Below are 103180 nucleotides of genomic sequence, written 5' to 3' on the forward strand. Positions count from 1 at the left end.
TTTGTGCACTTTAAAAGTTGCTCCCACCGCATAATAAGTGCATTTATTTGTAAGCTTGCGCACAAATGCTTATAAGAATTAGAGAGGAATACTCAATTTAGGTTCAAGATTTACAAAATGAGCTACGAAATAACAATTGTCAAAACTTACATCCTCAACATGTTTTTTAAACACAAACTATAGAACAGTTGATCGTGGTATTATTATTTTTATAGTTGCAAGCATGTCATTTCAGGAGGCAAGTATGTTCCACGTGCAGTGCTTGTGGACCTTGAGCCAGGGACCATGGACTCTGTGCGCTCTGGGCCATTCGGTCAGATCTTCCGGCCGGACAACTTTGTGTTCGGACAGAGCGGTGCTGGCAACAATTGGGCTAAAGGTCACTACACGGAGGGCGCTGAGCTTGTGGACTCTGTGCTTGATGTGGTACGTAAGGAGGCAGAGAACTGTGACTGTCTGCAGGGCTTCCAGCTGACTCACTCCCTGGGCGGTGGCACTGGCTCCGGTTTGGGAACACTGATGATCAGCAAGATCCGTGAAGAGTACCCCGACAGAATCATGCTGACCTTCTCCGTTGTACCATCACCCAAAGTAAGCATGTGTATACTTTGCTTATTTCAAATCTTCATATAACTGCAAAATATATGACTGCACTTCCATAATTTGTATATATATATATATATATGTCAACAAGTGATTGGTTTAAGAATCAAATAAAATTAAGTGAAATATTTTGTAACTTTGTAACTTTTTTCAACAAACACATTTATGTCAAATTGTCAAGAAAACAATCAAAAGAAACATTATTCATTAAATGATTGTCATGGACCCACCACTCATGTCACACCTTATTTACAAGATCAAACTCTGACACGAAGCGCTCATAGTCAGTTTAGATTAAAAACCATGCCTGTGGTATTACATTTTAAAACTTGATCCTTTGCAGGTATCAGACACTGTAGTAGAACCCTACAATGCAACCCTGTCAGTCCACCAGTTGGTGGAGAACACTGACGAGACCTACTGTATCGACAACGAGGCTCTGTACGACATCTGCTTTAGGACCCTGAAACTGACCACTCCGACATATGGTGACCTGAACCATCTCGTCTCTGCTACCATGTCTGGTGTTACTACCTGTCTCCGTTTCCCCGGTCAGTTGAATGCTGATCTCCGTAAACTGGCCGTCAACATGGTACCATTCCCACGTCTCCACTTCTTCATGCCCGGATTCGCTCCACTCACTTCCCGTGGCAGCCAGCAGTACCGAGCACTCACTGTCCCTGAGCTGACCCAGCAGATGTTTGACGCCAAGAACATGATGGCCGCCTGTGACCCGCGTCATGGCAGGTACCTGACTGTCGCTTGCATCTTCCGTGGACGCATGTCCATGAAAGAGGTCGACGAACAAATGTTGAACATTCAGAACAAAAATAGCAGCTACTTTGTTGAATGGATCCCCAACAACGTGAAGACTGCTGTGTGTGACATTCCTCCCCGTGGCCTCAAGATGTCTGGCACGTTTATCGGCAACAGCACAGCCATCCAGGAACTGTTCAAGCGCATCTCCGAGCAGTTCACATGCATGTTCCGGCGTAAGGCTTTCCTCCATTGGTACACTGGCGAGGGCATGGACGAGATGGAGTTCACCGAGGCTGAGTCAAACATGAATGATCTGGTGTCTGAGTACCAGCAATATCAGGATGCCACAGCAGAAGAGGAAGGAGAATTTGATGAAGAGGAGGAGGGCGAGGTGGAGTAAACTCCGCTTACAGGGGAAAATGGTGTAGGACAATTTTTAAACTTAACTACCTGTTTTACTATATGTAGAGTCGTATGCACAAGAATATAGACAATAAAATACTGTTGTTTATTCATCCAGTTCATTTAAGTGTGTCATATGTCATCTTATCCTTTGTCAACATATTTTTATTGGTAACAAAACCATGTGATAATAAAGTTATGACTTGAGTGTTTTTCAGATGTGCCTTTCCCAATATTCTATTGAGATAATTGACTTGTCTGACGGGTTCTTTGTGCAATATAATGCATGTTTTAGTGTTCTTTAATGTCTCCGATTCTTCAGATTGTTAATGACCAATAAATCAAATGGTTGAAGAAACTAAGGCATGGTCAATCTGATGTTGGAGATTACTTCCACCTTAAAGCTGCACTCTCACAGATTGACTGATTTGACAACTTTTTCATTGTTAGCTCGACTATTCGAAGAATTAGGAGAGCCATACGACTGGCCTAAGCTTCAGCGGCGTCATCGACGTCACACCTTGGTTAAGGTTTTGCATGCAAGCACCTTTATGTCAATATCTCGGTTAACACATCATGTATTGCATTGAAACTTTAGATATGTTTTCCCAACTATCTAACCTACTTAATTAATGAAGCAAGATAACACTTATTATACTCCCACAAACGAAGTTTGAGGGGGTATATAGGAGTGAGCTTGTCTGTCGGTTGTCATGGTTTCCGGACGATAACTCATGAAAGGCTAGACAGATTTGAAAAAATTTTGGTACACAGGTGTAACATCAGAAGATACATGTCAAGTTCGATATTGGGGCTGGTTGGGCCAAGGTCACTGTTGCTAAAAATAGAAAAACGGTTTCTGGACGATAACTCATGAAAGGCTTGACAGATTTGAACACTTTTTGGTACACAGGTGTAATATCAGAAGATACAGATCAAGGTCATTGTTACTAAAAATAGAAAAACGGTTTCCGGACGCTAACTCATGAAAGGCTAGACAGATTTGAACAATTTTTGGTACACAGGTGTAACATCAGAAGATATAGGTCAAGTTCGATATAGGGGCTGGTGGGGTCAAGGTCACTGTTACTAAAAATAGAAAAACGGTTTCCGGATGATAACTCAAAGGCTTGACAGATTTGAACAATTTTTGGTACACAGGTGTAACATTAGAAGATACAGGTCAAGTTCGATATTGGGGCTGGTGGTGCCAAAGTCGAGGTCACTGTTACTAAAAATAGAAAAATGGTTTCCAGACGATAAATGATGAAAGGCTTGACAGATTTGAACAATTTTTGGTACACAGGTGTAACATCAGAAGATACAGGTCAAGTTCGATATTGGGGCTGGTGGGGCCAAGGTCACTGTTACTAAAAATAGAAAAACGGTTTCCAGACAATAACTAGTGAAAGGCTGGACAGATTTGAACAATTTTTGGTACACAGGTGTAACATTAGAAGATACAGGTCAAGTTCGATATTGGGGCTGGTTGGGTCAAGGTCACTGTTACTAAAAATAGAAAAACGGTTTCTGGATGATAACTCATGAAAGGCTAGTTTTTCTTGTCACCAGTGTAAGTTCTAAATTACTCAACAGATTTAAATAAAACAATACATGCATGATAAAAGAAGATACAGTGTGCAGTAACCTTGGAGTTATGGCCTTCTTTTCAAAGGAATGGTTTGCCATTCCTGTGTCCAGGCGGCATTTGGGGGTATTCGTCACTCCTGTGACAGCTCTAGTTTGAATTTAATGCAAATAATGGGCCTTTATTATTAGACTTAGAAATTCTGGTTAAGGTTTTGGGTGCAAGCACACATAGGTTAATATCTCAGCAACTACTTGAGGTATTGCATTGAGACTTTATACAATGGTACTCAACCATCCAACCTACTTAATTAACCAAGTTAGATAACTCTTGTTTGTATTAAATGCAAATAACTGCCCTTTATTATTCGACTTAGAAATTCTGCTTAAGGTTTTGCATGTTACCACATTTAAGTAAATATCTCCGCAAATATATCATGTATTGCATTGAAACTCTACTCACAGGCTCCCAACCATTTAACCTTCTTATTTAATCAAGTAAGATAACTCTATCTCTAATATTATATGATTTTTGCCCCTTTATTATGCGACTTGGAAATTTTTGTTAAGGTCTTGCATGTTAGCACACATAGGATAATATCTCAGTATTGCATTAAGACTTTATACAATGGTATTCAACCATCCAACTTGAATAACTTAATAAGTTAAATAACTGTATTTTGCAAATAATGGCCCTTTATTATTAGACTTAGAAATTCTGGTTAAAATTTTGCATATAACCACATTATGTTAATATCTCAGCACATCATGTATTGCATTCTAATCCTAACAGTGGTCCATGCACTGAAAAACGGCGGAATAGTCGAGCGCTCTGTCTCTGTGACAGCTCTTGTTTGTCACAGAATCAGCTGATTTTGGCATCAGTGTTTTCAAAGTCATATAGGATAACACACAATAGAATGGAACTCAATTGTCTGGACGCTTTTAGCAATAAAACATCAGTTTTCAAGCGTAAATATTTAAAAAAAAATGCGATCTGATATTTTATCAGCAGTCTTATATCACCGGTTGTAAGATATTTATTAATTTAGCTCGTCCCAAGACAAAAATAAAGTAGTCAAAACGGTCAATCTTTGAGAGTGCAGCCTCAATAGTATTGTATAAAAGCCTAAAGAAAGCGTACACTATGGCTCATTTTGTCCATCCACGACCTTACATCCTTTGAATAATGACAGCATTGTACTCGGGATACCGAGAAAATTGTGTACTGTTGATGTTACTTCCGAGTAACAAGTGGTGTTAAACCTTGAATACTTGCCAAGTGTATAAGTGAACAGTTTGTACTCCATATTGAATACAAATGCTTTATTTGGCTAGTTCTGTAGCTAGTGGCTAGGTTTAATAGATGCCTAAGAACAGGCAACCATGCAACACATATCCAAATGGAGGTGCATCATGACATCCGTAAACAGTATGTTTAAATATAACCTTTCAATCAATGAAATTGCACATAGGCAATTATATTAAGTAGCAGGCTTTATCATTAAGAATTCCAACTTTCCCGTAGTGTTGAAAGGCCTGTCTACTGCCACTCATTCGATACACTTCCTGCTTCAGAGTCTGCGTTTAATGTGTCAGCCAATGAGGTTGGATTATAAGACTGTTAGACAGATGACTCGTTCGCTTCGATCATTCCGCCCATTCGTAATCATTAAAATGTTACTTTAGGTCATCTTACTATAACATGGGAATATATGCAAGTGTTCTACAGTTAAAAAATATGAAACCATTCGACTATTTTCCAGAAGGCCAGATTTTTTGGTTGGACATTTACATGTAAATATAAGTACCAGTCCTTGAAATAACTGGAAATTTCAAAAGTAAGCCGCTTGCAGAAAAAATACAATGAAAGTATTTTTTAAAAATAAACATGTTTTAGCGGGTAGCAACCAACGCTGGTATTCAAGATTTTTTAGATTACTGACCACAAGACCGCGCCCACGATGATACTTCTAAACTGAGTGATTATTTAACATTAACCCAGTTGTTGAAAAGCGCTACTAACGCTATTAAAAATCGTGTACTTAATATTTGAGCATTCATTCATAGTTCCAGGCATTGGTATCTTTATCAGTTTTAGCAATCCTAATGATATGCCACACCAATTCGTCTTAAAAATTGCAATTTACTAATGATGGGCAAGTCCCTAAAACCTTTTTTTTTAAAGTTAACTGAAAAGGTATAAGAATCATGTAGTGCAGTTGTATTACAAGACAGTTTCAGCACATTGCCATTTTAACTGGTTGATGTGAATGCATCTTGAAACAGCGACATCAAAGCAGAGTCATGTGAAGGGAGTGGACTCATGCTCTTTCATTTAGTGTCATAACCTGTTAAATTATTGACATGCGACCTATTAAACTCGTCTAGTTAAATTGATCATTTCATTTTGGTAATGCATATCGATGGACATGCGGACTGACCACTACAATGATTCCTTTCCCGATCCGTTTTGCAGGGCTATATATATAACGATCTTCAATACTAGTATGTCGTATGTTGTACAACGTGTCGGTATATATGTTTACATGCTTATTAATTTTGATTAAAGGCGCATAACATAAGCTGATGCAAAAAAAAAACTGTTATCAATTTTAATGCATTGTAAAGTTTAGCTCATGTCATGAATGATCGAAAAAAAAAAATACTAACAAATAGTACAATATTAGCGATTTTTGGCACCTTTTCAAGACATGTATCATCAAATGTATGGCCACGTAGCTATTTATCAAAACAAAACATTTATAAAGGGTAATATCTTTTTTTCAGTACCAAACTCATGTTTCGTTGTCATTAAAGTCAGAGTTAAACATGATATATTGCATTAAAAATATATATGCTTCAACCTTTATTGTGCGCCTTTATCATCATGTCTCAGAATGTACATGAATTAACAAGTACACAGCACTCGTCTGCCTGTTTCAGTCTAAGAGCGGCATAACTAATAAGTATTAAAGCCAGAGTTATGGGACATAAAACACATTTACCGCACTGTCTATGGTCGCTTTTAATTAATTCTATCAAGTTGCATTTCAGTGTCTTAATTGTTTTTTTAATTAACGAGCTTTAAAAGATGTGCATGCCTTACGGACGAAGTGGCCGGTGGCGACTACGACACGAATGCTATCACAGTATACAAGCTTAATTAATATTTTTTCAGACACTACACATCCACATATGGATGTAGTACAAAATGTAGACAAAGTTGCTGTAATGACATAAAATACTAAATGTTATCGACAATTCATATCGCTAAGATATTATGACACGTTCGAATTACTTCCCTTTTGGCAACATATCTCTTGTTTATCACAGTTTACTTCCTCAATTTCAAAATGGCGACACATGACGAATATTTCGTTGAAAGGAATACTGAAATAAGCAAATTAGATAAGGAGTGGGCTGAGCACAGAATATTTGGAATCTACGGTCTTCGAGCTATTGGCAAATCATGCTTTGTTGCACAGTTTTTAAAGACTCGGGGATTTGCATCAATAATGTGTGAGTGTTCAACTATACCCACACAAGGTTCGCTATGCTCGTTGTTATGCTCCAAATTAGGAATAATACCGGGCAAAATTGTGCCTGAATCCGACGCATGGATTGAACACATTTGTGAAGCTCTTCAGGTAGGTACCGCAAGTAATAGTACTTTATCGATCATAGATCTGTCACCATTGTAAACAGACCCAGTTTAAGTGCTTATAATTCGTCTTTTTGAATGGTCAATATAGTTTTTATCCACAACATTACTAACATAAATGTTTATATTTCGTAATTACATCAAGTTCAAACAAAATACCAATCGTAATAAAGCCAATCTGACCGGTTAAGAATTGCAGACGCCCGAGTTAAACATCACTTTACGTCCGCCATTTTGACAAAAGTGGAAGATCACATGCGCTAAATATGGTTTATTTTTTGTCGCATTCTAAGAATATAACTTGATGACGAAGGGTGTTTTCCAAAGTTAAGAGGGGCCTCAATTGGGGAAACTATTGTTTTTGTTGTTTTTAAAACGATTCCTTCTTAAAAACAAGCAATTAAAAAAAGGGAAAATTTCAAATAGTTTTTACTTCTGATCGGCACATTCGGCATGGCATGGCATAGTACATAACTGATCTAACAGCATTATTCTTTACGACTAAATCACAAACTCTGCCCCCCGTTTTGCCGCAGGCTGCCGATTTACACTTAAAATCACCCACCGATAGCCTCAGCAGGTGCGCACAGCCTATGCCATAATGAATTACGTCATTCGTTATTCACTTCCGGTTTATCCGAAAACGCATGGAAAACTCATTTCTACTGAATTAATTGACTATTTGAGAATTTCTCAGTGAGTATATTATATCTACGTTTTTCTATACGTACAAATACATCCGTTCACGCAATGTTTTAAATAATTTGCGTCTTCTGGACGCTTAAAATCGCAATCGATCGGTGTTCTTGTTGTTACATGACAAGCAAAAATTACTTTCACTTTCGTTTTTTCTAAGTAAACATCTCAAGCGGATTAGCGGTAAATTAAAGCAATTAACAACTTGATACTAGACGAATACTTGATTAAGAAATGCCGATATACTTAGAAAATAACATATATTGAAGAAAAAAACAGGAAATAAACAAATTAAAAGAAAGTGGGTCACTAAATTTAATGGGGTTTCACATTGTATATTACCTACAAATTCAGCAATAATTTATTGAATAAAAGTCATAATGACTCATATTTGTCATTTAACTGAAGATTGTGTTAGTCTAAGTGCATTGAAAGTGTGTTTATAATAGAAAGGGTCAATTAATTACTCACCATTGACCCATATCAGCATTTGTAACTCTTTTCAGTCTACTGACCTTACTTTTTTGTACTTTCAGTTACTGAATTATCCGTTATGTCAGATGATGACATAAATTGTTCACCAATTCTAATATTATAAGGTTAGACATATCACTTGTCATTTATAATAAGGACATTCCAACAGAAAATACATATTTAAGAATGCCACATTTGGACTTTTGTATGGTATATACACATGGAATTAGAACTGGCCGCTCTCAACTAGTAATTTTTGTTCTACTTTTTATAATCAAATACATGACACAGTGGTTTTTATATTGAAATGCACTGTGAAAATGGTATATATACAACATGTGCACATTTGTTTTAATCTAAAGGAGAAATGTGAACCAGAAACTTGTTATATATATACAATTGTAATAGAATGTAATATCTGACAGACGAATAACTCGTGTTAGTGTTATTCAAATGCTTGTAAGTTTAGTTACAATTGTGATAGAATCAAATGGATTACACCATTGTTTTTCTCTCATGATTCCCTTTAAAATGGTGTATAACATTTGCATATTTGTTAAAGTTTCAAAAATCACTTATTTTACCTACTTCAGGACCAAGAATCAGATATCACTGTAGTATTCGATAATGCTGAAGACACGATCGAAGGTCCTGCAGGTGACACTTTCCTTCACCTATGCGATGCCATTGTTGAACACTGTACAAACGTTCAAGTTATCATCACTTCAACGACAAGAGTGCTGTTTCCGAGACATAGTCAAGTTTACTTTTCACTGGAACTTCCCCCTCTTGGACCAAAGGAATCATTCGAGCTATTCACAGTTGCTGCCCCTGGTGTAGCTCTTGGCTCCTATGCAGATGCTCTTATAGAACTATGTGAAGGTTTGCCTTTACTTATCCTGCTGACAGCTGCGGAACTCCAGGCCGATGGAGGATTCATCGCTCCTGCCGATATGGTGCAGTTACTGCTTGAGTGTCGCCTCGAAACTGTCAGCAACAGTTTGTTTTACCCTAAAGGAGGTATGTAGTGGCTGGATGTTACAATCGCATGGATCATAGTTTAAATTTACTAGGCTAAAATTTACCGGTCATTTTTTTGATCTCGCGATTGGGTATTTTATTTTCAGCATGATATCGGTATTATAATGATATTGATCAATGTAACACTCTATGCGGGGATAATGATTGTTTAATATATATAGTTTATATACAATGGCATGCCATTGAACTGCAGGAATCCATAGAGCTATTACAATTAATGCTTATGGCATAGATACAAATTCGGTTGTTTTTGTTTCCTCATGAGGTGCTGGTTTGTTTCAGATGAGGTTTACCGGAAGTTCATTTTGAGACTTAAAGATGTGTACAGAGCAAATTTGGTAACCCTTGACTACATACCCGGGTCTTTCACAGCATATCATGCCAAGGAAATGCTTGGTAACTAAAGATGGAACCAATATTTGCGCTCATTTCCACTATCTCCCTCATTTATAAAAGCATTAAATAATTAGAATAGTATATTTGTTAAAATGTTGTATTGTGTCTACACCACAATGCTTTTAAGATACAAACATTAATCAATTTCATTCAATAACTGGAAACCAACCAACGGTTCTACAAGTTGTTTAAGTATAATTATATAATAATTATCTTTACAGGAATGGACTCGGAGGCACGCACAAAAGCCTTTACTTTGAGGCCAATTCGAGTGAGGCATGTTTTGAATTATGACTCAAACGAGCAAAGATTCAATATCCAAGGAATTCTAAGAGAAGTTATCAGAGCAAACTTCGTTATCAAGAATTTGGAAGGTAAACTAGTTAACATAACAGTAGAATAACACTGCAGGTGGTCGTTATAATACCTCGATCCTTCATCATTTGATAGTAAATAATTATTTCTATGATGACAGGCAATACATATATTACAAATGCAAATTACATCTTCCTGACATTTCTTTTATTTAAAAACCGTGGAAATGTTGTTTGTATTCATAAAAAATGTAAGAAGATGCAAAAAATACTTAAAAATCTTGGACATGGCCTTTTACTGCAACGAAAATACCAACAGTTCAACATTTCTTCCCTTAAAGCTCATTTGCAATTTCCACTGACTTAAATGTGCATGAATGTATTGCAGAAATACGTTTTAGATACAGCAAGTTATTCAGCAGAGTTATGAAAGACATTGCGCATCGGATGGGTACGTGCGAATACACAAAGGCAATTGCAGACTTTGCATTGGAACAGCCAAACCTTAGAAAATTACTGCATGAGGTTCATCACACAAAACAAGAGAATTACAAATTCTTCATTGAAATGGCTTCAGAATGCACCGATCTTATTGAACAGTTTATGGCAGGTATGAGTAAAAATTGCACCGACTTAATTAAATAGCTTGTAGTAATGAGCAAAAACTGCACCGACCTTATTGAAATGCTTATGGCAGGAATGATTTAAAACTGCACCGACCTTATAAAACAGCCTATGGCAGTTATAACTAAAAGCTGCACCGACCTTATAAAACAACTAGATGGCAGTTATAACTAAAAGCTGCACCGACCTTATAAAACAGCCTATGGCAGTTATAACTAAAAGCTGCACCGACCTTATTGCACAGCTTATGGCAGGAATGAGTAAAAAATAGACCGATCTCATATAACAGATATATATATGTGACAGGTAGGAGTACAATAATCACTCAGTATAATGAATTAACAATTTTAAAATGCCAGATTGTTTTGTTTATAACCAAAGCTCCAGTAGATATTGTACTATGTTTGCAGAGGAGAGTGATAACTTTTACGACGGATGCCTCAGATTGGCAGACATGTATGGTGAGGTGAAGGACAAAGCGACAGTTCATGTAGCAGTTGGCAGCATGGAAACACTGACGAAGGTAAATTTGATTAGGATGTATTCACCTATTTCCTATCGATATTAAAAGGAAGTACAGGTACAAGCTCATTATTGGAATACAAGTTTATGACCTGGGCGTCTGTTATGCCTCTTAATAATATATTCGTTCTATTAATGGCTACTGGGCCTAACCGTGTAGTTTACATTGTACTACTGTAAACTGTATAAAAACAAGAAAGAGATGATGGCTACAAATATAACTTATACCTAGCACAGTCTTTAACTACCTTAAACATAGATCGAATACAAGAGAGGTTGCCAATTAAGCTTGGTCCAAAGTTGTTGTTTTTTAAATGTTGAAGGACATCGGAAAGGGAATGCTCTTGACGCTTCTAGCAAAAATATAACATTTATGCAACGTATGTTTGATCAATTCGAAGAATCAATCCTTAAATAAAAGTAAAACATTAATCACAATTAATTTTAGTCAACTCATTTTATTTTTGATTACTATTATGTTCGCTATTGGACCCATTTCCATTTTACCAGGGAAACCTGCAAAAGGGAGAACGTAACTATATGCAAGCGTTACAAGTACTTGAGAAATCAGGGAAATCTGAGAAGTCCTATGAGGTCGCATCTTTGTTTAAGAAACTTGGATGGAACATTTTCAAACAAGGGTTCTGCGAACAAGCGATTCGGTAGGAAACATGATATTTTATATTGTTTTGTTTCAAGGCAGTAATCCCAATTCTTATTGATTTATTGAAGCATTTTTGATATGTGGTCTGCGTTGTTTGTAACTTAAATGTCTCTTGCAAAGTGTATTTTGACCTTAGCCTTAGCCTCTAAACATGGAATTTACTTATATGTTTGTTTACTGGAGGTTTCTCTGTAGTTTTCATTGTATTATTGTCAACGGGCAGAAGTCTTACTAAGAGTAAAACATACATATTTTTTTAAGTAGGCTTTACCTTCAACCTAACACACTCTTGTAAATTAATGTGTTGTAGGTATTACCAGAAGTCTTTGAATATTTCCCAGCTAGGAGGACATGCCTACGAGTCTCTAACAGTGGAAAATCTGAGTGGAATGGGAACAGCGTTTGTTGTTCTTGGTAAATTTCGCTTTAATTTTTATTTTGTTTAAACTATGTCCATACGATCGCAAATAACCTATACCTTTCACCAATATTATCTAATAAACTTATTCCGTAGGAACAATCCCAAAATCAACCAATTGTATTGCGGCGGTGTTCTTATCAGAACTTTTGTTAAATGTCATTTTATGTAATTATTCCAGGAGAGTTTGATACGGCGGAGAAGTACCATTATTGTTCGCTTAAAAGAAGTGAAAAACTTCAAGGTAGAGTTAGCCCAAATGTTGGAAATTCAATTAACAGAATGGGGCTTTTGTATGATCAAAAAGGAGATCGTGTTAAAGCACTTGAATTGTTTCTAGAAGGTTTGGATATAAAGCGAAAATGCAAGGCTGCTCAAATATCGGTTGTGTACTCTCTGAGCAATGTTGCAAATAGTTTAAATGGAATGGGAAAATTTGCTGAAGCCCATGCACATGTTGATGAAGCCTTTGATATTCTTCATAACCAGAAAGTGCCGATGCTAGACGGTATTTCTCTTATGTACAACACAAGGGGAAAAATATTCGCAAAAGAAGAAAAGTGGGGAGACGCGTGTTTTTCGTTTTCTAAGACGGTTGAAATATCTCGAAATATTGAGCAAAAGAGTTATATCTTCATGAAAAGACTGGTGAATCTTGCCGAAGTACAAGAAAAGAAAGGGCTTTACAAAGAAAGTCTAAAAACGGCAAAAGAAGCGCTACAACTTGAAGATGAGACAAACAAATTACTAGAGCATAATAATATTGTCACGGAATGTTTACAATGCATGAATAGAGTTTATGCGGCGATTGGGGATGATGCAAATTACATCAAAACGTTGTACTCCTTAGAAAAGGAATGTCTGAGGCGTGACCAAATATGTCGCAAGTATAATTACAGTCTGTGGATGGACACAAACCATGCTGTACTTTCAGACGTGCATAACCGGATAAAAAGTAGAAACATTAACGTTGTAGCTGTTGTTTAGACGAATAATGGCGAAGAAATAGGCATACACGACAGTGTTTTCATGTGTATTACTTTTTTCCGATTTGCAGCGTATCGATGAGAACAACCATATCTTTACCATATCGCTTTAATCAGATAATAACTGAACTGTGTTTTATTGCGGCTTTATAAATTGACTGTACCCCTGAGCCGAAATAATGGCATACCGCATACAAAACATGTGTTTCATTGCGTCCTGTTGACATTGGAGTCCATCTTAACTAACCAGACTACAACTTCGATGTTGGAAACACGTTCAGGCGCAATTAAATGTCTGGATGTCGAGATCGATGCCTCTCATTAGAATTAGATAGTGTTCTGTTGCTTTGAAATGTTCTGTTTGGTTCTTTACGAAATATACAGGCTAATTTAAACTACGAAGTATCATAGTCAATGCTCCATTAATCAGTAGAAGATATATGTTGCAGTGCCATCGAGGACAGCAGAAAAAGAGTGGCATTGTGTCTTTGATAAAGAAACAGTTGGGCACTTAAGTTGTTAGCAGTACCGGTCAGCGATAGTATTTTTTTAAATTTATTAACCAAATTGAAAGATCCTCAATACTGTTTTCGCCCTTGCCTAATAAACCTGTTTTACAAGACGTTCGATGGATCAAGCAGGTTGTTCACAATCTCTAACCGATAGTGCCAACTACGTTAAACTTGGTCGAATTTAGAATGAATTAAAGAATTCACAGAGAATAACGGACGGACGGACACCATAACGTATAGACAGACAGACAGTTCCATAACTACATGTATATGCCTGCCTTCAGGAGCTTTTTTTCAAACGCTTACGAATTTTCTGCTGCTGGAGAGTTTATTAATAGGTGTTACATTTTGCCAGACACCAGAATGCCCGCCCGGATCATCCGTTGATCTTTCTTTTCCGTTTAAGGACAAAAGAATGCTAAGATATTTAGGTGTTCTTAAATAAACGAATCTTATAGTAACACGTATCCAATAAATTATTTTCCTTCATTTTTATGTGCACTTAAAAAAGTATCAGTCTAAATTTTCTGCATTTAAAAAGACACAAATAATGTGTAATGAATACGTTAAAATAAATTATGTGCATTTTATTCCCCCATTTTTTTCCTCTGTACTACTTGGGGAGTTTAGAAAATACCTGATTTGTTTGTTGGGAAGAACCAAATGTTGAATATTCCTGGTCACGATTTCTTGGGGCAAGCTGATGTAAATGAGTTTGTGTGCCTTTATTGAAAAGTACTGAAGCTTATACACGAAACGGATTGGGTTCAACTTACAAGGTGAAATATGATGAGCTTAATCAATCGAATTCAAGCATCATTATTTATTCTATTTCTTTTTCGACAAGCTCTTAAACAGGCGCAATATCAAGACTAATTTACTGAAACATCTTAAATTAATTTCTTATACTTGCTGGGGTTATGGGTGTAGTGGCCTGACGTTTTTGTGTGGGTTTGTTGTTAGGGATTGATCCTTTCACTGGAACAATCACATCTTTGTACATTACTTTGCACATTAATGCTTCCGACAACGCTACAAGTAATTTAAATGTGACAAGAAGATCAGCCGTAAACCAAATTGTTAACTTAGTCCCACACTTTTAATTATAATTCATTTTATTTCACCACATATGTGTTTAACAATTACTGACAAAAAATCACCTTGTCTTATCCCCGCATAGCCATGCAAATAAGTTTGACATACATCATCTACTTTAACAGAATATTTAGCTTCAAAATGCATACAATGCATAATTCTGGAAAGAAATTTTCCATTTATATATATTTTTGCTCATCAACTTACGCCAAAGAGCCAATTTATTAACACAGTCAAACGCTTTCTTGTAATCAATAAAATCACAGATCGTTTTTTCTTCTTAAGCATATATAAATAAAACTCTATAATCAACTTCAATAAAAAATATATAGTCAACTGTACTACAGCCTTTTCAATACCCAGCTTGTTCTTTACAAAGCATATTATTGTCTTCTAGAAAACAGTTCAGTCCATAGTTTAAGATAGAAGAAAAACACCAGAGCAGCTCAAAATGATAATGTCACGATAGTTATCCGGATCATTTATATTGCCTTTTAATTTTAAAAATAGGTAAAATAATACCTTTACTCCACACTTCAGGAAATATTCCAGAATCAAGAATAATTTTAAACAGCTAACAAATTAATTCTATATATATTCATCTCTATTTCACTATTTTAGATATTCATTTATAATATTATCGAATACAGATTATATATTATTATTATTATTATTATTATTATTATTATTATTATTATTATTATTAAGACTAGCTATAGACTTTTTATCTTCCATAAAACCAAATGGATCATTTAACGTAGCATTATTACAAGATAGGATATCGAAGTCTACGTACGGTATGGTTTAACTTAACACAGTGATCATAAAATGCTATATAAGCTATACATATTTGATATTATTCCTTTCTTATCACTATAAAACTTATTTAACAAACTGTAGTATTCTTTAGAATGAGTTGTACACATATATTTTTTAATCTTTTAATTAACATCGTTACAAAAAGAGCACATTTTCTTATTCAACTTTTCTGGTATAATCTTCTGTTATAACAAATAGTTTCAGTCGTTTATTAGTTTAGTGTAGCCACGCATACTTCGGCGTCTGTTTTTACGAGGAGCGCGAAGGCTCACGGGAGTGTGGTAATTCAAAATGTCGGCATCTGAAAGCGAATTGGAGGTAAATATTAACGATGTTTTTCACAATACTTACCGATTTTAACTAATTGCATTTCGTCAGTAATATTGAGCGTTATTATATTAATAGTATGGCCATTAATAAATTGCTCTGGATGAATGATCAAAGTTACATTTAATAAAATGGTGTGCTGGGTGGGGTAACGCGTTGTTTGTAAACAATGTTGAATGGAAAACCCAAAGCGAAAGTCTGTATCTGTTCTGTTATGTAGAAGGGCCACTTCTGGCATATATCTACGGGGGGAGGGGTTCTAGTAGCGCTGTGGGAGAGCTTTTTTAAAGTTTTATTTAAATGGTATTTAGTATGGTGAACATTGATTTCAACATTCTTAATTTGACAAACTGTTACCATCAGCTTTAAAAAGGTCATAGTAAAGTGTAGTCCAAATATTTGTACGTTGACAGATTTTTTTTACGATTTTTGAATGGCAAATCCTTCACGTACAAATTGTTTTGTACCAAAAGTGGGTAGTTATTCCGATTAGGATTCCAGATTAAAGCAAATTGCGTCTATAACATATCATAAAAACAAGAAATATTACCAGATAATGTTAGTGTAATGTGTGTGGGCTAGTACTAGTCTAAAATAATAGACATGTTATATGGGATTCTTCCAATCCCTAACGTCTAAACGGGTTTGTGCAAAAAGCGGGTGGGTTTGAAAAATATTGATATGGTAAGTGAAGAATTTTATATTTGAAATGGACATTTATATTCATATTTTACCATCTAAGTGCAAAGCTATTTGGCACAAAACAAGCATGAAATGCATTAAAAAACGAAAATTGACTGACACAGACAACAATTATGCCAAGCAGAACAACTCGACCCAATCGTAATAACTCTGCCACCTCCGACAAGCTTCGAGATAGACCTCATAAATTAAATATAATCGTAACAATTCCCCCCCCCCCCCCCCCCCCCCCCGGGTCTAAAACCCGTTTAGATGTTAGTGATTGGAAGAATCCCATATAACACGTCTATTATTTTAGACTTAAGTAAAGTGAATTGCTTGATAGAATGTACAGGATATCATCACTGAGTTTGACACTGAAATATGGCCCTTCATTTGCTATTATTACTAACATTATTCTTTAAGTAGTTACTTATAAGCTTAATCTGTGGAAACCCCAAAACCACATTGCCCTCATGAATGCCATGTTTTTCGAATTGTAAATGAAAAAAAAACAATTGTTTATACTGTCAGAAAGGTGAGGCTACAAGAAAAATGTAACGTTTAGGATAGTTGCTGCTCCAATTCTTACATAATAGGTCAATTTGCACAGACTCAACACTGAAAATGCAAATTACGAAACAATGGAGAAGTTTGGGAACTACAAAAAAATCCCCCCTCAAACATGTTTAATGCTGACTGACATGCAACTTTTGCGCATGTCTTACAAAAAGTAGATTGAAATTGCTTTAAGTGAAATCTGGTTATTAGAATGGCTTAGGTGGGCCTAAAACTGTCTATGTTACCAAATAATTTAAGTTAGGTTTGACATATAGTGACCAAAATTGTTATGTAGGAAGAGTTTATGGAGGACATCCATGGGATTGCATTTTGGGTCTCTAGGGTCAAGGTCATTGTAACTAAAAATTGAAAAGAAAAACAGTTGAAACTGAATCTCACAACAAAGGCTGAAGTTCATCTGTCAATCATTGAAAACCTGGTTTATTTACATAGGGGCATTTCTTATTTAATTTGACTTTTTTTTTATTGCTTTTGACAGGCATATATTACATCATTATTGTATTCATTTTTAAGACAAATGCATATAGTCTAGTGCCCTGTCTTATGACAGCTTTTGTTTTTGGAATTGTAAATGGGATGTAATTTCAACCCTATTTCAGGTATAAAAAACACAGTTTTTCTTAAAATATTTTTAACATCATAGACGTGATAAATGTATAGCTCATTTTCAAAGTTCAAACTAACTTATTTCAGAATTGTTCATAGTTACTTGAGACACATGTTAAACTCATAATAGTTATTCACCAGATTGGTTCTTGAGTTTACTAAATATGCTAGTATAGCCAGAATTTTAGGTATCAATCATAGTAAAAAATTATTACCGGTAACAAAATGTACAGTTATGGAAGCCAAAACTTGTTTCATTATCTCATCTCTTTCAGGTTGCAGAGATACTAGGTGAGCGAAAGAGCCGTAAAGGCCTGGAGTACCTCATCAGGTGGAAGAACTATGGTAAAGATGAAGATTCCTGGGAGCCACTGAAAAACTTGCAAAATGCAGTCCAGGCTCTGGCTGCCTTCAAAGCAAAGCTATCTGTATGTAATCTTGTAGATTACCATTTTTGTTGGCCATTTTTGTAAATTGACTTCTGTTTGCATGTTTTTACAGCCTTTGCATAAAAGCCACCATTTAATGTCACGGTCACCTAATGTCTGGCTCATACATACCACAGTGTACGCGAAAACACGTCGGACATTGCCAGTAGAACTGTCTGCCGTATCTTCAAAGAACGTAGGACAGAATTGTCCGACGTTTATGTCAGGGTTAAACTGATATCCAAAGTTGAAATATTATTCTCGAATGAAACCTTTGACAACTGTCATTTTAACCGGATGCGCAACAGATGGAACTAAAATGCGGCTTCCCGGAATTTCCTGAAAAGACGTATTTTGATGTAATTTGCCACGTAAACCAGTATTGCCAAATTAATTTTAAACAGGGATGATAAAATTCCGGATTAATCCGGAATTCTGGATTTAAGTCCTCACGGATCGATTTTGAGATTAATGTAAATCCGTTGAGTTTTTTCTAGGGGGGAGGGGTACAGGGAGCGATTCGAGCTCAGTTCGAACAATATGGGTACGAAAGGTGAGTTTTCCGGAAGTGTAAAGCCGGAAATTAACGAACCTAATTACGTCTTGGCAATCGAGCTATATGATTGGTTAAGATAGCATCCGGTGATTACGGAAATTACCGATGGGACTAGAAGACAGTATCCGGATGGTCGTATCCGGATATGACAGACGACGAAGACAAATAAACGGGTATTGGAAAATTGGAAAAAAAAACGACCACCACCAACTTCTAAAAACATCGATTCGTCGATTTTAAGGGTATATTTGCCATTTATTTTTAAGAGAAATTCCCGAAACGTTTCTTTTTGAGTTAATAGAAATTGATCAAACTGAGAATGAATTTGCGCATGTAGCATTATTTCGGACATCCCGATTCGGATTGTGTCATAATAATCGATTTTTATTTTACAAATTTTATTTGGCCGATTGAAGTTTACGCTGTAAACCGTTTTTTAATATTCTCATAATGTTTGGAGCATTGTTGACCGTAATGGGAGGTTCAAATGAAAATTGATTTGGTTCAAATTTAATAAAAAATTTGTAGTAGTAATATATATTACGTAGAGGCAGTCATTTTATTTAAATTTTCTATTTGAGACAGTTCAACAAAACTTCTTGAGGACCCAGTTTGAGTGAGATTTAAATTCTTTTGTTGTAATTTGTATTTCCAGGTATGTTTACCTGTATGGTTACAAAAGTCATGGATGAACAGACACCTCAGCCAGTGCATCCAGTTATTCCTGTCAATGACTGACAATTGAATCCAGAGGCCATGATACTTGGATTTATGGCTGAACATGCTCCCTGGCACCACAGTAGTGTGTCTTACTTAAGACACTTGCCAAAGATACAAAAGCTCTCAGCGAATTAAAATTCAAAGGTGTACAGCATCATACAAGATGACTTATGGAGTGGCTAGCCATTTCAATGATGAACATGTGGAGGATTTAATGGATCTCGGTTTTGTTTCAACTAAGACAAGTCAACAAACACAAACACTGAGAAAACTGTTGCAGCTATTTTTCTGGCATAGAATAAGAAATAGTGTTGAGACATTTGGCCTCCTTAAAAATCACAAGGGCTGATTCTGAATCAATTTTCATAGAATTTGAAAGCCTGTTTGAGAGACTTGAACTGCTGTGGGACAATCTAGTTTGTGTGCTACTGGACTCATGTAACACCATGAGGGGAAAAAATCTGGCTTGGGGACCAGAATACGTCAAAGTCCACCATGTCCACAACAGCTACGCTGCCAAAGCATTTAAGTCCCGTTTGGATATTACTTGTAATAATATATATAATAATTAATAACATTATATTCTCATCAAATGTGCAGAAAATGGAATAAATACTCTTATGATACATAAAAATTGAATAAATAACACTTTTACAATAAACATTTGCAAGCATGATAATTGATACGTTGTTCATTATTATAAATCAAACATCCCACAGTGTAGACTGTTCATACACAGGCATTTGATCATAGCCAGTTGAGTTTTATGGGAAGTGGACAACTGAACCAAAATGTCAGGTACATGTCTAATGCCTGTGACTTCAGGTAAAAAGAGTAAATTTAACTTTGTTTAAAGACAACTGTGTTAAACTTCACTGCTAAGATTCCTGATAATTGTTCTGATTGTGGATGTCTCCTGTTGAACATAATTTTATCTACCAAACCGAAAGATGTACTCCTTGAACACTATTCTAAGGCAAAAAAGGGTATTAGAATCCCTGAAATACGGAAAGCTTCGGGGGGCTTCGCCCCCCATGTCCCCCCACCAGGGCTTTGCCCTGGACCCATCGGGGGCCTTGAGCGGCCCCCTGAACCCCACGCAGACATTTTCAGAATTGGCAACTTGGCTCTGTTATCATCCCTGTTTAAACTATGCCAGTTTTTTGATATCAGGTCAGGATAATGAACATGTATTAACATGGGTTAGTTTAATAAACTGTGTTTGTTTAAAAGCAATTAATGGTACATTTTCGATGGGACGAAATTTTACTCCAAAATTGCAGTGTAATAACTCAGTTCCGCACTTTAAACTGGCTGTCACGAGAGATTCTAGCGTCATGGTGAATGAGGTCATAGTATCGTTATTAGTCTCTTGGGTGATGTCAACAAATATGTTGGGGTTAAAATATATAAATGGGGCTAAACCCGGTAGTAGGAAAAGAAAACAGTCTGATAGTGAAAAAGTAAATCCTTCGAAAGTAACAAGGCACTTCTTTGAGTAGTGGAAAATCGGTAGGCCTTGGCTACATTATGACCACATATCGGAAAAAATATCCTGCAGATATTGTATAAATCAAAACATGCTTTCTGAAAAATGTCCTACGTAACATGAAAATGTTCTGCGTAAACTATAAAGACGTCAGACAAAATGTCCAGCGTACACTGCATACCATACCAGCAAATGATATTATAATCCAGACATTGAATAGTCTACAACTTATTTTTTTATTTGGTATAAAATGTCTGATGTATTCTTTGTTACTTTGGTGAACTTTTATCTGTAATGACCTTTTTTTCAAAAAATTTGGACAACTGGCTTATTTTTCAAATCAAAGGGTTAGAGAGTTGATTTTTTTGCCAAAAAAACAACAACTGGTAACTAACACTCATTGTTTATTTTAAATCTATTAGCTAAGTTCAAGACTGTTGTACTGCTCAAAGAAATTCGTATAATTGGTGATCAAATTTATTGATACAAGTTTGCATTTCAGTCTCCAAAGAAGAAGAGTGGAAGAAAGTCAAAATCTCGATCAAGATCTAGAAGTCGTTCACGCAGCAGGACCTCGAGCAAATCACCGGCCCGCGGGAAGAAGGCGGCGTCACCATCCAGGTCCAGTCGAAGGTCTACAACTACAGTAACAAAAACACCCACTGTACAGGAGACAAAGACCGAAACAGTCACAACCTCACCAGGCAGGAGAGCAACAACAACAGAGACTGTCACTGTGAGTAGGAATGCAACCACACAAGTTTTTTTACTCCATAAAATGAATACTTTTTAATGTAAATTATTAAATAAAGTTTCCTGAAACTCATGTTATTTTGTCATTTAACTGCCATGCAAAAATTGGTGCATTTGTTTATATATAATATATATCACATATCAAGTTGTTTTTTCATTTATAGGAAAATATAATCAACATTAAGTATTTATTCTAAAATCAATGGTTGCATATATCAATGGTTGCATATTTAATTTCATGCATTTCTTTGCTGCAGAAATCTCTACTCACTCCATCTACAAGCCAAAAAATCTCTCAGGTGACGAGGAGCACTGAGGTGCACACATCATCCACACGCACGGATTCTGTAGCCCCCCAGAAAGAGCCATTGGGAATCATGGGTAGATTGTGCGGCTGCTGGAAAAACATGTGTAACTGCACATGTGGCATTGTCAGGTCCGACTATCCGGCCATCGTGGTGTTCACAACCATTGCCATCATCATTCTTAGCTTCATTGTCCAGGATAAAGTTGAGTAAGTGATGTGGCACCAGTTTTGATAAAGTTTTTTCCAAAATTCTTGGCTTTTAAATTAGCCAAAACATTTGAGAGGTCTGAAGGGTTTCCTTCCTTTCTTTAAAAGTTAATCTTTACCATATTTTTGATAGGCGTAACAGTTAGGATTTGTATTGTGGTTTTAAGAACATGCAAGCTGACTTAAAAGTTCCCTGACTGAAGTTTTGAAACTTGTTTTTACAACATAAAAAGTTATAAAATGATCTTCACATAACTTCAGCACAATGGAGTTGAATATATAATTGTAAATATTATATTATTCCTACAAGTTTCAGAGAAATGTGATTTATGATGGATAAATGGGAACAGAGCATATTATTTGTTAATATTTAGTTCAAGATAGAATAAATTCAATCCCCCCCCCCAATCTCAAAGTTCAAGGTCACAATTGCAGTTTAATCATAATGGAATACTGCATATATGCACATAAGAATACACTTGTTGTCCAGGCTGTAACATTGTCATGTAGTGAGGGAATTTAAACTTATTAAGCACTTGTGTTTGGTACATTATACATAAAGATGACATTTCATGTGCAAGACCCACAGCTTGAGCTGTAACTTTGTCATGCAGAGAGGGATTTTAGAATAACTTATTACTTACAAGTTGTGTGCAAGACCCACCCCCTGACTTCATATCCATACTTGAAGGTTTATCATGATCACAAGGAAGAAACACTAACTCTCAAAGCTTGTAGATGATTTCTTTTAAAGGAATCTGATGAGATTGTCCTAAAAATGACAGTCTGTTTGCATCCTTCTGCACTGGATGCTTATAGTGTTGAAGATTGGCATTTGTCAAAATGTGTTGCATTAAAGTATTAAAAATTGCATTGAACAAAATGTTGTGTTTGTTTCAGCTTTGAGAAGGGCTGGGCTGCATTTGTTGGCTTCTTTGTGGGCATCTGGACATGGCTGACGTCGCTGATGCCAAAGAGCAGCTAGAGGGCGGCCTGGCACCTACAGCCATTCAGGTGGTGTGTGTGCCCGGTCCGGTGGCACCCACTGTTGTATAAAAGGCAGCAAACCATGTCTTTATTCAATCATCATGTTGACAGGATGTTATCCTACTCACTGTCACTTGTTTTATTAGTTAGTTTTAATAATTGTCTTGCATTGTCCTGCTTTGGATCTAAACCTCTTTGACCATAAAGTATTCAATTCTATTTTTTGTATCTTAATTATGAACTTTTAGAGTATTTTGAGAATGGTTTTACTTAGGTTTTGTACAGCTTTTAAGAATAGTAGTTTTTATGGAAAAGTCATATGCAGGCTTTGTGAGGTGATCATAATTTTCTGAATGAAGTGCATATTATACTCCTAAAAGACTAAATAAATGAGAGAAATAAATATTGTATTGATATATATATATGTATAATTGTACCTTTTTCCTTCTTAGATTCTTGCAATTTAAGCATTTTAAAAGAATGTGGCCAAACTCAATTCTTTAATTTCTTGTTTTGAAAGAATTGTTGTTAGCAAGCAATACCTGTATCACTGTTGTATTTACTTGAAGTATTATCACACTAAGAGGTCATATGGTGTACTTAATTACTTGATTCCAGTAGATAGCTTGTGCATAAAAGTTTTGATACTCAGATTGTACCCTTCTTAATCAGGTTGTATACATGCATTGGCATACTTGGTGTACATGATTTTTTATGTTTTATTTTTAAACATTACAAAATACATTGTTTTATTCAGTCATACACCAAAATGTTAAATGTTAGTCTTATAGTTTGCCGTATAATCAAATGTTAATCCAATTCCAAAATAATTACTGCCCATTTGAAACCTGCCGGCCAGGGACTAATCAAAACCTACAGCACCATTAATTGTGTTTAATTCAGTTGCTTTAGCTTCTAGAGTTTTTGCCCTGGTATTAACAGTTAATTAATGAAACTTTTTTACCATACAATAGGTGTGGCTTTTACAAAATTATTTGCATTTCTTAATTTGCTAGCTTTTACTTGCCATTAGGGATTCCCCTGTAGGATTTTAATGTTGCATTAAGGCATTCAAAGTAATTATTTTTCAGTTTTACCCCTTTCCAGCTTGAAATTTTAAGTGAGATTTATTATGCAAAGTTTCTGCTGAACTAAAATGTATTTTGAAGGTCTGATTGATACTTTTTGCAGGATACCAATTTTGTGAATCAATTGAATTTATATGTGTTGTAAATAGGTGCCTTAATGTAATGTTGGTTTTATGTCAACCATTTAATAAATTATGAGTAAAGTAAGATGTTTCCATTATTCGTACACTGGTGGCATATAGTTTGTATGTTATAAAAAGGATTTCAGCATCCATCGTATATGTCACATTGCAAATACATGAAACATTTAGAGTTTCTCATATTATGTATCTGGTATGTACTGCATATGTTTTTAATGATCATTCGTATGTGTTTTGCCATCATCATACATTTAGTTATGGCTAATTCATCCTTTTAAACTCTCATTTTAATGTCATGATTCTGTTTGATGTCAACATTTATTACCATATTTCCATGTTTCAGTATTTGTACCGAACAAGTAATAATTGTTTCATAAACAACAAGTGTACATTCGTTTTGTATGCATTTGGTGTCGTTCTTTGTGTACTGTAAAAGTGTCATGTATTTCAATGTAAGCAATAAATTTCTTACCAATCTGTGTGAATTGTTGTAATGACGAGCACTCTACGGTTGAGTTAGTTCATACAGACAGCTTCCAATGAAGCTTTATTTTCCCTTAGCTGTGGCTGGCTGATGAGGATACTCTTTAGCTCGTTCTTTTTTGCAACAAAATATGTTCGTTACTTTGATAGCCTTTGTGTCGCTGTCGGCATTGGGTTAGAGTTTAACATTGTCAACAACTCGAATACATTTCTCAAGATATTTACATGATTTTTTTTTTAATTTAGTAAATAACTCAAATATATTCTCAAGATATTCACATGGAAACTTTGTCAATAACTCTAATACATTTCACAAGGTATTGACATGAAACTTGGGTTTACATTGACAATTACTTGGAATACATTTCCTAAGATATTCACTCGAAACATGGTTTCAATTGTCACTTAATCATTTCTCAAGATATTCACATGAACTTGGTTAACATTGTCAATTACTCAGAATACATTTCTCAAGATATTTACATGAAAACTGTTAACATTGTTAATTACTCCATACATTTCCCAAGATATTGACTTGAAACTTGGTTAACATTGTCACTAAATCGAATACATTATTAAGATATTCACATGAAACTTGGTTAACATTGTCAATTACTTGAATACATTTCACAAGATATTGACTTGAAACTTGGTTAACATTGTCACTAAATCGAATACATTATTAAAATATTCACATGAAACCTGGTTAACATTGTTAATTACTCTAATACATTTCCCAAGATATTGACTTGAAACTTGGTTAATATTGTCACTAAATCGAATACATGTCTCAAGATATTCACATGAAACTTGGTTGATATTGTCACTGAATCGAATACACTTCTCAAGATATTCACACTTTGAATTGGTCAACATCGGGTTGAGGTCTTATTTTCCCATAAAAAAGGGTTGTTTTGAAATCTGAGTTTGTTCCCGTCCCTGGTTTGAGTTCTACTAAACTAGAAAAAGCTTCCTTAAAAACGCAGACTTCTTTTATTTATGCATTGTGTAACGAGTATTGTCTGCGATCGCCGGGTTCTCAAACTAATACCAGCATTCTTTAGTTAGTGTATTTAAGAGTTAATCATTAGAGATAGCAGCACGCCATCACAAACTGAATTCTAAAATGACCCTGTTGCTACGCTACAGTGACCAAGCCTGCAAGAGTGGACAAGTACGGATGATTCGGTTGATATCGCTGTCCGGGTGCGAACAATATGTGTTGTGATGTCATCAGACATTGTACTCTGTAAGATTAAATAAAATTAATGCTTTTCTGTGTATTTATAGTAATCGTTTAAGCATGCACAATTTTATTGTACTAAACGTTCATGTAGAAATTATAGTGATATATAGAAAAAAATACGAAAATACAAAAACGATAAACAATATATTAGAAAAACAAACAGTGTCTATATTAAATTCATGACTCAATAATGAAAGATGGATATATGTAGTTTATTTAAAACTTCAACGGTATTACTGCTTTTTAAAGGTATGTTACATTTCATAGTTGTTTATAATTGGATAATATTGACATCCTCGGCACCCCAGCATGTTCACAACAATTCAGTTATGAATATGCTTGAGGTGCCGAGGATGGGTTTTGTCTGCATAAGCGGGAAAACAAATGACATTTTTTACCCTTTGACTAGTTTTACATCGAGGTCAATTTTACATTTATATATTTTAGCAAATTCTTACATTTGAATGGAAAACAACTCTTTATCACCGTAATAGTGAATTCCTTCGCTCAACAGCACGGCATGTCAAAATTGTTTCAATAACTGGTATTTCTTTATTATACTTTTTTTTTTTAAACAGCGTCGTCCTATCCCTTGCTCATTGCGATCTAATCGAGTTCAAGAATGATGCTCTTTCAAAATCGGCGCCATTCTGGAAAGCTGTCAGTTGTAGTAAAAATAATATTTTTCCATTTTTACACCAATGACACCTTTTTTGAACGGGTAGATGTTAAAACATTGAATGTATTGCAAGAAACACTTAAAATCAAATTTTGTATATGAGATGTGTCCATAACTATATTAATAGCGACCAACTATATAGCATATAAAAAACCCAACTATTATTCTGATATTCACTAGTCAAAACAATGACAAGATGATAATTCGATAGTATATGTCGTTTCTTTTGGGAAATTGTTTTAAAAACTACAGTTCCTTCATATGAATATTATATCAATTCTACAAACAACGTTTTGATTCAGGCGCGGGCGTTCACTCTACTGACATCTGTACCATCCATGAAGGGACGGGCCCCTACACGTACTGCGAGGCAGGCTCCTACTGTTGTGAACACAACACACAGTGCTGGTAGGTTCCGCTGTTACCAGAGCGCCTACTGTTTAGATAACTAAGCGAAGGTCTCGTTGCTCACAGAACTATTTAAATACTGTTGTTAAAACCATACAAAGTGTGGATAGAACCAGTAGCTCACAGAAGGCCTTAGTACTGGTGTTTAAACCATACAAAGTGCCGATAGGTCCCGTTGCTCACAGAACAATAAAACACTGCTGTAAAGACCAAACAAAGTGCCGATAGGTTCCGTTGATCACAAAAGGCCTAATTACTGTTTCTAAAACCATACAAAGTGCCGATAGGTCCCGTTGCTCACAGAACAATTAAACAATGTTGTAAAAACCAAACAAAGTGCCGATAGGTGCCGTTGCTCACAGAACACACACGAACTAGTGTGAACTACATGTATATACCAAGTGCTGTTAGGTCCAGTTACTCACAAATCACCTAAGTACTGCTGTGAACTATATACCAAATGCTGTTAGCTCCCGCTGCTCACAGAACACCTCAGTACTTCTGTGATTTATATACCAAGTGATGGTAGGTCCTGTTGCTCACAGAACACATCAGTACTGCTGTGAACTATATACCAAGTGCTGTTAGGTCCCGTTGCTCACAGAACACATCAGTACTGCTGTGAACTATATACCAAGTGCTGGTTGGTCCCTCAGCTCACAGAACACCTCAGTACTGCTGTGAACTATATACCAAGTGCTGGTTGGTCCCATAGCTCACAGAACACCTCAGTACTGCTGTGGACTATATACCAAGTGCTGGTTGGTCCCATAGCTCACAGAACACCTCAGTACTGCTGTGGACTATATACCAAGTGCTGGTTGGTCCCACAGCTCACAGAACACCTCAGTACTGCTGTGAACTATATACCAAGTGCTGGTTGGTCCCATAGCTCACATAACACCTCAGTACTGCTGTGGACTATATACCAAGTGCTGGTTGGTCCCACAGCTCACAGAACACTTCAGTACTGCTGTGAACTATATACCAAGTGCTGGTTGGTCCCATAGCTCACAGAACACCTCAGTACTGCTGTGAACTATATACCAAGTGCTGGTTGGTCCCATAGCTCACATAACACCTCAGTACTGCTGTGGACTATATACCAAGTGATGGTAGGTCCTGTTGCTCACAGAACACCCAAGTAATGCTGTGAACTATATACCAAGTGCTGTTAGGTCCCGTTGCTCACAGAACACCTCAGTACTGCTGTGAACTATATACCAAGTGCTGGTTGGTCCCTCAGCTCACAGAACACCTCAGTACTGCTGTGAACTATATACCAAGTGCTGTTTGGTCCCACAGCTCACAAAACACATCAGTACTGCTGTGAACTATATACCAAGTGCTGGTTGGTCCCTCAGCTCACAGAACACCTCAGTACTGCTGTGAACTATATACCAAGTGCTGGTTGGTCCCTCAGCTCACAGAACACCTCAGTACTGCTGTGAACTATATACCAAGTGCTGGTTGGTCCCACAGCTCACAGAACACATCAGTACTGCTGTGAACTATATACCAAGTGCTGGTTGGTCCCACAGCTCACAGAACACCTCAGTACTGCTGTGAACTATATACCAAGTGCTGGTTGGTCCCACAGCTCACAGAACACCTCAGTACTGCTGTGAACTATATACCAAGTGCTGGTTGGTCCCACAGCTCACAGAACACATCAGTACTGCTGTGGACTATATACCAAGTGCTGGTTGGTCCCACAGCTCACAGAACACCTCAGTACTGCTGTGGACTATATACCAAGTGCTGGTTGGTCCCATAGCTCACAGAACACTTCAGTACTGCTGTGGACTATATACCAAGTGCTGGCTGGTCCCATAGCTCACAGAACACCTCAGTACTGCTGTGGACTATATACCAAGTGCTGGTTGGTCCCATAGCTCACAGAACACCTCAGTACTGCTGTGGACTATATACCAAGTGCTGGTTGGTCCCATAGCTCACAGAACACCTCAGTACTGCTGTGGACTATATACCAAGTGCTGGTTGGTCCCATAGCTCACAGAACACCTCAGTACTGCTGTGGACTATATACCAAGTGCTGGTTGGTCCCATAGCTCACAGAACACCTCAGTACTGCTGTGGACTATATACCAAGTGCTGGTTGGTCCCATAGCTCACAGAACACCTCAGTACTGCTGTGGACTATATACCAAGTGCTGGTTGGTCCCACAGCTCACAGAACACCTCAGTACTGCTGTGGACTATATACCAAGTGCTGGTTGGTCCCACAGCTCACAGAACACCTCAGTACTGCTGTGGACTATATACCAAGTGCTGGTTGGTCCCACAGCTCACAGAACACCTCAGTACTGCTGTGAACTATATACCAAGTGCTGGTTGGTCCCACAGCTCACAGAACACCTCAGTACTGCTGTGAACTATATACCAAGTGCTGGTTGGTCCCAAGTGCTGGTTGGTCCCACAGCTCACAGAACACCTCAGTACTGCTGTGGACTATATACCAAGTGCTGGTTGGTCCCACAGCTCACAGAACACATCAGTACTGCTGTGGACTATATACCAAGTGCTGGTTGGTCCCACAGCTCACAGAACACCTCAGTACTGCTGTGAACTATATACCAAGTGCTGGTTGGTCCCACAGCTCACAGAACACCTCAGTACTGCTGTGAACTATATACCAAGTGCTGGTTGGTCCCATAGCTCACAGAACACCTCAGTACTGCTGTGAACTATATACCAAGTGCTGGTTGGTCCCATAGCTCACAGAACACCTCAGTACTGCTGTGAACTATATACCAAGTGCTGGTTGGTCCCATAGCTCACAGAACACCTCAGTACTGCTGTGAACTATATACCAAGTGCTGGTTGGTCCCACAGCTCACAGAACACATCAGTACTGCTGTGAACTATATACCAAGTGCTGGTTGGTCCCAGAGCTCACAGAACACCTCAGTACTGCTGTGGACTATATACCAAGTGCTGGTTGGTCCCACAGCTCACAGAACACCTCAGTACTGCTGTGAACTATATACCAAGTGCTGGTTGGTCCCGTTGCCCACAGAACATCTCAGTACTGTTGTAAAAAACATACAAAGTGCCGATAGGTCCCGTTGCCCACAGAACACCTAGTACTGTTGTTAAAGGCATACTAAATGCCGTTTCCGAATGTATCAATTATTATATATTGTTGTCACTTATTTCAAATGCCAGGTAATATAATTGCTATATAATTTTAAAATCGTGTGATATGGGTAGACGGACATGGGCAAATAGCCTCAATGGCCTTCCACACTGCGAACGTCGTTTGAAGGACCAAATCATTTATTAACAGTTTATTTACTTTTGAGGTTCAATTAAAAATCCCAAATTTTACGAAGGAAGTTTTTATCAGATTTCTAATAAAAAGCATTTGCATTTTCCAGAAGAGTCTTAATACAAAATGAATATGTGTTTGTGTCAAAATATCAGTACTACCCAATCAACAAAGTATTGAGGCTGTGTGGTTACTGCAACTGTTATCTGTCGAGACTGCAAGTCGAGACGTATACATGTTTACTCATCGAACGAAACGTGATGCAGGTCACCAGAAAAGCGTTTTATCGTAATATTCCATATATTATATACCTGGCTATTTAATGATTCCTTTTTTTATTTTTTCGGTTTCAATTTGATATAAATTTACCGCCATCTGTTAAATGCGCGTATGAATTCGAATGTGTTACGTAGTTTTGTGTATTAAAGTTAAGGGAGGCTAAGTATTACAGCGAAACGAAGTCAGAAGTCGCAGAATTCACTTTATTAAGCAAAATAAGAACAAAATATTGTATGTCTTAGCAAAATTAACAAATTGCTAATATGAAAACAATTATTAAATGTCACAGCAAAAAAATAAATACACACAACACGGTACTTATTTTACGAGTATACACTAATCGTCATTTCCTGTAGACATAACGCGGCCATTTTTTGAACGAAGTAAATATTCGTTGAATTTTTTGTCAATGCAGAATTGAGGAAAGTTCGTGAGTCTATTGCTATTTCTATCGATGGCGCGAATTCGCTTTCTTCTTTGTATTGGCGAGCTGCTCATATTTATGATAATAAACATGGATAATGCTACAATTTACGAACTACGAAATGGCAAACGATGTAGCTGTATAGATAGATTTGAAGAGTTCTCTGCTTCGTGCTTATCCTCATGGTTCTTCAACACATGTTCTTGAATATTTACATGCTTCTGGAGCATGAGTAAAGTTAGATAATTTATTTAGAGTTTTTTTGTCACGCTATTTTTAGCAACGCGAAAGTAGTTCCGAGACTAAACACGGTACTCGCATGATACGGAATCAGAAAACGACAGTCTCATGATATGTATTTTTCAATATGGCGTGCTGTAATTTCACTGTTGGATATGGAAAGGGAATTTGATAGGCATATAATAAAATAAAGAACGGGGCAGACATTATAATAAACAGCCATAATATAAAAAAAGTCTTGTGATTGCATTTTGTGCGCCTTCGCTGCACCATAAAACTAATGAGAATTTTAGTACTACATTTCGCCAACAAAAGTGACGCAATTCTTTACGTATATTTCAGTGAGAACAGTCTGTCACCACTGGAAGCTGCAGCGATCGTGTTCGGAGTGCTGTTGGGGTTGTGTCTGTGTATTTTTTGTGCACTGTTTCTTACAAAGAAGAAAATGCTTCGTCCTGGACAGGTTGTACAACCATCTAATGGCGACTTTGCAAGTACGTTCACTTAACAAGATTTAAAACTAAGCCTAAATGATATAAACTATATTTTTTTCTAATATTTAAAGATACAAATGATTGAATCAGTAAAAATTATGAAATGGTGTAGCAATTTTAAAGGTGAACTGAACAAAGAGGATGTCAGTAAAATTTAATTCATCATGTTTCTATGACATTAAACGCTTTTGTATAAGTTTAAGAAGTTGACGAATATCAAACTCTGTTATATTCAGTTTCAATGATCGGAGGGCCAAGACCGTCGTACCAGAATTTCAACATAGCAAACTATACATATACAGACGGCCGGCCGCACGCTCAAGGACCGCGAACGTCCACGCCGCTCCCGACGGCCCCCGTGCTCCCTCCTCCATACAGCCAGATGGACCCCTTCCGTCCGCCACATTTTTTACAGCCTCCGCCTCAGTATCAAGAGTCCCCGCTTTGATATGCTATATACATGTACCAGCAGATTAAACGAATTTGTTGAATAACCGCTGTGAAAGAAGTTCGGTATAACAGCATTCACTTGAAATAACTACTCCGGTGACATGATGTTATTGTGTTCGTTTTAGTTGTCCAGATCTCACATGTGTGCATATTTGAACATTCATGATATAAGATATACTGAATTCTTAGTTCAATCATGTTTTGTTTATCTTTAGGATACGAAGTGGACGCTCCATTGTTATTTTAAATTGTTGAATAAATTGTCAATTACATTAATTATTGATTAAGAATTGCACTATGTGAACTATAAATGACGTTTAAAATTGCAAAATGTGAAACATTGGCCCGATTGTTCAGAAAGTCGCTAAAAGTTAGCGAATCGTCAAATTAACAATCGCTACATTTTTTATGTATCGCTTGCTAACAAATTGTTAAAATTCCGATTGTTCAGACTATTGTTATCGCTATCGCTAACTAATAATCGTTAAACTATTTAACGATATCGCTAGAAAGTTTAGCGATATCGCTAAATTTTAAGCGACAAATGTATAATGGGGTTGACCCATAATGCATTTGCTTTTTCCCACAATGCATTTAAATGCATAAAGTATTACCCACAATGCATTGAAAAAAACATAATGGCTGCCCAAGCAGACAACACTTTGTCATTGTCAGAAAAAAATAAGAAAAGAGGTTGCAACTTTAGTGCATATGAGAGGGAAATTCTCATAACTGAATATGAAAAAGTAAAGGACAAATTAAATAACGCAAAGGTATCACAAGATGCGAAACAAAAGATGTGGGATTGTATTGGAAGTGCTGTTTCACTTGCTGGAGTTGGGATAAGAACAGGAAAAGATGTGAGAAACAAATTTCACAACTTGAACCGGGTTGCAAAGTCAACAGAAATGCAACAAAGAAAGCATTTGAAGGAAACAGGGGGTGGACCACCATCTGAAAAACCGCCCGAGGAGGTGCTCCGCCTTATTAACATCAATAAGGCAGACCCAGGCTTCAGTGGGATTCGTGGTGGGCTAGAAACCACAATTGCAGCAGAGAAGGGTATAAGACTTCTTAATTCATTGTTTATTTATAGATTTAATCATCAAGTACTACTTAATTCATTAAGTATCATGTTTATTTACAGATATATTTCTACACTATCAAATGCTTATTAAAATATTTCCGTCTGCTAAAAAGATACACAAATGAACTCGACATGTTCTAAAAATAGAAAATGGAATTCCTACCTCCATTTTGTTTCCATGTGGAGTGTGAATATGACAAATCCTTGAATAATGAAAAGATGTCATGATAATTTACCATAGTCAATTGTCCATGACATAAGTTCATACCTTTGCAAATACATGCTACGTGTCGCAGCTTCAAATATTATCCAGTAAAGCGATTTTTTCTTCCAGCGCTTGCCAACTTGTTGGCCCAGTTGTCTATCCTAAATTATGATCGGACCTGCTTGAGGCCATCAGAATTATTAATGTCGTTCATCTTTGTCGTGATATTTTTTTTTACTTTTATGTTATAAAAGCAATGGCAATATTACTATATTATAGTATATTCCATACTTTTTTAGGAGTCTATCATGAACTATTTTAATGCAACGTTTATAAATACGTTGAAACTGTTGTCTATCACAGATTATTTAGCTTGACGAAATAGGCTATTGAGCAAACAGATTTTAGGCTTAAAAGTATCACGTTTATGAAACTGTTGTCCGCATCTCAATAATATGTACCTTTTAATACGAAGTTGTTAGTGTCTATCAAAGAAATATTTTAATTGATATTTATGTATGTCATACAAAAATAACCCTATCATATACCATTTCTTTTATGGACATTTGAAGGTACATATTAACAAAATCAATTGATATATTTTAATTTTTGCATCAAATATGTTCTTTGAAAATATAAAGAAAAGTACATTGATCAAACAAGTGTAAGTGAGAAAGAAATAGAATTGGCTTCAATTGCCAATCAATAATTTCTGCTCACAATCTGCAGTCTATCACAGATCAATGAGCAATTGCAATGACCAACAGTTAACACAAACGCTTCCGTGGGAGGGGGGATGGCACACCCGGCACATGCCCCATCACTAAAGTCTTCAAAGTTTGCATTCTATCTCAAAGGAGTGGAAATTAATAAACTACACCTTTCAAATGCCATCATGTGCAGGCGATGTGAACTCATAAAAACAACAAATTCAAACAGTGCAACCTCCTTTAATTATGTCCTCTTGATGTTTCTTCATCCGTATATAAACAACAGTTTCCACGTCTTCCAACAATTTCCAATACTGGTGAAAATGTATCCATCATCCGTGTGATATTTGTTGAAAACAAGAAAAGCATACATGCCATAAAACTGAGAAAAAAGTTATTTTCTCAAGTCTTGTAGCAGAACGCAATCCTTGAACATGTGCAAGATATGCCATGAAGTCAATATCACCACTACTTGAAGGCCACTGATGTGTTATGTTCACTTGTATGTCTTTCTGATGTCTTCACAAATTGCTTACGTCTAGCGGACCCTTGGGGGGAGGGGTACGCCCCTTAGGTATGTCCTCTCTTGGGGAGCGGAGTATGCCCTTTCTTGGGGAGCGGAGTACGCCCCTTAGGTATGCCCTTTCTTGGGGAGCGGAGTACACCCCTTAGGTATGCCCTCTCTAACGTCTATTCCTGAACTCTCCCCTGCTTTTAAGATAAACTTTCATAACCAGTATCACTTATTACCTTATTATTATAATAAAATTCATTAAACTTATCTTGAAGCCATATGATGGCAGATAAACAATGGTTAAAGTTAAATGAACAGTAATGTTCATTTCTATTTTTTTTATTGATAAGATTAATCCCAATATGAAAGATTCATTTTATATTAGAAAATAAATAAAATATATATGTTTAGGAAAGACAATTAAGAAAACCATGTTTTATGATAGACAATATTTTTTATGTAAATGATAAATAAGAAAAAATATTCTTATTGTCTATCATGAAATATATATTTTTTATTGTCTATCATGAAAAATATTTCTTACTGTCTATCAAGAATTGTTTTTACTATTGCCTATCATGAAATATTTTTCTAACTGTATATTTTATGATAGACAATAAGATTTTTTTTTTTTATATTTCTTATTGTCTATCATGAAAAATATTTCTTACTGTCTATCAGGAATTATTTTCATTATTATCTTATAAATATATTTTATGATAGACAATACGAAAACAAATTATACATAATTACAGTAAAGCAAAAACCATGATTGACTGTAAGAAACTTACTACTTGTGTTTTCATGTAATTATAGGACAAATAAGAAAAATATAAATAATTCTTATTGTCTATCATAAATTTAAAAAAACAACATATTTTACGATAGATAATAAGAAAAAATCTGGATAAACAGCTAAAGTTCAACATTTCAAGAATAATATTTTACGATAGACAAGAGAAACTGCGTTGATCATGAATGATAGATAATATGACAAATAAGACCACTTTTTTATGCTTCAACTATAAAATTTTCATAATTTGTTTTCAAGATAGACACCAAAAATGTGTTTCTCCTTTGTTGACTTTCGTCTATAAACTCGAAGTTAGAGCAATATTAAAACCATTACCAAGATTTCCAAATCCTTTAAGCGAAGACCATGACAAAAAACGAGTTGTCGTTTCAATTTCATGTGTTCGAATCGCATCCAGAGGCTCCAATAAACTTTTTTGCATGGTCGCCGCCATGTTGTATCACCTAAAACGACCAATTTACGGTAGTCGAGCTACTTTACATTACTTTACATTATATTAATAATTGTGATGCCCAATAAGAGGTCTTATAATAATCTGAGATAGACAATAGCATCGACGAAAACGGACTTTTGTCATGATTCATGTGCCACTTGATTGTAGAATGGTTTAACCGGTTTATGTTATTAAAATTCGAATGTCACAAACTTTTAACACGATGAAATAATCATTAAATCACAAACAGTTGTAAACAAATAAATGTGATACATGTTAAATGTATCTTTTGCAAGCATTTATATCATTTTGTTTAGATCTATTAATTTATTTATTTAAAATTATAATCAAGCAATTCTATATTTCATGACAGTGCCTTCCCTTGATATTTGAGGCCCTGACATGGGGTCACCATAACCCATTGTATAAATAAAATCCAAATTTTGAGACGGTTATTAGTATTGAACTGCTTCGATACAGCACATTAGATGCAATGGATTTTATTTTATCCTTTCAATTTAACTTTGTTTCATCTATCATCGATGTAACTTTAAAAAATAAACATAACATATATTTTCAGAATTAAAGGTCGATGAGCTGCCAAATGGTGATGTGGTTATTCAAGTCATACCAGAATCAGATGTATGTTTATTTTATTCAATTGTAAATTATCATGTTGATATAATGTATACATTTATGAATTAAATACCTTAATTTTTAGCAATTAAAATTGAATTATATATCAACAATTGATCATTAAAGAGTGAACATGTAATCACACCCTATTCTTAAATAGTACACTTCGATGTATGCTTTATACATTTACAGTCAGAAGCAGAGAGACGTGCAGTGTTCGATTTGGACGTAAGAAATTTAAAATTATTTTCTAGGCTGTATTAAAAATGTTAATGGATTTAGAGGCTGAAGGAGGAAACAAATTCTGAAATAAAATATATAATTAAATGGGTGTTATTTAGGGTTATAACTTACTGTCAAACTCAGCTGCAAGATATATATTTTATTACATTGAAAGTAAGGTACACACATACGAAGCCAAAATCATGACTTGTAAAACAAAACAATAATTCTATCCAATGTGTATTAATTCTATATCTTAATTTGCTTTCTCATATCAGACGATAGAATTAGACAGAGGAAGCCAGTCCACCGGCAAGGAATTCCAAAGTAGAATGCAATCCTCGAGTAATCAGCAAGTGAAAAAAATGAAGTAAGCAATTTTATACATATAAGGAATTGTTAACTTTAAAATGGAATACTAACTTATTTGAACTCTGGAATGAAATATGTAGCTGTATATTTATGCAACAAGACGTGAATAGACATAATAACATTGTATTTATCGCATTGAATGTTTTCGTCTAGATATGAAGATGATACTACCTTCAATAACCTTGGTTTCAAATACAAGCTGAATAAGCAATAGATGGGCAACGCTGCAAATGTTGTTTTATTTAGTTATTAGATACAATAATTTTAAATTTTAAAGTGACACTCTTATTCAAAATCAATACATACACACGTATAACAAACAAAGATTTTGACTGATCAACCTTAAACTACTAACTAAATAATGCATTTATGGAAAATATTAACTACTGATTTAGAGTTTATAACCATGAATTTAAAAGCAGAAAGCGCAAAAATATTAAATGATTGGTGAATGCTAAAAGATTTACGGTTGTCCACTATAGTCTCATAAGGTAGAAATACTGTGTTTTATGCTCATTTCTTTCAAATTAAACTCGATATCCTTCATAAGAACCATTGTTTTTGACATTTATTCATCCTTTTTGGAATAATAAAACAATTTTATTAATTGATGTAAATCTTATTTTGGGAGTAAGAGTGCATCTTTAATTAATGTTTTTTTTCATTAACATGTTATCCTTGCAGAACATCTCTGCAGGAAAAGGTGCAGACAGCTCAACTGGAATGGTTCGAAGGACAAAATAAAAAAGTTGAGCTGGAGATGGAGCTTTTGAGGGAAAAGATCGCAACGTCTAGGGAGAAAAGGAAGCTGTTTAAAGCTTTGCAGATAGAGTTGAAGGGGAAGGATGACATGGACATAATTCCATTAGTTTGTGACGAATAGGGTAAGTGGATCAGTTAACAGAAATGCATAGAACACGTAACATAAACTTTACTTTGTTACATCAAAACAACAACATAGCACCAGCTGCATGCTTCCTTCCAATAGGAAATGTTCCTATCCAAAATAGGCCTGCGCAATATGGTCACGGATGGCAAATCCATTTTCACCACCAACATAGGGTATAACAGCCAAAACGAGTTAAGTCATACAATTTTTGCCAAAAATTGTCCCATGATATTTACATATTGCAATTACATCTTTACTTGTTATGTTATTTCTGTAACATGTCTAGGCACCGTTAACAACAACATTGGTAAAAGAAAACCAAGTTTTCATAATTTTATAATTTCTCGAAAGTACCTACTGATTTTGTCTCGTGATTTACGTTACGTTTAGGGTCTAATCAATTGTAATTTAGGTTTTACAAATAGTTGTATCATCAAAAACACATATTTATAACATTGAGTTTTATTAAACAACAAACACTGAGAAAACAGTGAACATTATATAACATTTTTGAACAGACATAATGAAACGCATATGGAAAATAGGTCGTTTTTCAATTTTCAAGCCAAAATGTAAGGAAATAAAACCTGCATTGTTTCATATTTAAGTAATGACACAATCTTTAATATCAAGTTAAAAGAAACTATCTAATAGATCAATGAGTCATAACTTTACATAAAATACATGAATGTGGACAAACAAGTCATTAAAGCTTTGCTAATTTACAAACACAAAACGCTTTTTGCCGGTAACGTAATTCACAAATGAAATGAATTTCAGAATATCAATACATCTAAGGCATATACTTCAAATAGCGTCATAATTAATATGTTTTATATTTTTAACCATCATGTAGCATAAACGTGTTTTAGAAAAACGTGTTATGATTGCACTTTTCTGTACATGTGGGTATAGTCGTGATCACATTTGTTATATTATAAAAGTAACACTAAGTTATGTATTAAACAACTTTTTAAAATCCCAATTTATAATATTTTAATTTGTTATTTTAAGATAATCATAGTAGTATAGTAATTCAAACACACGTTCAATATTCAAACAGTCAATTGCAACTAATGTCAGCAAGATATACAAATTTGTTTCTTGGTAACGTAATTCACACTATGAGTAAACTGAACTAAATTCTCATAAAATGCTCTTCAAACAGTATTCTATATTCGAAATGGTTGCCTGTGTTTATAGATATCTATTTTCGTTTATGAAACTGGTCAAATAACTGCATCGCTGTATTAATGTCAGACTCCGCTACTTTGTACATTTTCCTAGAACCAAAAGGCATTGGTTCACCAACAGAACAAAGAATGTCATCAGAACTCATCCAAATTGAGTCATCTTTGTTAGGCCATTTGAACGTTGGACATAATTTGCCCTTCCCGTGTTCCATATAGGAAACTTGTAAGGGAAGTTCATCATCTGAAGGATCGTATTTTACTACTTTGCCGATGTACCAGTAATCGTTGTAAATGGCTGCAACAAATTCATTTTCTATGAATGACGACCTTGATTCGAGCCTTTCTTCCTGGTCAAGAATGACTTCTGGTTCATTTTGAATGTCTGTGTGCATGTCAGTTTCATTGGTTTTGCCACTTTGTTGTACTATGGTATGCTTGATCCACCCGTCACAGCTGGCATTGAACTTCCCGTCTGTGAAACATTTTTCACAAAAGCATGAGGTATTCTTTACAAATATTTCACTGTTCCCTACCGGAAATACACTATGCAATTGCAATGTACCTTTGATTGGTTTAACATTAACTGCCAATAACTCATTGTAGGCTTCGTCACATTCTTCCTTTGTCACAAATGCGTACTTTGTCTGACTGTTAGCTAACGATTTACCCCAGTTATAATAGTCTTCTGCTGACTGTATCACTGCTGTTTGCCGCTTGACCGCTAAATCGGCCAATATATATATATATATATATCCTTTTTTATATCATTTTTTTAAGATATATAGCATTATTACATAACCTAAATTAATCTATCAAACAGACCTTCTTGCACATGACGGAGAATCTTCTCTTCCATCTACCAAATGTTCTTTCTATAACAACACTCGAACGGCAGTGGGCTCTGTTGAATCTGGTTTTCACCAGTGTATCAGAGACTCTGTACGGCGTCAACATGTAACGCGAACAAGCATATCTTAAAAAGACAAGAGAGAGAAATACTTTAATGTTGTGGCTGTTAATAATGTTATAATTTGTTGTTTCAGATTGGACCATAGCAGATAAGAAACAGGGGGAGATCATCAGTTCTGAAAATAATACTGTGTTAAAAAGATGACACTATTCATATTATAATTATATTAATAATGTTTTAATTGATCTCATATGATAAACATATTGAATTCAAAGGTTTGAAATATACATTATAACAGTGTGATATACTGTTGTAATAATAATTAGATTAAATTTTTTTTTATCTTTCAAATGTTTGTGTATATTGTGTGTTGCCCAAAAGTTTTAATGTGGACCTACCCGCTGTCAGCAAGTAGAACACCATCTTCAAGTGTATGAATATTTTCCTCCAGAAAGTCCTGTAGCGAAGACGCTCGAAAAACAAAACTGTCATGCGCAGAGCCCGGCCATTCTGCATTTATGAAAGTAAATCTTCTTGAAAATAAGGTTAATTCACTGACCTTTATCAACAGACGATTGATTATGGGATCATAAGGTCAAATGACCAAGTTAATTGTTATCTTTTAAAAAAGGATTTCACCTTGATAAACATAAGACCCAGCTCATCCTACATCTTCAAATACAAATTCAAATACTGATGTTAATACACAAAACATGATTGACGTTGAGTGTAACGCGTTTACATTGAAGTTCTCTTTATTAAATATAGTATTTCGAACACTTCAATATAACTTTATAAGTTAGGGATGGCAACGAGTACTCGATCAATCAACCGAGTACCCGCGGACCAAATCACTACTCGAGTACTCGAAAAACATAACAATTTGTTTATATAATTTAGCAAATACACGATTTACAGACGTAAGAAACAGATCTAGTTCGTTTCCAAGACGACAATTTATAGTCCCTCTAATCCCCACTGTGTACACAATTGACCCCCAATTACTTAATTGACAGTTGTTGTGAGAGTTGCAAACTGTCAACAAAGGGCCCTAATTCGTTAATAGTACTGATGTCAATTAGCGAAGTTTTGAAAGCGGTACATCTCCTACACAATTGTATTGTTTAACTATTAGAGAGTTCTCACCAACAAATGGACGTTGACAAGTGAACTAGTAACGACCGTAATGAGCAATGATTCCGGAATGGGCGTATTTTTGCAATGTTTATAACAATTGATTGGTAGATATCTTAATTTAGGAATTATGCATATTAATGAGGCGAACAACAATATTTCAGTATGAATAACTGTCAGATTAAATATCATTTCCTAGAGTAAACAACTAAACAAATTCACAAATAATGTTCGTTCATTCATATACATTAACTATACATGTAAACACGAACTTGTCTTTCCCGAAAACAAATTCAAGTTATCCGAGTAATCGAGTACCCGAGTACTCGATCGGAAGATTGTTCGAGTACTTGAGTACCAATTTTACTACTTGTTGCCATCCCTATTATAAATAAGCATCTGGCCCCAATTTCGTTAAACGTATTAAGTCCCTTATAACAGACTTAAGCTAATCTAACTTTTTTGTTTTACTATAATTTGCGTAATATTAACTTCTTTCAGAGCTTTCAGACTGTAAATAGAAATTGTCTATATAACACTCACACTAAACCATTTTTCAATTATCGAAATCAAATTTAAGTATGTATTTTGGATAATTGATATAATCAACTAAAGCACGTTAAGCTTAAGCAGTTTTGATAATGAGGCCTGTTTCACATTCTTCAAACTTTATGAGTGGATTGTATAATATGAGAGTTACTTTGACCTTAACTAGGGATGCCTGGTCGTGCGGATGATCAACCTCCGCGTAGGGATATTTACAAACAATAATTACTGCGTTATTCAACATATGTTTATATGTTTATAACGCTATTTTACATTGATCTGTGTATTTCTTCTTTTGAAGTAGAGTGTCCCTCTTGTTTATTTTAGGCTTTAGATCTATGCCTTTACACAAGACAACATATAACTGGTCTTGGCACTGTAGTATCCGCTGTATTACTACACAGAAACTACCCAAGAATAAAACATCAGTACATGCATACAGTCACTAAAGCACCAACTAGCTAGACAAGAATCACACAAGTTGACACGTACAGATACAACGCCAGAGGAGTAAAAAAATGGCCGAGGAGTTCCGAATACTCACTACAGTGCAATAGCTTGGTCGCCGAAACACCGTATAACACAAGAAACGTTCCGTACTTGTGGTTTATTGTATTACATTTTGACTGTGACTGGCAACGGATTTCTAGATCAATAATCAAGGTATTGAACCGCATATTGATACGTAAAGGGCAGTAGCTCACTATCAAGCAATTACTTGGTAGGTCATCGAACACCGAATAACACAAGAAACGTTCATTTCTTCTGGTGTATTGAATTACATTTCGAATCGGATTGTGGCAACGAATGTCTCAATCATTACACAGGATACTAAATGTTTAATATTCATCAACATTTATATCTATATACAATAAGCAATACATTTTGCCGCCAAAAACTAGGGTAAAGGAATTGATAAAATGGTTAGTCGAGGGAAGCGCAGTAACGCAACATGTTCAACAAAAACGGCATACAGAGAACAAACAGTCATAAACAAACACGTGTCATATATACCGTTAACAAGCCAATGCACATCATTGGGTGCTAAACAGCAATGGCTCAACACTCGTCAAGAGTTTAATTTGAAGGGCACATGAAGTTCTCTGGCCACTTCCGCATGTTTAAATGTATACATGTACACTTCCACTGGCGTCTTGCTGCCCGCCGTCTTGTGAAACATCACAAGAACCACCTTAGATCGGTGTTCTGAAAATGAAACAAATCAAGGCATTGCTTATTGTAATTTTAATACGAAATTCACGTTTCGTGAATACTCGTTTTGATTTAACTGTGCATAATGAATACTCATTTTCAGGAAATGCAATACAAGGCACTGCAGGATTTTGATGTATGTAAGTTATTTAAATATAGTATGAATGCACTGTGCTGATTGTGGTGTTTTGTGCTGTTCTTCCATGTTTCTTGTTTGATTTTTTGTTTTTATGTTCTATGTCTTTGGCGTTAGCCCAGTGCCATTAAACCGGGTTTATGTTTTTGCTGCTGAGCTTGTTTTTGAAGCTTTTCGCATAAATATTAATGTATAACAAACACTAAAACAGGGACACATTGTATGCATAAACACATTTACAGACCACACGCGCATCAACATATCGTCTCCAAGGGAGGCTTACACTATATCCAGTTTTCTTTCAGAAAATAGTTCAGTCTGCAAAATATTCTATTTCTGATTCATCCCACAAACATTTACCTGTTCCGTAGTCTGTCTATTGTTTGGAGGCGATGCTTTACAGTTTTGAGAGCGTTTCAGTGATATTTCTTTTGATCTTTTGTATTCTGTGTCCACTCTTGTTATTCTTTTCTTATACTTCTTTAAATCCTTTGTAACTCTTTCATGTATATCTTCTGTGTCTTTATATTTCCTTTTCGTTGACGGCGTTGTTCTTTTAGAAGTTTAATGGAATCCTCGTGCTCTTTTATTTTATCGCCATGTTTGTTCACCACGCTTTCCTTATGCGCCAATAGATGCTCCTGATCTTGAATAAGAACTTCAAACGCTCGGTGACCTCGCTTAAACTCGTCAATCTCCAGAGATAGTTCAGCCAGCAAGTCGAACGGATCAATGAATACGATAAACATTACAGGACATAACAGAACAGAATAGAAAGTATATTTATTTCAACGCATAATTATATATCTACATCAACGAAATAGGTTGTTAAAACCAAAGATCATTTCAGTTATTTAACTTTGTTTGGCGGTTGTCATTGAAATTTATTTTACAACCGTGTAGCCAGTAAAATTAATCAGTAATACTATTGAGAGTTCCTTGTATACTCTTATGATTCAGCCATATTCCGTTCGAATCTTAAATATTATATACATCGTGTTTGCTTAGAGCAAAAACACTACAACGTTATAAACTTTCTCTTAAGAAGGGGAATTATTATTGAGTATTGTTGAGATAAAGATGCATACGTCCCTTCGTAGTGTAATCGGGTTCGTGTTCACTTTGAGCTTCATCATCTGTCATGCTTGTCTGCACATAAAATTAAAATATATATTCTTTTCAATTGCTATTATTTCACGGAATTAGCATTAGGAAATTACATCGGAAGTCATAATTATAAATGTATCTGCATACTCCTATAAGCATTGTGTTTACACGTATGTTTTTTGTTCGGAACACTAGTTATGTAGTTAGCTTACCATTGATGTATCCTGTGACCCAGTATTATGTTGGTGTTTCTGTTGCTCTCTAAAGATACATGTTACATGTAAATGTAATTTCGTCATGGTGTTTATACGTTTCCTTCTGCTCTGATAATTCTTTTCCTAGTCTTGAAATTTGGTCCGCGAATTTCTTACCGTCGTCGACGAGGGAGCTGATACTTCATATCAGGTCAGTTTCTATCTCAATAGAGATTTCCTTGATAACATCGACTTGAGCAGAAGCAAAGGGTTGTGACGATGCCTTGAAATTCGGAAATATGTAATTTGTTATTAGGTTAATGACACGTTCAAGTGGACTTTATTTCTGTTACATCACATGAATACATTATACCACTCAAACCACTTAATTGATTAAGCACATCTTAAACAATTAATACTTGCTAAAGCATATGAAATACGTTGCAACAAAACTCACCACAGGAGTCTGTTCTTCAGTAGACGAGTAACCACCCATATTTCTTCATGTATGCGGGTTTCGTTTATTTATGTCACTATGTGGGCGTCTAGACATTGTTGCTAAATTAGATATCCCTTTCGCAGATCTATCAGGCCACTCAAACGTGTTTAGATTAATCAAACCGAAAGTCCATGTATCTGTGTACAATAAATCACAATCATATACGCAGTTCAAGTGGAAAAAAATATCTCTTTCTGTTTCGTAAAACCAGGAAGAAAAGTACAAATTCATGATAATGATACGCATGCGTGTAACATTTGTTATGAACTTAAGGGCCTACCACGACTATGTTTATGATAAATGTACAACAGATGTAAACAACATGATTTTTTTCAGAATACAGGACTTGGTAGAGAAATGTATCGGTATATTGATTAACCCAAAAATATATCAATTGTTATGAAACATTTTTTAAATGGATTCTACTCTTGAAAAAAATTTTTTTTACAAAGGCAGCATCAACATCAGTTACAAGGCATATTTCTCATTTCGACTTTAGATTTCGGATAGTTTTCAAATAACACATTTCGTAGCAATAACTCATAACAGTTTCCTGTTCTCAATTGAGTTCAACTGGAAGAGCATGAAAATGGGGATCTTAACGTTCCCCCTGATGTTGTTCCGCAACATTTATTTTCGTCTAGTCTTCCGTTTATAATGCAAGAGATAAAGACGCCATTGTTTATTTATATTTTGCTATGTAAGATAATCGCGAAGTCGTTTAACTTATGCTTAACTACGTTACAATTATAGGCTCTTTAACATTTGGTGAGGCTACCCCCAACCCCAATATATACGTTATAGACGTTTTATTCAAATTAGCTTAAACGAGTCAGTGTAACGTGGAGTCAAGCCAATATGCTGGCGTTGGCATAACTTTTTTACCCCCCACCCCATTAAATTCCTTAGTTAACTTAGGTATGATAGAACATAATACCTTAATAAAGTGCATTCTATTGTGTTGATTTTGTAACTGCGCACCCCCTTAATCCCAGACGCCAAAGCGATTCGAAAGTGACATTTGGTGTGCTGTAACACAATCTGGATAAAATTTATAAGGTATGTGTATAAGGTACAAATGACACTATGAATAAGTTTCATATATATATATATACGTCAAATAAGGTATGGTTAATTTACAATTGGATATATGTTGTCGAATGTTAAGTATGTCAATGCTAACATGAACATATTGCAAACAGTTGAACGATTTTGCTTACGAATCTCATAGAAATGGTATTAAGGTATCTGTCGTTGAAATCATAAGCACGAAACACAATAGTATTCATGCTTTGTAGTGATGTGTGCGTTTGCAACATGAATTAACTAACATGATTCATCGCCCCGTCTTGTCTTGTAGGCGGGTGTGTGTGTGTCAGAGGTGGTCAATGTAATCCATTTAAATATGTGACATTATTTATTGACAATAAATATATTTTATGTGTCAACTGATGATCAAATGGTAATCTATATAAACGGATTATCGTATTTGACCAGCATATTTTTTTCTAAAAATATATGAAACACTGATTTTCGGTGAAATTAATCATAATAAGAGTCTTATTTTAAAGGGTCAATTGTTTCAGATAAACAACGGAAGAATTGCATCAAGATGAGCACGCCATGGAGGGATATCAAATACGAGTCGTTTGAAAAGGTAAGTGATAAACATCATGAAAGGGACATTCTCATGTTAATACGGTCACATATCGATTTCTCTAAAATTCTGTTTTCAAGGGACGAATTTACTTATACGATGCCTATATATATCAAGTAAATTGACACAGGAAGTTAAAAGTGTGCATCCGATTTGGAATCTGGCTTGGTATCTTATGTTGAGAACTCACTTGATATTAACTAAACCCTTATTTGTTAAAAATAAAAAGCTTTATGTACACAAAACATTACTACAACGAGTGTTATCGGTAAACCGCGTCTTCAAAAGATAAGAGATAGCATAACAATGTAAAACAGAAAATAAAGAAAACATGACATGCTCAACAAATTATCATCAGAACAAACGAAATACAAAATATATAAAGCGTAATAAATAAATAAATAAATAAATAATAAGAAATAAAAATTAAAAAATCATTTTTAGAATGCTTAAGAATAACAGTAAGAGTAATATTATATGGTATTTATAATAAACCATTACTATCATCTGTATTATGCAACATAAATGGAATAAATATATTTTATTCTTATTTGTTTATTATTTATATCTCACTGGTCATATAAATCATATTATTGAGACAAAGAGATTATCTTCTCCAAAAATGTTAACTCTGAATGGTCCTGAGCCAATACACAAATACACAGGAAATTCAACCCCTACTGTGACATCAGATTGATAAAAAGGACATGCACAGCATGGAATTGACATGGCACATAAGTGCAGTTTGACTTTTTATAAAGAGAACGGTACAATCTGCATGCAAAAGAAAATTAAATTTCATAAATACACCATAATCAGCATCACTCAACTGTTTAAAGCAAATGAAGTCCTTGACGTGTAGAATAGTAAATCGTTCAAAACTAATAAAAAGTAATATAAACAATTTGACAAAGAGTTCCACTTCGCGAAAACCTGCACTACGTTTAAATGCTTTAGAAAATACATGAAACTATTTGGCATTACCTTAGGTATTATGTAGAACTCTCGTAATGCTACTGTCAATTTTCAAACAGAGGTTTCAATAAATGTAAACTTTTAAAACGACTGACTTACAATGTTCATTGTTCTTTAAATCGATATCATTCAGAAATGTCTACATAAGGCAAATACATTTACATGTGTAATGTTCGACACCAAAGAAGGCCAACAGCTAGACCCCTTCAGAGAAAAGCATGTTCGACATTGAAAGGGTTCAATGGTCTTAATTTACAGTAAATTCTCAATCCACCCGGAGCCCGGGCTTTGCTTATTTGCATATTACCACCCAAGTAAACATATGTATTATGAACGTACTTCCGGTGTGTGTATATCACGTGATAAATTGCATCATAAATGCTACGTCGGAAGGCAATATTTTACTTCGAATAAAGACTTAAAACAAAGATAACTTCACTCTTCCTTTACCATTTTAAACGAAGCATTGCGCAGTCTACGCCGCTTACGGAGCCCCGCCTTCGGCGTTTTACCAGAGTTTGATTGAGAGTTTAGTCTTTTAAACACTTCGACAAACCCTTTCACAATACGGCCGTCTGACGGAGCACTGTCAAAACATTATTTTGGAATCGGGTTTGTCGAAGTGTTTGATGAAACAAATTACCTTATCAAACTCCGGTAATAAAACGAAGGCGGGACTCTGAAAGCGGCATAGACTGCCATTTGTTTGATTTAATTTGGTGTTGTAAACAAAAGTTATCTTTGTTTTAAATGTTCATTTTAAGCAAAATGTTGCCTTCGGACGTAGCATATATGACGTAATTTATCACGTGGTATACACACTGGTCTATAACGGAATATTTTACTATGAACGCACATCCGCCCACCGCGGACCGTTATATTACTTTCCCCGTCGAGAAGAATCGTCCCGAGTCTTTGCCTGGGAATCTCGTGGGTAAGGCAACTCCGATTCGACAGTTGTCAACATCCCACCGCTGCCACCATTTGTAACGTGCGAGCCTAACAAGACCAACAGATCCCTTCAAAGAAAACCATGTGAAGGGGTCCACTGGTCTTTATATACAGTATATTTTCAATCAACAAGGAGCCCGGGCTTTGCTAATTTGCATATTACCATTCAAGTAAACATACGTACTTCGAACGTACTTCCGTCCATAACGGAATATTATAATATGAAAGCACATCTGCCTACAGCGGACCGTTAAACATGGAAACACAGGTTTATTTTGTTAAACATATTATGGTTATTTTTAATTCTGAATAAGATTTATCTTTAAGAAGGAGATACTTAAGTATAAGGTGTTTTTTGTAATTGTTTTGATAAGTGACGGAATATCAGAAGATATCGCTGATCAAATCGCGCAAGTATATAATTCAATTGAAAGTTGATGAATTAAGTTTCCACAAACATATGATCACATTGTAAAATGACCCAATATCAAGTTTTGTATATTTAAGGCAATAGATCCCCTGAAAGAAAGTATCAGCGCTATCCAAGCAAAACGTCTCAACGTTGTCCTTGTCGGGCACACCGGTGCAGGGAAATCCTGCTTCATCAATTCCATCTGTTCAATTTCTCGAGGAAGAATTGTCAATGTGGCTTCCACGAGAAGCTCAACTTCCGGAGATGTTGGAACCTACAAGGTAGTTGAAATCTGTACTTTTGAACGAAAATATTCAAACTACGGGGGAAAGCTCAGTTGCCTAATATTTAAAGAGCATGTTTAGATACACTCAGTTCAAGACCAAACAGACACAATGAATTTCAAGTTTTCGTTACAAAAGGCCATGCAATTTCTTTTGCAATACACGGATATTTGTACAGGTCATTTCATGTTCTCAATTTAAAGTATGTTCTTCGTAAAGAGAATACCAAAGATTCTGGTTCATGGTTCTTATTATGAAACATGTATTAAAACTGATTAGAAAATTTGCATTAGGATAACAATTTAGTTAATAAATAGTATGCACAGTATATTTTGCATATTTCTAATTTCAGTTAACTCTGATAAAGTCAAAAACGGATGAGCTTCTCCAGAATGTTTTCTTGTATGACACGATGGGATTCACGGAGACGTTTGATGACGACGAAAAGGGGATAGGCAACGAAGACTTACGGGATGTTTGCCTTGGTCGACTGAAAAAGGGATACACTGTTAGTAAACTGCTATTTTTAAACTTAAAAAATACACAAAGGCTGGCGTTAAGTGTTATGTAACGGCTGTAAAAAGTTGTCCCGTGCTTTGGTCACAGTGTAGTCATATATTTTCTGACTTGATGGATCATTGAATATGTCTTAATGACTCTTGTAAATAGAATATCTCTTAAGCTAGGGTGCTAGTTGGCACTGGCAGTTTTGCCGCATTTTATTGCTGTCGGTGAACAGTTTTGACGAAATCGATACTTCTATTTCCAACTTTGGTTGTAACCTGTGCTTCAGAAGAATTTTATTTCCAGATTATATTTTATATGAACAATGTTTTATCGTTCTTTACTAATAAATATTTATATCTATGTTTTACTTAACTTATTATATCCCGGATATTTCGATATTTCGATATTTCTAACGTCAATTTTTTGTTCTAGTTCGTAAGCAAAGCAGATGGCGGGAAAAATGACACCGTCAAAAATACGTCGAATGCAGAGGAGCCAGAAGTTCTGGTTGCGGCAGCGGAAGACAACGATGCGAGGAAACCACACTGCGTCGTTTTCGTCGCCAGCGCAGAGACACTTACACAGGATACTGACACAGTCATTCAGAAGAAACTCCGGAAACTCTACACATATGTGCCTCAGGGTATGTTTAGAAGTCGCGCAGTTGGAACGCAAAATTTACGTATCGTTTTATAGTTTAAAAGTGATTATAAAACTATATTTTGCCACGTGCGTTTTATTGTTTATATATCTAAATGAACATGACTTAGCGGTTTGTTTCAGACGTAGCCAAAATCGCCGTTATCACGAAGCTCGACCGGATTTGCGATGACGTACATAAAGATATTAAAAATATCTTTACAAGTAATGAAGTACAGAAAGCAGTAAAACGAGCTGAAGAAGTGTTTGGTCTGCAAGAAAACCAGGTTTTCCCCATCGTCAACTTCGTGTCCGAAATGGACGTTGAGAATGATAAATGTGTGCCAATTCTGTACGCATTGAAGTTTAATTTCAGTTCCGCACTCGACAGGTATGAAGAGAGGGTCGATATCTCGGACGAAGATGACTAAAATGTGTGAAATATTCATTTATGGAACGGAAAATGTACCCGCGTTTATTAATTAATAATTACCTCCCTAAATATACGTATACTCGAAAACACAATTATTCTTTATCAAGTCACTACACATAGTCAAAAAACTTTAAAACGCATTTTCATCTCATCACAATGTATACTACCCTTAAGGACCAATATCTAAATGTCACGATTTCAACCTTTTTTAATTTGAATCAATTTGGACACAATAAAGACCTATCACAACATGTATGTTTTGGTCATTTAGTGAAAAAGGGAAATAAAAAATAATTAATTAAGGAAATAAATCATATTGAACATCTCAAAACGGTCTTGTTAGGCGAGTATTAAAGTTGAGTCTAAATAAAGCTGATACATATTGGATATAAAATATATCAGAAATGTTTGCAACTGAGCTTGTTTATGTAGCTTTTCGCATAAATATTTCTATCTGGTTGATAAGTGAACTAAGTAGCTGTGATGTCGTATTTTTGCCACGCAAATTTCTCAATAATAAAAACCACTGTGGTGTTTGAAACAAATGTTCTAATGTATATTTTCACTATTATTTTTATTTTTAACAAATAATCAAGTAATACTTTATGTCAATTATGTACAGATGGCAATTTCGCCTTTTTATATGAATAAAAGTTCGGAATTGTCCTATCCTTTACCAGTGTTCCTATTTTACCTATGTTTGAATTTCACAAACACTTCCGTGGTTTGCCTCTAAGCAGGGTTTATCTACTGAGCTGGTCAATGTAGTTTTTATGGTATTCTTAAGAATCATAAATTTTTTGTTTTTTGTGCGAAATAAAACAAATTTTGCATGTACTTTCATATTTATCATATCTTATCATAACATACATCTCAGGCACAAACAATTATTTTCAATCTATTGCAAATTTAAGTAGCTGAAAACGAGCCTTTTGAACATACCCTGTGTTCCGAAACTTTGTTATCTTCGTCGAAGAGAAAATTGATCGTTCACATCCACTCAGATCCTGTTTTTGCTTGGCGAAATTCCTAGAAAAATTGAAATTGGAAAATCGTTTATAGGCCAATGAAAGTTTCACCAGGACTATGAATCTATTTTAAACTACGAATAAACACTAGAGCTAGAGAAATTTTATCTTAAATAATTCAATCTTGCTATCTCAAGTTGTAAAACTTACCAGAGTAGCCTGTTCTTCGGCAGACGAGAAATTTCTTATGATTCTTGATTAATGCTGGTTATGTTTATTTGTTGTCACTTTGTGAATGTGTAGACATGGTTTCTCAATCGCAGCTCTATATTGACATTTAAAGGTGTTTTAATTAAATAGCACATGCATGCTTTTTTGGTAAATTAACGCACATTAAACAAACAAGAGCATGAAGCTTCGAAGAGAGCTTAAAACGTGTACTTAACTAACACACCAAACTACAGAAGCGCTCTATTCTACAGTAGTGCGCCAAACTACAGAAGTGATTCAAAACACATTCTCATTTCTTTGTGCGAATAAGACATAAGACATTGGGTCTTATTAGGCTGATCCATTCGCAGGAACGAAATTAGGCCCACATTATTATTTTAACGTAGCATTTACAAAACAATCATAAAATTGAATGACTCAATTATCAACTGATAAGGTTCCACTTAAAAACAACAAAAATACATGTTTTAATCGATTTGAATTAACAAAAACAATTATAAGAGAAATGTCGTAACTGCGTAAGGTCATCAATACCACGCGAGTGTTTACATATCATTCGACGGTTGAAGTTTAAAAAGACCGTTAGTCAGTGTCACTGTCCATTTCAATGGTGAGATTCGCTTTCGAGCTGTTAGCACACGGAAATTTTGTCATGGATGTGATGGGTATGCACATGGATATTACCTCATAAGAACACTAAAATGTTGTATAATGTTGTAAAATCCACCAGAAACAGCAAACACTTAATATCGTGGACAGACGAGGTAGTCTAGAGGCGCTGTTGGGTTCCTTCGACTCCCCCCAAAAAACGATTTGTACTTCCTTGTCGATCTTGTCCAACTAAGGTACTTAAGCTTAGATAGTTTTTAGATATTGACAAGTCTCCATACAAACATATATTATAATATGTATTTACATGTATAATTATATTTCGTGCCCGTTAACATTGGCCATTATACTAAGGTATATACTTGACATATAGAGATAGGTACTAAGAGTGAATTCAGGTGAACCTAATAAGATGCTTCTACATCAGCATATATATCACTGGTAATCTGTTAATTATCACTATAACAATTAAGTATTTTCAAAATAACGTTGTTGATTTGTACAACATCTATACTTGAAGGCGTGAAGCTTGAAGGCGTGAACATAACTTAAGATCTCTAAGGCTTATATTTGACTTTTGATTACTGGTATTGTCCCTGTAGTTTTCATTGCATTATTGATACCTTATTTATTTGAGTGGGAATAATATGACATTGTTTCTGTGCGTATCCGTAATGCCAGACGTTCAAAAGATTCGAAAATAGGCACTGAGTGTGCAGTAAATGAGTTTGATAAATGGTTATGAGCTACGTACATAACGTTAGAATGGTCAAATTCAATTTAGATAAAGATTATTATTTATGGCTAGGTCAAATAACATTTACTTACCAGAATAAAAATTGGATACAAATTGTAAAATGTTAATTCGGTCAACATTAACAGGAACACATGTCACCATGTGAACGGTCATTCTTACGATTTTGACAAAAAGTGATTAGGAATATGTCGTTCAAATTCATAAGCACGGTCCACAAAACTATATGCTTCGCTGTGCTAGTAAATTGCAATAAATATGAATCGCTCCGCCCGTCGGTTGTTGTGTTTTTTGAAACGGTCAAAGTGAGCTTTAGAAAACGATAATTAAAGAATGGAGGTTCTTAATGTTGTTCTCATCGGGCACTTTCTGTTTCATCAATTCAATCTGTTTGATTCCTCGAGGAATATTTGCCAATGTGACATCAACGAGAAACGATCCATGTAGCCAAATAATTAAAAGACCCTGTTCAGAGACATTATCAAAATAAGCTACTCAAGGTTGTGCAGTTTCGAGAAATTTGGGACTGTACAACATTTTGTATCTTTCATGATTTGAGTATTGGAGTTACTTTGACCTTAATTCGGGTAGTATTTGTGTTATTACAACATTCGCTATAACCAGATTTAAACATTGATGTATTTTATGTGTCTACTTCCTTTTGAAACAGTGTGTCGTCTCTCTTGTAAATATTTGGGTGTGTGCCTTTATACAATACCTTGTATTACTTCACAGAAAACTACCCAAAACCAAATATCAGTACATGTATACATTAACTAAAGCACCAACCAGATAATCAGGAATCAGACAAGATGACACACCAAAATACAACGCCACGGCAGTCTCTCACTATCATGCAATAGCTTGGTCGGTCATCAAAAAAAACGTATAACACAAGAAACGGCCAGTGCTTGTGGTTTATTAGAAAATTTATTTCGAATGGGATGGGTAGCGAATTTCTTAAATTTTTTTCGACATATTGAACCTCAGATCGAATGTTTGATAAATATTGATTACCATTACAATGAACTCACGCCAAACACTCGTGTAATGCACTCTATAGAATTGTACCTAGAGTGAAGCGCATGGAGGATGCATGCTTTCAACAAAAACGGTAAACAGAGAACAAAGGGATCAACAATTAAATGTCATATACACCGTTTGCAAGACTGTGCATGTAACTTTGCTACAACACAATTTCTCGTCACTCAATGTCAAGAGTTTAATTTAAAGGGCACATGAAGTTCTCTGGCCACTTCCGCATGTTTAAATGTATACATGTAAACTTCCTGTGGCGTCTTGCTGCCCGCCGTCTTGTGAAACATCACGAGAAACACCTTTGATCGGTGTTCTGAAATACAAAACAAATCAAAACATTGATCTTTGTAATGTTACTACGAAACTCACGTTCCGTGATACTCGTTTTGATTAAACTGTGCATTAAGAATACACGTTTTCAGATATTCAATACAAGCTACTACATGAGTTTGATATATGTAAGTTACCACAAGTGTCAACAATACTCAGGAAACCACATGTCCCTCCATAAACCAAACATATTAAAGTATAGCGTATATTGAATGTAAATTAAGAACATACATCATTTAAATAACAAGGTTAAGTCAGCTGAAACATCTGCACTTCAGACGAACTAACATATCGGCATTGCGTCGGGATTTGTAAAATAGTTTTGTATTCTTTCGTTTAAGGTTTATAAGGTCATTGTGTTTGACCTTTACTCATTCCCACTACAAAACGTGATCGGCACTTCTGTTCAGATTGTTTTAGCATGCTTGTATCTATTGCAATATTGAAATTTTAGCGTCATTTATTTTGTTCTGTTTCTAACCTTTAGGAATCTTGTCCAAAGCCATATTTGAGTCACTCTCTACTCTAAGTGTACACGTTCCAAACACCAGAATTCTGTCAAAGGCTGAAATTCCTCTGGTAGGGGAGTATTCATGCATACTGACTCCAATTACATCTTCTTTAAGAATGTCTATGAATTCGTCGAAATAATTATGATCTGCTGTTGAATTGAAAAAGCCGAGTTTCTGAAAATGATTTTAAAAAATTACAAATTTAATATTTTATAAAAATGAAAGTGACTAGTGTTTAGTAAAATACAGATTTTGAAAAAATATTCAACAAGCAAATCCAAGAAAAATCTTACACCGCTCTTTTTACCTCGCTCTTTATTGATTGAAATGCTTGTGTTAATTCCTTATTGAGTACAAATGCATACTTCCATGTCTTCTTTTGAACTGGTTTTGGTTGGACCTACAAATGTGGTATCAGAACAATTAACATTATCCCAATCGCCACCGTGGTCATCATTATTCCTATTTTTATAATAATTGTTATTATGATGAATATTTACGACGTGAAAACCCACCTTTATGCTAGGAATAATATCTTTTGTCTTCACTGATTCTTGGGTGTTTCTTGCCATTTCGGTATTCTTCTGAAATTAACAGAGCCATGTTATACCATAGCTATATTTCTAATAAACGTATCGTCTATAAGTAAATGTAAGAATACAACCAAGTAGCCATGTTATATCATAGCTATGTTTCTTATAAACGTATCGTCTATAAGTAAATGTAAGAATACAACCAAGTAGCCATGTTATATCATAGCTATATTTCTTATAAACGTATCGTCTATAAGTAAATGTAAGAATACAACCAAGTAGCCTTACAATGTTACCGAGTATTGCTAGCGATATAATATTTCTCCACCTGCTTCGTAACAATAGATCGACTATTTTTAAATGATGTATAACTAGGGTGCAAACTGTTTGAATCAGGCTAGAAAGGATCCATTTTTTTCTGTTGAACGAAGAAATTCGTACTATATTTTGGTCATATAAACCGCAATTTTGTGTGACAAAAATAAATTTACATGCATAATCGCCTAATGCCTTTCTAACCACATACCAAGTGTTATGAATGTAGCTTTTATAATCTTTGAGTTATACAGTGTTTACGTGTAAAGGCACAAGGCAAATGTCTCACAAATACTAAAGCAGGGACACACATACTGTAGATAAGTAACACATACAGAACACACGGATCAACATATCGACACAAAAGTATGCTTACAAAATAATAAGTTCATTTTTGTCTTTTACATATTCTATTTTCTGATTCATATGACTAATATGTACCTGTTCCGTCTGTATGTCGATTGGAGGAGATGGTTTACAGTTTTTGGTGTGTTTCAGGGATTTTTTATTTGATTTTTTGTTTTCTGTATCTATTTTTGTTATTCTTTTCCCATATGTATTTAAGTCTTTTTGTAGCGATTTTATGTATATTCTCTGTGTCCTTATGTTTCCTTTTCGTTGCTTGTGTTGTTCTTTTAGAAGATTAATGGATTCCTCATGCTCTTTGATTTTATCGCCATGTTTGTCCACTTCGGTCTCTATACGCGACAATATATGTTCCTGATCTTTAATAAGAACTTCAAATTGCTGGTGATTACGCTTGAGTTCGTCTATCTTTGTGGACATTTCGACCTACAAGTCAAACAAATCAATCAATACGATCAAGAGGTCAGAACAGAACAAAATAGAACACATTTTTTGCAACACATAACGTAAATTCTATATTAATTAATAGGTTGTCATAAAACATGCTTGTTAAAATTATTTAACATTTGCTTTGCGGTTGTCATTGAAATTCATTTTAGATCTATATAAATAAATATACATATATAACCAGAAAAACAATCAGTAATGTTATTGAGTTAGTAGTAATATAGTCTAATATTAACATTCCCCTAGTCATTTGTGTAGATAAAACTTGCCGTTCATATGGTATAACACGCAGGGAGTAATGACGCCAATGTTAACTTCAATATTGAGCTCCGATTAGATGAGTGCGACCTCATTTGACCAATGATATACGACGTTACCAAAATCAGCTATTCTTTTATACAAACGTATGTTGTCGGTTGCTCTTCTTTAAGAACAAATACTTAATAGTAGAAGATACGGCTGATTTTTAATAGAAATAAATATTTTTCTTGCGATTATGCTGTATGAAAGCTCAAGTGTAAAGGCACAAGGCAAATGCCTGACAAATACTAAAGCAGGGACATGTACTGTAGATAAGTAACACATACAGACCACACGCATCAACATATCGACCAAAAGGTACAATATAATACAATATAATAAGTTGGAGGAGACGGTTTACAATTTTGAGTGCGTTTCAGGGATTTTTCATTTGTTTTTTTTTTGTATTCTGTATTTTTTTTTTGTTATTCTTTCCGCATACGTCTTAAAATATTTTTGTTGCTCTTTTTGTATACTTTCTGAGTCTTTATTTTTCGTTATCATTAAATATGTAAATAAGTGGGCTTCTGTTGCTTTGTTCTGTTTAACCACACAGTTTTCAATCAGATACATACGTACCGTCGTAGAAGGATCTTCTTCGTGTTCACTTTGCGCTCCATTGTCTGGCTTGTTCGTCTGTAAAACCGTAAGCCAGATAAATGTAAAAAAGATGGCCAAGATATCACGTAATAAGCATAAAGAAATTAATTTATAATTTTCATTTTAGTTTTTTTTTATCTTCTTTGTGGGCTTTAAAGGAAGAGTACAGTACTGTTAAGACCAAACTTGACAGTAAGTGCACTTCTTGTGCACTCTCAGTTCGACAGAGGTGAACTTCGTAGTGCACTAGGGTAAGACTTAAAGACTAGATTAAATATATTTTTTACTAATTTTGTTTAAGAGAAGAGGTGTAAAAAGATAGAAAATAGTTTATATTTTTTACATTTCGTGTTGCAACGGCATTATAAACTAAAATACTATTTCTTAAGGACACTTTTTATCATTTGTTAATCAAATTGTTAAGAGTAGGGATGTAAACATATATGTTTGTTTCTTACCATTTTAATAATGTACATCTTATAAAGTGAAAAGACTATGTGCAGATTTTTTAACAAACATAAAATTGAAATTGGTAGATAATGAAATTATGCTTCTTTTATTAGTGTTATTTTTTAATTATTGACCATGCACATCATGTATTTTAACATCAATAGAAAGTTACAATAGGAACTCGTATGCATTGTAAGCCTGGTTTATGGGTGGATGCATAGGATAATTCCCTTTTGTGACCTTTTAAATGTCATCATAGCAGGGTTCCTGATGCTTCCTGTGTATTGTTTATTGGCTCTGACCTATTGGGGCTAACACTGTAACAAGGGGTAATCTCATAACAAAAGTTTGAAGCTTTTTTATCATTTTGCTGAAATTCAATTAATTTTAATGCCTGGTTTGTGGGTCATTTGGTAGGATAATCCCCTTCTGTGCTCTTTTTAATGAAACTCTGTTATTTGGTTTATGGGTCAATAAAAATAAGGGTTCACACTTTTAGATAATCTCTTTCAAAACATTTAATTCAGCTTATTTATCATTTCACAGAATTTAAAAATATATATTCATAATTATTATGGACTATAAACTACACCATACAATATTAAATACACCAATCGTAAACAATGAAAAATGCTTGTTTTTTCTGTCTGTCAGAGTTTGAAGAAGATCAATAGGAATCGATGGGGGCCATTCAATATACAATTAGGCTTTCAAGATGTTTATTTAAAAGTAATGAATAAATCATGAATATACATAACATCTATACAGTTTAGTGACAGACAATTGCAATATCATTTAGACTGGTATTTATAAACATTTTGATGAAATTATAATGTAATGCATATGAAAAATAGCCTTCGCTACTAGTTTTATAACATTCTAATTAAGGCAAGGTCTATTTTTCAACACTGCATGCATTTTTATTTTTAAATTACAATTACTTTTTTCTATCCTGAACAATGTTTTTGGATTTACAGTTTGAATATAAAAGTGCTGTTCACTTATATACGTAGGATTCAGAATTAATTTTGTAATCACTTAATGACTAATAAAATGTCTGAATTATTATGTAACACTCCTATTTTAAAACAATGGCTTAAAAATAAATTCATTGTATGTATTCAAGAAATGTTTTATTCTTTTTTCATCTACATTAAAAGTAAAAATTGACAAAAATGGCCAGTAAATGACTGGTAGAAACCCCTTGTCTTTATTTAATGGCCCAGTAAAATGGCTTATCATAAAGTCATCAATAAATACTAAAATATTTTATCACAATTTAAACTATGAACTGGTAGAGGAAATGATCTTATCAGTAATAATAAATCAATATAGTTAGGCCAATTTGCGTGGACCAGAAAAATCAATACCGGTTTATCTAATAAACTATAGACTACATTATTTTATCCCTAGTGCACATCTTGTTCACTAAGAGTGCACTCAAAGTACACAAGGGTGTTCAGTTTGGTTTTAACAGTACTGTATATATCAAGCAAACTAACCGCTGATTTCTCCCCTGAACCAGTGAAATTTTGCTCTTGAATAACACGTTTAATGCGTTCCGCCGTCGTAATTATTTCGTCATGTTTCGTCATATACGTCTTCTTCAGCTCTAATAATTCTTCTTCTAGTCTTGAAATGTGTTCCGCGACCTTCATATGGTCGTCAACGAGCGAGTTTATAGTTTCAATCCAGATAGGTCCTATTTCTATAGAAGAATCCCTGGAAACATTGGATTGAGCAGAAGCTAACCGTTGGGACGATTTCTGAAAATTCGAAAATGTGTAATTAGTATGTAAGGCACATGACTGTAATTTTTCGTACCATCAATACATTATATAACATTCGCGCTAGATTAGGTACATATTTAACAAATAATACTTGCAATGTAAAGTAGATTAAGTCAAAATATAGTTATAAAACTTACCACAGTAGCCTGTTCTTCGGCAGAGAAGAAATTCCCCATATTTCTTGATGTATGCTGGTTTCGTTTCTTCGTGTCACTATGTGGGCGTCTAGACATTGTTGCTAAATTAGATAACCATTTCACAGATTTCTCAGGACTCTCACACGTGGTTAGATTAATCAAACCGAAAGTAATATTCCATGTACTTGCTTAATTGTGTAAAATAAATCACATACATATGCGCACTTCAAGTGCAAAAACAAACCTCTTTCGGTTTCGTAAAACCAGGAAGAAAAGTAAGATTTCATGATAACGATACGCATGCGTGTAACATTTGTTATGAGCTTAAGGGCCTACCATAACTATGTTTATAATAAATGTACAGTAGATTTAATCACCATGAATTATTTTAAGAATACAGGACTGTGTAAGGTAAAGTATCATTTTATTGATAAACAATATCACATAGGATTTAAATGATAATGAAACACTTTTAAATGGACTGTATGCGCGTTTTCTCTTTTGTTCTCTAGAAGCAAGCACATGCATTCTTTTTTATTCTACTCCAATGTATTGCCATTTGATTGAAAATATTTCCCAAGAGGCAGCCCTCACATCTGTTAGAAGGCACACTTCTTATTAAGTCAGCAGTTATGTTACACAACTCTAAATTTCTGATAGATAACAAATAATAGATTTCGTATCAATAGCTTTCATAAAATTGTCCTTGCCGCAATGCCTTCGGAGAGTAGGGTGGGTGGATCTAAACGTTTGTCTGATACACGTCATGACGTCATTGTTTATTTGAATATTACACTCCGGTTAAATTAGCGCAACGTCATTTAAATAAGGGTACATGGCGTTACAACTATCGACTATCCATTTATACGAACGGATATTATTGTTAACAATAAATGCTAGGTGCAGAACAATTCAATAATTTTGAATCATAATGAACAATTATCTTAAATGTAAAAGTATTCGCAGGTTGTTGTTTGTTCATTCTGTATAAACGCAATAAGGGCACACTTGATTTGGATTCAGCTCGAACACACGAAAAAATACCCAATTGTTACACACCGAGCAGTGTTTGCGCGGGACACTAAACTGTTCATTTCGATTGAATACCACACCATGAAAATGAATCCCCCATATTGTTTTTATTCAAATGGTATCTTAACAAGCCAGAGAACAGTGGGGTCGAGCCAACATGCAGGCGTGAGCATAACTTAAAGAATACATATACATACGTATGTGTAAAACTACAGAAACAAGCTCAGTAGCCAAAAGTTGAACAACAACCCCGTTTAATGGCACAGGGTAAACGCCAAAGACATGAAACACCAAAACCAAACATCACAAACAAGAAACATGGAACAACAGCTCAAAACTCCACAAACAGCACAGTGCATATATACTATATGAAATAAACTAGGTATGTTTATCAACGAGTGTTAGATACCGCCTTGGAACGGTCAATAAAATGTTAATCGGGGGTTTAAACCAGTTTACGTACACAAAACTCACTCTTATCCCAACAATCCTGAATAAAGAAAAAAGGTAAATCTTATCAAAGTATGCATTAACACTATATTATATATATATATGTGTGTCCACATGGGCTATGGCCTTCTGGATATTCTGTCAATAAATTTTAAATCTTGAATTAACTTGAGGTAACTTAGTAATAAAACAAATAATAGTAAACTAATGTAACCCCAAATATTAAATGATTCAATGATAAAATTTGATAAGAGAAGTATGTTTATGCGACCGAGTCTAAGGTTGATATTGTAATGGCGCGCCCCCTTAATGTCAGATTCGAAAGTAGGCATTGTGTGAACAGTTATTGCATTTGGATACCATTATTTAGGTATGTATACAACGATATATTGACACTGTGAATCAGTTCACTCAAAATTAGATGAATATAATTAGGTAAGGTATGGTCAATCAACATTTACTCATCATAAAAATATATATGTCAGCAAATGTGTAGCACTCTCGCGCAACCTCGTGCCAACGAGAGTGACTAAGTATAAATTATCATCACGTTCTTCACAATTGCAGTAAAATATATAATGTTTAAACTATGTAGTATTCCAACTCTAACAGAAAGTTATTATCAACACTTAATTAGTTATACTTACGATTGTATACACTATCATTAAGATATATGTCGTATAATTAATCAGCACCAACCAAAAATTATATATGCAGTGCCTATATTTTTATACAAATGACGCATCGCTCAACTACGCTTTTTCTGAAAATATAAGATTTGATTTTCGGAAAAATGAGTCATCGAAAGGGTTGATTTTAAAGGGTTTACTGTTTCAGATAAACAACGAAAGAATTGCATTAAGATGAGCACGCCATGGAGGGATATCAAATACAAGACGTTTGAAGAGGTAAATGATAAACATGCTTAAAGGGACATTCCCATGTTTATATGGTCAGATATCATTTTCTTTCATTTTTGTTTTCATGTACGATGCAAATGGTGAAATGTCGAAAGAAGTTAAAAGTAAGAATCATATTGGCAATTCAGTTTTGTTTCTAAATATGTATCAATGTTAAGAAGTCACTTGATCATGCTTGTGTTTTATTCATACTCGTGGCCCACGTGGTCATGAGAGATAACTCAAGATAATAAGTATACGGTAAATGAAAAACATTAAGTTCAACAAATAAGCTTCAAAACAAAACAAAATATGCCAAGCCAAATCAATATAGATAAAAAGTACAAGGAATGAAAAATGGTATGATTCAATAAAGATTCAGCATAATGGCTCTTTAAGCCTTTTTATCAGCTATTGTTATAACAGTCATACACATTTATGTTCCTTAGTTGAAAATGTTAAGATTATGATAAAGATTGTGATTGACATTTTCTAGAGAAATAAAGAAAGAAAGAAAGAAAGAAAGAAAGAAAGAAAGAAAGAAAGAAAGAAAAACGTTTAATCAAAGAAATATCCTACACAATTCATATTTGAAATAGGCCAACATGACCCGTGACCAAATTAATGTAAAACCATAACTTATATACATGAATGGCGAAACAAAATCATGAACAGGTTAATTTATATCGCTAAAGTTTGAAAAACTATATCTATAGAATTTCTATTATGAAATATATATCTACTGTGTATCTATGAACGGTATAAACGCAATACGTTAATTGTTTATGATTTGTTGATAAGTACTAAAGTAACCTTTATTCTCTTTATGTACAAATAACCTTAAAATTGAATTGCTAGTTTAGACTGAGGTTTAAAGGGACTATCTCCTTGCTTGTAAAAAGCACTTTTTACAAAAACAAATATTATGAAATTCAGTGGGTTAAATAATTTAGAGTGTTAAAACTAAGATTCTGACAACTCGAACTCAACAAATGTTGATATTTGCTAAAATATTGTCTTTGGAGACCCCAAGTTTGAAAACCACAAGGTTGTGCATGATGTTACCAACGTATTTAATTAAGGTTTCTTGTATTGAATAAGTACTTGTGACCGAGTTGTTATGTGGTGTTTCCCGACTTCAGCCAGATTGTATTTACTTTGTTTTATTTTCTGCAATTTCCGTATCAAGTAAAATAATTATAAAATAAGTGTTTTCAGATGGATTACCGGATTAACTCATGTTTGGTCAAAAGACATGAGCGAGTCCCTTAGAATAGATCTATGAAATTCAAAAATCAAGCTTTTATTTAAAATGCAGCATAATTGTCATAGATATAAACATCATAAATAATAATTGATGTATATACACTCTTAAGAAATTACCCATGCAATTGCATACTTATCATACATATAAAGGCATACTACGGATCACGTTATTTCAAAATATGGTAATAGATACGAGAGGTAAATGACAAACATGAATCGCTTGAACGGTATTTTGTACATTTAAGGCAATGGTTGGCCTGAAAGAAAGTATCAGCGCCATCCAAGCAAAGCGTCTAAACGTTGTCCTTGTTGGGCACACCGGTGCAGGCAAATCCTGCTTCATCAATTCCATCTGTTCCATTTCTCGAGGAAGAATTGTCAATGTGGCTTCCACGAGAAACGCAACTTCCGGGGATGTTGGAACATACCAGGTACTAGTAATTAAGATCTGTACTTTGAATGAAGTTTCTTAGTTATAAGGTTATAATATTTGTTCAGGTAATTTGATATTTTCGAAAATCAGTTCTTTGCAAATTGAAAACCATATCTTTTTTGTGCTTATTATTGAATATATATTTTAATAAATTAGAATTTGGAATCATTATAACAGTAATGTTAATACGTGCAAAGGGTTTTATACGTTTGTGCATGAATCCAATGTTTCAGTTAACTCTGATTAAATCAAAAACGGGTGAGCTTCTCCAGAATGTGTTCTTGTATGACACGATGGGATTCACGGGGACGTTTGATGATGACGAAAAGGGTATAGGCAACGAAGACTTACGGGATGTTTGTCTCGGTCGACTGAAAAAGGGACACACCGTAAGTCATAATTATATATTGTTTTTGTAAGTCATAGTTATTATTGAAATACTTCTATGTTTTATAAATGAACGGTCGTTCTTTTCTCATGAATGCATCTTATCAAAAATGTATAAGCGGAAAATTAGGCAATATTTTTTTCTCTTTATGATATGTTTTACCCCATTATTTGGCTTTAGTTCGTGAGCAAAGCAGACGGTGGAAAACAGGTCACCACGAAAGAGACGTCCGCTTACCATTCGTCAAATGCAGAGGAGCCAGAAAATCAGTGTGCGGCAGACAACGATGCGAGGAAACCACACTGCGTCGTTTTCGTCGTTAGCGCAGAGACACTTACACAGGATACTGACACAGTCATTCAGAAGAAACTCCGGAAACTATACACATATGTGCCTCAGGGTAGGTATAGATGCCGCGCAGTTGGAACTTATACCTTACATAATTTTTTTTATGTTTTGATCAAAGTTGTTATATTAACACTGTATTTATGCAACATTCGTGTTTTATTAACATGACTTAAATGTTTGTTTCAGATGTAGCCAAAATCGCCGTAATTACGAAGCTAGACAGGATCTGCGATACTGTGCATAAAGATATTAAAAATATCTTCACAAGTAATGAAGTACAGAAAGCAGTAAAACGAGCTGAAGAAGTGTTTGGTCTGCAAGAAAACCAGATTTTCCCTATCGTCAACTTCGTGTCCGAAATGGACGTTGAGAATGATAAAAGTGTGCCAATTCTGTACGCACTGAAGTTTATTCTCAGTTCCGCACTCGACAGGTATGAAGAAAGGGTCGACATCTCGGACGAAGATGATTAAAAGCGTGTGGAAGATTCATTCATTGAACGAACAATATGCCTGCGTTCATTAACTTTAGAATTACCTTCATAAATATGTGTTTACTCGAAAGCATATTATCTTTTATAAAGTCACTATGTATAGTCATTTTTAAAATAAAACGCATTGCCTTATCACATCACAAGAATGCTGCCATAAAGCATCTATATCTTAGTTTCACGATCATCTACTTTTATATAAGTTTGAACCGTTTCGGACACAATAAAGATTCATCACAACAAGTAAATTTTGGTCGTTAATTGATAAAGGCAATTGAGAACTTAAAATAAGGGAATTAATAGTAGTATAATAATTGGTATTTCGCGGCCATTTTGTTTGGTGGTTTGGTGGTTTTGTCGGTGGTTCCATTGTTTACGCATGCGCAAGTTTGAAATTGACTTTCGCGGCCATTTTGTTTGGTGGTGCGGTGGTTCTGTCGGTGGTTCCATTGTTTACGCATGCGTACGTATATGTTTTGGCGGACAATTTTCAAAGTTTAACTCAACCAACATTGAGCGGGAAGACAATGGTATCGATTTCGCGCGTTAGCGGTCATATTTGGCGATTTTCCGCTTTTAGCGGTTATGTTTAACCATTGTTTAAAATCCAAGACAAAGGGTCATTGTTTAACTGGGTCTCCATTGATTATCAGTATTAATCTTTTTGCGATTGAAGTTGGCAGCCATTGTTTTACCGGCTAATATGAGTTATAATTTGACACCATATGACTCAAACAGGAGAATGTTTGATTCCTTTTGGGATGAGAATGGTAATATGTTACCCTGGAACGATAGTGAAGCTCGTTGTATATATTTGTGAGTTAAGGAGAGTCATCAGAAAATGGTAACTCTTTTAAGACAAACTAACCATTTTCAAACCATAGTTGATCAGTACAATAGCCATCAAGAGATTGAAGAATATCCGGATAGATGTAAATTCATTCCCTTTTTAACCGCATATACAGGACTTAAAGACGAGTCCATAGTACGAGAATAATCAACGTCCAAGACATTTTTTTTTTTTTGATTGTCAATAGTGGTATATAACAAACCGAACAAATTGGATATTGTAAGTCTGTGCTTTAACAGTTGTCTAAAGTGTTTAAAAAATACAAAAAATGGCTCAAGCTCAGATACGTTTTTCTAACGAGTTGCAGACATATTTGAGAGGTTTTGGTTTTGAAAATGTCTCTTGGTCACCAATAAGAAGGGAAATTACATGCACACTTGGTGACAAATTTGTCATAGTTGTAAAAGAGAGACAGCGACGCATTAAAATAATATTTAAAAAGGGTCACCAAAGTTTTCAATTACCATTTGATATTTTTGAAACTCTCTGTGATATGAAGGAAAGTGTTCAGTTATTGGCTTCATTCTTACACGGACAGTCGAAATGACAACTTCAAAACTATTAGAGTTTGAATATAGTTCTCCAAGCATGCTATTCTTTCAAGACAGACTTAAAACGTTCGACATGTGGCCACCTCAAATAGAACCAAACAAGTTCCAATTATCTTCAGCAGGATTTTATTATACTGGCAGAAATGACACAGTAGAGTGCTTTTCTTGCGGTTTGCGATTACATCAGTGGCAGAAAGGAGACGAGTCGTTGTTAGAACATAAAACACATTCTCCAAGTTGTTTATTTTTGAACATAATTGGACATCATAAAAACGACATTTCATGGCAGCATAAGGACACCCGATCTTCGTCCTCCAATGACTCATCCCGAGCACCATGGACGTGGACCGAACCTCTGGCGGGTTTTCAATATGGCGATATCCCCGGATGATCTGAAAATTCAAATTTGAATTTTTCCGTTACCATATGTAACTATAAAAGACATACAACACAGCACAAACATTCAGTGTTTCATCGACATTTGGTGTGATCATATCGCAGCAGAAAAACTTAACATGGATTGCAGTGAACTATCTCAAGATATTTATGAAAATGAACATTGTGACTCCAAAACGAATGTTATGGACACTACAGACATTTATACTCCAGTTTCTACAAGTGTCGCGCTAATGAATTCATACTTTGACTTTGTATATGCGAAGGCACTGTGTGAGGTTATGGGTATGGTGACTAGACAACTTTGCTATGGTTGCCAGATGGATCTCCCATCTCAAAAAGATCACGATTGTATCATGGATACAGACCCTGATGATGATGAGTATAAAATAGAACGTTACTTTAGTGACATGCTAAACGCAGTTAATGAAAAAAATATACTACAAAGTTGGGAAGAAATTGTGCGCATTTCAAACATTTCCTCTGAAATGATTGATTTACACAAACATTTGCTAGAGAGCAATGACTATCTGCAGATAATGAAAACCGAGCGGTGGTGTGAAAAAATGAAAAGAATGGTGTTGACAATCAATCGCATTGAAGATCGACTGTTTCGTCCATCACGTTGAGCAAAAGAATATTTACAACACAACAAAATGGACATATTATGCAATGTTGTATGTGTTTTACTGCATTTTTCTTCAAAAAAGAATTCATGAGAAATTAAGAACTCTGGCATTGTGTGGCGTAAAATGATTTGTTATATTTATTACTTCACGAATTTCCTTTTTTGCATGTTTCAAATAAATATTTAATTCACTTTATGTACATGTATGTCATTGTATGTATATGCTTGTATGATCATATGCTGACTTATTTTATACATGTTTAGTTTCAAATAAATGTATTTATATCTATACATGTTTTCATTTCCTTGCTTTAGTTTAATTAACAACCCATGTGTCCCATAATATAAACTACTAACAACGATGATCATGTTTAATCATGGAAAAAACGCAGAAGGAACATATCCTATCACAATATTATTTCGATTCTAAAAACGCAGGCAGCTTTTTGGGTGCAAAAAAGTTACACAGGATATTAAACCAAAACTATCCAAGAGTATTTACTACTTATTTCATACAGAAATGGCTCAACAATCAAGATTCGTATGCCATTCAACGTCAGGCGAGACATACATATAAAAGACCACGTGTTGAAGTGGCGGGTATGAACGATCAGGGTGATATGGATTTAATGGCAGTTGATAACATTGCTAAATACAATGATGGAGTTAAATACCTACTCATTGTTATAGATATATTTTCACGTTTTCTATCCGTTCGACCCTTAGTTAATAAAAAATCTAACACGGTATTGTTAGCAATCAAGGATATTCTTAGTGTTCATAAGTTTAAAAAGTTAAGAACGGACCGAGGTTCTGAATTTATCAATCGTGAATTAAAAGCGTTTATGCAAAAGAAGAGAGTTTACTTGTTTAATACACAAAGCACCGCTAAAGCAAACTATGCAGAGCGAGTCATTCGTACCCTTCGTGGTATGATATTTAGAATGTTAAGATATCAGCGAAATTATAGATATATAGATCACCTTCAAGATATTGTAAATAGTTACAATAATTCCCCTCATCGGAGTTTGGATGGATTAGCACCAAGTGATGTTACAAAGAAAAACGAGACACAACTTTGGAGTAAAATGTATCTAAAACCTAAAAAATTCCCCAAAACGCCTCCTCGCTTTAAATATAAAATTGGTGATTTGGTTAGATTAAGTTACACGAAACATCCCTTTAGAAGAGCTTATCAACAACAATATACTACAGAAGTTTTTAAAATAAAGAGCAAGATTTTCAAACAAGGTTTTCCATTGTATAAGATCATAGACTTGAATAAAGAACCAATATCAGGTTATGTGAATCAAAATGAAATAATTCCTGTTGATAAAGATGCAGACAGTCTTTGGTATGTTGATAAAGTTTTAAAAAAGAGAAAAGTCAAAGGGAAATTAGAGTATTTTGTTCGATGGGAAGGATTTCCAAAATCATTTGATAGCTGGATTGATGCAGATCAAGTTCAAGAACAATAATAATGGAACGATATGTGTTTGTGAGAGACAGTGAAAGTAATCACATCTTCACCGAGAACAAACCCTATAACTTCAAAGTGCAGTTAAAATTACCTCTATCTTTTAATGGTTACTGGAAGGTTGCTTTGTGTGAAATAAGTATAAAAACTGATCCTAAAGCAAGAAGAAAAACTGTAGATAATACCTTATTTATTTACTCAAACGTTTGCAAAGAAAGCGTTGTTGACGGAGGTGAACGTCTCTTATTGAGAAGAATAGAGAAAAACGAAGAAAATGGTTGGAATTATGTGTTAGAATCTCCTTTTTATTTACCCTTAAACCGATCAGAATTCCAAGAGATTGATTTCAGTATAAAAACTGTGGAAAACGAGTATGCTTCATTCGTAAGTTCACCAGTGCATCTCACACTTCATTTTAAGCGATATCCATTTTACCCCAAATATGAATCAATCTAAGTTGTATGTACCGAACCCACAAATGTGGATAGACTATTTCAAAAATAACAAACCTCAAGTTGGGAGGGGATTTGCCATTCCACACAAGTCGAAGATGGGAAGTAATGGTATGACAATCAGCACAGTTTCCCCATCGGAACAGACAGTAAACCAGGCGAAAAGTGAGCTGAAACGAGATGGTTTAAATACTTCAGAAATGTCAACCCTTGTTCATAAATTATCCAAACCTTCAGAAGTAACACATCGTGTAAACAGCGCGAGAAAAAAACAGTTCAGAAACAGGAGTAAACAAACTAAACCGAAAAAAGGACAGAAGTCTACAAGAAAAAATAAACAAACTGAAAATAAACCTGTAAAAAACAATCAAAAATCAAGAAAAGGTGTAAAAGCAAGCAAAAAAGTGGACAATAAATGGAAAATTGATAAGAAAGCGAGAAATAATTCGAAGAAATCTATAACAACGTGGGATATATTTGGTTCATAAAATGTCTTATTTCACAAAAGACGGATTTTCTGAAGGTGTTCCGAATGAATTACTACTATTTGACTTACCTCCTACACAAGTTGCGGTGAATGATGTCCATTATCAAGAGATTCGTCCAATATCCCAAGTGTCGGATGATACTCCCATTGAGTTTCAAATCAGTGGTCAGAATTCGATGGACTATCTCGATCTGAAAGATACACAGTTATGTGTGAAACTAAAGTAACTAATCCAGATGGATCTAACTTAAAATCGGGTGAGAAGGTGGGACCTGTGAATTTGTTCTTGCAGGCATTATTTTCAATTATAGAAGTGACTCTACAAAACAAGGCGGTTATATCATCTAATTACAATCCATATATAGCCATGTTTAATACTTTACTATGTAATGGAAAAGATGCTTCATTTTCTCAATTGTCTTCTCAACTATTCATAAAAGATGACAATGATCACCCAGAAGACTGTGATCCTAGTGGAGCAAACAATGGATTGTTTTTACGGGCAAAATATATAACAAAATCAAAAACTTTAGAGTTGCAAGGGCCTATATATCACAGTTTATTTACTATTAAACGGTACCTGTTAAACCAAGTGGATGTTAATGTGAAGTTGTATCGTAGTTCTCCAGCATTCTGGCTAAGTTCTGGCGAGACATCCCCAAGCTATAAAGTAAACATTACAGATAGTTATCTTTTAGTAAAAAAAGTTAGAGTCAATCCAGCTCTCATTGTTGCTCACTCTGAGATGTTAAAGATCAACACAGCAAAGTATCCATTTGATAGACTTGAATGTCGGTTACAAACCATTGCTGCAGGTAGTACGGTGTTTACGTGGGATAACTTATTTCAAGGACAAAAACCAAATACAATTGTCGTAGCCTTTGTCAGATCAGCAGCAATTTCGGGAGATTATAAATCAAATCCATTTCATTTCCTAAACTGTGACATTAGGAGTATTTGCCTTTATGCTGATGGGGTTCCAGTGTGGGGTAATCCACTAAAAACAAATTTTAATAATTTAAATGGAGAAAGTTTTATGAGAGTATACGCAAATATGTTTCTAACAAATGGAATGTGGAATAAAGATGCTGGACTTGATATAAACAGAGAAGACTTTGCACGCACATCCTGTATTTTTACATTTCAATTAGAGCCAAAGTTTTCTGATGAAGCATTTCTATCTCTAATAAAAACAGGAAATGTGCGATTAGAGGTTCAATTTGGAACGGCTTTATCTACCGCAACAAGCTGTATTGTGTATAATAGTTCTCCTGGATTTTTTCAAATTAACGCTCAGAGAGACATAATAACAGAATGAATACATCACAGCTTCAGTGTTGTATAGACTGTGATCCAATGTTGCAAAAAACAATTTTGGGGGTGTTTGCGGCTGATCAACTACCAAACGACTTGGTATTTCCATGTGGTTTTATTGCCAATACAGACAATCATTTCATGGAAGGAAGACATTGGTGTACATTTTACTTCCCAAATTCAACCACTATCGAATATTTTGACAGTTATGGGAAACCAATTGACTATTTTAACACTTATTTTCTGAAATATGCTTCTTATTTTTCAACTGTTATCACAAATTCGAGACAGCTACAAAGTAATTACAGTGATGTTTGTGGGATGTATTGTTTGTTTTTCTTACTACAACGAACAAATGGTGTATCTTTTTATGACATTGTACATAGTTTTTTCAATGATTATGACTGTAATGATTTACTTGTATATAACTTCGTTAGAAATATGTTTCCATATTGTTTGCAAAATGGTTGTTTCAAAAACCAAACATGTAGATCACTAATAAAGTAGTGTATTTAAATGGTTTTTGTTTGTATTCTATTTATTGTGTTCTCTGTTATCAACAAGTGTAGATCATGTTGGATGCATTAATTAAATTTGAATGCCCTGCCACTTGTATTGTGGCAGGAACAAGTGGAAGTGGAAAGTCAACCTTTCTATTTGAGTTGTTTAAAAATGCAAACTCTATGTTTACCATGATTCCGAAAAAGATTATATATTGTTATTCTACCTATCAATCCTTATTTGATGATATGAAAGAACATGTGGAAAATATTGAATTTTTTGAAGGTTTACCAACTAAAGACGATATGGACATGTGGACTATGGAAACTGACTTCAAAATATTAGTGATTGATGATTTAGCACAAAAAGCTTCACAAAGTGTAGATATTGTCAACTTATTCACCATTTATAGTCATCACCATAATTTTTCAGTCTTTTTCGTAGTGCAAAATTTATTTACAGGAGGAAAATATTTTCGAACTATTAGTCTAAACAGTCATTATTTTGTGTTGTTTAACAATCAGAGAGATAAATTACAAATTCAAGCATTAGCCAAACAAATGTTTCCCGGTGAAACGCATTATTTTATGGATGCCTATAGAAAAGCCACAAACAAGAAATATAGTTACCTTCTGGTGGATGTAAGTCCACATTCTAACCCGTTATATAAACTTCGTACAGACATCTTTCCACATCAAACCCCCATTGTATTTCTACCTGAAAAGGAGAAAAATGGAAGATAAACTACAGAAGGAGAGACATTTTTTAAAATTTATGATCAACACCAATGAAAAACAACAAAAAATGTTGATAAAAAACTTAACAAAATCTCAATTGGCTGCACTTATAGAGGTGATTTACAATGCTATCAGGGGAAATCTTGTCATTCCAGAAAAGGATAAAAAGAACTTGAAACGATATAGACATGTCATACGTAAAGTAATATCCAAAAGACTATCTCAAAAAACGAGGAAAGCCATTCTGTTAAAATATTTCAAACAGTTTTTAGCGTTAATTAAACCCAGTGAATCATGGCTCAAGAATTAGTGTTAATTCCTAAATCAAAGTATGAATACTTACTCTCTAAATGTGATGGAAGTTTACAAAACAGTCAACCTTCTAAAAACAATAACATGGTATTACAACAAAATGGTAAGAATTCACAGAAAAGGTTGACTCAAAATGGCGGGAAGTTACAGAAAAAATCAATTCAAAATGACAGAAATTTACAGAAAAGACTAGTCGTGAAACGTTTAAACAAGTTTTTTGAAAAACCTAAAAAAAAAAAAATAAGAAAAAAAATGAGAATCTCAAAGAAGTAAAGTCAAAACAAAACAAAAGGGGAAAAACAAAGATAATTAACAAATTGAAATGGATTCCCTATAGTATTTGAAATTCAAATGTTTAAAATTCAAATGTTTGGCGAACTTTTTTCCCTCCAAATTCACATTTTGGTGGAATATTTTCCCACCAAAACATTTGACAAACTAGTTCATTTACTATTGAGTTTCCGAGTTAGTAACATTCTTTAAGTTTTTACAGAAGGAAGAAATTGATACTTTTGAACCTGAAAAAATACCAGAGGATGGATCTAAGGGGTATATTCTAGAAGTAGATCTAGAATATCCAAAACATTTACATGACAGTCATAACGACTACCCATTAGCTCCGGAACGTAAATTCACACCCAATGAAAAATTATCTCCTTATGCTCAACATGTGTTGAAACATTTACACAACAGTGAGGAACTTCCACCCAGAGCAAAGGTGGAAAAATTACTCACCACTTTAGAAAACAAACAGAATTATGTACTTCACTATCGCAACCTGCAACTGTATCTCCAACTCGGTCTAAAATTGAAAAAAATACATAAAGTATTAGAGTTCCAACAAGAGGCTTTCATGAAACCCTACGTTGAGTTCAACACCAAAATGCGACAACAAGCCAAGACTGCTTACGAGAAGAACTTCTTCAAACTCATGAACAACTCGGTCTTCGGTAAGGTTGTTGTTGTTTTTTTTTGTTTTTTTGGGGGGTTCGTGTTAATTTATAACATTGTTATCATTTTTGTATGATCTGCCCGTATGTAATTTATACAATTTATTGTCACTTCCATACCACTAATACTTATCTACAAAAACAACTGTTCAATAATTGTCAGGCGTAGTTTCACTTTTTGGTATTTCATTCATCTTCAATCAAACGCTTACAAGTGCTCATGTACAATTAGGAACCTAAAGTAAAACTGACCAAAACTAACTACCGGCAAGTAAAAAGTGTATTTTTCGGTCCCATTTTCATATCCCTCATCCAAAACACAGGTATCTAAGATAACGACGGATACCATCATAAAAACATATATTGAGCAGTTCAGAGTAAAGATTAACATGATGAAAAGTTACTTACCAAAAATTTTGTTTACTTTCAGGAAAAACCATGGAAAATCTTCGGAAGCATCGGTCCGTAGAACTTGTTCATACAGAAAAACGACTACAGAAGGTGTCATCCAAACCCACTTATAAGATGCACCGGATTTTTTCTGAAGACCTTGTTGGTGTTGAATTAAGTCGCAAAAAAAATTAAATTAAATAAACCAATTTTTGTTGGAATGAGTATCCTTGATTTGTCAAAATATACCATGTACGATTTTTATTATAATCATTTGAAAAATGTGTATGGTAGCAACGTTGAGCTAGAATTAACGGACACAGATTCATTTTTAGTATCATGTACAACACCGGACATTTTCCAAGATATGTTGGCCTATTCACATTTGTTTGACACTTCAGATTTCCCTAAAGATCATTTTTTATATAGTGACTTCAACAAAAAAGTAATGGGAAAAATGAAAAGTGAAACAAATGAGAAATGTATTAGTGAATATTGCGGTTTGCGATCGAAAATGTATGCATTTAAGTGTGATGATATAGACGAGAAAAGAGCAAAAGGGATATCAAAAGCGGTTGTTAAAAAATCATTGACTCTTAATGATTATAAACATGTATTATTTAATAATTCTCAAATGCACTCAACAATGCATTCATTAAGTCATAACCATAAAATTTATCTGGAAACAATCAGCAAAGTAGGATTATCTAGTTTTGATGACAAAAGATTTTTATTAGAAGATGGAATTAAATCATATGCTTATGGACATTATAAGATACAAGAGATATAATTTCTATGTTTTATACCAAATTACATCTAATTTCATGTAATTTCATGTGATGTTATCTACTGCTCTACTGTTAAAATGTAACCTAAAATAAATAAAAAAAAATAAATAAAAATGTATGATCTTTGTTAAACAAATTGTTTGAATTAAATTATAATCAACTTTATTTGTATTTGCATTGTATTGTATTTATAAGAAAATAAATATTAAAATCTTGTCTGATATTTTATTTATTGATACAACATACCGGAATGGTATAAAATAGCTCGTCAGACATGTCCTCAACTTATAAATCTCAATTTGGTCTTGTTAAATTTTAAAATATTGTATTAATGGAATGAAATAGTTATACACAAAAATAAATAATAAAAATCATTCACGTTTTCATTACAATAAGATCGAACACATTTTAACATTTCTGTAGGGTTGATTTAATGAAATGTAAACGATACATCATACCTTTAAGGTATGAGGTTATTTGATAAAGAAATTGTGTGAATCCTTTACCGATTTAATAAAAATAGTGAAACTCAAAAGAAGCTAAGAGAGGACAAAACTGTTATATCTTCAAAACCTACTTTTGGTGGTCAAAATAAAAGATTATTTAGTAAGTTGTTTGAAAAACTTTCATGTCATTGTAAGGTTCAACGGAGGTGTTCATAATGATAAACAGAGTCCAGTGAATCGAGCGCTGGCATTTGACAATGGTTTAATAAGTGATTTATTGTGATAGCTCACCACAGTGGAAGAGCTTTAGTCACCCTGAATGATAAACTAGATATATGATAACGACAATCTCGTCTTTTGAGCCATCAGCAGCTCATTTAACTGTCTTCACTTTTAAGTTATTACAATGGGTACGTCGGAGAGTAATTGAGTGGCTATTAGATATGGTGTTGTTGTACGAATTGACACTAAACGGTCAGGTTTTAGTCATTCAATTTCTTGAAATCACTTTCGATCACGCGATGGCTGGGTTCTGATGAACTTTTGTTTGTCAATGACCTGTGATCTTACATATAAAAGAATCCGTTTGATCACATATAAAGATGGTGGAGGTTATGATAAGTCCATCGTCTGATGAGGGAAAACAATACCATTAAATAGATCCTAGGTCGATGACCCTATGTTAGAAACGTTGGATGAGTTGTCCTTTGACATACAATACACTGATGTGGTTAGTGTGACAATGCTATTGTTTATATCCCTTCTATTGAAATGAATACTGTTAATCAATTGAGACCCAGTTAAACAATGACCCTTTGTCTTGGATTTCAAACAATGGTTAAATATGGCCGCTAACGCGGGAAACCGCCACAGATGGCCGCGAGAGTCAATTTCAAACGCACATCCAATTAAAAGACACATGCTAAATTTATAAGTTTAATGATGTATATTAATGTGTGATCAGTTCGTCCTCCACCTCCTTGTCTGTCTGGAGCGTACATCTGACAGGATCCAATTGTCCTATCCACCTAATGTACAGTAGCAATACTGAATTTTATCACCACACTTGCTAAAATGTATAACAATGTTGTTAAATTAGATGAGTTTGACTTGTAATTGCTGAAAGTATAGCTTTCATATCAAATATCTGCTGTATGTTTTAAATTAGAGTATGTCTTGCTATACCTATTTCAGGGACTAGAATTTGTCATTAATGCCATCGCGGATAAAATCATTTGCAAGTGAATAATTGCTTTTTTTTTCTAGAACGGGCATAAGTACAATTTTCAATGTTCGTTGAATGCACAAGACTATAGGTACTCACATTACAATAACATAGTTGTTAAATGTTTTTCTCAAGAAGCAAATATTACATGGAACAATTTGAACACCTGCTGAAGGAAAGTCATTTCCCCCTTTCTCCTCTTTAGCCAATATATCATTCGTCATAAATCTGTCAAAACCAGGGTACAAAATCAAGTACTAGTAATACGAAGGTTATTAAGGTACCTCTTTGTAAATTATTGGATCAACCAATCATGATTACAAGTAAACATTTAATATAAAGTATATAATACTGCAAAAGTTTCATGAAATCAAACCTGTGAAAAAGATGATGTTATAAATCTGTTTAATATCAATATGTACAGGATTGCTTGGTGACAGTTAATTAAACTATATACAATAACAATGATTAATTACAAACTAGTTTAATAACATACAAAACAAAATATCGCATGGGGCTTTCTGATTCTAACCAAAGATTAAAACAACACAGTAATGACTAATATTGATCTCAAAAAGAGATTTTTAAAGAGGAAAATTATCATTATCTTCTCACACAAAGGAGTGTGTAATAAATCGAGCGTTGGACAACGGTTTAATTAGTGACCTTCTGTGATAGATCACCTCATTGTACTAGATTTAGTTAGCCTGGATGATAAACTAAATGTATGATAACGATAATAGTGACAGTCCCGTCTTTTGGACTTTCAACACATCATTTAACCGACTTTTCACTTTAATGGTATTACAATGCGTCAATGACATGTGCTTTTTCACCTTAAATAATCAGAAGTTTGATCACTTAAAAAGATAGAGGGGGTTATAATTAGTACATCGTGTGATAAGGGGACAACAATTAAAGGCAATACTATTAAACAAATGATGCGTTAATCATTGTTAGAAACTTTGGAGCGTTGTCCTTTGGCATACATAACCCTGATCTGATAAAGACGATAGTGCTATCTTCGTGTCGTACCATAATCTACATTGAAATGAATACTCTCAATCAAACAATGCACCCGTCAACATTCCGCGGACCTGCCTGTGATGGGACCCGCCAGATTCGTCAAAGATGACCGCGAGTTACCTTCTTTTACCCTATAACCTAGTGATAACTATGGGTTTTTTCCTTTGTAAAAATGGAAAACATTATTATTTTTTTGAACAGAGACATTATAAATCTTTGTGGTAATGAAAAAACTGTATCTGCTGATGAACAAGGACAACAAACGTCTTTTCAAAGTTTTAAAATGAACATTTTGAAACCTTTGTCTTAAACTTTCTTCCAAAACATTCGTGTATGAATCGTTATTCTTTGAAACAAAGAAATCATATAAAATCATTAAAGGGAAAAAAAAAACGTTGTAATTTTCCTAACTAGTGAGATCAAATTTTGTTTATTACTTGTAAAAGGGATTGAAAAAAAAACTTTTGAAAAATTTGATGATTGTAGAAAACAATAGTTATTATCATAACCTCTCAACTGTTAGGTCAGCTCAATATAACCTTTATCAATATTTTATGTAAAATGATCATGAGCCCCTTTTAAAAGGTATCAAGTACAATCATTATAACAATCGTGACCATTTCTATGATAAATGTTATTGTTAACATGTTAAGATTGTTCTCCCTATCGCTCCTTTTGGGAGTTGAATTGATATATAAAAATATTGTATTGATGGTGATAACGGAACTCATCTTGGCTAATGTTATGTTAACGGAAAAATGAGTATGGTTTTGCAAGGTGAAAAGTTCATATCACCGTTCATTAAATTTGAATGTCTTTCACTGTTAACAATGACCCTTTGTCTTGGATTTTAAACAATGGTTAAACATAACCGCTAAAAGCGGGAAATCGCCAAATATGACCGCTAACGCGCGAAATCGCTAAATATGGCCGCGAAAGTCAATTTCAAACTTGCGCATGCGTAAACAATGGAACCACCGACAGAACCACCGCACCACCAAACAAAATGGCCGCGAAAGTCAATTTCAAACTTGCGCATGCGCAAACAATGAAACCACCGACAAAACCACCAAACCACCAAACAAAATGGCCGCGAAATACCAATTATTATACTACTATTAATCATAAAGAAATCCCGAAACTATCGTGTATGTCGAGTATTCAAGTTGAGTCTTAATAATGCTGAGAAATAATCGATAATAAGTATTTCAGAATTAGATCGACTTACTATTCGGTTAATCAGTTAACTGAGTAACATTGATAAATTCTAAGCAAGTAGGCATAGACTTGCTATATTGGTGAACTGCATCTGCTTCCGTCTGCTGCTTTAGTCATGTTCCAAAAACATTCGCGGGGTCTTTGATGCTTTGTGTCATAACCAGTCTCGTATGTTTTTTGGACATACACACTTAGTAATCAAATTATCAGCTAGAACGATATTGAGTCAGTTATTGGCTTACAGGAGCGAATCCAGTAGAGGGGCGTAACTTAGGGGTGCAACCTTTTGACATGCGCTCCTCCCTCAGAAAGAATTTGATATATTTTAGAATTTTAGTAGAGGAAGTGAGTCGTCCCCCTTGATAATGTTAATGATTCTAGTCTGAAATGCTGCATTTTGAGCGTATAATATTGTTTTATTTATTGTTTGTTTTATCCGATATTGAAATAAAAAGTAAACTTGGACGATTTTAGAGGGGTGCAATAGTCCTTTGACTAATAGCAGAGTTATCTTTTTTTTTAAATGGGACATCTCCCAAGTTTAACTTTTAGCTAAATAATGCTTTTACGCCCTTGGTCTCCGAACAACTACGCCCGTACCGTCTGCTACTGTTCGCTCCCCTTTACTGCCGGATGAACCCGTTTTCGCGCAACAATTATAACAGCCTCCGCACACAGTGATATGTATTACTAGTAGTTTAAACTCATTACACGTGCATTCATTAAAAAAAGATTATACTCATATATAAAAGCGGGGCATAATTTACTCTGGTGGCATCACTTTAGTGTATTAGATTTGTTGTAGTCCATTTTCACATTTTCGCTTGTGCCTATTCAAACATTTAGAATATATAATACTTTAAAGCATACTGATGTTTCACTTCAGTTATGTTTTATTTATATTTGCCGTATGAAGAGGACGCGAAGTTGTTATTTAACATTTTAAAATATATGTTAGAACCTGATATGTATGTTTAATATACGGTTAAGCTTTATTACCAAGTTATCAAGAATTGGCATTAGGGTTAGACTAGTACAATCCTTGTTTATGTAAAATTCTACTGCAATCACTTCTTGAGGCGCATTCCTATATGCCTGTGTCTGTATGCCCTTTATTCGGACTATAAAAAAGCTATACACCGTGGATTTCTCCTGTGACCCAGTAATACGTTGGCTATCCTGTTGATCTTGAATGATACTTGTAATGCGTTCCGATTCATCGGGGTGTTTGCAAGTTTCCTTCACTTCTGATACGTAGTCGTGAAATGGGTAGGTTCATAAGACTCATTATGAACCCACAAATTCATCTATGATAAAAGCCACTATTGTGTTTAAAAACAAATATAACAAATAAAAAAATATACCTTAAATAATGCAAATATGATAACTATTATTTTCTCTTTCACCAAACAATTAAGAAACACTTTATGTCAATTAGGTCAGATGGAGTTTTGTCCTTTTTATATGGATGTGAGAACTGATATGTAATTTTTCGGAGTGGCCCCGGCCATCCGTCACGAGTGTTCATATCTTGCTTATGTGTTTTTACAATGTTTGTGGTTTAAATATCTTTCTTGGTAAAGTATTCGGCCACATTCTTGTATCAAAATTATAAAAAAAAATGTAAAAAAATGACAAAAGTCACAATTCTTCACGCTCTAAACTATTTTGTTTTGTGAAATAGAACAAAGTGTGCATATACTTACCTTCTATGAGGCTCAAATTTCATTAAAACAAAGCACAAACAATTATTTCGAATATATTGCGAATTCTCGGGGCAGTGAAGGAGCAATCGTGAACCTACCCCTTTCTTCCGCAACTTTCTCATGGTCATCGTCGGTGAGAGAAAGGTTAGTTCCTATTCAGTCAGATCCTAATTCTATAGAATCATTTCTGGAAACACTGGATTGAGATATGGTCGACGATTCATGAAAAATCGGGAATATTGTTATGATAGCTCCAACACCTTACCAACTGGTGACTCGACCCGGGTACTGTTTGCGCGGGATACGAATCTAAACCTTACCAACGATCGACACAGTCCGTCTACGAATCTACACCTTACCAACTGGTGACACAGTCCGTCTACTGTTTGCGCGGGATACGAATCTACACCTTACCAACGATCGACACAGTCCGTCTACTGTTTGCGCGGGATACGGATCTAGACCTTACCAACTGGTGACACATTCCGTCTACTGTTTGCGCGGGATACGGATCTAGACCTTACCAACTGGTGACACAGTCCGTCTACTGTTTGCGCGGGATACGGATCTAGACCTTACCAACTGGTGACACAGTCCGTCTACTGTTTGCGCGGGATACGGATCTTGACCTTACCAACTGGTGACACATTCCGTCTACTGTTTGCGCGGGATACGGATCTAGACCTTACCAACTGGTGACACAGTCCGTCTACTGTTTGCGCGGGATACGGATCTAGACCTTACCAACTGGTGACACATTCCGTCTACTGTTTGCGCGGGATACGGATCTAGACCTTACCAACGAGTGACACAGTCCGTCTACTGTTTGCGCGGGATACGAATCTACACCTTACCAACGATCGACACAGTCCGTCTACTGTTTGCGCGGGATACGGATCTAGACCTTACCAACTGGTGACAAAACTCGGGTACTGTTTGCGTGGAACCGAATCTACACCTTACCGCGGGATACGAATCTACACCTTACAAACTTGTGACACAGTCCGGGTACTGTTTGCGCGGGATACGAATCTAGACCTTACCAATTAGAGACACAGCACGGGAACTGTTTGAGAGAGTTACAAAACTACACCTTACCAACTCGTGACACAGTCCGTCTAATGTTTGCGCGGGATACGGATCTAGACCTTACCAACTGGAGACACAGCCCGGGAACTGTTTGAGAGAGATACGAATCTACACCTTACCATCTCGTGACACAGCGTGGGTCCTGTTTGCGCGGGATACGGATCTAGACCTTACCAACTCGTGACAGACCGGGTTCTGTTTGCGCGGGGTACGGATCTACACCTTGCAAACTCGTGACAGACCGGGTTCTGTTTGCGCGGGGTACGGATCTACACCTTGCAAACTCGTGACAGACCGGGTCCTGTTTGCGCGGGATACGGATCTACACCTTACCAACTCGTGACAGACCGGGTTCTGTTTGCGCGGGGTACGGATCTACACCTTACCAACTCGTGACAGACCGGGTCCTGTTTGCGCGGGATACGGATCTACACCTTACCAACTCGTGACAGACCGGGTTCTGTTTGCGCGGGGTACGGATCTACACCTTACCAACTCGTGACAGACCGGGTCCTGTTTGCGCGGGATACGGATCTACACCTTACCAACTCGTGACAGACCGGGTTCTGTTAGCGCGGGATACGGATCTACACCTTACCAACTCGTGACAGACCGGGTCCTGTTTGCGCGGGGTACGGATCTACACCTTACCAACTCGTGACAGACCGGGTTCTGTTTGCGCGGGGTACGGATCTAGACCTTATCAACTCGTGACAGACCGGGTTCTGTTAGCGCGGGATACGGATCTAGACCTTACCAACTCGTGACAGACCGGGTTCTGTTTGCGCGGGATACGGATCTAGACCTTACCAACTCGTGACAGACCGGGTTCTGTTTGCGCGGGATACGGATCTAGACCTTACCAACTCGTGACAGACCGGGTTCTGTTTGCGCGGGATACGGATCTAGACCTTACCAACTCGTGACAGACCGGGTCCTGTTTGCGCGGGATACGGATCTAGACCTTACCAACTCGTGACAGACCGGGTTCTGTTAGCGCGGGATACGGATCTAGACCTTACCAACTCGTGACAGACCGGGTTCTGTTTGCGCGGGATACGGATCTAGACCTTACCAACTCGTGACAGACCGGGTTCTGTTTGCGCGGGGTACGGATCTACACCTTGCAAACTCGTGACAGACCGGGTTCTGTTGCGCGGGATACGGATCTACACATTACCAACTCGTGACACAGCCCGGGTTCTGTTTGCGCGGAAGCCGGATCTACATCTTTCCAACTCGTGACACAGCCCGGGTTCTGTTTGCGCGGAAGCCGGATCTACATCTTTCCAACTCGTGACACAGCGCGGGTACTATTTGCGTGAGATACGAATCTACACCTTTCTAACTGGAGACGCAGCCCGGGTACTGTTTGCGTGGGATACGAATCTACACCTTTCTTACTGGAGACACAGCCCGGGTACTGTTTGCGTGGGATACGAATCTACACCTTATCAACTCGTGAATGTTAATCCCCTTTTACAAGTTAATATTTTCGGTTTAAGTCCCCAGTCCATTTTGGAGGCAAAGGTGGACAAAGCTTTAACACAAAGTAAAGTCAGTTCATTGTGTTTGATGAGACATCTCCTTTATCACAATGTGACTGAGAGCATGAGTGATGGTATTGGTCGCGTATCTTTGAGTAAATCGCCCACATGATAAAACGTTTTCAAAACTATATTGAGGGTGCAGTAACTATATGGATAGTAGTTATACGAGGTATATACATGTATACAAGGAACTATTGACACCGTAAATCAGTTTCATTTTAAATGGGGATAAGTATTAACAATTAACACATAATTACTAAAATAACAATTGTTGTCTTATTTTAGAATGATGTCAACACCAACAGGAACAAAATACCTGCATCCTGACGTAAAAAGGGATAGCAATTTCAAAATACCAGACATTTATAGTAAGATATGTCGTTGAAATTGATACGCACAAATAGAAATTGTATACATTCGCGTATGTCGCCTACATGATTGTTTTGATACCAGCAGTTTCTTTTCTGAAAATATATTAACCATTGGTTTTCGGAAAATTTAATCATAGGATAGGTTGATTTTCCTTGTAATCTACGAACTACAAATGGTATCAGAAAAAGAGAGGAACAAATCATATCAAGATGAGCACCGCGTGGAGGAATATTCAATACGAGTCGTTTGAAAAGGTAGAAATTAAAAAAATAAATAAAGGGACTTTCTCATGTTTATACGGTCAGATATCGACGTTTTAAATATTTATTTTATGTAACGAAAATAATAAAATAATTGTAACAAAAGTAAGTCGAACTCGGAAGAAAATTTAAGACTGAGAAACGTTCTTCATATTTTAATGGAAAAGTGACAAAAATGCAACCTATCGCAAATAGAAAACACCGGAAATTAACGAATGAAGCAAGTTTTAAAAAAATGTCGACAGCCGGAAATCAGTGAGGAACTCCCCTTCTGTCAGATGTGTACAATTATTTATTAGGTTAATTAATTATGTAACGTTACTGCATTAATGCTTATTTAACATATATAGGAAAAGTACGTATATTGTTGCAATGAATTTTACAAATGTTTTACACAGCAACGTTCCATTCACATATTGTTTATTTAGGCAATGGTTGGCCTGAAAGAAAGTATCAGCGCCATCCAAGCAAAGCGTCTAAACGTTGTCCTTGTTGGGCACACCGGTGCAGGGAAATCCTGCTTCATCAATTCCATCTGTTCCATTTCTCGAGGAAGAATTGTCAATGTGGCTTCCACGAGAAACGCAACTTCCGGGGATGTTGGAACATACCAGGTAATTAAGATCTGTACCTTTTTAAGACTTTCAAGTTTCCAGTTTCACGGAACCAAAGGCACAATATGAAGTTTGCAGTGATGAGATAATTTTGTTAAGGTTTTTTACTTTACTTTTTGTAAAGGGTACACCAATACTGATAATGGAACACTTTTCAAACTGATTCGAACAAATATTTATGAAGTGCTTACCCTTGTATTCTGTGTAATATGACCATTACGAATATTTTTTATCTTACACATGTGTAACATAACCTATCAGACAATTCTATTGGCAAGAATAATCACATGCGACCTATATATATCCCTCCGCTTTGCTTGTTAACGAAATGGCGTCTACAATTCTACCGGTAGGCGAATCTTTCAACATCGATAGTCGCTGTCAAGGCATAATAACCATGAAGAAACCACTGGAAATGACGAAATTAAAACTTGATAACTGCTTGCTATTTTTGTCATTTTCATTTGGAACTATTTCTATGGTGCATCGATGACATTCCTATCGGAGTACTTTGGCTATCAAACAACGAGTTCAGAAAGTGGAACTAAATTGGGTATATATTCGCAAAAAAACCCGCTGTTTTAAGCATGTGATAACAAAGATCTGACTCTCGTTGTCATTTCATACAAGGTTTTATGAAAGGCTCGCCTACTTACAAATTTCATAAAATCGTTGGATAAAATATTGTATTAAATGACAACTCGTATCAGATCCTATATATATATCAGGAAGTTAATTGCACAAAATGCAAGGTCTTAGATCTGAAATTTGATGAACTGTTATTTTTTTGTTTTAGTTAACTCTGATCAAATCAAGAAAGGGTGAGCTTCTCCAGAATGTGTTCTTGTATGACACCATGGGATTCACGGGGACGTTTGATGATGACGAAAAGGGGATAGGCAACGAAGACTTACGGGATGTTTGTCTTGGTCGACTGAAAAAGGGACACACAGTTAGTCTTTACAAGTTATAATTGAAATACTTTTATGTTTTATATATGAACTGTCGTTCTTTGCCCATAAATGCATCTTGTCTAAACAGTTTTAGTGGAAAAAATATGCAAGGAATATTCCTTGTTTAAGATATGTTTTACCTCATAATTTTGCTCTAGTTTGTAAGCAAAGCAGACGGTGGGAAAAGGGACACCATGAAAGATACGTCCGCTTACCGTTCGTCTAATGCAGAGGAGCCAGAAAATCAATGTGCGGCAGACAACGATGCGAGAAAACCACACTGCGTAGTTTTCGTCGTCAGCGCAGAGACACTAACACAGGATACTGACACAGTCATTCAGAAGAAACTCCGGAAACTATACACATATGTGCCTCAGGGTAGGTATAGATGCCGCGTTATGCACCTATCAATGATTAGCCCCACATTTTTGCGCAAGGAACACACAGGCGTTTTAAGACACACTTTTTGGTCCATTTCTTGAGCGGGGAAAATTGTCAAATTTTCTTGGGCCGAGGATGTTCCTTAAAAGAAATATCCGGCCAAGTCTGTTTCCTGGGTGGTGGTCTTACCAAGCTGTCAAAATCCTGCCTCATGGGAATAATCCGCAATCTAATACTCCGTAGGGGCAAACATTGATACAGGTATGCAGCTGAAACGTGTATTTAACGTATCGTATAATGTTGTAATTAAAATATATAACATTCTGTTTTTATCCCACATGCGTTTAATTTTAAACACCTGTGCGTGTTTTCCAGATGTAGCCAAAATCGCCGTTATAACGAAGCTCGACAGAGTTTGCGATGACGTGCATAAAGATATTAAAAATATCTTCACAAGTAATGAAGTACAGAAAGCAGTAAAACGAGCTGAAGAAGTGTTTGGTCTGCAAGAAAACCAGGTTTTTCCCATCGTCAACTTCGTGTCAGACATGGATGTTGAGAATGATAAAGGTGTGCCAATGTTGTACGCACTGAAGTTTATTCTCAGTTCCGCACTCGACAGGGCTGAGGAGAGGGAAGAGAGCTCGGACGAAGATGATTAAAAGCGTGTGGAAGTTCATTTTTGTAACGAACAATATACCCATGTATTAACTGTAGAATTTGCTATATATATAAACAAATCCAAAAGTTTTTTTCGTTCTAAAGTAACTACATATATTTAGCAGGTCAAAGGTGAAATAGCTTATGTAACTCTTTTGTACTAATGTGCTATTATCTGTTTCTGCACGTGTGAAATATTTCAGATTTGCTTGTATTTTTATGATGCAATCCTTGGCTAAATTTTCAGCGGTGCATCGTTCCACGAAATTCCATAGTTGAAATTTTGGCCAGGAATTGCAACATTAAGATACAAGCAAATCGTAAATATTTCACACGTGAAGGAGCAGAAAATAGCATAGTCTGTTATATGCAAAGTTATATTTTATTAAGAAATTAACACCACTTGTTTGTTTACATCGGTTGTGACCCGTTGTGACCCATGTGAGAACCTCTTTAAATCACGTGATTACTCACCCTGTATATAACGTACGACAAAAGATGCATGTATATTGAATTGACTTGAGCCGTTTTACCATGCTTTATCATTCATTATACAGTGGGTCAATACTAAATTGATACAATTGTTAATATCAGATGATAAGTCTATTTTTATAACTGAAATAAATCAATATATTCAGTACGTCGTCTACATGACAACCTTATGTTTATTTACTACTGCATTGGAATGGCCTAGAGCCGTATTTATAAAGCATCTTAATAAGATAATATTTTCACCTTCATGAAAATTCCGTAATTTTTGACAACAGTATTTTTAAATATCCTCTATTTATACCCAATTTCTTTATAGCCATATATTGTTAACACCATTTTCTTGCTTATTTTCATATGATTTATTGTGTTCAAACATTGTAAGTTTTCTTTAAATTCAAACAACATAAGATGCTTTATGAATACGGCTCATTGATCCTCAGTGTCTACTTATTACAACGTTCTATAATCCCCATACAATTCGTATGCGGTGTACATTATTAATAGAGGGAAAGACATATTTCCATTTAATGTGCGTCACTATTTACGAGATTAAAATGTCAAATCAGATAATTGATTCAGATAAAAATAAATCATTCAACCAGATATAAAGATGGATTTCTGGTAGATGTAAGTATACGCCGCTGCATTTAAGGGCCTTCCATAGTGCAAAAATGGGTTAAACATACAACCTTTGCAACATCAGGGTTTTGTAGTTATAATGAGAAAATATGGAAAAGTCTGTCGACAAAATTTGTATTGCAATTTACACAACGACATTTTGTTTCGCAAGTAAACATTATTAAATTTGTTCAATAAAACACATCAGAGGTGCTTTAAAATTATTAAATGGTAAAAAAGTGTTCGGTATAATATAAGAAATATAACACCCCACTTCGGGCCATATGACATTATAAGGACCGAACAGTACCCATCGAAGGTGAATGGACCTTCGGGGGCTGACTAGCCGGTCCTTATAATGTCATATGACCCGAAGTGATGTGTAATATTTCTTAATTATGCGTCAAAATGCCCCAGATCACCTAATCAAGCATTATGTATGTGTGTTTTTATTATATGTATTCAAATAAGAAAGATATCATATAAAATAGTGAAAATGCATCCTAGTTCTTTCTCTAAAGAGAAGCAATCGCTTCAAATAAACAAGTTATTTTGGGGTAGTCTTGAATAGTTTGACATAGAAACATGTCTAATTTGTAGAAAGACTATTCCAAAAAATGACAAATGCCCTCTGAGGCAAAACCTGATAAACATGCATTCTCCGACTCCTTGTTATGCATACAATTGTTGTAAATGGTGTATGTATTGTGCTTGCTAAATATTGGAATTCCATTTTTTTTATGATTCAGTCCTTCAAACCAGCTTTTGCACTGTGTAAGTGAAAACATGTCATTACTATAGTGAGAGTAACGAAATTTGACAAGTTGAAATTGATAATTTCCACACACCAACTTGACAACATTGCTTTATAGTGCAATGTGTTTCGTATACACGCGTTTTGATAATTGGCCTGTCAGTGGCGTACCTGAAACAAAGCCATGCGTCTAACCCCATTTAGTGAGATTGAGGGAAAAATACATTAAATGGCCGGGTCTTTCCATCATGCCGGCAGGCTCTGCGCATTCCCCCATGAAACGAAAAAATATTCATATTATTTTAGCATTGCCCTTCATGGTATCCCGTTTTTCTCGTTTTAGGGTCGATTCTAGGGCTCTTCTTTCAGAAATGTTTTAAATAAGACACTTTAAACTCCAAGCTCTGCTAAATGCTAGAGTAAAAACAAAAAATATAGTATTTTTAAATCCGCGCCCGCATCTTGTATTCAATTCAACAGCACTTACTTATTACGACACACACAAACACTAAAGGGTCACTATAAGTTCTGACGGAACCTCGCATCAACATATTGAAAACATAATTGCGTCTGCATAAGGTTCTTTCATAATTAAGATAGAACATTGTAACAAGTTGTTAAATTCAGCACCTTGACGGTCAACAGAGTCAACTTATATAAGACTTAATTAAAAGCCGTCCAACAGCTGCAAACAAACAATTGTAGAAAACTAATACAGAGGATATACATTGTTTATTTTTATAATGTTAATTATCATTTACTTTCAATAACAGTTTTATCTGAGGATCATTATTTGTATTACAAACTGTAAGATAAATTCTTATTCAAACAATAAGTTACCCGTTTGCTACGATCAGAATTAATTGGAAATCAAGGACCATTATAACACTTAGAGCAGAGATGAACTACTTTGAAGTTATTTGGATATTTTATAAGTAGATTTCATCAAATACTGTTTATTGTTTTAATCGTATATTAAAACTAATATATTCACAATTAACAGTGATCATTGGTGCGGAAAAGGTTGTCATGCCGCAAGAAACATGCGTCTCTCTCAATAGATAGAAACGCAGCGCTGAATGGTACACTTTGCGTGATGTGGGAGAAAGCCCGTCGAAATGATTCAGAGATGCTGACTACAAAAAGGATGTGCTTGGAATATATGTAGTATGACCCCAGGATGTTTATTCGTACTGAAAAGAACTGAGCACCACAGTACATTCTATTTATATAACGGAACAACATTTTCGCACATGTCAATCCTTAAAAGTAAAGAGTAGCATACAAGTTGCTAACTTTTCTTTTATTTCATACATTGTTTTCGTCTGTTGGATGTTCCAGATTGGTCTGCTAACTATCTAAATTCTCAAACCATCACTTGTTAGCGCCTGAATCAGGAATGCATTTATAGGTAACTGGTAACACGAATCGTATCTTGTTAACCAGTTAGTATGTTACTTACTGAGTGGAATTCGCAAACCATAACTAGATAACTTGTTAGAGGCTGAATCTTACAATCTTACGGCATTTATATGCCAAACGTAAATTCATTAAGTTCCACTCCTTAATTGAAATAACTGCGCGATCTACTTGCTGCGTAGTTAAAATGTAAAGATTTCTGACATTGTAAACCGTCCGTATACATCCGAGGTTTGATATATATATAAAGTGAACGAGTAGTTTAATACATGTACTATGAATTGTGAAAGTGAATAAACATACCCAACTTTTGAGAACATCCAGTACCATTGATTTCTTGCACTGACTAACAATTTAATATGCCTTTTGTTGCTTACTTAGCAATCTTGTCAATCATCTTGTTTTCTATAGAACATCAACATTCAACACTTGATCATTTAATTTTTATTTACACACTTAGAAAATTTACAATTAATGATATCAATAGGATAATATTTATACAACGTATTAACACAATAATTAAATTCCTAATAAACCTCATTTTGAATAATCGATGAAGTGAGATTTACATTTAAAAGAGCAATATTTTATTAACGTTTTTTAAAATAAAATAATTTTAACTTTTCAAAAACAACATTACTAATCTAAAACGGAAATGGAGGCATTCTCGATAGGAACTGACCAGGTGACTAATAAACACATTAACATCCAATAAATCTAGACGGCCAATCAATAGACTATTTTACAAGTATATCAAAATATGTGTGGTTTTGATAGTTAAATTGATGATATTAAAAAGAGTGTATATATTATTCGTTCTGCGTGATAGTCAATAACATTCGTTTCGAGTTCGTTTAAATTCAACTTAATGCATTTATGAAATGTATCTGCTCAGATGCGGCGCAACGGAATGGACATGTATTAATTAATCAAAAGGAAGTCAAAAGATTGAATTAATTTTCATGCATAATAGTTGACTTAATCCAATTTAAAAAATCGGTATTACCTAGACTTAAAACCTTAATCACTTTTAAACACATAATTGAGTTCTGATTTGGTCATTTAATGCCTCTGCTTAACCATTTTCTATGCATTTCAATAATGCGTACGGGTTCTTATGCATGAATATCTAAGTTAGACCCTGTACTTTTCTCCAATACATTTACATTACAATATGTAGCGCGAATGTGAATTCTGCATGGCCCCAAAATTTGGACATGTCAATCACCGAGATTTGTAATCAACATATAAATTACAAAGCGCAAAATTAAAAATATTATTAATCATCGCATAATTCATAATCACAGACATTCTTTACATGAATAGTAAGGCCATTTATTGTACATTTCGTGCTTAAAGATTATAATTGAACAAATATAAATGAAGAGCAATTAAATTTGTGAATTTCGTTAATTTACCGTCCCCCATAATGACCTAATACTTTGAAATAAACCGTTTGTTAATGATATTGTACGGCTGTATTCTATGTAATGTACAAAAAATCATTGCTTTCAATTGTGTGTGTGTGTGTGTGTGTGTGCGTGCGTGCGTGCGTGCGTGTGTGTGTCGTCGAATGAATTTAACGCCAATGAGAGTCTAACTCAGTTGAGTTAGATTCTCATTGGCATTAATATCATTCGGCTTAAGTCAACGCTTCGTGTATTTTGATATCCAATAGTTCCCGAACTTCGTCTGACTCCATGTCGTTATCAGCATAATTCCTCCAGTCCGGCCATACTATGTCATTCATGCGAAAACAGACTCGTTTCAGTTGCTGCTCCCGTCTTGTAGTTTTGACCTTTGTTTGTTTCTCTGAACTTGCAAATGTCAATGACGAAGGTCTGCTCATCGCAATGTTCTGCTCACGATATAGTTCCAACATTTCTAACTGGTCTCTTGCATTACCGTATTCAATAAGTTGCATCGATGTCATTTTTGTTATTGCTTGAGCAAACCTTGGACATTTCATGATGAGTCTTGGGCCACGTTGCAGCAGCTCGTCCAGTATTTTGATAAGTTCGTGTCTTTGACTCCATGCTATATTATCACCAAACAGGTTGACGTCTGGCACCATGTAGTAACGAAGACGATTCGAACTTATCGAATCGAGAAGCATTTTTAGTCCCTTTATAACAAGTTGAAGCATGTTTTCCTTTGTGAAAGCATCTTGCGGATTGGTTTCAACTAACCAGAATACAATATTCTTTATCAAGTATGTTGTGAGATGGTTGGTTACCGGATACAAAAACGTTTTGTTGACATACTTTAAGATGATAAACACCTTATACTGCACCTCTGACCATGTTTCTGAAAGCCTGATTTCTCCAGTAATAAAACAAGCCCTCCATTCTAGCCAGTGTTTGCCTCTGTCGCTACAATCAACTGGAATGACTTGCGCCTCCATAGCTAAAACTTCCTCTATCAGCTCTACAGATGGCCACCCGTGTTTGCGTTTTCTCGAACTCCACTCGGCCAACAATTTTCGAGCACATGTACAACGGAAGGACCAGAACGTACGAGGTTTTAACTCGGCCGACAGCTGACTGTTGTCTGTTCGGTATACAACGTATCTGTCTTTGGTAGATCGCCGAAACTCTTGCGTCCCAACTGCTTTGACGTACAATTCGCTCGAAAGCATTGATAGACCCTTTTTAGACTTTACCAGAGATCTTTTGATTTGTTTGTACTTCAGTGTTCCTATGTTTTCCATTTGAAGCATAAAATGTCCCGGATGGCATGACTTGTTGAGAATTTTAAACACTGTTTCGGTTTTTGAAAACTGTGTATTATCGGCATCATCTTTACATACAACATGTTTGTCGACGAGTAAAACATCATGTGAACTCTCATACACAGCCGAGAAACCTTCCGACATGCTTCCAACACTGACATGGTCCTGATACATGTCGGTCACGCTCTCCAGTTCGTCCGTCTGTCTGTAAACCCTCCTCCTGTGTTCAATTATTTCCGGACTGTAGCCAAGATGGTCCATCGCATGAAATATGTCCTTGGATAATGCCTTTGCGTAGCTGTACTCTACAAGTAATAGTTTGCTTTTATGATTAAGACGTTGATTAATTAATGTATAATTAATTCTATACATCTATCATCTATCATCATCATCATCATCATCATCATCATCATCATCACCACCACCACCACCACCACCACCACCACCACCACCACCAACACCACCATCATCATCATCATCGTCGTCGTCGTCGTCGTCGTCGCCACCACCACCACCACCACCACCACCATCATCATCATCATCATCATCATCATCATCATCATCATCATCATCACCACCACCATCATCATCATCATCATCATCATCATCATCTAGTAATATCATCATTTTTTATATTCCCATTACTAAAGACGTAAAACCGAACAGATTAATAAAAACCTCTGGATGCGCCGGCTCCCATTTTAGATTTCCAGATTCCTTTCAAAAGGACACCTATTTCCTTTTATATATCATGAACAGTAGTTGATAAATAATCCTTTTCTCTTTTATTAAAAAGATCTTGAGGTCAGACGAATTAATCTTTTTATCTCAAATTAATGAAGATTAATATATGCAACTACCCCACCGTATTATATGCTTAAAACATGTACGAGCATAATGTATTATCAACGTACTCGTAGAGACCACAGCTTAGTATATTTGGGTGAGAATTAGGGCTGATGTGCACGAACAATCAGCCGTAAACGTTTACTTTTTCTTTGATTCAGAAATTTGATTTAGAACATTTTCATTGGTAAACCCGTCACAAGAACGTTGATACTGCAACAAGACACACACTTAACTTTTCTTACTAGACCAAATTTACTCCAATTGAATGTTATTGACTATCACGCAGAACGAAATATATATATACACTCGTTTTTAATATTATCATTCAAATATATATATATATATGATCAACTACAGACTCAAAACCGCACATATTTTGGTATATAGTTTCTGTATCTACAGTCTAAATTTATTGGACGTTAATGTGTTTGTTGGTCATCAGTCAGTTCTGTCAATACGCATCCATTTCCGTCCATTTCCGTTCTAGATTAACAATGTTGTTTTTGAAAAGTCAATATTACTTTATTTTAATTAACGTTTATCAAATATTACTCTCTTAAATGTGAAACTCACTCCATTGAAGGATTTCAAATTGACGTTTATTAGGATTTGCACTATTTTGTTAAGTAGTCGTGTAAATACCAGTCCTTTTTTATCCTATTGATATTATTATTATTTATTTTGAAAAAAAAGAGAAATTGTTACTTTTGTAAGTGTGTAAATAAAAATTAAATGCTCTATATCGTGTTGAATGTTGATGTCCTGTAGAAAACAAGACAATAGACAAGATTGCTAAGTAAGTACAAAAAAGCATATTGTTAGTCAGTGCAAGAATTCAATATTGTACTGGATGGTCTCAAAAGAATTCCATTATACAAAGTAATAAACTACTCGTTGATTTTTTAATATTTTATAGTACATGGTTATAGCATGTTTATGGTATGAAGGTGATACATTCGGAACTCCACGACCATTTTCCATTGATAACAACTTCAGATGTTTATGGACGGTTTACAATGTCAGAAATCTTTACATTTTAACTACGCTGCAAATAGATCTCGTAGTTATTTCAGTTTAGCAGTAAAACTGAATGACTTTACTCGTGGGAATCATAATTGTTTATGCAAATAGTTCGTTTGCAATCAGTTTAAACTTAGATATACAACATATATGTGAAAACACTTCAATTAATTAAAACTATTTTAATTACGAACTATTTTTACTGATACATCGGCATGAATCCGAGGTTGTTTTCTATGGGAAATGACCGAGGAGTTCCGAATGGAAGTTGATATTAGCGCACACTATGACAATGAATACTTAACAGAATGCTTTATGGAAGCAGTTACCAAGCACACATGTTATGTTTAACAGTATATGATTCAAAGTTTATTTATACACAGTCTATAAGTACACTAATTATATTACAATCGTTAGTTTATGTTTTTTTCCACACTTCAACATTGCTTTTCTTATAAAATTGAATACATAATCTGTCCGATTCGATTAATTTATGAGCTCCTCAGCCACTCCCAATAATTAGACTTTTAAAATATAAGATATATCTAAACTCAAGGTTCAATGTGAATGAATGATGTTCTAATGTTATACATGCCGTATTTTAAATAGTTAGCAGAGAGAAATCATGAAAACAGACGACAAATACAATGTAAGAAGTAAAAATATTTAGCAACATATATGCTCTTGATTACTTTAAAGGGTTAACAACTGCGAAAATGTTGTTCCGTTATAGTAATTTAATGCACTGTGAAGCTCAGTAATTTTCAGTACGTATATATCTTGGACATTATTATTTATTTAATCACATCCGTTTTATAGTCAGCATCACTGAATCATTTCGACGGGCTTTCTCCCACATCACGCACAAAGTGCCCTTCAGCGCTGCGTTTTTATCTTTTAAGACAGACGCATGTTTCTTGAGGCTGGACAACCTTTTCCGCGCCAATGATCACTGTTAATTGTAAATATATTAGTAATAATATACGATGGAAACAATAAACAGTATTTGAAGAAATCTACTTATATCATAAAATGTTCAAATAACTTATATCAAGTATCTGCGGTAAGTGTTATAATGGTCCTTGATTTTCAATTAACTCTTGATTGTAGTAAACGGGTAATTTATTGTTTAAATCGGAATTTACCTTACAATTTTTAATGAAAATAATGATCCTCGGATAAAACTGTAATTGAAAGTTAATGATAAATAACCTTATTAAAATATACAACCATTATATTACTTTTCTAAAGGTGTTTGTTTTTTGCTGTTGGGCGTCTTGTAAATCAGTCTGAAAAAGAACACATATAACGCATACAATTGTTTAGTGTTTGGTTCACAAAATGGTTGTAGTATCTTTTTTTCTTGATACATATGTAGCCGTGGAAACATAACTTATTGCAGGGGTTTGATGTTAGAGGAGGCGTAACCTTTTGACATGAGCCCCCTCCCTCAGAACCGATATTTAAATGTTGGCAGAGAGGTTTGGGGCTAGTCCGAAATGGTGTAATTTGGGTGTATTTTCTTTTTCTTTTTTTCCTATAATAAAATGAAAATTAAACTTTTTTAAGGGGGGAGGGGGCGCCGGGTACACTAGTGAATAGAAGATGTACAGGCACTATTTATAAATATCTCTGTAAACGAATTGTTAAATAATGGAGTGAATCTTTTATATACCGTCTCATTGGGTGCTTAGCTGTTTTGTAGTACATGGTAACAAAAAAATGTACCACATGATCACTGCCTCTGAACAGAAAGTTATGTTTTTCGTTTATCTTTGCCAGTTAATGACATTTTAAAACAAGAAAAAGTTCAGCGCCAAGCAGCCCGTTTTATAACCGGGGATTACAAGCCCAGAGAGGAAGGGTGTGTGTCAAATATACTAGAATCTTTAAAGCTTTAAATTCTGCATGAACGACGAGCATGCAGCAGCTATAGGCTGGTCATCTTCTATAAGGTGGCCGAGGGTTTGGTGCCAGAATTACCACGGTTTCTACAACCAGTTAGACGAAGGAGAGCTACAAACTTGCAAGAATGTATTACATCACATAGAATTGACAAACATGTGATCAAACACGACAGAGGATTAATTTGTCTACTACGATAACTTAAAAGTTAAAGCAATTCTTCTCAAAACGTGTCAACCGGACTGTAACTATCTTGACGGAACTAGTAGTTGCATGTGTAGTCCACGCCCCGACGGTGTCCAGAGGGCTTTAGGGCCGCCCTACATTTTGAGTAGATGACTCCCTCGGTGTACTAAGCCGTAACAGGTCCTTCACCATATTTAGCAAAAGCAGAAACATATAGCACGTTTCATCCACAGGCATCTGTATCATTGTTTGTCACTTAAATGTTGTTTAAAACCATTTTGGGTACATACAATGAGATAAACAACACATCTGAAGATATTTAGTGTCTTTGATATACAAAAAAGAAACAAGGTATGTAACTCAAACTTACCCGATTTCACGGTAGAGTCCAGTTTTATGCAAATTTCTCAACCAACATATAAACAATCCATTTTTAAGTAAGTGACATGGAAAGAAGAGTCAATTACCTTTAAAATGGTGTGCGATATGTTGGTATATCTATAATGTCTTTAGACAAACAAGCATAATTCAATGTCCAATTCTCGTGTTTTTCTTTAGTCGGAAAGAGTACAGCAAATTCAAATCTTCAATTTTCCCCGTGTAAACAGTACTAATGACAGTCCTATTGAAGTTATTTTATGCTTCAGTGTACAGATAAATTAATTCCATTCCTTAATATCACCATAAGACTAACACCACAGTTTAAGAAACAACCGTATCAGTCTTCAAATTAAATCCACTTTAAAATTTTGTTTGAGGCGGACATTTTCCTGACAGCGCTCAGATGTTTCTGATCAACCTCCAAAGAAGAGTATTTGACCCATCCAAGCTTGTGTGGCTCGCATTCAAGCCGGTACAAAGATGTTAAATGTACATGTCAATGACATCATCTGGGCGCTTGTCGGTAAAATGGCAGGCTGCCTACGAAATTTAAAGTGGATTTAATTTGAAGACTGATACGGTTGTTTCTTAAACTGTGGTGTTAGTCTTATGGTGATATTAAGGTAGATAGATAGATTGTTTATTTCCTCCATAATTGGAGAGCAAAACATAGTTACATACAAATGTGACATAGATACAAAAGTTTGGTGACAAATAAGCACATATTAAACATTACATACAGCAAATAAATAGTATACATGTAAACAAACAAAGTGTGCAAATTAATAATACTTAGAGCATAACCTATTAAGACTATAGGAAAATATAAGTAATTATTAATTACAAACAAATACGTGTAAGTTCAATAATAATCAACCTAAACATTCTAGGGTCGAAACGAAATGTACTAGACATGTTCTATGACATTAAAGAACTATTATCACATATTTTCAAATATTTTATATGTTTAATAAATTGCACCCATATTGTCCTAAAATGTGCACATAGCGTACTGCAATTTTAAAGCAGGACACACGTTTCATATCATTCATGCTAATGTGAACGAACCCAGATAGTAGTTCGAGCATTTGTTCGTCGGGTTCAAGAATCACAAACTGTTGGTAGTTTTTCGCACCCATGCATTTGTATATATGTTTCCACATTTGCTGTCTATACTGGTCCGTTTTTCTACAATAGAGTATTGAGTGTGCTGCTATGTTTTCAGTCGAAATGTTACATTGGTGACATGTTACAGTATATCGTCGTCCGAAGAATTTGCAGAGGACTCTCATTGATGAGCGGCAGTATAGAAGCTGATCGCTGTAGATTTTACTGAAGACCCACAGAATCGATGATGAGTAGTCACAGTGTATTGTTTTGAAAGTTTCTAACTGTGTATCGCCTTCTCTAGACTTGTACTCTTGACATACATGAATATGAATCGCTTTTCGGACTGCTGTTTTCCACGCGTTTTCATTTGGGAAGTGTGAGGTCGCCATAAATTCTTCGAGTACAGCTTTCAATGAATATTTACAAAATAGTCTATAAAAATCTGGAACAAATCCAATTTGATCACTTGGAGAATTGATAAAGCTGAAAAGCCGGTATATAAATAGGCGCTTCAGATTTTTGTCAGAATTGGTCCTGCATAATTGTCCAAAGAACAGTAGCTTTCTCTTGTCTATATATGTTTCTAGTGGGTATACGGCAAGACAGCTAAGTGTTATGTCCGATCTTGTATGTCGTGGCATACTTTGAATATGCTTCACACATGTGCGGTGTGCCCGTTCTAGTTGCAATATTTGTGATGATGTCAATCTGTTCCATACTTCGCAGCCATAGAGTGCTTTAGGTAGGACTACACTTTCGTAAAGACGTTTTATGGATAATGGATGTACAGTGTTACTGTTAAGGCCCGTTTCACCAAGACCAAAATAGGTTCTTCGTAGCTTTGCACAACATTCATCTATATTTACATTTAGGGTCGAGTATTTGTCTTTTGTTATCCCAAGATGAACGTAGCTCTCAGCTTCTTCTACGATGTCACGACCAATTAACCATTGTAGTTTCTGTTGATTTGGCTTTGGTTTAGAGTCATTGTATACTACAATTTTACATTTACTGGCGTTATACATGTAGCGATTTTTTCTAGTGTATTCATAGCATATATGTAACATACTTTGTAGACCGTCTGGTGTTAATGAAAATAGCATCATATCGTCGGCGACTGTTGGGCATGCGAACTTTGTGTCGTTAATATGGAGACTTATTGAGGAACCACAAAGGTCTTCGAGAAGGTCGTTTATGTATACGAGGTAGTAGAAGGAACTGAGACACTGGCCCTGCCTGGCCCCTTTTCTGATCGGGAACCAATCTGACGTAATCGGACCTGATCTGACGCAGCTTTGTACCTCAGCCTGTAGATTAATCATTATTTTAAGTATATTGAGGGGAATACCAGCGTTATAAAGTTTATATATAAGAATCTTGAGGTCCAAATTGTCAAAAGCATGTTTTGCATCCAGGTAGCAGGCGTATAATTTAGATTTATTTTCAATGGCATAATTTATACACTCGTTGGTCATAAATGATGTTGATAAACAGCTAAGCCCTCTTTGGAATCCACCCTGCAGTCCATTTATTTTGACGTACCTACATGTGTCTATATTCCATAATATCACTTTCTCGTATAATTTGAGAATGGTCGAGCAGAGAGAAATTGCTCGGTAATTGTTTGGATTAGTTTTATCCTTTTTTCCAGTTTTGAAGAGTGTCGTTATTATTCCCTTTTTCATATCTTTAGGACAATATCCGAAGTCCGACATGTTTTTAAATAAGTATGTTAAGACACTGATAAAGACATCTCCACCATATTTCATATGTTCATAGTAAATTCCGTCATGCCCACAGGATTTATTTTTCTTACATGTCTTCAAGGCGCTTTTTACGATATCTTCTGAAATAAGTAAATTGTTCTCGTTCGAATTCTCTGCATGGAGCTTTATATTTTCATAGTCTTTATAAACCCCTTTCAGATGACCATAATCGAAGAAATCTTGGTACGAGGGCGAATAAAGCTGTGAGAAGTAATTCTTCCAACCGGAGTTAATTTCTTCCGGGGAAGTGAATACGTTTCCATGGAAACACATTTCAAATGATTTACTTTTGCGTGTATTGTTCTTTCTTCTATTTACAATCTTCCAAAAAGCGGTAGCATCAATTTCAGCAGTCCTATTCAGCTCGTTTTCAAGTTTATTGTGATATTCTGTGACACTAGTACGGTGAACGTTCCTGAAACGACGTTTAGCGTTTTTATATTCACTATAACTGTTGTGACTCTCATTTCTAGGACGACCATTTAAGATCCACGATGAACGTAATTCCGCCATAGTTTTGTGCAGTGCCGACAATCTTTCGTTCCAATATGGTTTTACATGGGCTTTAAATACAGGTTTAGGTATAGTTTGTAAGGTTGCCATAGAAACTATTTCAACAATATTACAATACAGCATATCTATATCATTACAACATGTTATTTCTTTACACAATAAGTTATTTAGTTGGTGACACTCAGACATAAATTGTTTATACATAGCAATATGTTTCTGTTTAATACATTTCCAATTAACAAATTTGTCTTTGTCTATACATTGATTACTTTCTTGCATAGTAACACTTATTTTAAAAGAGCATACAATCGGCCTATGCGAAGATACATTTAAGGCATGGTCATCAACAATTTTGCACGATTCAATATTAGGTACAAAATGTTCATTTACAAAAATATAATCAATCAGTGTTTCTCTTAAACACCCATATGGAACATTGCTATACTCCGCTCCTGTACATAATGGTAAAGCATTTAAGGGGACACAACTGTAATTTAACAACATGTTACAAAGAGTATTGCCCCTTGTGTCAAAGGTAAATTTTGTGTCTATACATGTCCTCGACGGTAATTCAGTATTGAAATCTCCCATTAAAAATACCGTTCCTTTGTTAGAATAACAGCTTAATACATTGTCTATGTCCTCAATACACTGTTTATATTTTACAATGTTGTGATTTTTACAGGGAATATATGCCTGAAAAATATATAATGTAGTGTTTACATCTAACTGATATTCTATACCAATTAAACAACTTATCTCTAAATTCAACACTGAAACTTTATCGTCTAAAGTTTTTTTCCACATGATACATAGTCCGCCCTTTCCAACTTTGCGATTACTATAAATGTCAAGTTCTGGATCGCACGTTGCATAGCTTATATAGTTACTGTTAATTTGATTCATGAAATGTAAATGCTTTCTCAGTAACCAGTGTTCACTTATTCCACAAAAGTCTAGATTGGAATGTACTATTAGTTCATTTAGGTAGCTTGCGCTTGACATTATTCCTGTTGCATTCCAAGTTGCAATGTTATAAGAAGTGGTCATAGTTTTGCATAACACCATAAAAATTATTATACGTAGTTTGAAATACATTGTTAATAGATATATGATATATTGTTAATGATATCTTAGGTATTTACTGGTAATAGATATCGTTTTCAAGTCGGTCGAATCGGTTTTGAACGTCGACATTATAATAGTCAAGGTCCCGTTCTTGCACACTGGGTCTCGTTCTGTGGTCTGTCTGTCGCTGTGTGTCATACGCACGCTCGTGACTGTTCCACGCTCTGGAATCGCTCCTATAGCCGTCATCCTGGTGCTCTGTTGAGGAGCGCCCCCTGGTTCCATCCGAGTAACGATGACTGGTTCCCGACTTATATCCGGGTCCCTGTTGAGGTTGTCGCGAAGGCGGCTTCCAGGGACGACATACGATACCGGATGGCCAGAAGTCCTCTTTTAAAATATTGTCCGCTTGGCCATCATCTTCTAGATTTATGCGGATAACAACATTGTTAAATCGTCGTTTGCGCATAATCAGGATATTTGTGACTTTTAACCCTTGGTCGTTGATGTATTTGGCGAGTCTTGAATCAGTTGTGCTAGGTTTAAACCCACCGACGTAATAACGTTTAGGTCGGCGCTTCACATATTGCCCAAAGTCAGCTTCGTCGTTGCTAGCTGACGGTTGTTGAGCCACGGCGTCACTGATAGATTCACTTATTGACGCATCTTTTCTGTGTGTATTGTCGTTGTTTGTATCAAAAGTAACCATTTGTCCAATATAATTTGTTCCATTGCGCCCGCGAAAGTTCATACGTTTTGATGCGGGGTTGATATTGGTGTTGTTGTTTCGCACACTGGGCGTTGATCTAGTTTCAGGTTCCGACGATTCCGTTGCCCGATCGTTGGCACAGGATTGTGCTCCTTCGCGGGCATTCGTGCTGCTCCTGTGTTGGTGTGCTTCATTAGCCGGTTGTTCCGGGTGTGTAGGCACTTCCTGTGTCGGCAACGGAGGCCAATGCATAGACCCCGTTTGTTCCATCGGCGACACGGAATGTACATTGTTATGGGCAATTAGCCCTTCGTGTGAAGACTGCGGTTGGTAGTGAGTGGGAACTGGTTGTGCCACATTCACAATAGTTTGCTGCCTGTCGTTCGATTCCGTAACGGTTGTGGCAGAAGAATTAGATTGTACGAAGATCGTGTTACAAACGGTGTTAAGCGTCGTTTGCATAGATAAGATGGATGTCTGTAACACCTTCAGGGTTTCTTGTATTCCGAGTATATCCTGCTTCGTGG

At 35.3% G+C, this 103180-nt stretch overlaps 10 protein-coding genes and 2 long non-coding RNA genes across 33 annotated transcripts in view; 8 read left to right on the forward strand and 4 right to left on the reverse strand.

Annotated features, from left to right (window-relative positions):
* LOC128243356 (tubulin beta chain-like) overlaps positions 1-1971 on the forward strand; it is a 5366-nt gene extending 3395 nt beyond the window's left edge. For all 3 annotated transcript variants that reach the window (XM_052961086.1, XM_052961087.1, XM_052961088.1), the window contains 2 exons: positions 236-591; positions 947-1971. In XM_052961086.1, the coding sequence (XP_052817046.1) occupies positions 236-591; positions 947-1762 (1172 nt within the window). In that variant the 3' untranslated portion in view covers positions 1763-1971. The remainder of the gene's footprint in view (positions 1-235; positions 592-946) is intronic.
* A 4067-nt stretch (positions 1972-6038) lies between these two features.
* Positions 6039-13772, forward strand: LOC128243355 (uncharacterized). Its single transcript, XM_052961085.1, has 9 exons — positions 6039-7001; positions 8779-9205; positions 9509-9622; positions 9844-9996; positions 10325-10546; positions 10971-11083; positions 11593-11744; positions 12057-12160; positions 12346-13772. The coding sequence occupies exons 1-9, from the start codon at positions 6708-6710 to the stop codon at positions 13149-13151; spliced, it is 2385 nt and encodes a 794-aa protein (XP_052817045.1). The 5' UTR covers positions 6039-6707; the 3' UTR covers positions 13152-13772.
* A 2014-nt stretch (positions 13773-15786) lies between these two features.
* On the forward strand, positions 15787-24924 carry LOC128243926 (serine/arginine-rich splicing factor 2-like). Its single transcript, XM_052961938.1, has 5 exons — positions 15787-15894; positions 18048-18200; positions 21468-21701; positions 21976-22232; positions 23133-24924. The coding sequence occupies exons 1-5, from the start codon at positions 15868-15870 to the stop codon at positions 23215-23217; spliced, it is 756 nt and encodes a 251-aa protein (XP_052817898.1). The 5' UTR covers positions 15787-15867; the 3' UTR covers positions 23218-24924.
* A 1422-nt stretch (positions 24925-26346) lies between these two features.
* Positions 26347-32572, forward strand: LOC128242713 (uncharacterized). Its single transcript, XM_052959973.1, has 4 exons — positions 26347-26425; positions 27158-27263; positions 31841-31992; positions 32229-32572. The coding sequence occupies exons 1-4, from the start codon at positions 26374-26376 to the stop codon at positions 32438-32440; spliced, it is 522 nt and encodes a 173-aa protein (XP_052815933.1). The 5' UTR covers positions 26347-26373; the 3' UTR covers positions 32441-32572.
* Positions 32573-33076: 504 nt separating this feature from the next.
* Positions 33077-38606, forward strand: LOC128242112 (uncharacterized). The gene is made up of 5 exons (XM_052959154.1): positions 33077-33504; positions 36786-36847; positions 37034-37069; positions 37342-37433; positions 38120-38606. Exons 1-5 carry the CDS (start codon positions 33081-33083, stop codon positions 38316-38318), a joined length of 813 nt encoding a protein of 270 aa, XP_052815114.1. The 5' UTR covers positions 33077-33080; the 3' UTR covers positions 38319-38606.
* Positions 38607-38616: 10 nt separating this feature from the next.
* Positions 38617-40822, reverse strand: LOC128242114 (uncharacterized). The gene is made up of 2 exons (XM_052959155.1): positions 40340-40822; positions 38617-39989 (listed from the first exon to the last, which is right to left on the reverse strand). Exons 1-2 carry the CDS (start codon positions 40371-40373, stop codon positions 39532-39534), a joined length of 492 nt encoding a protein of 163 aa, XP_052815115.1. The 5' UTR covers positions 40374-40822; the 3' UTR covers positions 38617-39531.
* Positions 40823-42931: 2109 nt separating this feature from the next.
* LOC128242115 (uncharacterized) lies at positions 42932-45489 on the reverse strand. Its single transcript, XR_008262542.1, has 4 exons — positions 45214-45489; positions 44775-45039; positions 43816-44604; positions 42932-43313 (listed from the first exon to the last, which is right to left on the reverse strand). It is a non-coding gene; the product is annotated as an uncharacterized LOC128242115 (long non-coding RNA).
* Positions 45490-46233: 744 nt separating this feature from the next.
* Positions 46234-52243, forward strand: LOC128243838 (interferon-induced protein 44-like). The gene is made up of 6 exons (XM_052961808.1): positions 46234-46314; positions 46842-46912; positions 49346-49531; positions 49887-50042; positions 50474-50684; positions 50825-52243. Exons 2-6 carry the CDS (start codon positions 46868-46870, stop codon positions 51109-51111), a joined length of 885 nt encoding a protein of 294 aa, XP_052817768.1. The 5' UTR covers positions 46234-46314; positions 46842-46867; the 3' UTR covers positions 51112-52243.
* A 2335-nt stretch (positions 52244-54578) lies between these two features.
* LOC128243778 (myosin heavy chain, striated muscle-like) lies at positions 54579-60788 on the reverse strand. 4 transcript variants are annotated; one of them, XM_052961714.1, is made up of 8 exons: positions 60494-60786; positions 60069-60332; positions 58096-58152; positions 56845-57195; positions 56071-56136; positions 55863-55955; positions 55525-55729; positions 54579-55026 (listed from the first exon to the last, which is right to left on the reverse strand). In XM_052961714.1, the coding sequence occupies exons 1-8, from the start codon at positions 60587-60589 to the stop codon at positions 54890-54892; spliced, it is 1269 nt and encodes a 422-aa protein (XP_052817674.1). In that variant the 5' UTR covers positions 60590-60786; the 3' UTR covers positions 54579-54889. The 4 variants fall into 4 exon arrangements, with proteins under 4 accessions (XP_052817674.1, XP_052817673.1, XP_052817676.1 ...); XM_052961713.1 differs by having other exon boundaries at positions 56071-56139; positions 60494-60782; XM_052961716.1 differs by lacking the exon at positions 55863-55955 and having other exon boundaries at positions 60494-60788.
* Positions 60789-62262: 1474 nt separating this feature from the next.
* Positions 62263-65937, forward strand: LOC128243779 (interferon-induced protein 44-like). 3 transcript variants are annotated; one of them, XM_052961717.1, is made up of 6 exons: positions 62263-62345; positions 62813-62883; positions 64386-64571; positions 64807-64962; positions 65142-65361; positions 65496-65937. In XM_052961717.1, the coding sequence occupies exons 2-6, from the start codon at positions 62839-62841 to the stop codon at positions 65780-65782; spliced, it is 894 nt and encodes a 297-aa protein (XP_052817677.1). In that variant the 5' UTR covers positions 62263-62345; positions 62813-62838; the 3' UTR covers positions 65783-65937. The 3 variants fall into 3 exon arrangements, with proteins under 3 accessions (XP_052817677.1, XP_052817679.1, XP_052817678.1); XM_052961719.1 differs by lacking the exon at positions 62263-62345 and adding an exon at positions 62388-62410; XM_052961718.1 differs by lacking the exon at positions 62263-62345 and adding an exon at positions 62516-62541.
* A 1487-nt stretch (positions 65938-67424) lies between these two features.
* On the reverse strand, positions 67425-74704 carry LOC128243781 (uncharacterized). 14 transcript variants are annotated; one of them, XR_008262907.1, is made up of 8 exons: positions 74415-74672; positions 74240-74306; positions 73536-73574; positions 73085-73172; positions 71221-71303; positions 70710-70831; positions 70211-70323; positions 67425-67592 (listed from the first exon to the last, which is right to left on the reverse strand). It is a non-coding gene; the product is annotated as an uncharacterized LOC128243781 (long non-coding RNA). The 14 variants fall into 14 exon arrangements; XR_008262909.1 differs by having other exon boundaries at positions 74575-74589; XR_008262905.1 differs by having other exon boundaries at positions 73085-73574; positions 74415-74679.
* A 9494-nt stretch (positions 74705-84198) lies between these two features.
* LOC128243782 (interferon-induced protein 44-like) lies at positions 84199-88743 on the forward strand. 2 transcript variants are annotated; one of them, XM_052961722.1, is made up of 6 exons: positions 84199-84260; positions 84401-84518; positions 84953-85138; positions 85935-86090; positions 86250-86469; positions 86848-88743. In XM_052961722.1, the coding sequence occupies exons 2-6, from the start codon at positions 84474-84476 to the stop codon at positions 87132-87134; spliced, it is 894 nt and encodes a 297-aa protein (XP_052817682.1). In that variant the 5' UTR covers positions 84199-84260; positions 84401-84473; the 3' UTR covers positions 87135-88743. The 2 variants fall into 2 exon arrangements, with proteins under 2 accessions (XP_052817682.1, XP_052817681.1); XM_052961721.1 differs by lacking the exon at positions 84199-84260 and having other exon boundaries at positions 84306-84518.
* Positions 88744-103180: the final 14437 nt, after the last annotated feature.

This window comes from Mya arenaria, chromosome 8 (assembly GCF_026914265.1).
Source record: "Mya arenaria isolate MELC-2E11 chromosome 8, ASM2691426v1".
Lineage (NCBI taxonomy): Eukaryota > Metazoa > Mollusca > Bivalvia > Myida > Myidae > Mya > Mya arenaria.

Excerpts from the sequence above, each read along its gene's own strand:
- LOC128243778 (XM_052961713.1), bottom strand. The coding sequence starts at position 60,589 with ATGTCTAGACGCCCACATAGTGACACGAAGAAACGAAACCAGCATACA. Across the intron at positions 56,140-56,844 it reads TCGACATACAGACGGAACAG|AAGAATACCGAAATGGCAAG; the intron begins GTACATATTAGT and ends TGTTAATTTCAG. Across the intron at positions 55,956-56,070 it reads ATATTATTCCTAGCATAAAG|GTCCAACCAAAACCAGTTCA; the intron begins GTGGGTTTTCAC and ends CCACATTTGTAG.
- LOC128242713 (XM_052959973.1), top strand. The coding sequence starts at position 26,374 with ATGGATATATGTAGTTTATTTAAAACTTCAACGGTATTACTGCTTTTT. Across the intron at positions 26,426-27,157 it reads GGTATTACTGCTTTTTAAAG|GCGCGGGCGTTCACTCTACT; the intron begins GTATGTTACATT and ends GTTTTGATTCAG. Across the intron at positions 31,993-32,228 it reads ATCTAATGGCGACTTTGCAA|TTTCAATGATCGGAGGGCCA; the intron begins GTACGTTCACTT and ends TGTTATATTCAG.
- LOC128243926 (XM_052961938.1), top strand. The coding sequence starts at position 15,868 with ATGTCGGCATCTGAAAGCGAATTGGAG. Across the intron at positions 18,201-21,467 it reads CCTTCAAAGCAAAGCTATCT|TCTCCAAAGAAGAAGAGTGG; the intron begins GTATGTAATCTT and ends TTTGCATTTCAG. Across the intron at positions 21,702-21,975 it reads CAACAACAGAGACTGTCACT|AAATCTCTACTCACTCCATC; the intron begins GTGAGTAGGAAT and ends TCTTTGCTGCAG.
- LOC128242112 (XM_052959154.1), top strand. The coding sequence starts at position 33,081 with ATGGCTGCCCAAGCAGACAACACTTTGTCATTGTCAGAAAAAAATAAG. Across the intron at positions 33,505-36,785 it reads CACAATTGCAGCAGAGAAGG|AATTAAAGGTCGATGAGCTG; the intron begins GTATAAGACTTC and ends ATATATTTTCAG. Across the intron at positions 36,848-37,033 it reads AAGTCATACCAGAATCAGAT|TCAGAAGCAGAGAGACGTGC; the intron begins GTATGTTTATTT and ends ATACATTTACAG.
- LOC128243355 (XM_052961085.1), top strand. The coding sequence starts at position 6,708 with ATGGCGACACATGACGAATATTTCGTTGAAAGGAATACTGAAATAAGC. Across the intron at positions 9,206-9,508 it reads TTTGTTTTACCCTAAAGGAG|ATGAGGTTTACCGGAAGTTC; the intron begins GTATGTAGTGGC and ends GGTTTGTTTCAG. Across the intron at positions 11,745-12,056 it reads TTCTGCGAACAAGCGATTCG|GTATTACCAGAAGTCTTTGA; the intron begins GTAGGAAACATG and ends AATGTGTTGTAG.
- LOC128243782 (XM_052961722.1), top strand. The coding sequence starts at position 84,474 with ATGAGCACCGCGTGGAGGAATATTCAATACGAGTCGTTTGAAAAG. Across the intron at positions 85,139-85,934 it reads GGGATGTTGGAACATACCAG|TTAACTCTGATCAAATCAAG; the intron begins GTAATTAAGATC and ends TTTTTGTTTTAG. Across the intron at positions 86,091-86,249 it reads GACTGAAAAAGGGACACACA|TTTGTAAGCAAAGCAGACGG; the intron begins GTTAGTCTTTAC and ends ATTTTGCTCTAG.
- LOC128242114 (XM_052959155.1), bottom strand. The coding sequence starts at position 40,373 with ATGGAAGAGAAGATTCTCCGTCATGTGCAAGAAG. Across the intron at positions 39,990-40,339 it reads TCTCCGTCATGTGCAAGAAG|ACGGGAAGTTCAATGCCAGC; the intron begins GTCTGTTTGATA and ends AATGTTTCACAG.
- LOC128243779 (XM_052961717.1), top strand. The coding sequence starts at position 62,839 with ATGAGCACGCCATGGAGGGATATCAAATACAAGACGTTTGAAGAG. Across the intron at positions 62,884-64,385 it reads AATACAAGACGTTTGAAGAG|GCAATGGTTGGCCTGAAAGA; the intron begins GTAAATGATAAA and ends TGTACATTTAAG. Across the intron at positions 65,362-65,495 it reads ATACACATATGTGCCTCAGG|ATGTAGCCAAAATCGCCGTA; the intron begins GTAGGTATAGAT and ends TGTTTGTTTCAG.
- LOC128243838 (XM_052961808.1), top strand. The coding sequence starts at position 46,868 with ATGAGCACGCCATGGAGGGATATCAAATACGAGTCGTTTGAAAAG. Across the intron at positions 46,913-49,345 it reads AATACGAGTCGTTTGAAAAG|GCAATAGATCCCCTGAAAGA; the intron begins GTAAGTGATAAA and ends TGTATATTTAAG. Across the intron at positions 50,685-50,824 it reads CTACACATATGTGCCTCAGG|ACGTAGCCAAAATCGCCGTT; the intron begins GTATGTTTAGAA and ends GGTTTGTTTCAG.